This window comes from Ictalurus furcatus, chromosome 15, assembly GCF_023375685.1.
Source record: "Ictalurus furcatus strain D&B chromosome 15, Billie_1.0, whole genome shotgun sequence".
NCBI lineage: Eukaryota > Metazoa > Chordata > Actinopteri > Siluriformes > Ictaluridae > Ictalurus > Ictalurus furcatus.
In genome coordinates, this window is record NC_071269.1 from 11,118,509 (window position 1) to 11,262,687 (window position 144,179).

Sequence of the window (144,179 nt, forward strand, 5' to 3'; positions counted from 1 at the left end):
CTGGGATATTAATCTGGGTGTTTCAAAAATATTGTTATTACAAATATTTATATTTGACTCTGTGGCTATGCACTGGTAAAACAGATTAATGGGAGCTTATGTGAAGAGCCAGTATGAAAAAAAAACTTATGGTACACAAAACAGCACATAATAGAAATGCAGCACTGTGTACAGTACTTGTAGTGAGTGCTAGCCCACTACAAGGACAGATAATTTATTTATATTGGTGAACTACAGTATGTGTCTTACTTCCTTACATTCTGGAACTAGTAGAGAAATCCCATATGTGCCAAGTAGCAATAGCTACCTTGTGACTGTGACCCCACATGGGTACCCAATAAAAGGTCCCCACTATGTCAGACTATTTCCCATTGTTGTCTTGTCAATGAGTTGAGGAAGTGGATGAAAATATGCTGAATATAGTACACCAGTCTTTTATTTCTTCCCATTCATCTGCACTGTCACAGTATGTTGCTGTGCATGTTTTGGTGACAGTAATTCTAGTGTATGACTTATCTAATACTTTTCCAAGTAGTCCATAATTGCTTAAATTGTAAACCATTGATATATGTCAACTTTCCCAACCTCTTAGGACAGACTGGTGAGCTGTTTGTTTGGCCGATCCCCTACGGATATGGACAATGGACATGATCAAGGCCCATTTGATTGATTATTTGGGACCAGTGCAGACACAGCTGCAAAGCCCTTGCTGCATTATCATGTAGGAAAGGGACAGAAGGCTGTTGTTCTTCCCTTTTCAGCCCCACGTAAGAGGAAGAACAAGCGCCTTTACTGCAGTGGAGTGCAGATTAGGGGAGCTGGCATTTGGCATGGGCCAGTTGCAAAAGCTGTAATCACCAATGCAACAGTGAAATGAAGTGCAAAGTTTGGAAGGGTATAGTCACCTCACATACTGAGACAGCCCCTGATGTACCTTCAGTTGCTGAGTCTTTTTCTTTAAACTTGTAGGCCACCATAGCAGAGAGTGCTGCTAACCTGCCACTGGAGCAATCTGAAATGTAGAGTGTAATGCATGAGTCTGGTGCAGCAGCAGCAGTGAATATGCTACAGGCTAATACATTCAATTCAGTCAGGGTTAGCTATTGCTTTTATAAAAGTGTTTTGAATTAGCATTGTGAGGCCATTGATGTGAACATTGACATGATTTACACCTTGCACTGGTGTGTTTTCCATCCTTCACTAACTCAACAATATTGACTAATGCCACAAAGGAGCATCCAATATTCAGTGGTCAATCACATCTTAAAATGAGATGGTTCCATGTCATTATCTGGTCCTGGAGGAATTATGTCTATATAAGGGCAAAAATATTGTATTCAGATAATCAGATATTGTAGATTTACAGTTTATATAGCGCTTTTCTAGACACTCAAAGCACTTTACATAGTATGGGGGGAAATCTCCTCAAGCACCACTAATGTGTAGCATCCACCTGGACGATGTGACGGCAGCCATAGTGCGCCAGAACGTCCACCACACACCAGCTATTAGTGGAGAGGAGAGAGTGATGTAGCCAATTCAAAGATTGGGATTATTAGGGGTCCATGATAGAGAAGGGCCAATGGGGGAATTTCACCAGAACACCGGGGTATACCCCTACTCTTTTACTGTAAGTGTCCTGTGATTTTTAATGACCACAGGGAGTCAGGACCTTGGTATAAAAAAGACAGTGTTCAATAGAAGACAGTGCTGTATCTACAGTATAGTGTTCCCATCACTATACTGGGGCATTAGCCCCCACGCAGACCACAGGGTGAGCACCCCCTTTGGTCTACCACTTCCAACAGCAAACTTAGTTTTTCCCCAGGAGGTCTCCCATCCAGATACTTGCCAGGCTCAACCCTGCTTAGCCTCAGTGGGAAACCAGGCAAAACCTTGGCTCTGGCAAGTGTCAGATTCTTCTACTGCATAATATTGCAGAATTATTATGCATATAATTTCTCATTTAATTAATTTCAGTTTTTTGTCTGAACTAAAAAGTGAAACTATCAGCTTTGTGTGCACTGTGTTTGTACAGTACAAGCATTAATTATAGTGGCCTCATTGCAAACCCGTTGCTGTACATCTGAAATAATTGACCTCACTATATAGACACATTCTCACTACATAGATACAATAAATTCTAAATTCTAAGTAAAGATTTCTTTTTTCAGTAATCACTTGAGAACATGGTGAGCATGGAGCAGGATTTCTAATATGCCTGTGCATTGATTGGAAAGATAAAGAATCGCTCTTCATTATGAACACAGGCCCTGAGGGTCTGTGCACTGTTAACTTCAGACACACAGAGAGATATGGATTTCTGCACTGGTCGCAGTGCTCCGATATATTCCAGGTTTAATATGCTCAAGGACCTCTTCTAATGATATGCCTAAACCCCCACCCTAAATCATTTCCTTATTCCTAGTATGCTGCTGCTCCATGTTTTTGTGACAGGACTTATAATGTGAGAATGTTTAATTACTGCTCTGATAACATTCAGATTAGGTCTTCCATCAAACTACGTCAATCTGTGCTTGATTAAAAAAATTTCTGGGTTAGTTCAGGACTGTGCTGAGATCTTTGGTTTGAACTGAATTGACAAAATGTAACACAGCAATTCCACCTCTAGACACTGTTATGCAGTGTGTCATATATCAAGGAGGTAACTCTGGACTTCATTTCCCAGCGGCCACTGCACCATACTACATCATTGTCACATGACCACCTTCACCTGTATCACGTTTCTGTTTAACGAGCACTCCTATATATAGCCACTGTTTGTACTGCTTCCTTGTCTTACGTATTGTCTATTGTGACCTTTGTCCCTGTACTGTGTTTTGTTTCATAGTTTATGTTTAGCCTTAGCCACAGTATTTTGCCTAGTTGTCTTAGTGTCTTTGTTTTGTTGTTTGTTTATTAAACTATTTGAAGATCTGTGCTTGCTTCCATATCTACCTTTGTAACGTGGATCATCATGAGATACCTGTGCTTCACTCTGCCACCTATGTTTGCGGAGAACACGCCACGCCAACAGGAAGAGGAGTACCAAGCTGTGCCACGTAAGTAGCAGGAGAACATGGAGGAGTCCGGGTACAAGTGGGAGCCTGTTAACTGGGTGAGTATCCTCTCCCACGCTCCCTCCCCATTATGGATATAGTCCAGCAAACGGAGTCAGCAGAGAACGTAAGTCAGCCTCCTACTTGTCTGAGGATGCTGCTCAGCCTTTGGATCTGCTGAGGACGTCACTCAGTCGACCTGGTTGGCTGAAGACGTTGCCCCATCTCCCGACATACTCAAGTACTCCCCTCTGTTCTGCTACCCCGCGCACAATGCCGCTGTGCTTGCCTGCTCCACTGAGGAACTCGCCCTGCTTTTCTGCACCGCTGAGGGCATCGCTCGGGTGTACCGCTCCGGTGAGGACGGCGCTCTGCCTTCCTGCTCGGCTGAGGACGGCGCTCTGCCTTCCTGCTCGGCTGAGGACGGCGCTCTGCCTTCCTGCTCGGCTGAGGACGGCGCTCTGCCATCTTGCTCGGCTGAGGTCGTCGCTCTGCCTCCATGTTCCGCTGAAGACATCGTTCCTCTTCTTTGCTGCACGCTGTATGTCACTTCCCCTTCCTGCTCCACGGAGGGCATCGTTTCACCCCTCGTGCTCTGTGGAGAGCATCGTTCCTCCCTTTGGCCTCACGGAGAACCTCGCTCCCCTCTTCAGTCTTGCGGAGAACCTTGTGGAAATCTTGGAGCTTCCCTCGGGCCTCGCGGAGAACATCGTTCCCCTCTCCTGTCCTGCTGAGGAAGTTGTCCCGCTGTCCTGCCCCGCTGAGGACGTCGCTCTGAGCTCCAGCCCCGCTGAGGACGTCGCTCTGAGCTCCAGCCCCGCTGAGGACGTCGCTCTGCTTACCTGTTCCGCTGAGGATGTCGCTCATTCTTCTGGTTCAGCTGGGACATTTTGCCCAGGAGGCCAGGACTGCCTAAGGGAGGGAGTGCATTTTGGGTGTTCCGGGAGAAGCGCCCTTGGGGGGTTCTGTCATATATCAAGGAGGTAACACTGGACTTAATTTCCCAGCAGCCACTGCACCATACTACATCTGTCATATGACCTCCTGCACCTGTATCATGTTTCTGTTTAATGAGCACTCCTATATATAGCCAGTGTTTTTACTGCTTCCTCGTCTTAGGTATTGTCTATCTTGAAATTTGTCCCTGTACCATGTTTTGTTTCATAGTTTATGTTTAGCCTTAGCCACAGTATTTTGCCTAGTTGTCTTAGTGTCTTTGTTTTGTTTGTTAGTTTGTTTATTAAACTGTTTGAAAATCTGCGCTTGCTTCTGTATCTACCTTTGTAACATGACACAGTGCAAAAAAAAGTATTTATTGGGGTGTATATTTTAGGAGCTTTAGGCTAACAAGCAGGTGAGCTGTAAAAAAAATTAAATCATAGAGAATTCCCTATGCCTAAAGAGCATTCAATACAAGCCACACTCATTTCTGATTGAGCTGGGGCATGCATTGATTGCATCGACCCTCTGGTCTCCACTGCACAGGATTAAATGTATCCCTGCATCTGGAAGAGCTGCCTGATGAAAGAGGACAGGAACCTGAGCTTCCGCATCTCTCCTCCCACTCTCCCGCATTGCTATGTTTTTACTACCAGAGTCATTAGTGCATTAACAGCAATGAATGCACTCTTTATTTTTGATGTCTTTTGGGACTGGAGCTTTTCTGCCTAAAGCTGAGCAAAAGGATTTGCAGTGTCTCTAATTTATTTCTGCATTTAACGTCATTCAGTTTGTATTCATCAGCTTTGGGCCAGGGAACAAAATATAATGCTGGATAATACAGAGCATTAAAATCAGAGCAATAGAAAGCCATGTTTCCTGAAGCTGCAACTTCTGAAAATTTTAAATAGTCTCCCAAAATGTGGATTGCACATTATACACAACCGGCAATTGGCATGAAATTCTTAAATCAAACGAGAGCTGAGAACTTGGTAAATAATGTTATATGCAATATGGTCAAGACATATTATAGTAATGGCCATAACCAGGGTAAATTTTAGAAGTTCAAATTTTACCTATTTAACGGTTAAACCGCAATGCCAATCAATATGCCAGTTAATCTCTGTTATACTTTCATTCTTCCAGAAACTGCTGTCACTCAGGTTAGACCCTTTAATTTTATTATTATTTAGGTTTATATTTCTCTCTTTCTCTGTTCAAGTGCTTGCCATATTTTTCTCTCTTTCTTCTCATCGCTAATTACTGAAAAAACACACACTATTAATGACATCAGCTAACTTTACTGCGACTCGCAAACTGATTTGGCTAGCATTGTTACAAATAGTTAGCATTTTACAAACTGATGATTGCCTTCATAAACACTCGCACATAATCACACATCAAAATCACACGTTTATATCATATGCTCTCAAGTATGCATCTCACATGCACTCAATTTACTGTATATCATAGCTTTGTCAGATGTTAGCTTATAATATGTGCATTGCATGCCTCTCAACAAGAACTGGTAGCATAGCATGTCATGAAAGCAAAACATAATGGACCATTAAATCTATGGACAAGCCTAAAATGTCCTCCTCAACAGTTCTGAGGTTTTTTGAGAACCAATCTTACTGGGTATTCATACTGCTACTGCATTATCAGGACATTGCTGTTTCCATATAAAATTTGACAACTGGAGATTGAGCGGTAAAGATAAAACCTTCCAAAAACTACAGGGGGTATGGCCATGATGACAGTTCATAAAATATAGCTACAGTCAAAGTAAAAAGTTCTCAATATTGAAAAAGGCCATTTTCAATATGGAGACAAAGAACATCTTCAATATGGCCACTGAACACTTTTTCTTAAGTATTTCTTAAGTAACCTGTCATCAGCACCACAACTGGGAAATCACAGCATTTGTTTTTACTTCATACTGTAAAAAAAATGTAAAGTTTATGCCTGAATAATCTATGAACAAATGATCCCCTACATCTCTTATAGGAGATACATATGAATTAAAGTGGGGGAAATAAGTATTGAACAAGTCAACATTTTATTCTGTAAATATACTTCCAATGGATCTATTCACATGAAAATTTCCCCAGAGATCAGTATTAACTCAAGAAATCCACAAATATAAAGAATTCACAAGCTTAAAGTCCATAAATAAAGTTATGTGTAATAAAGTGGAATGACACAGGAAAAAAGTATTGAACACAAGAAAAAGCAGTTCTTCAAAGCAAGGGAAGGCAAGGAACCAACTGAAATCCATAAGTAGTAAGAAAGTAATTATACCTCCTATCTGTGCAAATTAATATCAGCTGGGTTAGTAAATTTATGGTCTATAAAAAGGCTTATCGTTACCAAAGTGTCACACAAGAAACATCGCATGATGGGTATAAGCAAAGAACTCTCCCAGGACCTTTGCAACCTTATTGTTGCAAAACATATTGATGAAATCAGATACAGATGTATTTCAAACCTTCTGAATCTTCCAGTAAGCTCCATCATCAACCAGCCACGCATAGAAGCTCCTCACAAGATTTCCAACCAGGGAGTCAGAAAAATAGTCAGAAGAGTAGCCCAAAAGCTAAGGACCACTTGGAAAGAGCTTCAGAAACACTTGGAGGCAGCAGATACCATCGTCACAGAGAAAACAATAGGCAATGCACTCCACCGCATTGGCCTCTAAGCATGCCCCACAAGACTCAATTACTAAAGAAAAGGCATGTCGAAGCTCATTTAAAGTTTGCTACAACTCATTTTGACAAGCCTATGAAATACTTGGTGAGTGTAGTCTGGTCAGACGAGAGCAAAATTTAACTTTTTGGCTGTCATACTACAGACAATGTTTTGAGAAGACAAGGCATTTTACATCACCCTAAAAACACTATACCAACAGTGAAGTTTGGAGGTGGAAACATCATGGTGTGGGGCTGTTTTTCATGGCATGGTACTGGCAGACTTCATATGATTGAAGGAACGATGAATGGAAGCCCTTTACCAGGAGATTCTTGAGAAGAATCTGCTACTATCCACCAGGATGGTGAAGATGAGACGTGGATGGACCTTCCAGCAGGACAACAATCCAAAGCATACAGCAAAGGAAACTCTCAATTGGTTTCAGAGAAAAAAAAAATCAAGATGTTAGAATGGCCCAGTCAATCATCCGACTTGTATCCATTTGAACACGATTTAAAGACAATATGTTTAGAAGAATGGGCCAAAATCACACCTGAATACTGCAGTCAATTAATTTCTTCATACAGGAAGTGTCTTGAAGCTGTCATTACAAACATAGGCTTCTCCACTAAGTATTAAATAAACTTCAGTTGTTCAATACTTTTTTCCTGTGTCATTCCACTTTATTACACATAATATCATTTATGGACTTTAATGTTTGGATTTCTTTATATGTGTGGATTTCTTGAGTTAATACCAAAATCTAGTGAAAATTTCATGTGAATAGCCTCATTGGAAATATATTTACTGAAAAAAAAAAGTTGACACGTTCAATACTTATTTCCACCACTGTACATTACCCTCAGCCACTACATGTCATGTAGATTCTTCACAAAAATGACGTCATTTTGAAATACTTCTTATGTTTAACCTTCAAAACATGCCACATGGCAACTGTTGCTATGCAAAGCTGCAATGCTTTTAGCAATGTTGATATAAAAGAAAAGAGAGCATATTTATTCATTTTTGCTGATTTTTATATTCAACTCATGTTTGCTTGACCTTGCTCAAAAAACCACTACACAAATATTCGACACTCTTTTCATACTGTGACTGACGTTAAAAGTGCTGGTTTCTTCTCCATTTTGAATAGACTGAAAAGCCTGAACTAGACTGGTGTATTTATTCAAAGATCCTAGGTGATACGAATATTAAACTCCAACAGAAGACATGATATACAGAATAAAGCAGAAAAAATACTGAAACGCTTCCCTCTATGGGGTATTTCAGTTCTTGGCTCTGACAGCAGTTTTAAAGAGAAAATATAGAAAAATAGAGAGAAAAAAAAACTACCTATCTAACTACCAATCAACCACATTGACAGATGGCTCTATATGAAAGATAAAAACAGGGTCTACAAATACTAAGGATTAAGAAAAATGAAAGCTTGGACAGGATGGCAGAGATGTGAGCAGGGTAAAATAGATTGGATTAAAAATAAACTAAAATAAATTTGCATAAAAGAAAGTGTTTCATTAAATAAGACACACAAAAGTAAAAACAAAATGTCAAAAAAGTCAAATAACCAGGCACAGTTCAAAAACCAAATGGGTAATTCCAAAGAGCAATACCCAAACATATTAGCACAATCCATGCATGTGAAATCAGTGATGAACCAACTGAGAGGTATTTAAGTGGAAGAGGTGACTAGTAAATGAGATTCAGTTGTGTGATTAATGTGATTAGTAAACTGGCTGAGAGAGTATGTGACAATGACAGTTGCAGATGATGATGCACTTATAGATGCCATTATACTGTTAACCTTGAAAGTTAAAGATGATCAAATTCTTGCAAATACTATTACCAAAATTTTACTAATTATAATTACTATAATAAAAATACTAATTTAAAACATACTCATTCAACTCCACACTTATTGGCACTCTTCAGGAAAAAGAAATGGCAAAAGAAATGGTATGATATACACTTTTACTGTAATTGGAGTATTTACTGCTATAATTATTCTTCATAGAGGGTACGGTGGCTTAGTGGTTAGCACATTTGCCTCACATCTCCAGGGTTGAGCGTTTGATTCCTGCTGCAGCACTGTGTGTGTGTATGTGTAGTTTGCATGTTCTCTTCTTGTTTTGGGAGTTTCCTACCCAGTCCAAAGACATGCAGTGTAGGTTGATTGACATGTCCAAAAGTGTCTGTAGTGTATGAATGGGTGTGTGAATGTGTCTGTGATTGTGCCCTACGACAGATTGGGGTGTCCAGGGTATCCCCTGCCTTGTGCCCCATGCCCCCTGGAATAAGCTCCAGGTTCCCCATGACCCAGTAAGTATAAGTGGTACAGAAAATGGATAAATGGATAATAAAATTCATAATAAAATTCAGAAAATTGTGGGTACACTTAAATAACTTTTTTAAATGCATCAGCATAGGGACAAAAAGAGCTTGGATGGATGATTTTTTGTCAACACATGTCAAGCAGCAACACCAAGGCCATAAACTTTCAGAAGTATGGAAGACTGGAAAATTTGCCAGGAAGATAACACATGAGCATATTGCCTTCCACACAGTGAGGAGGATGGTGAGCAATGAAAAAAAAATACCCAAATACTGCAAGTTTTTTCTTTTAATTTTCCCACATTTTCTCCCCAATTTGGTTATTTGGTGAACATGGTCAATTTTGCTTTCTTGACTCCCAGCAATGAATGGCTGTGGCATCCATGGCAAACACTTTTCTGTTGCATCACTCAGGAGCCCAAAGATTTCTTATTTGTGTTGTTCAGTGTTGTTCAGACTATTTTGGGTTGTTGGAAAGTTTTAAAAACAACTACAGTGCCCTACACTAATATGAGCACCCTTAGTAAAAAAATTTGAAAAATTGACTCTATTGTTTAACCTTTTGATCATTTGTTTAAAAAAAAAATTCACAAAAATACTCTGCTCTAATGGATATCAAACAATTGCAAACAAAACACAGGTTCATCAAAAAAATATATTTGTTAAATATAGGTGTGCAACAATTATTGGTACCCCTATGAATTCATTTGAGAAAAATATATTTGAAGTATATTCCCACTGATATTTCAAAAAAATGTTTTAATACACCTGGGTGACTAGGAACAGGAAATTGTTCAACCATGACTTCCGGTTTCACTTCCGGTATAAATATGAGGTAACAATTCCCTTAATCATTCATACCAATGGGTAAGACCAAGGAATAAAGATGTGATGTGTGGCAAAAGGTTGTTGAGCTTCACAAAATGGGAAGTGGCTATAAGAATATAGCACAAGCATTGAAAATGCCCATTTCCACCATCAGGGCAATAATTAAGACGTTCCAGTCAACTGGAAATGTTATGAATCAACCTGGAGTTGTATGTGTCTATAATGTCTTAACGACCTGTGAAGAGGATGGCTTGAGTGGCCAAAAAATCTCCAAAGATCACAGCTGGAGAACTGCCGAAGTTAGTTGCATCTAGGGGTCAGAAAGTCTCCAAAATCACAATGCAAATTCACTTACATCACCACAAGTTGTTTGGAAGGGTTTCAAGAAAAAAGCCTCTACTCTCATCCAAAAACAAACTCAAGCATTTCCAGTTTGCCAGAAACTACTGAAACTTCAAATGGGATTGGGTTCTATGGTCAGATGAAACCAAAATAGAGCCTTTTGGCAATAAACACCAGAGGTGGTTTTGGTGCACACAGAGAGGTAGCTATATGGAAAAGTACCTCATGCCCATGGTTCAATGTTTTGGGTCTGTTTTTCTGCCAGAGGACCTGGACATTTTGTTAGGATACATGGCATCATGGACTCTATCAAATATCAACAAATATTAAATAAAAACCTGACTGCCTCTGTCAGAAGGCTTAAAATGGGCCATGGTTGGATCTTCCAGCAGGACAGTGATCCAAAACATACATCAAAATCAACACAAAAATGAACAATCGAGCAGGCAAACAGTCCAAACTAAGCAAGGCAAAGAGGCAAGGTCATAAACAAGAACAAGGTCAAAACAAGAATAAACATACACAGTATCAAGGCTTGGTAATGCCAGAGACAGAAGACAACTGCGCATATACTTCGCAAAGAGTGAATGCATAGAAGGTCCTTTTAAACTGTGGTTGTGATTGTGCTGTAAATTGGATGCAGGTGTGCGTGATTAGAATGAAGGTGAGTGTTCTGGGAATTGCGATCCATGGTGGCCATGTTTGTAGGCTGCAGTGCAGGATGGGAAATGTAGTCACTGGTTTGCTGTGATATGACAGAACCCCCCCCAAGGGCGCTTCTCTCGAAGTGCCAAAATACCCTCCCTCCCCCGGCAGTCTTGGCCGCCTCATCGACCTCGGGCGTGAACGTTGTGTGAGAGGTTGCCTCGTCAACCTCAGACAGAAACGTGGCGCGGGAGGCCGCCTCGTCGACCTCGGACGGGAACGTGGCGCGGGAGGGGGCCTCGTCGACCACAGACGGGAACGTGGCACGGGAGGTGGCCTCGTTGACCTCGGCTGGGAACATGTCTCGGGATGCCATTTCTTCGACCTTGGATGTGAACGTGACTTTATGCTGGAGTTCTGGAGTTGAGACAACCTCATGGGTCTCGTGCTGGAGCTCTGGGGAGAAGGTTGCCATGTTCATCTCCGACTGGGATTCTGGAGTTGAGACTACCTTGTGGGTCTCAAGCTGGAGCTTTGGGGAGAAGGTCGTCTTGTAGTAGGTGGTGAACGGCCTCGCAGGTTCATTCATGAGATTGGCCCTCCCCAAAAACTCATCCAGGTTGGGGGTGTTCTCTGGACTCCCAAGCTCCTTATCAATAGTACCAGAAACTGAGTTACATCATGAAGACCCTTGGATTCTGTACGGGCCAGACGCTCCCCCTACTGGCGGGCTTGGCCAACGAACCAGGAGAGTATGAACCCCAACCATTGCCTCCGGTCAGGCTTGGGGTGCGCCAGGCTCAAACAATGTAATTGCCAGTCAAAAAAAAAATACTCAGGGTAGCCAAAAATTCCATTGTATGGCTCTGGGGGATCTATGGCAACCCGAAGCTTGATAGAGTTGAGTCTCGGTAGGGTGTTCCTTATTACCTTGGCATGACGTCTCCTTTGCTTTCCTGCTGCTTCCATGTTATCGGCGAAGTATTCTGTCATGTGATGGAGGCTGAGATGGAAGCAAGTGCAGGTTAGGTAGTTTAATACAATAGTCCAAAGGATCAGGCAGAAATCAAGGTACATAGGCAGGCAAGGGTCAATCGAACAAGCAAACAGTCCAAACTAGGCAAGGCAAAGAAACAAGGTCATAAACGAGAACAAGGTCAAAACCAGAATAAACAAACATGATATCAAAGCTCGATAACGATAGAGACAGAAGGCAACTGTGTGTATACTTCACAAAGAGTGAATGCATAGAAGATCCTTTTAAACTGTGGTTGTGATTGTGCTGTGAATTGGATGGAGGTGTGCGTGATTAGAATGAAGGTGAGTGTTTTGGGAATTGCGGTCCATGGCAACCATGTTTGTAGGCCGCAGTGCAAGATGGGAAACGTAGTCACTGGTTTGCTGTGATATGACAAATATAAATAATTAGATACTAATTTTTACTTTTTAAATTAAAAGTACCAATTGTTCTGGAGTTCGCTGTATCTATATGAGTATTCTAGAAATTGTTACTATCTTAACTTCAATTATTTAGATCCGCTCATTAACCCTTTGTCTTTGTTAAGTGTCTGACTACTGTGTATATGGTCTATATAAATTGCTTATTGCTTGAAGGATTCCAAGTATTAAATGTGATTCATAACTAGCTATTTCATTGAAATTGTTTAAAAAGACACTGTTTATTAAGGACAGTAATCTGAGGCAAATGCCTTTGGAATTGACCACACAATGAGTGAATTCTGCTGACATTTTAATCTGTAAAATGTGGAATTCCCCTTTAAGAGAATCATTCTTAGGAGGAGGGCTTCAATTGATTTCTGGGTCATGAGCTGAATGATGTAGGATTGTGTAATACAGGAGGCATCAATTAGTTTTGAGATGTATCCACTGTACTTTTTCCCCAATGTAGCGAGCAGGATTGGTTTAGTGTGGGCCTGCACTGGGAAGGAAGTGGTTGTGGATGAGCTAGAGGGGTAATGACTAACGTGGCGTACCTGAGCTCATGCTCTGTTTTTTGAGTAGTGTGTTTATTGGTATGGCACAGTGGTGTGGACTCAAGTCATGTGACTTGAACTCAACTCAGACTCAAGTCACAAATTTCAACTCAAACATAATCAAAGTAGATTTGTGAATCGACTTTTACTTGTTATCAGTGATTTATGACTTCACTTGAAAAGACTTGATACATTTTCAAAAACAAAGAGAAAAACATTATACATTTAAAAGTGTGCAGTGAATTCATTATTCATCCAGTTCTTTCCAACAAACAATTAATTTTGCAGCAAATCAGCATCAACCTTCATTTCCAATGTCAACGTTTAACCAGTCAGACAGCCAATCAACTTGCACTAGACAATTACAAAGTTGAAAGACTGCTCATTCTCTGATGACAGAAGCACTTTGCTGTAGCCATGCTCCCAAAGATAGTAGCCATCACCTAAAAAGATTATGTTATTTGCAATAACAAAAAGGTTGCAACATGTAGAACCTATCATTCAAGAATATCAGATGCAAAACCACCAACTTCAAATTTTGTTTCATTTGAAGTTGCAAAAAGCAAATCCCAACACAAAACCAAATTGGACTTATATACACTCACCTTTGTGTTACTTTTCTCCAAGATTCAGATGTGACTTTACTGAATTCTAGTGAGAAACTCTGGTATACGTCAGATCTTAGCTAATCAACAACATAGATGACACACTGAAGTCATGAAGTCATGTGATACTGATGGGCCATGTTCTAGTGGGTGGAGTAACTTGTAATAAAAGAGACCTCTTTAATGATAATGACAGTCTAAAGTTTTTTTTTTTTTTAGCTGAAAACAGTGATGAGCATTTAGCTCTAGAATGCATGGATGGGCATTAGCGAACATGCCTGTTATCAATTATTGTCTTCTCTTTTTTTGGCACTACTGCACTATAAATTAAACAATTTGGTACCAGTCCAAAAAAGGTTCCCGACTGACTGTGCCATTATTTGTTGGTTGTAGTTCTCAAAATCTCCATGGTTTTGTAATAGGAGCTCAATCTAAGCCTTATTCTTACAACCAAGAATTGATATAAATATGGTTGCAGGAAATGCTCTAACCTTAACAATTTGTTATTTTTCAATTGAGTAGTATATGAATGTATTGTGCTTATAGTAATGACTTACAGTCTTACAATAATGACTTTACACAGTATTACAGCAGTCATGGTGTCAAGGGATGGTTAATCCCTTAAAGTCTCAGTTTATTATCCAGCTATTCACATTAAATGACACTAATCAGTAACTATTGTGAATGCTTTAGTAACTATTGTGAATTATTCAGTTCTCAGCTGCTATAATGGAATAAAATAGGAAAAGTATAGTTGTAATAGTAAGGAAGAGCATGGACCAACAGATGGGCCATTTGAGTTTAAGACTTTATAATATCAAAGCCATGAAATGTCTCTGGAATTGCCCACTCAGTGAGTGAATTATGATGAAATCTGTAATTTCATCTGTACCTGTAATCTGTAATTTGTAAAATGTGGAATTCTCATTTAAGTGAATTGTTCTTAGCTTTCAGGAGTTTATCAAAACAATGGAAGATTCGATGGAAGGATGCTAGGAAAGCAAAATTATTTGCTAAATAACATGCCCTTGCTTACTAAAGACCTTCAATGTGACTTAAGTAAATGTTGCCAAGCTGTATTAACTGTATCACAGATTTGACACCAAATGAACCATAATTAAAACATTATTGCACATCACATGCTTAAATGCTGATGTTTTAACCTAAACAAGATTCTGCTCATCTGGTAATGATCATATGGCTCATTAAGCAAGGTATATTTTTTTATGACTTGTATTCAAAGATTTTATTTGTACCAACTGATTATTTAATTACGATGATTTGTTTTGTATCTGTAGTTATTGTATTATTAGAATTTATTTTTGAGGTGGCACATTTATACCATATGCTTACATCACATGTTAAAATAAAGGACCCTTGAATTTAAGGAGTTAAGGGTTATTAGATTTTTTCTTGGAGCCTCATCTGATTGGGAAACACTGTTGGTTTACTATACAATGCTTACAGAGTTTCTAAATTTAACCTACTTAATAAGAGTCTACTGTATATTGTTATATAAATAGCTTTGTGATCAGGGTGACCACTGGTAAATAGGCATTACAAGTTTAAAAAAAAACAAAACAAGTAAAAACCTGGTGCTCGTACAAAAGGTGAAAACTCAACAACTCATTCGGCAGTATTGGTACCTGGTACAGTAAATGTCTGTAAAAGCACAGACTATCTTCTATAATTGGACAAAAACAGGAAAATAACAGAATCAAGTGGAAAGGAGGGGATGGAGAGAACAGAAAGAAAGACCCATTTCTTCTTAACACCTCAGCTCATTTTCACCTTGTTGGTAGATGATATTCATAGTTCACACTAGTTAATGAATCAAGTCATCCACCTTTTAAAAAAAAAAAAAAATCTAGCATAAAACAGGCATAGAATTTTTTGCACTTCCCTTTATTACACATGGCAGGTGGTCGTCTCTCAATGGGACAGACCAGTAGATCTATGAGAACTAGGCTACCACCTATTTTCATAGAACAGATTAAATAGTGGCTACACTAAGTGAACCGGCTGACTCATAAATGATAAAAGTCTGTTGTGACCTTTAAATAAGATAAGCAATGTTGTTGCTAGAGGATGACCAAATTGAACCTCTGGTGATGTTCTCTCTCATTTCTTTTCTTCTGTACTTCTGGACTGTTCTGATTAATGTGTGATAAAAGCACAAAGCATACCAAAAATCACAGGATAGTATTGACATTGGTTATACTTGTGGCACATCCATGACTTTCATGTTCTTTAATGGAAATTTGGGCTTCTGATCATAAGGTTGTGAATTAAAATCACAGCAATGCCAAGCTGCCCCTGCTGAGCCCTTGAGAAGGGCCTTAACCCTCATCTTCTCAGATGTATAAAAAAAATTAGATAATTGTAAGTCGATCTTTATAAGGGTGTCTGCCAAATAATGTACTGAACAAGAGATCGTGTTGAACTTATGAGACAAAGAACCAATCAAGTTCCATGTCACAGAGTTCGGGGCTTAGGTGACAGTTTTAACTGACAAATTTCATCTAATTGTCTTGTACATCCTTCTTTCCTTTTAAATAATTGCCTCACATGTGCCAAGAGGCTGTAAAAACTCAGAGAAGATATTGATCTACAAGCTTTACTTAAATGCCAGCTGCTTTGAGAGGCTGCTGTGTTTGATTTAAAGGCACTCTTGAACAGACCCTCCAGGCAATGTCTTTTTCCCTCCTCCATCTTCCTCTTTTTCAGTTAATAGGATAAAAAAAGGAACTGACTTTATTATTTTTTCCCCAATATTCCAGCTTAGGATAACATGTAGGCGTGGTGCTTTCGGCAGATTGCCTCAAATGGCCAGGAATGCTTTTGGCTGGCATCACAGCTGAAGACTGTCTGTTTTTTGTTGTTGTTTTTTTTTCTGTGACACCCACGCCTGTCTGGACTGCGCAGAAATTTACAAGTACATTATAGATGTTTCATCATAAATGGAGCAGAGCACATTCAGCAGAGACACAGCAGTTTAAATGTGAACAGTTTAAAAAGTGCATCATGAATCACTTCCATCTCAATCAGATAAAAATGATTAAACAAAAATGCAACACATCCGGTGACACATAGAGTAGCCTCCTGTTTTGACAAACTCAGAGAATTCACAGAAGAGCTGCACTTAATTCAGGTGTTCCTGCATTGGCCCTCAAACACTTTTTTTCTTTTATTTTTAAAAATTTATTTCACACAGCTTCTTTACACAGATGGTTTCTTTTCCCATCTGTTGTGATTATGATCAGGATTTGGAGGTCCCTAAGAAAAAGTAAAGTGATGATAGGAAATGATGCAGTGAGTCATGTGAACAAATGGAGCTGAATGCAGCAGTTGTTTGATATGAACTGTGCATTCAACTGTGTAAACCTTTTTTTTTTTTTTTTTTTAAATTAATGTTTTACTCTTTTTTTTTTTTTAAACCCCATGAAACACTTTTTTTTAATAAGTAAAAAAAAACAAAGTTAAAACACAAAACCACAGCTTTCATGCAAAAATAATAAATATCCATCCATCCATCCATTTTCTGTACTGCTTATCATATACAGGGTCATGGGGAACCTGAAGCCTATCCCAAGGAACTTGGGGCATGAGATGGGGGACACCTTGGACGGGGTGCCAACCCAGCGCAGGTCACAACTGCACACACATTCACACACTATGGACGATATAGAGATGACAATCAGCCTACAACGCATGTTTTGGGACTGGGGGAAGAAACTGGAGTACCTGGAGGAAACCCCCAAAGCACAGGGAGAATATGCAAACTCTATGCACACAGGGAAGAGGCGGGAATCGAACCCCCAACCCTGGAGGTGCAAGGCAAACATGCTAACCAACCTAACATCAATCAATCAATACAATATCTTTATATGCAAAGTAAAAAAAAAAAAAAGAAAATTAGATTTGGAGTTCAATTCAAAATTCAAATTCCAATATTTTCCAATATGATTAAAAAAATGTCAGATGGGGGTACATTGTGTTTAAAGCACTGGCTATATAAAGAACTCTTGGTAATGCCAAGAGAGACAGATTCTGCACTGTTTTGATTTTCTAACTTGATCTAATAATAAAATAATTTTTTTTAATAAATTAAATTTATTCAAAACAGATTATTAAAATTTTATTAAAATAACTTTAGCCAAGTGTTCACAGAATCCAAGTTTTCAGTCACCCCTAAAGAATACTGTGTGAGATGTTTTAAACCAGTGTTTTCAATCTGAAATCCCAAAGTGATCTTAATGTAATAATTATATAAACAAGCTACAACAGGCAGGCTGCAAGGCCAATATATATATATATATATATATATATATATATATATATATATATATATATATATATATATATATATATATATATATAAACATGGGGTAAATTTTCATCTCGCGGCAATGGAAGGTCATATTCTGTTAGATGAGACATAATTAGACAAAACATGTTGTGTTTGAGAAAAAGTTAATCTTTTGTTTACAAACACTTTTGTAATACAAGTACATAAAGCAGAAAATCCAGTCGTTTTGATAACTGTATCTACAAATGTATTGCACATCCATATTAACAAACAAACCAACTCAAGCCATGACAAATTCTAATCAACTTGTAATTTAACACAAATCACTTGTATTATGGAGGTAAATCTCCAGCAAATAGTTTTATTACAGTTGTTTAAAAAAAGAAGAAGCTACATACACACATAAAACAATTGGAAACATGCACGGCTACTGTACAGGATGTGGCAATTGCTTTTCAATATGAAAATATTGTCCTGATCAAACATTTCATCTCGCAGAGATTAAAGACATTCCAGTTATACAGCCGTATCAAAAGAGTTGGTCAAATGTTTACACGTTTGACAAAATGTGTCTACAGCAGACAAAAGAAAGCACACATGCTAATATCTTTTTAAAAAAGCAAACAAAAAAAGCATATTTCAAGTTGTTGCGTTCTTTCCTGAATGTTTTAATGAATATGGTCTTGGTTGCCATATTCTGCGTCACTTAAACTTCTTTGCTTCTTTTTTCCATTACAAAGACTAAAATGGAGGCCATGAAACAAAACAAAAAAAAGTCTGATATAGCCATCAAATTTTAAAAACTGAAATGAACAAAACAGTACATTAATAACACAAAAGAAATACATTTATTATGATGTATACGCTATTGATTGTGCACAACACAACACAGCACACACACACACGCACACACACACACTCATGTTTTCTCTCACACAAACAATTCCAACACATACCTGGCTAAAAATGAGAAAGAGATGGAAACATCATCCCTAAACCATAACTGACTTCATGCACCTATAATATGAACAGCCATAATCAGAAGCTGAATCAAAACTACACAGTGGTCCAAATCCAGGACAAAGGTTTCTGACAGCTTTGACAGATCGCAATGTGGCATTTACATCTGTACAACAGGTCTGTAAGAATAACACATTCTTCTACTCAAAGAAGGCCAAAGAAGAGGGAATGTTCACTTGCATTTTGTGCTGATTTTCATTTGACTTTAAAATCAGTGCTCAATGCAAAGACAGCTGCAAAGTGCTGCACTTTACATGACCAATGCTAAAGACCATGGGCTTACTGTGATCAGCCTTCTATCTTATCAAGAGGACACTGGGAATGTCTGCAGTTGAGATGAAATGAGGGGGGGAAAAACCCTAAATATCGTTCATCAGCTCTGTCTGGACTTGTCTACTATAGCTTGCTGCATTGTTCAATTCACATCCATCTTCTTTTTGCTGCTCTCATAACCAGAATATACACCATTGCCTGTTCAGTCAAAACCCCGGTGAGCTGCACAGAGATATTTTAGGATGTTTTAATGGCTCCTGATTTACTGCATGGATCAGACACTGCATTTATCATTACATAACACAAGAAATATTGATGTGAAGATTAAAGCACAAGATTAATTTGCTTCCAGGTCATTTGCTCTTTGCTGTTCTACTAGAAAAATGTTAGACTAATGTCTAAACCATTGATCCAGACAAATTGCAGTCAGGATCTAAACTAGCCAAAACCTTTATTATATCTACAGGTTTAAGCCTCCTCCTCTTATGGTCCTGAAAACACAAATGTAGCAGCTGTTACTGTGTACACAGGCACAGACAGTTATATACCTCTCCAAGGAGGTAAAATAGTAGTGTTACAACCTGGAACTGAAATTATTAAATGTCAAATCCAAACAATATATAAGGTCTGGTGCAAGTAGTTGAACAAGACCAGGACAAAGAGAGTGGTTTGGTTACTAGTATATAACCAAAATATCCTAAACTTTGACCATCCCGCAGATCACTAATAAATCCATTATCAAAACATGGATAGAACATGACACAAGTGGGACAAGTGGCTATACACCAAAAGTCAGTGACTGTGTAAAGAAGGTATTAGTAAGAGAAGCAACCAAAACAAGTGGCAAAGATGCACAGCTCAAATGGGAGAAGTTGTTCCCAAGACAACCATTGTCCAGACATTTCACAAAGCTGGGCTTTATTGAAAAGTGGCAAGTAGGTTTGTAATGATAGACCCTTGTCATGACTCAATTTGATTCATGATGTAGGCTTCACAATTTAATTCAAATTGATTCTCAGTATATTTAGAACAAAATTATAATGAACAAATTTTTTTTACTGAAAAGAACAATGCAAAAACTATGTGCATATTTGTCCATATAAAACGAAATAAATCAAACATTGCCACAATGCACATGGTCACATTTTTCCCAGATTTCAAAATTGCTGTGGCCCAGATCCAGCCCACATACCATGAGGAATGATGGCACTTGGGCGGTCTTCTCCTGTTTGCCAGATTTGGGCCACAAGCAAGCCATAGCAACGCCACATGTGCCACATTTTTGAATGTGGCACAAAGGTGGCCCGCATTTCTTTTATGATATTTGGGCCATTTTCACTATTTACCACATAGACCACGTTAGGGTCACATCCAGATTACACATTGCCGTAAGCACTGCATCTTTGCCTGACAAATTCAGTTTCCCTGTTATTTGGGATATTTGGGCCATATTTGCTATTTTACATGTGGGCCACTTCAGGCTCATATCCATTTTGTCCGGGCCAAAAGCTGGCCAGCACTGCCACATCGCTGCTTGAAGTGGCCCACATCCGGATGGTATCCGGGTTGCATTGCGATGTGTCGTGTCACAATGCATTGTTATACCCCTAGTGGCAAGCCACATGAAATCCTGTTATAAATTTTCCAAAAGGCATGTTCAATGTCTGTGGTATAATGAGACCAAAATGTAACTTTTTGGTCTTAGCATAAAGGACTGCATTTCGGTGACTGCTCATCACCCTCGTGGGGATGCCTACAGTGAAGCATGGTGGTGGTAATATGCTGACAGTTACTCCTGGCCACTTGGTTGCTTCTCTGAACAAAGTACCCTGAGATGTTCAAAGTTTTGGATATTTATTTTTTATAAACAAATCATGATTGATATTTTTATGGATATTTGCCCTGTTTAAATTTTTTTTTGGGGGGGGGGGGGATTTCTCCTAATTTGGATTTCCATCCACAAACCTTTCCCTATCATATGACAGCTACCCTCCCCTTTTTGAACTGTTGTGTCACAGGTCAATATAACACACTCAGAGGACAGCACTATCTACCCCCTTTCCACATACAGGAAATCACAGATGTCCTTGTTTGGCTAATGTTGCTGTGATTGACAGGGCAGAGACAGAAAATCCATCCCTCCCACCCAGAGAGCTCAGCCAATTTTGCTCCCTGGCATGAATGGCAAATTAATTACATTCAGGTACAGGTTGTAACACTACCAAATGTGAATTAGTTTAAGGGGGTAAATACTTTTGCAACACAATGTACAATAATCTGACTTTTGCACGTATAAACCAGTCCAACTCTCAGTCCCTCTTTCTTCAATAATACAAAAAAAAAGTTATAGGCTGTTAGCCATCCCAAAGAAAATTCGTCTCATTAAAAGGCCTGAACAAATCTGTTGCTATGATATAATGCAGCTTGGGAGAATAACATCATATTATCAGCTTATATTAATACTCCAGTGGCATCTATAGACATGAGACATTATAAGCTAATAATAAATTGTAAGTCTGAAACTAAATATTACACTGTGCTATATTTGTATGTTAACAAAACCCAATAACTTAGTTCATGACATATAGCCATTGCTTCCACTAACCCAAAACAAATTGGCATCATAAGACACTCTCCTACATCCTCAAAGATAATGAAAGACTGAAGAGTAAAGGCTTGAGGATGTAAAGTTAAATTAAAGATATGCAGCTATTGTATAGAAGGCACAGTGAAAAATCATATTCTGTAAAATGGGTACGCAGAAGCTGCGGAGCGCCAGTGATATGTAACAATATTGTATAAAAACACTGATTAACTTTACATTTTCATATCAAAAGGAATAAAAAGCATGTTTGGACAAACAGTAGCTTAGCAACAAGATGGTGAAGGACATGACAAAAGACATGAACTACTTTGGCATGTAACATGGAAGTAAGGCATTTTGTTCTCCGCAAGGGTCACAGAGACCAGTTGGCAAGTAGTGCATATGAGTCATGACATCCGGGTACGGTACAAAAAAGTACGATCTAAATGTGGTCAGTCTATTTAAACACTTGCCTTGAGACCATAATATGCACACAAAATCCTGCAACGTTGAATTTCCTTGTCGGTTTTATCAAATGCACATGGTGCTGCCTCGGGTGAAATATGGGAAGGTTGGGTGTTTAAAAAAAATCTTTCAGTACACTGTTCTCATGATTTGTACGGAATGAGCACAGATGTTCAACTCAATAAGTCAAGTGCAATACTTGTCCTTTTCACAAAGTTGGCCTCATGGCAGTTAATGCGATGATAAAAAGCAAGGACAGGGGGATGGCGGTCAGTTGCCAGCCTCTTGAACCCCGTACACTCATACCTGTAACACAGTGAAAGACAGCGTCAACATATATCTGTCAAACAAATCAATTTATTTCACTCACACAACTAAAATTATGGCTTGCACTTTTAAAAAAGACTGTCTTCATAATTCATACACATGCATATTCTATTCATACTGTATACTGTTTATAATTATTATTTTTTTTTGCAATTTTGTTGCAATACTTAAAAAACTCAACACAATACAGTAATTAAGTCCTTGAATTAATTTATCAATAAGTGTTTGATATTTTTTTTTTTAATCTTTATTCAGCAGGTGTACTTTATTAAAAAGCACTTATCTTGTCCTATTGTTTTTGGTCTTTTTAAAATTTAAATGTTGTTGCAACTTCTCATCCAAAAACAAGGATATTTAATAAAATAAAAAAAACCCAAAAAACTTCTTAATTATTTTTGCCAATTTACAATTTGGCAATTTTTCATTGATTCTTAATGAACAGTAAAAGTGATTTATAAGTCATAACAGCAATGCAGTGTGCAACACGGCATTATGATGAACACTGATTCATCACTAATGTTAAAATGTTTATAAGTTGACAAGGAATTCATGAAAGTATTTTGTTCTACAGAACAGGATAAGAGGTTCCAAACGTAATTATGATTTATGCGTACAGGCTAGAAACTCTCACCCATCATTTAACAATGATAGCAGTCAGTAGATTATCAGTCTAAACTCAAAATTGATAATAACACAAACACAATTTTGATATAAAGTGGGTCTGATTATAGTAATAAACCTACACATCTCCTTTTACACTGCTCCACCTACAGCCTCAAAATTAATTTCATTTCTGACCAACAAAAACTAAACAATAAAAACTGACTCACACACAAACAAAACAGCAATAAGCCAGCATAATACCAGTAAATTATACTTGCACTAGTATGGAAATACAGTCCAATAACATGTTTTCCAGATTTAAGTTTTTAAGCAGATTTAAGCAATGTTTTTTGTGAAACACTGGTATAAAAATGATTGGTTAAGCCTCCCGTTGGAATAGCGTCAATGAGCCTCTTCACATAATATCTAAACGTTGGGACATTTGTAAATGGATTTAAGACTCCTTCATGCAGAACATTTCAAGTTCCTTTCTTGGGTTTGTGCATGTGGAATGTCCTCATCTGATTTTCAGATAGAACTCAAATCCACACACTGACCAATGACCAAGGCCACTGTGGTCCTGTAACCACTAGATTCAAAAGACCTCCAAAGCACTGATGATTCACTGCCATATTTTCTTGCCATCCCCTTTTTATGACAAATATACTGATGGTGTACATGCTCATGCATCCTCTTCCTGGCAAATACTGAACAACTCCATAATTCGCCATAAATGTTTCTTAAAGGCATATAATTTTTAATTCCCAGGAAAGGCTCCAGATCCAGTGCAGACTTGACAGTATAAAGTGGTTACTGAAGATGAATGAATGAATATATTTTTTCATGTCCATTGGGCAGGTCAGCAACCATCGATCTAGTTTAGTGCTATAAGCTTTTTAAAATTATTTATTTATTTATTTTTAAAACAAGGGTATTTCAGGTGATTTTATGTTTGACACAGAATAGAATTTCTGGAGATTGAGAGCAAAGAAAATAAGGACAACAATTAGATTATTTAAGGTGTCTTAAGTATAATGTACACTTCCCAGCTACTTTAACAGGAACATTCATGCTCATTCAAGCAATTATCCAATCAACCAATCATGTGGCAGCAGTGTAAGGCATAAATTCATGCAGATATAGGTCAAAAGCTTTAGTTGTTCACGTCAGACATCAAGAATGGAAAAAAATGATCTCAGTGATTTTGACCATGGCACAGTTGTTAGTACCAGGTGGACTGGTTTAAGATCTTTCAGAAACTGCTGATTTCCTGTGATTTTTGTACACAACAGTCACTAGAGTTTACACATAATGGTGTGAAAAACAAAAACATCCAGTGAGGGAGAGAGGCCAGAGGAGAATGAACAGGAGTGTAAGGCTACAGTGGAAGCAGGCTCAGTGATCCTGGAAAGTTGGAAAAACATTACTGGGTCTTTTTCCAATCTTCAACTGCCCAGTATTGCCTGTGCCCACTGTAGCCTCAGATTCCTTAAGCTCCATAAAGAAATCCTATTTTAATTATTATAAATTCAGATTGTTTCCTTTTTATTTTGGCAGGAGAATATGAAATAATAGAAATATAATTTATTCACATCAGAAGTATATTTTGTGGTCTATAATCACCATACAGTAGATTTTTTATAACAGCATATATAAATGCATTGTTGGGGAGCAGGTAATTAAAAGTAGTGACATTACTGACTTAACTAAACTTTCAGTAGCGTGACACTAGCTCTGCTACTTTAAAATAGTGTAGCTTTTCCAGTAACAAGCTACTTTTTCAAATGAGTAGCGATGTAGTGTGACCAATAATTTGTTTGTCCAGTTATAATAGTGCACTTCACTGCATATCTGTGGTGCCCACTTGCTTCACAGGAATTAAGAGCCTCATAGTAATGCACATGGATATGAAGAGACTCTGATGGACACGTAAAGCGACCAACCACAGTTTGTTGCATGATCTATGGGGCGGATAAATGATAATACCATTATAAATTAACACTGGAGTTTATTCTCTGACACAGAGAATATTACTGCTGCTTTGTTGTTAATAGGCAACACAACACAATGTTTACATTTACTTACAAATAAAATAAAATAAAAGAATTCGATAAGTTTATCAGTGCATGCCAAGGGATTTATTTTATGTTCTGTAAAATAAATAAAATTTTATTCACCACACATTCTCTAAGGTCATACTCAGTTTTGCTATGATTGCTATGGTAAAATCACCTTCACAACTTTAGCAAAACCATGTATGACTTTTAAAAGAAGTCTTTCACAGAATCTGCGTGGCCAATGAAAGAGTGCGAGGAGCTGTGAATTTGTTTATTTGACACTATTCTTCATGTTGGCCTTTTCTTGCGTGAAAACAAGGCAACAGTAGACAAGCCACTCACATAACATATTTATCTTATCTACTGTATTGCTAGTCTGACATTAGCAAAACAGACCATAAACAGTGCCCTCCACTAATATTGGCACCCTTGGTTAATATGAGCAAAGAATGCTGCGAAAATTTGTCTTTATTGTTTAACCTTTTGATCTTTTGTTCAAGACATTCACAAAAATACTCTGCTCTCATGGATATCAAACAATCACAAACAAAACACAGGTTTATCCAAAAAAACCCTTGTTAAATATAGGTGTGCAACAGTTATTGGCACCCCATGAATTCATATGAGAAAAATATATTATGACGTATATTCCCATTGATATTTGACAGTTTTTAGTCATTCATAACAATGTGGAAGACCAAGGAATATAGCTGTGATGTGCAGCAAAAGCATTGAAAATTGAGCTTCACAAAATAGTTAGTGGCTATAAGAATATAGCAAAAGCACTGAAAATGATTGAGGTGTTCAACATCCCTCCTCATCCCATTTTCATATTGTTGAAAATTGTTTACCTTTACTTCAGGGATTATCCCACTTTACCCTTATATTGATTTTCAAGATGGCATCCATGTGAAATAAGTGTACTGAAGGCAGAAAACAGTACTTGCAGGCATGGATTTTTGGGGGTCTAGAAAGAGTGGCCTCCACTATGATTGGATGCTTTCAATGACTCTGCAGACTAACGAACCTCATAACATTTTTGTTTTTTGGGGTGGCTGTGGCTCAGGTGGTAAAGCGGGTTGTCCACTAATCGTAGGGTTGGCGGTTTGATCCTAGGCCCACATGACTCCACATGCCAAAGTGTCCTTGTGCAAGACACTGAACCAAGTTGCTCCCGATGGCAGCTCTACTACCATTGGTGTGTGTGAATGGGTTAATGAGAAACAGTTTAAAGTGCTTTGTAGAACTGCTAAGGTCAAAAGGCACTATACAATAGACCATTTACCATTTGGTTGCCAGGACACGTCTATAGCTGACTCTACCATGTTTGGAAGATTGAGATTCAACTCACAAAATCCATGCATGTTTACAGCAGATTTCTCCTGATAAAAACAACTGTAACTGTATTCTCTGTTGCAGTTAATAAGTTTCCCTGGTACAACTATCCTAACATGCAATCACATGTTTAACAAATGACAACAAACAGATAATTCAGTAATTGACTACTACATTCTGACATGTTTATTGGTTACACAAAGTGCATGTTTTTACAAAGTGACATTTTGTGAAAATCATTTGAAATTATATAAGGTATAGCCAATTTTATTAGAGCAAATCTGCTGTCAACATGGACTAAAACTGTGACTTGAAATATTCTGTTCAAGTGCCTTAGTAAAGTGCTGGGCCATCACAGGCCCATCACAGGCCACCACAGCTTCATTGATCCATGGCATAGATTGTACAAGTCTCTGGAACTGTATTAGATGGATCAAACACCATTCTTCCAAAAGATAATCCCTCAGTTGGTGTATTGATGGTGGTGTAGACCGCTGACTAACATGTTGCTCCAAAAAATTCCATACCTGTTCAACTGAGTTCAGATCTGGTGACAGGGAAGGCCATAGCATATGATAATTATCATTATTTTCATACTCATCAAACCATTAAGTGATTCCTCATCCCTGTGAACAGGGGCAGTGTCATCCTGTATGAGACCACTCCCACGTCCAACAGGATATAAATGTCCCCAGTGGTGCAATAGAAAAGCCTTAATGCTCAGATATCACTAGTTCAAAAAACCTGACGATGCCAAGACAGCAAAATTGGCCGTGCTCTCTGGGTGTGAGGACTGGCATACTTGCTCTTCCCTGTCAATCACAGTGACACTAGCCAACTGCAGGCGTCTGTGAGCTTGTGTGTGGAGATGTGGGCATGCTCCTCTAAGTGTATTACACTACCCTGTGATGCAGCATGATCAACAATTCAAAAATGTGGTTGGCTGACTCCACATACCTTGGAGGAAACATCTGCACCTTGATTTGTCAAGAGTGTAGTGATTTTATGGCCATGGCATTCAAATAAACAGAGACAAGCAGTTTAATTTATATTTATATTGTTATACACTAAGAAATAATAAATTCCAGTGCCCTTATGCAATGAGGACATGCATGTCAACTTTTTCCAGTTTGAGCTGTGCTAAAACCAAACATGAATGCAGGGCTTATTATAGCATGCCCGTGTGAGTATTTTTCATCTGCTCCTCACTGGCAAAAAAAAAAAAAAAATTTAAAAAATCATACTGTCAAGATTTGGCTAAAATATTTTTTTTCCCTTCATGCCATAATGATTTCCACTACATTAGATCTCCCTTTAATGATGAAATAAATCCTGCATAATCTTAGCAACTATAGTATATTTACCATTGTATCTAAGATTTCTGCATATTAGGAATTATTAAAATGACACAATTAATTAGTTTCAGTTCTAAAAGCAAGACTGCAATCTGGGAAATGCTTTATATATATATATATATATATATATATATATATATATATATATATATATATATATATATATATAATTTCTATCCATTCCGGTCCCAGAACAAACTAATAATTTAAATAGGAGTATCTAGGCCAGGAGTTGTGCACACAAGATTTAATGAGCATACTTTAATTAAGTTTATGAGCTGGATGTGTAGCAACTTTTAAGATGATCAAATTACACACATCCCCATAATAATAGGCACTATGTGTTTAATTGTATGTTTACCACTGAAATAAAGAAACGTACCACAGTAAAATCAATATGGTTAAATTAATTCTTAATTGATTGCTCTGTCTAAACGCACCATGTTTCTAAGTGCATTTGTATTTAAAAAAAAAGACTATTAACACTAGTCGTACTATTCTGTGCTATACTACGAATACTCTGAAAATGCCCAAAGGTTTGTTTGTTTATAAGAAGTGGATTTTGAAGTCCAAGAGGACTGAAAATGTGAAAAGCCTCCCTCACCTCTAGTTTTGTCTGTTTGTACCTCAGTATGTAGGAGGGAGTTGAGATCAGGCAGAGATGGATGGCAAGAGCTATAGATAGTTAATAAAGATCACACTACTTAGCCCAGCGGAGGATACAAGGTGTACACTGCAAATCTCAAATCACTGAATGCTCATTTAGTGAGCCGCATTAAATGCTGAGGGGTGCAATTCCTGTGAAGGGATTTTCAAGAATTTGCACCTGCTCTTTTTGCATGGTGGACATAATAAACCTGCAAACGTTATGAGGTTAATTTTATGCTGCCTACTTTAACTGGAGGTATTTATGTTTAATTTCTCTTTGATGATATTTATTCTTTATATTGCATGCTATGATGCACTGTACATGGGTGATAAATGTAACTGAATGTTATTCTGGCAGTGGCCTGTTACTTCAATACTTAAGTATCTCAAAATATTAGATAAAGGGCTCTGCTTATTTAAATAAATAAATAAATAAATAAATAAACAAAAACTTGCTTTTCCTACATGTTGTTAAGTTAATGTGTATCTGGAATAAGCCACTAATGGCCAAGTAAACCAAGACTGCTTTCAAATTTGGTTAATTGGTGCCGTGGGTGCACAAAATGCATGTACAGAGTTTAATAATTGGTGACTTTCAGATTTTTCTCCTTTTAGTATAAACTAGGTGGTTCTATTCTTGGATATGGTGAGCCTAGCTTTTATCTTGAATGGCCTATTTGAGTTTTAGTAACTAGTGCGTGAAACTGACAATAAATCCAACTCTATCTAGATTACAACAAGGCTTCTTACTCAGTTTGTGAATGTTGATGGGCTCAGTGGGCATGCCGTCTCCGCTGTCGCTCAGAGCACAAATCTGAATGATGTAATTATCGTCGGCAGGGAGGATGAGCTCCACAGAGGTAACGTTAGTGGTCACTGTGTTAATCTCAGTATGTCTGTTCCTTGTGTAAGAAACCTGGAGAATGGGACAACAAAAAAAGCTTTCTGATTGCAATCATATCAAGTCAAATGTATAATAAGTTGGATTCATAGTATTAATATCACAATCATATGAGCTTATACCACAGCATGATTGAATGCTCAAATCTGATTGGTCAAAAGGTGTGCATTTTTTCATATAACAGCAGAGAGAGAGAGACAGGGAAAGAGAGAGAGAGAGAGAGAGAGAGAGAGAGAGAGGCTTTTGCAGAATGACTGTTTATCACAGCTGTTATTATTGGCGACTTAAGTCAGTGATTTAAGTTCAAAAGTTACACCAATATTTATGCAATGAAAGTGTATGTGCAGCCCAAAACAAGTATTTAAGCATGACAAACTGTGGTTACATCAAGCTATCAGAAAGTAGCATTGGACTTAATGCTGTTCCTTGCTCAAGCTGATATTGCACAAGAAAACTGGGCTTCCAGGGTCTCCAGACTTGTATTTGTCTTTGGCAAATGACATTTCTAAAGTCCACTGTCTGAGGTCTAAATACCAATGTGAGCAATTTTGGCATTAACCTCTCAGTACGTGCATGTAACTCTAAATACGGTCATGACCAAGATATTACTGTACCAAGTATAACATACATTATTTTTGATTGTCATTCAGTTTTGCTATAATCCAGGACAAAAACATTTTGCTCTTTTAACTTTTTTTTTAATGGTCTTTTTTTTCCTTTTGTTGTTGTACATATATTTTTCCATATAATCTTATACCTTACCTTATATCCCGTTACCTCTGACTCCATCTCCATGGTAACTACAGGGTCCCAGTGAACAGTCAGCTTTGAGCCAATCAGATTCCACTCCACATTTACTGGTGGCTGTCCTGGTGCTAAGGAAAAAGAGCACTAATCATTCACTGATATAGCTTTACTACTTAAGCATTCATGTAGAAAGTCCAAAATACTACTATATATGTGGTGCAAATAATAACACTGTTCTAACTGTATTACCTAACGACAGTTATTTTTGATGATGTACAAATGTGTGTGTGGAATTAGAACACAACCACAGAGATGGATATAGCTACATATAAGCACACTCATGAACATCTAAAAATGCTATTGTTAGGTAATAGGCTGGGGGGGAAATGTTCTGCTAGTGCCATAAAACAAGGAATGAAACAAAGACCTATCTGAATTTTCTCCCTGAGTTTCCTCCCTTGAGATGCTTTGTCAGGCCTGAGGCCTTGCCAACCCCAGAGCATGATGCTACGTCCAGTGTCCTTGATTGTAGGAATGGGGTTACCAAACATAATGTTTTAAGACAAAAGGACTCACAAACCTTATCCAAAAGCTCCCAGATTTTGTCACATGACACTCTCTCATAGAGGCCAGATCTGTGAAGCGCCGATAATATTGTAGAGGTCTGCACAGGTTCTCCTATTTCAGCCAGTGCGCTCTATAACTCATTCAGTGTCGTACACAGTAAAATCTCTAGTGTTGAATTAACACCCAGAGTGTTCATTTGTGTCCAGTGGACTTATATAAACACTGTAGGGTGTAAATTTAACACTCTGGGTGTTAAATCAACACTGGGGATTTTGCTGTGTAGCTGGCCTCTTGAACACTCTGACAACTTCCCTTCTTGCCTGTGTTTTCAATTTAGAAGGATGGTCTGATCTTGGTAGTGTCTGGGTTGTGTCGTATTTTGTTCCACTTTCTTATAATGGATTTTACTCCTAGAAGGTTCAAAGCATTGCTAATCGTTTTCATCCTAACAGCATCATCTCTAAGGTTCACTGGCAGTTACTTGGTCCTCATAACAGCAGGACTAATCTGATCTGCAGTTTTAGCTGTGACCTCCCAAACAGGTACATTTAAAATGAACACAAGTGTATCTTGTTTGACATATTTAGTGTGAGTGCTCAAGAAAATCAAATACTAGTCCTAATTTAGACTGTTAAAAGAAAGGGGGTGAATACTTATCAATTAAGCAGCTTTTAGATTTAACATTTTTAAAGTAATTCTGAGGACATCTAAAATTTTTTTTTTAATTTTATTTACATAGAGAGTCACATCAAAAGGAGCAGAAAACAAATCTCATTCTAATACACTTAAATTTGATTTGTGAAATAATCACTAGAGGGTGAATACTTTCTAGAGGTACTGTATACACTATGTAGACTCAGGCTAATTCTCTTGGTGGTGTTGTTTTCTACTCACGAGACTTTTTGGTGGTGATGTTAATGGTAGGTGTTCGTGGCCCAGTTCCTGCTGTGTTGAAGGAGCTCACTGTAAGGAAATATTGAGTGTACCCCTTCAGGCCACTGATGTTCACTGTGTACTGATTTGCAGACACTCGCACTTTCCCCATGGTCTCTGGCTTAGTGTCATCTTCCCAGTACATGACCTGTGTTTGCACAGTAGAGTACAGAACACAGATTGATGTGAAAAATTTTGACTTGGAAAAAGTCATGAAAATGTAGAAAATTTACAGTCAGTGCACAGTCCTATAGCCTTAACAGTATATGTTATTACAGTGATATGAATTTATAGTAAATAATGTAATATTTTGTAATGTAATAATGTATGGTTGACTGTTTCTATGAAGCTGTACTTAAAGCCAACCCTAAACAGAAGCAACCTCAATTGTATTTCCAAATGGAATGTTGTCATGTTCATGGAGAGACCAGGTGCAATGTGGGAATACCAGTGATGCATTTCAACATGTGGGTGAGTCACTTTCTTTTACAAGGTTGGGAAAGACATACCTCATAACCCAAAACTCTTTCGGGAGAGTCAGAGAGTGTCTGCCAGCTCACTTCAAATTCGGTGTCAGAAATACTTCGGGCCCAGACGCCCCCTGGCATTCTGCTGGGCTCTGTAAGAAAGGAGAACACCAGAGAGGACTGTAGAATGTAGAATGTTAAAAAAAAAAATAGACAAAAAAGAAATCAGTAGTGCAGGCAACAATTTCTGCAAAACACAATGCTCAAATGACAATCTGCAGTAAAACTGATATAAAGCCTTTTCACCAAGACTGTAAATGATTATCCCTTAGCTTAATTTGAAAACTGATTGGCACAAAAGAACATCATCAGTATAGAAATTAAATTAATGCCAGGGCTTGGTGACAGGTCATTATCGCCCTGTCAGCCCTTTCTTGCATAAACAATATCTAACTGCCTATTAAAAAACTAAAACCTCTGTGTCTTTCTAACTTCCTTCCGCATAATTATCTTGCGTGATCAGTTTTAGTGTCAACACAGAATTCACCTAACGCTTACATATGCATTACTGTTAGAAGATTTACACAATAAAATTTTAAAAAAGTGCAACTATATGCTCAAGTAACCATTCTGGTCATGTAAATCACTAATAACAATAACAACACAGTAGAGCAAAATGTAATATTTTATATGAGACCATATAAAATAGATGATGAGATTTTGCTATGTGCTGAGTCATCAAAATGCGCTCACTGTGGATTATCTAAAATTCTGAAATGTGTACAACACAATTTATTTTTCTGGATCTCAATCTAAACCAAAAAGCATAGAACAACCTTAGTCAGCGTAGCATGGTTATCACATCACCATGCAATATTTGTTCATGGAAAAAGGCTAATGTTTTGTGCCACACACATCATCCTTTGTGTGTGAGTAGGTGGCAGACTGAAGATTATTCAAATCATGCCTTCAAATGTTCAATAATAATTCTGTAATAATGGGTATAAAGTGAGTTAGAATTAAAGTGCAAGTTTAAAGTTTCTATTGAATACTATATATTCCATTATTATGAAAATATTTATGGTAAAATTAAAGCTGTGATGATATAGCTGTATGTTAGTACAGTGTTCAAATCGGAAATATTTTCTGAAATCTGAAAAAAACTAACAAAAAACATTATTGTCATTAAATTTGAAATATCTGAAAATGTGAAGGTTGTAGGAGATACAGTCATGTATCATCCCCCAGTTAAAATGAGAGGTGGTAGTTAAAAATACCTGTACCTGTGTGTGGTGTGAAGAGTACAGCTTGTACACTCACCTTCCTCTGCTGAGAACACTGTGGTGACAGGGCTGAAGGGTCCCTGGCCTTTCACGTTGTACGCACCAACTTTCACAGTGAAAGGAGAAAATGGTGCAATGCTCTCGTTGCGGTAAACATAGCGACCTGGTGCTGACGTCACAACATGTGTCCACGTTAGCTCACCTAGCAGCCGCAAAGCAATGATATAACCAAAACCATCTCCATTCTGCAGCTCCTCAGGCACAGGCTGTGAGGAAAAATACAAAACTATAGTCATATTAAAACACATACACCATGTTCCCAACTTATGCTAATCTAGAGCTTGTTGTCACTTGTGGAAAATGCACAATATGACAAGAAACTTGTTTGTAATAAGAAGCCACTGCTGAAAATAAATGGCATTATAGGACCCTAGGGCCCAGCTGGAGAATAGGTCTAGCTTTGGCTGGGGGTAATAAACACTGCTGTTCAATTCCATTCAATTAGGTGAAACCATTAGCTCACGCAAAGGGACTGGTAATACAGACAGATGACTCACCTCCCACGTTATTACCAATTCAGACTTGGAGCCTCCCCCACCGCCAACATTAGCTGGTGCTGTATCAGGAACTGGGTACAACAGCACAAAACATTCTGCACTGAGAGCAGCACACATATGGCACCTGTCTATGCTTGGTACTCGTTTTGATCATTCACTGACTTTTATTTTCTTTCCTTTATTTTTAGCCTCGTTATAACTTTCATATGTAATAGGGCTCTGGTCACACAACAGCTACTTCAAATTCAAATTGTATTTGTCATACACACACAACCATATGTAGTACAACGTGTAACAAAATGCTTTTATGACCATCCATGACATAACACAGAATTTATATAGACACTGAAAGTCCTTTTAAACCTTCATTCAAAGCTTCAATCCTAATGCAACAAAAGAAGGAAGTAGATGATGGGCAAAATTGCTTTTGAACTAATAATATAGGCTTGTATCACCTACAAATCATATATATGTATGCTTTTTGCTTTGATATGCACATTACATTATGGCAAACAGTTATCATCAATACAGTAATAGAGTGCCGCTTATTCTGTTTTCATGATGATTTTCTTCTTCATTTTTATATTCATGAAAGAAACTGAGGCAAATACATAAAGACTGGTGTTAGAGAAATAATATCTAGTATTATTTAAGCATTACTCTAGTAATAACCTTCATATTATATCATATAGCATCTTATCACTGTATCATACTGTAGCATATCATCTTGCCAGTGGAATGTTCGGACTAACCTGCATCCTCGGTTCTGGTCTTGAGTGACGCCGGGCTTGGTTCCCCTACGCCAACGCTGTTTCTAGCCAGCACTCGGAACTCATACTCCACCCACGCATTCAGGTCCACCACTGTAGCAGTCAAAGTGTTCCCATCTATCACCTCGGGTACTGAGAAGAGATACACAAGATCTAGCCTAGACAAAATGATCGTGATTACCTGCAACTCCAACAACAAACGCAGGCTCACATCACATCACACATTTTTTACAGTAAGCTTGGGATGCCAGGCACTGTCACTATATCTAACACTCATGTTCTTTGCAATTAAATTCATTTGTATTTGTATAGCGCTTTTTAATAGATATTGTAATAGAATGTAGATTTAGATCACTTAGAGATGACAGTGTAAAAGAAAAACCCCATGAGACAACACAACGAAGTGGCCTTGAAAGAAACCAGACCTGGTTCCTCAAAAGGGAACCAGTCCTCTTTTGGGTAAAATTGAATAGTGTGATTATAAATAATATTTTATAATGTCAGTGCCTCCAGAAAATTATTCAACCCTCAATGATTATTTCCCTTTTAAAAAAAAATGTTTTTATTTAAGAATATCAGAGTGGGATTTTTTTTTTTTGCTCCTTTTGAATTGACTCTCTATAGAAATCAAATTAAACAATGTATTTTGATGCCATCAGTATTATTTGAAAATAAAAAACCTAAAAACTTAATTTATAATTATTCACCCATCTCAGAGTGAATATTGCTTGGTTGTCTGGGATGTGTCTCTATGAGCTTATGAGCTTTGCACATTTTGATGTTGGCATTTTCTTTCTTTCTTTTAAATTTTCATTGTCAAATTAGATGAAGAATATTTTACTGCATAATTTTAACACAAAACTTTTTTCAAGCCATTCCTTTTTTTGCCCTGTGCTTTGGCTTACTGTCCTATTGGGACATAAATTTTCACCCTGGCCACAGATTTCTGGCTTAGTGTTACCTGGGTGTTGGACTGTATTTCGTCTGAACCAAAAATAACACTTTGCTTTTAGACCAAACAGCTCAAAATCTTTTCCCAAAAGCTTTCAGAGTTATTCATATTCCTTCCAACAAATGAGAGGTGTGCCTTTATGCTAGCCTTTTCTGAAGTGGCTTCCTGCTGGCCACTCTCCAGTAGAGGCCAGATCTGTGAAGAGCTGATGATATTGTTGAAGTCTGCACAGGTTCTTTCATTCCAGCCAGTGAGCACTATACCTCCTTCAGTATCATAGCTGGCTCTTGAACGTTTCTCTGAAAACTGCCCTTCTTGCCGGTCTTCTCGATTTGGAAGGATGGCCTGATCTTGGTAGTGTCTGGGTTATGCCATATTTTCCCCTTTTGTTATAATGGATTTTATAGTGCTCCCAGAAAGTTTAAAAGCTTTCTGAGTGTTTTAATAACCTTTTTATAATCTATTATACCTATTTAACCTATTTGTTGTGTAAGCATACAACAGGACAAAGGTGGATTTAAAATTAACATAGGTGTACCCTGTATTTATAATATATAGTGTGAGCGCATAAGAAAATTAAAGTCCTAGTCCAAATTTAGACAGTTAAAAGAAAAGGGGGGGGGGGGGGGTGCAAGAAGAGAAATAATCACTAAGGGGTGAATGCTTTCTGCAGGCACTATATACTGTATAATATAAACTCAAGTAGTGAGTGTGCTGAAAAAATGTTCAGTCATGAAAAAATTTCAGTTCTGTTAATGGAACATCATTTCTGTAATATAATAACATTTTACAAAATAGTTTTATCATACTCATTAGGGAAATTAAGCCTAGCACAAAGTTGTTTATTGTGAAACCTTTAAATTGGTCATTTTCATTTGAACTTTGTAACCAATTTCAAAGGAATTTTAAAGGAACATTGGCTGGTGAGCTCCAGAGAAAGCCATTACACATTAAAACAAAGAGCAATTTACTGTATATTGTCAAACATAAGTTCTCTTTACCTGTATTCACTGCCTGCCATCCCACAGTGAATGCTGTTTTGGTCTGGATGATGTAGCTGAGGATGGGACTGCCATTGTCCTGGCCAGGCCTCCAGGAGAGTTGCGCTGTGCTGTCTGTGATCTCTTCTACTGTTACACTGTCTGGAGCTCCAGGGGGACCTGACTCAATTCAACAATTAAATTTTTAATTTATGACTTCATTCATTTATTTACCAAAGGTAAATTATTTTTTGTCACTTATCCCAACTTAGGTGAAAGCTAGGATCAGAGAGCTGGGTAAGCCACTGCACAGTGCCACTTGAGCAATAAAAAGGTAATGGCGAGAATTGGAAATCTCACAGTTCTTGAATTTGTACTCACTAATCCAGACTAAATATTCTATGGTTAGCTTCAGTCACACTAAAACCCTGGAGCTGTCGAGAAAAACAAACACTCTCTTCAGGCTATAATATTACATTAACTGGCTTAATGTGATGGAAGGCTGTATTTGCAAGAATATGACAGTGAACTAAGCTTTCTAGTGTGTTACTTGTTTAAACAGAATACTAAAGTGTTTTAAAGATACAATATGTAATAAACAAACAAACAAACAAACAAATAAACACCATCATAAATGATACCATTATTTCAAACCTATCACTCAAGCACTCTTGTTTGTAAACAGACTACGATAACATATAATAATAGAGATACTTTATATTTTAATCTCTGCTAAGCTGCTGTACTATTTCTAAGCCTGCTTTAATCTTTTAAACTGCAGATGTTGACCATGCTGGGCAAAGATTAATTAAAAGGTATTGATCCTCTAAAGCTCATTAGTGTTCTATGATAAACACCTTTGACAGATTCCTCTAATTAACTCATACTAAAGGAACAAAACAATGGATCAATTCATATTACATGGAGAGCACACACACACAAAAAAAATTAACACGAGAGTGCAAGAGTTTGGTTTAAAGTGCTTAAGTTATTCATTTGCCAATTAAAAATATTTTCTACTTGCAACATGAATATAACTACATGGTTTTACATTCTGACATGCACATACATTTTTAAAAAGATAATTATTATGAATAATATAATGCATTAATTATAGTCTGTTCCTTTTCACACGTGTTTCATTGTGTTATATATGTAATTGTATTTACAAATAAATTTTTTTACCTTTTACAATCAAAATGGCAGCCGCCGACAAGCTTTCTACATCAGTGTCGATGACGCAGACATACTTCCCGGCATGCTTCAGTTGAATATTGCGTATCATTAGATCTCCAGCCACCCCCTTTGTGCAAAAACACACACGCACACGCACACACACACACACACACACGCACACACACTTGCTAAACTGTACAGGCGTAACTAAATATCATGCAAATGAGTATATCTAACACATATTCAGATGACTGCACACAGAACTATAGAATGTGCATGAAATTTACATATTTGTCGGTGTAATCACTTAAATCACTGTAAAGATAGCAATAATTTCTGATTGGAGAACTTGAGCACAAGAGGTGCAGTGATTGGATGCAGCGTGCAGACAGCCTGACTTACACAACAGTGCTTGTGATGAATGCAGATTCACATGGGTGCAATTAAACAAATAAGTTCATTTTATAATGATAAAGAAGCTGTAATGTTCAGGGCAAGCAAAAGGTAACTTTGAAATGCAACTGGAATGCCTACTTTGTATATATATTTGTATACCCGAAATATAAATGACGAGTAGTGGTAATGTTGTCTACCAGGCATTGCTGTAGCTTGTATTTAAATTGTATACTAAAAAATCATTTTGGGAGTACTTATACATTAAAAGAAAGACTCTTCCCTAGATAAAGTCACTAGTATTGACACACATACAAACCCATGATTGCTGGCAGCCTAACCTTAGCACCAATCACAGTAAAACCAAATGCTCATAAACAAATGCACATGCATACAAATAGACACTAAATGCATCAGGCCGGCAACTCATCTGGAGCTGGACTAAAGAGCTGAACACTGAAGGAGAAGATCATGCAATTAAGGTACCTAATAAAGCACTTTCATTCCTTTAGTACAGGTTGCCAAAGGAGCGGCCAACAGGGACACATTTCCCTTCTCCATTTCCTTTTCACAACACTAAAGTAAAGAGGAATTCCTGTGTTCGACTGTGTTCTGTGGCTTCAGTGATTCATTTCCTTGGGCCATATAACAAATAACAATGTAAAATATGTTCTAATCTTGTGCACTTTTAAATATTATGAAAACACTCATTTAAACAGTAACTGTCAAAAATTCACAAAAAGAGCAAACATCTAAACATCAATGGTCAAAGGCATACATACATTATAATCTCAATTACACTGATGTGATTGTGATTTTTAATCAAATCAAACATTGCGGTCATACCTCTAGCAATAACAGTCTTTATGGATTCAGAAGATTCAGAAGAATAAAAGCCAGCATTAACAAATTAATATGCATTTTAAGCCAAATGTAAGCCTGCAGCTTTGCTTTCATTATGGAAAGCAGTCCTATGGAACTCTTCTAAGCTGTGAACTTCAGACTGATAATCCCACCAGATGGGGGACATTGCACAATTATTAAAAAAAAAAAAAAAAAAAAAAAAAAAGCTTATTACAGATATGAATCACTGGTAAACCTAAAATTTGGAAAATGTGTGCAAGAGCATCTGCCAAAAGGCTGATTGATTTGTTGATGAGTTTAGACTGATCAGCAAACTTAATCTCGCAATCAAGAAAAAAAAATAATAAAAAAAAATAAACCAAAAATTTCAAATGAGTTTTCCCCCAGACTGCTGCTATGATTTATAACCAAATTTGCTTTCACAATGCATTACAACATACATACTTCAAAGCCAATCTAATTTCTGTATTTCATCCTTATATAATACAGCTTTATAAAACTTTCTTCAAGAGCTAAAAGTAATCATGCAGATTCAATATTGATATAATATATCTGTCTGCAAATTTTTCTACCTCCTTACTTGATACTAATTATCATCATTATAAAGCCAAGAAGTACTGAATTCATATTTATCAAGCTCAGAATTTGCAGGTCACTAAGCATAAAAGCAAATATGATTCATATGAGAGCACTGCATAGAGGGCTAATTAAATTTTGATGGAAGGAACATTAAATATAAGCGCTCAATGATTATACAACATGGCCAAAACAGAAAAGGTATAAGACAAAAATTCTATTAAGGGTGACCTTTGTAATCTTTATAGTTGAACCCTGTCACTTGTCACCAAAAGCAGATGATTATAGTTAGCAGTGATATAACAAAAACAAAAATAGCAAATTTGACCTTAATCTAGTCATAGCGTTTACTCTAAGTATTAATTATGTAAGTATTGAATATGTTGAGAGTAACAGTGCTATGATATACAGGTATACCACAATGAAGAAATCTGAAATAGTTAATACTGTTAGTAACATGTCACACCAATGATAACCAAAGCTGCAGAACATCACATATACTGTAAAATCCTACACAATTAAAAAGAAACCCAAAACAAAACAATATTTTAACAGGAAACACTCCAGGTAAAAGTGAGCTAATATACGTTTCTGTATTATTGCTTTAATAAACTACTATTTAAAGGCTAAGTGTGAATCTACTGATGTGTGGAATTGAGAATGCTTAACTAAATATGACACTTAATGCTGTTTAATATCTTCCTCTAAGAAACTGTGAAGTTGCAAACAGACACCATGATGTACCATAACACATGCCATTATATTAACAGTTAAATGTTTTTTCACTTACCCCTCCAACATGCTCATAGTGCGGGTCGAGTTTGTTGAGGAGCTGGCCGTTAAAGGCCCAGGAAAAAGACACATCCAGAGAGGCATCACATGCGATTTGGCACGGCAGAATGATACTTTCGCCCACTATGATCTCCATATCCACTGGGCCCTGAGTGATCCGTGTGGGATCTGAGCAAAACATCCCACACAACCTCATGTTACAATATGCTGTTACCTGTCAATCAATTGATTGTCCATTTTGATTTCAAAACAATAAACATTATTTTAAAATACCCATTAATACAGGCAAGTGGCAAATTAATGGAAAATCAACATCAATTGTCTTAAAAAAGTATTGGGCCAACACAAGCCACCAGAACAGCTTCATTGCACCTTGGCACCTTGGCTTCTACAAGTCTCTGGAATTGTACTTGAGAGATAAACACCATTCTCTTTGATTTGATGATGGTGGTGGAAAATACTGTCTAACACATCAGTCCAAATAGTGTCTTAATATGGTTGAGACCTGATGACTGTGAAGGCCATAGAATGTGATTTACATCTTGAATAACCTAATAAATGCTAAATACCAGTGTCAAATCTTTACTGTAGGTGGATAAGTAAAAAAATATATATAGTTTAAGATTATTTCTGTCTTTTCTTCTGACAAGAAGTCATGACAAGCAAATAAGTACCAACCTCATTTTTAAATAAAGGCTAACCTTTCCTGAATTTAGAAAGTAGGGTGGTGTATTGCTTTAAAGCTCTTGCATAGAAAGTGACCAGAAAGCTTTTCTCTCCAAATTCATTATAGTGTGAATAAACTTCACCAGAAACCCAAGAGCATGCATTGTCCACATCACAGCCAATTTCTCTCCCCAGACAGTGATCTGTCTGAATTTATTTAACAGTCTTTGGGTAAAGCAGCTATGCCATCCTAAACACTAACACTGCTTGAATACTTGATAACTTAAACAGCACACGTGCTTCTGTTTCCAAAGTGTATAACACTATGAACAGCATGCAAACCAATGAAAGTGTAAAATAACACACTTACCTGTGACCAGTAGTCTTCTGGTGGTGCTTGCCATACCAAACTGGTTTCTAGCCAGGCATGTGTAACTGCCCACATCTGTCTTTGTCACATTTATGATTCTTAGTGTTCCATCAGAGAGAAGGCTTATCCTGGAGGAGAGAGAAAAGCATTACCCAAAATTGAAACCTCTTTGGCTAACAGGGTGTGAAGTTTCATCTTGGCTTTTAAAAGGGCCATATTAGTGTGTTTTATTGGATTTGAACATCAATCATCACTTGGTGGTGCAAGGCTTGTGGCTGGTTGATGCATATTGGTGGCAACAATACATGTTTATTATGTCAGTAAACATCCCTTCAAATGTGCACTTGATGAAGCCTGTAATGAATGTGCTGCATTTACAACCACATCATCCTGCTATCACTCAAGAAGTCTTTGGGGAAGCAGTGCCACCATAATCAAATCCAGCAAAGTTTTGAATATCTTTCTCATGTCTAAGTAATATCAAACATATCTGAATAAACTGTTGTAGAACTTAAAAATAAAGTCTGTGTTTCACTGATATATCAGATTCGATTACACTATGTAACACGAGTATTACAGCTACCATCCACTATTAGGAACATTCATGCAATCATCTAATCAGCCAATCATATGGCAGCAGCATAATGCAAGAAATTGTGCAGATTTAGGTCAAGCGCTTCATGTTCACATTAAACATCAGAATAGGGAAAACGTGTAATCTCTGTGACTTTAACCTGTACACCTGGTGTACAGGTGTTACTATTAAAGTGGATGATGAATGTAGGTTTATTCTTGTTTTTTTTTCTGTTTTAAACAAAAAATGCCCTTTTTACTATATACAATGGCACTTTCAAGAACATGCTGCTAATTCTATTACATTCACAGAAACATTAGACCTCATTTGTCAAACTGGATATGAATGAATGTATACGTAAATTGTTGGCAGATAAATTTACACAAGACATTCAAGAAAATCACATAAATTCAGAAAAATTTTCATATCCAACTCATGCTCCTGAGTGTGTGTAAATTTACACACAGGAAGACTAACTAATGTAAACCTCGATTTGATCTACTACAGAAGATCTTATTTTACTACCATGTTTAAATTGCTTATTTTTATTATGTTTACATCATTTAGCAGATGCCCTTATCCAGAGCGATTTATAGAAGAGCTTTGGAGTCTCTATCAAAAACACATCCTCATGCTAGTTCACTAGGTCAGCGACTAAGAGTACCATCGAGAACATTTTGTGAAAATGAGTCATTCTTTATTACTAGCATCCTTTAACAATATTTTTTTAAAAATAAAGAAAGTGAGCCAACAAAAACCCATGAATTAAGACAAATAAAATTAATCATTCAATTATGACAAATGAAATGGTGCCATATAAATGGACGTCTGTCTGCGTATGGCCATAAGCTGTAAACAAATGCCTCAGCTAATGGATGAGTTAGAGCTCAGTTTTTATTATTAATGTTATATATTATTCAATATTTTTATTGACATAATAATGAGTCAAAATAATTTACATTCCTATTTTCAGGCTTAACCTTTATTGCTCGTTTCGTGCTCACAACTATATGTTCACTTGAACTTTTATGTAGTTCTATGTGTGTCACTACATGCAAATAAACTGTGCTGTGAATGCACATGATAATTTAAATCCAGTTGAAATTTTTTGTTTGGTTTACACTAACACTTACACACAACTTTACTAAAAGATTGATAAATAAGGCCCAGTGTTGGGGATCTATAATGTTAGATTAAATGTTTTTGTGTGTGCTTGCAGTTAAACTGAACTGGGGATGTCTCACTGTGTGCTCTTTAGACAAACACTTCATGGCATAACACTAATGCCCTTCTTCTTCCTATGATTTCCTTCACAAAATAATTCCCAAACTACTTAATCCAAATTTGTTAGAAAAAAAACCAAAAACAAACTTTGACTCTTTTATCAGCTCCTATGAATCATTTCATACCTCACAGAATCTGTCCAAATTGCTGTACAACCCCCTACCAGGCCAAGACAATAGTCTCATAAATCATAATTCATGAGCGTTATGGTCAGTGTCCCACCACAATTGCTGTTGCTCCATCACCTTTTTGACAGCTGTTAAACAATAATTTACCCTTATACTCAGAATACATGACAAAATGTAATGACAATTTCCTCAACATAAAAAAATGAGATGAAAATGTCAGATCCAGTCATTTGGCAAACCTTTTCCCAGAATTTTGTGGCGTCTGTCTAGTTAAGCTAATATAATGTTAGCAATTAAAAAAAAAACATTGCGGAAAAATGACTAAAAGATCAGTTTTAAGTGTTAAGGCTCTGTCCCAAATAGTGCACTTGCAGCCATGAGTCCTAGTTTTTGCAAACCCATTAGGTCTGCGAGGCTGTTTGGTGTCCTATTTCTCATTTTCAGCTTCAGAATGGTGCTCACATGCACACATGCACACTTTACATGCACTAATTGTGACCTTTATTGAAGCCTGCATCCAAATAGACTCAATAGCGGATTCTTACCCAAAACCCTTTGACATTATTTGCAATAACTGGATGGCAAGGCACAGTTAAAAGTTAAAGATAATGCAGGCAAAAAAGTGCCCTTTGTTATTAATATAATATGTCATAAAACATCACTAGACTAACTGTGTGATCAATCAATTATGCATATAGCCTACACATATTTTATATGGCGCTATTGTATGTAATCAGATGATTTCAACAGAGCACATAACTGTCAATCTCAGTGTGATGAAATTATGATTTTTTTTGATGGGATTGACAAATGATGATTACCTCATTTGACTCTGAAAACATAAAACTTTTATTTTCATCGCATTATATAAGCATTATTTCTATTTCTTTTATAATTATCACAAGGTGCCCTAGGTTTGCATCAGTCAATCTAGTAAATCAGAGGCAGGTGCATGTATGCGCAAAAATAGGCATAAGGCCAAATAATCAGGCAAATAGCGCAATAAAAAATTCAAGAAAAATGGAAAAACAAACAGGTTGAAACCAGAACACAAAAACAATGGCAAAACATTACAAAGAATTTGTGTGAATGAGCAATTTAAATAGATAGATTGATTGGGAGAAAATTAGGAATTAGGTTTACTATAAGTCAAGTGAGTGTACCCTTTATAATGTCTTGCCTGTATTTGGAGGGGGAATGAAGAACAGTGGCTCCTGGATCGCCAGTAGATCCAGACGTGACAAACATAAACTAACAATAACTGTATGACTGAAATAAGACTAAAACTATAATGTATTTTTGTCACAAGATGAAGATTAACATAAAAAAAAACAAATAACCTGTTACAGTTAACAAGATAAGAAGAAAAACAGTAAGCCAGTACAAAAAGGGCAAATAGGAAACATGAGAGAAAGCCCACTAGGGAGAAAAGCAGAGGAGGAAAACAGAGTTAACATCCTTACCTCTCTGTGCTCTGGAGCTGTTCACTGCCTTTCCTCCAGGATGTGATGGGAGGGGGATAAGCCTGGGGCCTGCACTCCATAGTCACAGTGCTACCAGTTTTAGCTTTAAGTAGTGCTCGCACTTGGGATCTGAAATCTGGGGGTGAGGCTGAGGAGAAAAAAATGCAGTGCAAAGAGAGACATAATAACTCATCTGAGAGCAGAAGGGAGTATCAACCAATGTGAGGGCTACAGAGAGTACAAACCGGTCTGAGGACAGCAGAGTGTGCAAACTGACCTGCACACAGCAGAGAATACCAAAGTGCCTAGTATATGGACTGATTCTACTCTGGAACTGTACTTGAGGGATGAACAAAATTCTTCCAAAAGAGACTCCCTTAGCTGTTGTTTTCATGATGGTGGTGGAGAGCGCTGTCTAACATGTCTGACCAAAATGTCACATAGGTGTTTAACTGGGCTAAAATCTGGTAACTGTGAAGGCCACAGCATCAAACTATTATGTGAGCCCTCGTACCTTGTGGATTTGGGTATTGTCATCCATGGACCACTCCCATGAGGATAGAAATCTTTCCTGATAGGATAAAGGTGATCAGTCAGAGTAACTTTATGCTGTTTTGCAGTGACCATTCCCTCTAAGAAGATGAGGGGAGCCAAACTATTCCAGAAAAAATCCCCATAGCAGAAAAGAGCCACTGGTGTTTCCTTTGTCATCCACAGATAGATTGATAGATATATAGACTTATAGATAGTTAGACAGATAGATATACAATCTATCTCTACAGAGCTGTACAGACTGAGAATAGCACTAACTTAAATTGCCATATTTAATACAATGACAGTTACATTGCTTTGTCAAGAAAGAGCATAGCAATACTAGATCAATACAAACTAATGTAAGGGCAATGGAGAGCACCATCTTATCATAGAGCAGTGGAGAATAATGGAGAACGGATGGTACATTTCTTGCTGTGTGCAGTTGCTGTTGGCCACTGTGCTGCGAGATAGCATTGCTATTACTTAATTAGCCTGGGGTGTTCAGTCAGCCTCTGTATAAAAAAAATAGTTAGATGCTTTATATGCCATAATGGGCACTTTATTTCTCAAATAACAGTGCCTTCAATTGCTTCCCTTCTCACTCTTGCTCCTCCCTACATTAACACTCACTACTTTCTGCTACCTTTGATCATAATGTGGCTAAAACGATGTATTCAAATTATGTAAAAAAAAAATATATAATTGGAGGGTAACTTTTAGTCATGCTCTTAGAGTTGTAATTACCTTGATTGAGAAAGCGCGAATTGTTTTCACATGACGAATGGGTAGTTACAGACATTTGGAGATGCTCTTGTTATTATTATTTTTTAATTGATTTTGCCCTTATTTTTCTCCCTTTAGTATTTAATAATAATTTCAACCCATTTGCTAGGCCCCTCTTATCACCATAGCCACTGAGAGTGTGGGCCAAATAAATGTTTTCTCCACAGCATATAAAGTCAGCCACTGCATTGTTTCTAGCTGTGTTTAAGATGTAATAGTTTTGGATATCAGTATCCATCTGGACTGCAGACTCTTTAAACCCCAACCACAAAGGATTATGATATAGCTCATAATAGTCTCACAAAACTTTGTTAATGTTTTTGGGCAAGTGACATTGACTAGAACATCTTTCTTGATATACAGAAATATGCTTTTTAATGCTTTTATTATATTATAATTCTTGTATTTCAGCTTGATACTCTCTGAGTACACAAACTTAGACTTAGCGCATGAGGCCAGAAACATTAATATCGGTTTTTCCCTTAAGTATAACAAAAGTTCCCTTAGGAGAAGGCTTCCAGAGTCCATTGCATACTTCAGATTCATGACACAAAGCAATTTGTGATGATAAGGAAAAGAACCAAACAAAAAGGAAGTAGGAGAAGACACAAAAAACAAAAGGAAAAGTGTCTTGAGAACTGTCTTACCAAGCACCACTAGCTCAGCGCTGAAATAAATAATGCCATGTTTGTTTTCTGCAACACACTGATACATGCCAGCATCAGACAGGTTGACTGAGACTACAGTTAGAGCGCCATTCTCTATGTGAATCCTGTCCTGCAAAACACACACAAACACTCAGATAGAGAGACAAAAAGGACAAAGACAAAAAATACTAAAAACAAACAAGAAATGCATTTATCGATGTAACATGGTACTCACACTTATTACATTTTCATTATTACATAAGCAATACAACTGAAAGGTACATACAGTCCCCTCTGAAACTATTGGAATGGCAAGGCCAATTCATTTGATTGTGCTATACACCAAATAAATTTGGGTTTGAAATCAAAAGATGGATATGAGATGAGAGTTTAGGATTTCAGCTTTTATTTCCTGGTATTTATATCTAGATGTGTTAAACAACATAAAACATAGAACCTTTTGTATCAGACCCTGAGCAGATCCTTTCTTTCTCCACACTTTGGCCTTTCCATCATTTTGGTAGAGGTTAATTTTGGTTCCAGAACTTTTGTGGCTCATCTCTGTATTTCTTTGCAAATTCCAATCTGATTTTCCGATTCTTACTGTTGATGAGTGGCTTGCATTTTGTGGTGTGGCCTTTAAATTTCTGCTTTTGAAGTTTTCTTTGAACAGTGGATTTAAAGAATCAAAGAAACCTCCCCTGCCATGTGGAGGCTGTTGGTGATGTCACTGACTGTTGTTTTTGTTTTTTTCTTCACAGCTCTCACAATGTTTCTGTCATCAGCTGTTGTTTTCGTTGGCTGACCGATTTGGTCTCTGCTGCTCAGTACACCTGTGGTTTCTTTCTATTTCAGGACATTCCAAATTGTATTGGCTATGCCCAATGTTTGTGCAATGCCTCTGATTGATTTTCCCTCTTTTCTCAGCTTCAAAATGGCTTGCTTTTCTCCCACAGACAGCTCTCTGATCTTCATGTTGGCATATCTTTTTAAACAACAAATGCCGTCTTCACAGGTCAAGCTGAAGTCTAAAACCAAGAGTAGATGTTCAGAGCTATTTTTTGTTTAAACAGGCCATCTATCAGGACAGACCTGGGTAACAAGTAACACCCGTCAGTCACATGCTCCAATACTTTTGCTCGCCTACAAACTGGGTGGTCTGATACAAAATGTGCTATGTTCTATATGATTTTACACATCTACATATAAATGCCAAGAAATAAAAGCTGAAAATTGAAACTCTCTCCTCATATTCATATTTTGATCTCAAACCCAAATGTCTTCAGTCTACAGAAAAAATTGCCTTACCATTCCAATAGTTCCGGAGGGAACTGTATGTAAACATGGTTCCTTTTCAAAGAGATCTCAATGTTGCGTAAGCTTCAAGCTGTGGGAATGCCTCCGCACATGACCGGTATCTGAAGTCTGTGTAAAATCACGGCAATTTATAGCTTGCCATGGTCAGGTGATGTGGCATTTCGCACGTAAACAACATCATCCACTTCTTTTCTTCATTGGAGCGACATGTCTGTTGTCTGTGTGAACAAACATTGCTATAACTCTTCACTTTTGCTCTTATTTTTCTGCTTTTCTTTAGAACATATATATATATATATATATATATATATATATATATATATATATATATATATATATATAAAATGTGTGTGTGTGTGTGTGTGTGTGTGTTACTCCCTGCTCTAAAAAAAAAGAAAAGAAAAAAGATATATTACAGAGGGGGATGGACACACTTTCTGTGTGAAGTGTATGGCAGTGGAGTATACTGTAGAAGCCCTTCAGGGGACTGACTGCACTCAAAAAAAAATCACTCAAAAAAAAGCAGAATGAAGCGGCTTGGCTCTCTCACTTCTCAGCCGAAGGGTGATGGGTTTCGGAACCTCAGGACTCTGGGCCAGCCGCTGTCAAGGCAGCCGGCCACCTGGGTTCCTGGGGGTCCCGTATGGATCTGGAGGAGGAACTGGAAATCTCTCGCTCTGGAAATCTCTCGCTCTTTCCTCCAACTCTCTGGTACTAGGTTTGGGAGCTCGCGAACCCAGTGAGAAGTGAGAGTGCCAGTGATATGGAGAGTGCTCCCTCACACCACAGAAAACTCCCTTTTTCCCCGGAAGTGCAACATTAAGTGTTACGCTACTGGGGAAAGCCGTGTTTATTACCCCACGACATCGGATTATTTGGCCATTGTGGGGAATAAACACTGCGGTTATTTTGCTATGCCAAAGGTGGACGAGGTGCTTGTGAGATACCTCTATCTGTCGACTGCAGCAAAATCAAGGGGCCGGCTTTACCATCTAAGCCGTGTAAGACCACCTCGGTGTTGGGTGACAAATCCTATGCGGTAGCGGGTCTTGATTGTAGGACTCTGCATACAATGGCAATGTTACAGGCCTACCGGGCAGACCTGCTGAATTGTGAGGGAGGCACAGAAGGCAAGTGTGGCGGCCTGGAAAGTCAGGGGGAACGGGAGGCCACGGTCGCAGCCTGTATAGTAGGCTTGTAATTTATAATTTATTGTATTATTTTACTTATAATAGGCCTGATTTAAAATTTAAATTTAAAGACCTGATGGGCCGTGTAGGGATGTATAAGGTAGAATGAGGTTGTTAGGGCAGTTAGCTCCCAGTATTACTGTAGGGCTCCCTTAGTCAATGTTGTCCCAAATTTCCAGTTTTCTCTGGTCAGCGGGCTGTCACAGGGCAACAAAAATCTGATGCTATCCCTCCAACAAAATGTTATTAAATACCATCTGGCAGCATGGAAACGACTGCCAAATGTATCTCCATGGGTTCTGTCCTCCATAGAAAAGGGTTACCGGGAACAGTCCATAGCTCAACCCCGCGTTTCAGAGGCGTGCTCACCACAGTAGTCAGCACAGAGCAGAGCCTAACGTTAGTGCAGGAAGTAAGATCTCTTTTGGACAAAGGGGCCAGAGAACATGTACCTCTTTCTCTGAGGGAGGGAGGTTTTTACAGCTGTTATTTCCTGGTCCACAGATAAGATGGGAATATGCAGCCAGTTTTAGATATGCATCATCTGAACCGTACTCTTCAAACATACAGGTTCAGAATGTTGATGCTCAAACTTATCGTACCACAGATTCAGTTCGATGATTGGTTTGTGATTATAGATCTAAAAAGGTGCATATTCCATTGCCTGGCCCCGGAAGTTCCTGAAGGCAGTGTGTATAAATATCAGTTCTTCCTTTCAGTCTAGCTTTATCCCTTCGCACCTTCATGAAGTACATGGATGCCCTTGCGACTCCAGGGCATCCGTGTACTAAGCTACCTGGATGACTGGTTAATTCTAGCATGGTCCAGGAAGTTGGCGATTCAATACTGAGATGTTGTTCCCGCCCACATAAGGAGCTCGAGGCTCAGGTTGAACCTCAGTGAAAGTTGCTTCTCCAGTCAGAGGCAACTTTTCTAGGGGTTATATGGGATTCAAATACGATGAAGGTGTGTCTATCCCCAACATGTATAGGGTCAATCCTATCAACATTGAGCAAGATAAAGTTAGGTCTGGGCATCTCCTCCAGTCTCTACTGAGACTGTTGGGGCTTATGGCAACAGCAGCCAATGTCATACCATTGGGCCTATTGCACATGAGACTTCATGTTCAGTGGTGGCTGAAGGTTGGGGTTTCATCCAAGGTCGAATGCCCTAAGAGTGTTACACTGCGATGCCTATTTGCTCTGAGAACTTGGAGGCGTCCCCGGTTTCTAGCCTCAGGTCACACACAGAGGGGCATCTCTTTATCACAAGACGGTATTGTCAGATGCCTCCCTCACGGGCTGGGGTGCGGTCTTAGACGGCTGTCCAGCTCTTTCTCTCGAGCGGCCCTCATCTAGTGTGACATATAAATCGCCTAGAAATGTGGGGTGTATTCCTAGCACTGAAATTCTTCTCCTCAGTTGAGAGGTAACCATGTGTTATTTATGACAGACAATACAGCAGTGGTCTCATATATCAACCACCAGGGAGGGTTACATTCGCGCCCCCTGTTCAGGCGGGCTCTGGCAGAGGGGTCGTTTTGTCAGTGAGTGCAATGAACATTCCAGGCAAGCAGAATGTGGTGGTAGACATCCTGTCGAGGCAGGGGCTGAGGCCTGGGAAGTGGAGGCTCCATCGACAAGTGGGGGAGTCCATATGGTGGAGGTTTGGCTGAGCAGAAATGGATGTGTTTGCCTCCAATGATACAATACACTGCCCACAGTGGTTTGCCTTCACTCCATTGATTTTTCACCCTCGGCCGGAACTATTGAAACTTCCCCTCGAGGGTCACCAGCTCATGGATTCCGGTCTCTCAACCGAGGTTATAGAGACCATGTGAAACACTAGCGTACCATCCACGAGAAATTTTTTGCATTCAAGTGGCAACTTTTTGTACTGTGGTGTGAGGAAGGTCAGTTAGACCCAGTAAACTGTGAAATAGCTACAGTCCTGGAGTTCTCACAGGAACGTTTCTCAGCAGGGCTGGCTCCTTCTATGATTAAGGTTTACCTGGCCGCCATTTCGGCCAGCCACGCACCAATTGATGGAGCCTCTGTGGGGCAACATCCTCTAACTTCAAGGTTTATGCAAGGTTTAGAAACCTTCCTGGGATCTTTCTGTGGTCCTGGATGGTCTGTCAGGTGCCCCATTTAAGCCTTTAGAGTGAGCTTCAGAGAAGATTGCTTATGAGGCACGAGGTCTCGCTATGCATCCGGGCTTAAGAGCTCATTCCACTAGGGGGGTCGCCCCCTCAAAGGCTTTATCTAGGGGTACCTTTACAGGATGTGTGTGCTGCCATGGGGTGGTCTACACCACACACATTCATTCTGTATTAAAGTTTGGCTGAGGGTCTTGCAGTAACCCTTAGACACAGACCTTTTTGGACAGACCATACCCTCAGTATGACAGAGTGGGTACACTCATTCCCACAGTGTTAAGCTCACACAATGTTGAGTTCCCTTTGACAGGGATCATCTGGGTTACGCATATAACTCTGTTCCCTGAGAAGGTAATGAGACGTTGCGTAGCTTTGTCATACAGGGGTATGCTTGTAATTGCGTCCTCGCTTCAGACAAAGCTGATGACGTGGTTTACAGGTGCTATTTTATGGTCAAATGGCATGAGAAATGCCACATCACCTGACCATGGCATGATGTGATTTTGGCATGATTTTACACAGACTCCAGATACCGGTCATGCGCGGACATGTTCCCACAGCGTGAAGCTCACGCAAAGTCTCGTTCCCTTCTCAGGGAACAGGCTTACATGCGTAACCCAGACATTCTACAATTGAGTGGAGGACTGCCTGGGCATTTTCTTTTCAGAACTAGTGGAAGCCAGGTGATTGTTATGAGGGTTAGTAACAAGTCCTTATACAAAGGGCAGTCATGAATTATGCAAATGCTAAATTTTATAGAGATAGAGAATCCAAGGTGTTAATACTGCTTCCTACTGAGGATGAGAATCACTCGACCTGTTGATTGATACTGTTCCTTGGGCTATTGAGGATAAAAATCACTCAAGCAGAAACTGTTTTTTTTAAAGGGTAAGAATCAAAATGAAAATCACTCAAGCAGGGTGAATTAGTCAACATTCTGATACTGGTGAGAGTTACTCAAGGTGCTGATATTGTACTTGATAAGTTTATTGTGAACACTCTCCCCTCTCTGTTCCCTTGTGTTAACAATCTCTGTGTTCCTGTGTTAACACCTTTTCCTCTTTGTTCCTCTGTTAACTCTTCCCAACCAGGTACAGATAGATAAAGCCCCTCATCACACATTCCTTTGTGAAGCAAAATTCAGTTTTTAAACTCAGAAGAAAGTTAGATGATGAACTCCATGCAGCCACTTCACAAATATCCAGACGTGCTGGCCAGAAAGTAGCACATAGCACATCAAGTGGCATTTAACTGTGCAAAAGTTTTAGGCACCCTATTTTTTTTAGTACAAACTTTGTTATAGTTTTTTATTTTATGACTTTATTATTACGTAATAATTTATATTATCAAATCAGTACAAAATACATTTTAGATTCATAAACAATAGTTTTCTAGCACAAAATTAAATGTTACAGAAAAAAGTTTGTATGTCATTAAAGAAAGAAGCATATTATGTAAGAGAACACAATGAAGGCTGCTGGGTTTGCTGTAAAAATAAGAAGCATGTGCAACAGTCAAAGTCTCCAAGAACTGTGGCTGGTTCTGCAAGATGCTCAATAAAAGTTCCCAGCTCATTTCCTTATAAAACTGCACAAATTGTACCGGAGACTACTATTTTAATTTTTTTATTTTTTGTCAAACTAAATATTGACTTTGTTTAAGTTACTATTGTTTACTGCTCTTTAAGGTATTTTTTTTATGTAGAAACATTTAATTTATTTATTTTGAAGGCATCCTTGCTCTACAGCATTTCTTTGCTTGAAACCTTTGCACAGTACTGTATGTTTGCGCACTCACTTCCTTTACCCAAGGGGCTAACCTGTCTTTAGACAACAGATTCCCCCATTACAGTGCTCCCCAAAGCACACAAACAGATGGTCAGTGACACACCAGCTGGTATTCACTTCCACATTGCACTTTTGAAAGCCTTCACTGGACACAGCTGGCCTGGGCACACTCTCATCTGCAAGAACAGATAGGTAGATAGATTTATTGATATACTGTTGCATCAATATCTGGCCAGGAATTATGGGTTTGGCCACAGTGTGAAATGTGTGAACGCACCGCACTGTGTTATCCAGAACAATGACAGTGATGAGAAAACCAAGAGCTGTAGGTTTAGCCAATCATGAGCCAATGCATCCTGGCCTAAAAATTCAATCTCTGTATGTGAACCACACTGAGCAGGGATATGTCTGTTCACAAACAGATTGACTTCCATAGGTCTTCCAAATGAACTGAACTACCTTCCTGTGATTTGCCATTTCATGGGCATAAGCTTGCAGTGTGACAGCACATTGACTGTCTGATTATACCGGCCCAGTGGGTATGCAGCTCTCAAAGCCAGAAGGTATGCACCTGCCCACATCCAGACCTTGTTTGCCCCATTCAACATAACTTGTGCTTTTGTGCCATCATGGTGATTGATGTAAAATACCACCATGGTGTTGCATGTCTGCACTATTTCCTGCAGCCCTTTTAGGGGTTTCTGAAAATATTGCAATATTAGGCACAAAGCTCTCATTTCAAGTATGTTGATATACTGATGTTGAGCTTTGTTTTTTCATTTGTTTTGTTTTGATTTGTTGTTTCATGTATTATATTTTTGTCTCAAATAGAACATGCCTGTGCACCAAATACCTCTGCCAAGCTCAGATAATGGTATTTAAGTCAACCAAACTTGTCTCTTCATCTATGTCATCAGCCCCAGTGATCTGCTGCTACCTGTTGCTATGACTCCCATAGCATGAAGTGTTGTCTAAAAACTCTCTGAGCCAAATGCATCCATCGCTACAGGCATTATTTCCTTAAGTTTCAGTAGTACATATACCACTGTATTGGAGATACAACTTACACTCGCTTTTCTCACAATGTGTCAACAGCCTGTACCACTAATGAGGCAGAGGGTCTCTACCAGAGGTATGGATCATAAGCCTATGGTTTCTAAATCCTTTATGCAAACCGTATGTCTGCCCTTTAATGAAGTCATGGCTTCAATCTGCTCTTCAATGCCCATAAGAGCTTATTAATGAAATCATTACACCGGGGAAAAGCCCAGTCACTTGCTTGAGCAAATGTACTACAAAACGAATTAGGCATTTGGCCAGCTGTATTGAGTATATCCAGCTTTAATTTAGCCAAATCTGTCTTAACACCAGTCTGATGCATATTCTAAAGCATATTCAGTACTGCTGTGCTGTGCTTCTGCTTTATACTCCAATCTTCATACTGTTTCAATGGTAAGCTACTAGCAGTTTCTGCCAAAATTGGATGTTAGCAGCCCTATCAGCTGCTAACAACTCTTGCACTCGGCCCATGCCCACTGCCGTCTAATCTGCGTCCCAATGTAATAAGGCACTTGCTTCCCTTCCTTGGGACTGATCCATTGAATCTTGTGCCTACTTCTGTTCTTGCCTCTGCAACACGGCGAAGTACCTTAATTTTCTTCCCAGCAGGCTCTGCTTGACTCCTCACTGAAGCAGTGCTAGTAACTATTTTACTATTAGTACTGAGAATGGGGACAAGCAAATGGGAAAACTCCACTAAGGAAATTAAATTGCTCTGGTGGTCTGGAATGAAAGGAAGTAGAACAGGACAAAGACTGCTGTTATAGGAAAATAATCAACCTTAGGCTGCTGTGTTACCACTTTGAAGTTGATTATTATTCTATAATAGAGTTATTGATATCCTAATCCTGGAGTTATTTATTCTGTTTATATAATTTTTTAAACACCCAATGGTATTAGACTAAGGGCAATTTTAAAAAATGCATTTTTTATTAAAGAAGAATATGTCATTTTTTTGTTTTTGTTTTTGTTGTTACATTTAATGTTGTGGAACATCTGCAAAATAAGTTCCTACTATCACTTCTACCAGCTATACCTTGCCATTCCCCCACCAGCACTTTTCTTTTTTCTCTTTCTCATTAGGCTTAAATAATATGAACATATATGTCATGCCATACAAATCCCTGTTATTATTGAAACTGTAACATTTTAAAACACAGGTGTCAAACTCAAGGTCCATGGGCCAAATATTGGCCAGTGCTCCTGTGGTAGTGAGGGAATTGGCAGGCAGCTGGGACCAGCTGTGAATGGGAGGAGTTGCAGAGCATGAGCAGGTAATGAGTGAGTGGTTGCACCTGTGGGTAGTTATTAATGATGTTTCTTTATAGGCTGTTTGTGTTGCATCGAGTGGGATCTGCTAGAGAGGGCAAATGCAAGCAGAGCTGGAACTGACCTTTACCTTGAACACACAGACGACAGTAACACGCCTTTTTTTGAGACGTGATTTAGTTTGCTAAGTGAAGCACTTCTCACTTCTCTGCCTTGCCTGTCAGGATTTTACAGTGTCATTTCATGTAACCATTTCAAATCACTACTGCTCAATATTTAGTATAACCTAGGATTCACACTGGATGCATCATATAGGTGTAGTAAATGTCAGTCCACATTGCACACACACCAGCTTGAAAGCATGCTATTTAAAAAAAAGAAAACTAATTTTTTCATACAACAGTGTCAAACATACAACAGTGTCCATAAAACATGTGGCATGGAGACAGTCAACACTGGACCAGCTGTATTAAAAACACAAACATGACATTGAATAAACTACATATGAGAGAGACACGTTAGACAGGGGTCTTGTGGAATGAAATGTTTAATAAAATGGATGTGTGGTTATGTGTGATGCTTGTCTAAATTGCTTCAGAAACGTGTCTCATGTTAATATTGATATAATGATGGACTCCAAATGCTGAAAAGCATCACCCCATGTAGCTATCTCCATGAATATAAAAAGTAAGTTGATTGAAAGCAAAGAAAAGTGAGCTGGGAGACTGAGGACATGTTCTTAACAAAAATAAGCCCATACGATTTTTTTTCCCTTTAATGCTACAGTAAAGGAGCTGTGGTATGTATGAACACCACTGTTGTCATAATCAGGAAACAGAAATAAATGCAGTAAACACACTCAGGACCAACATCAACTTTGAGAATAGATGCATTTCTAATAAGTTATAAACATAATCGGCTTATTTATGGCCCTTCAATGACTCATAAAAATGATAATTGTGACAGAAATTGAATTTGACACCTGTGTATAACAAGGCCTGCCTTAATATATACATACTTGTCGCTTGCCCTGCAGTCACTACTGTCAGAGCTGTGTTGTAACAGAAAATTAATCAACACTTTCTGACCAATAAGCACGGAAAAATTGCACAGTGCTGTAATACTCACCCTGAATTTCTGTTAATATGTAAGACACCTCATTTAATTAATATGAATGGGCAGGAATCATTTTCAATAAAATACATTTTCAATAAAAATACATCCAAATACATTTTTAGCACAAAATCAAACATGTTTGGTCACGAATAACATCACAACATTTAGTTGTTACTTTACCTCCGTGTTAAGTAGTTCTCCATTCTTTAGCCAGCTGTATGAGGGCTTGGGTTTTCCACTGGCTTTACATTCCCAAAACAGCCTTTCATCAATGGATAAGGCACTGTCATGCATGGTCTGCACCCACTGAGGCTTAGCTAGGCATCCAAACAAACAAATAAACAAATTATAACGACACATTAAGCATAAGTCTAAATATACATAAATTTTACATCTAAAGCCCTCATATAGGGATGTAGCCATTAGTACTGCAAATCATGTTCTTTTGTAGGCTGCAGACTCTGTGTCTGGCAGAAACTCACTCAAGAGTTCCCGAGCTCATTAGCTAGGCAACAGTTGTGAAATGTGTTGTACAGAAAACAAAATCAAATGTTTCACACAACAGTGGTTAACAGCAGCGCAAAGTAACCCATGCAAATGCGCATTGCGGCAAATAGGGGTTTTTATTGAAAGCAGTCTGGTTTTGAAAGTCTTACTTATAGTGTCACTCCCAAGAGTTTGATTGTGTCACATATCTAGAAACTACTGCTGTACCAGGCTATACAATCTTCTAGGAAGGACACCAGACAATCTGCCATGATCAATACTTAGTTAGGTAAAAAAAAAAAAAAGGTCTATGGCTTCCTGCAATCCCAGTGAATCATTGTGTTTCCATGTCTAAGGCAACACTTAACTAATGGATTGGCTTAGGCTACTAATATCTTTATCAGAAAAACAGAAATGTAATTTAAAAGTCAGGTTTACTTAATATTTTGAGGAACATTTACATATATACTGAATTTACACTAAATATAATTGTTTTTGGTTTTTATTTCATTATTCTAGCTACAGTCATTATTGACTGATTTCACTACTACAGTACTAGAACAAGTACTGCACAGCAATCACTGTTACTATTTTTATTTGTGTGATTTATGCCAATGCTCCTCAGGCAAAACCATTATACACATTAGAGGACTCAAAGAGCAATCTTGTGTTTCATGTCTCATAGAGAAGTATGTGGATACATTCTTATCTTCATAGAGAAAAATGTGAACAGAAGAACATGGACCAGGCCATCTTCTTCCATTGCTTCATGGTCCAGTTCTGATGCTCACGTGCCCATTGTAGGTGCTTTCAGCTGTGGAAAGGGATCAGCTGTGGAAAGGGCACTCTGAGCCGTCAAAGGCTACGCAGCCCTATACGAAGCAAGCCGCGATGTACTGTGTGTTCTGACACCTTTCTATCATAGCCAGCTTTAACATTTTCAGCAATTTGTTATATAGTGCCTCTTCTGTAGGATCAGATCAGATGGGGTAGTCTTCACTGCACACGCGCATCAATGAGCCTTTAGGTGTCCATGACCCTGTGGCCAGTTCACCGGTTGTCCTTCCTTGGACCACTTTTGGTAGGTATTAAAAGCTGCATATCAAGGACGCTCCGGACGATGTGCTGTTTTGGAGATGGTCTGATCTAGCCATCACAATTTGGCCCTTATCAGAGATCCTTCCACTTGCCCATTTTCCCTGCTTCCAACACATCAACTACGAGAACCGACTGTTCACTTGCTGCCTGATATATCCCACCCCTTGACAAGTGCCACTGTAACAAGATAATCTATGTTATTCATGTCACCTGTCAGTGGTTTTAATGTTATGGCTGATCAGTAAATACTAAGAATAGCAAGGATAACGCATACTCTGAAATACCTAATACATACCTAATATAAAACTGACTACAGCTCACATGAGCTTCATGAATCAAGTTCAATTATAATTAACAAATAAGCCAACATAGCATTAAGATTCCTTTAGCAAAAGCAACACTTTCCTATAAGGTTTTGCATCAGCAAATTAATTTGTATAGCATGCCTTTTTTATTTTAACTTTCTCTAGAGTTCAAGTGCAGAAGATTACTATTCTTTGGCCTGGCTTGGCAGAGAGTTGGCACATAGCACCGTCTACTCTGTCAGTACTGAACAGAAGCCGATTTCAGGGTCACGGCCTATCACAAGCATAGCTGACTTGGCATATGTTCCATCTAACCTTCCCAATAAGTCATATAAAAACCCAGAGGGAATCCTTAAAATAGTTGCCTTCCACTTGTGTCTGAATTCAACCATACAACTGATTTGTAAATTAAATATGTGAACAATGGCATCCTCTTTTCCCCTGGTATGGCTAATCACAATGAATCAAATTGTGAACCGCAGGGTTCCTGGCCCTGGTTCTGATAATTATCCTGGATCTTGTCCCATTTGGAACACATTTTGGCAGCAGATTTGAACATGCAATACATGTCTGTGACTGGGCTTCATTAACGCAGAATTTGTACTGTAATTAAGATAAATAAGTGATGGTGATACATTTTAGATAGTAAATGACTAAATGTCAGCACATGGAATGGAAGCACATTTAGGAGCACTTGTGTAGCACAGTGAAACATGTAGAGGGCACACAGTCATTTGATGCATCACTATTTTAGAACTAGATACCATAATGCTAAAGAATTCTTTATTAATAAAGAATTCAAGAACACAAGTTGTACTGTGGACATGACAAGTCATAATGAACCGCTACAATATCTTTCCCAGATTAATATTCTCTCTAAACCAGACAGATGGCACCATTTTCAATCTATAATTATTAATGTCTGTATTATGGCTTATATGTTTGCGGTAAAGCTGGACCATGGGTGAGTCAAAAATACATTCCTGTAGTGTTTACGCTGTGACGCTGCACTGTGCTTAACCAGTGAATCTCTTTATACAGTGCCTCTGGAAAGTATGACTTTGAGAGGTCTCACAGATAAAAGGCAGATCAGCTCAGTCATGCTGTCATGAAGGCCAAAGAAACTGCCTGTGAAGCTTCAAGTAGAATTTATGAGGAACATATTAAAACATAAGTAAAAAATTTTAACCTTCTTAGGAGCATGGTTAGATCCATTATCCATTATCCATTAACAAAGTGGAAAGAAGTATGGGACAACCCAGACACTACCAAGACTGAGTGAAGGGCAAGAAGGGCAATTGTCAATGGAGTGTCCAGGAGGCCAGCTACTAAAGGAGTTACAGAGCTCACTGGCTGAAACCTGTGCAGACCTCAACAATTTCAGAATATTTGAGAGCTTTTGTGAAAATGATTTTGTGGTCTGGTGAGACTTAAGGTGAGACATTTGGTCTAAAACCAAAGCATAATATTTGGCACAAACAAAAAACAACCCTGGTAACACCCAGGTAACACCATTCCTATGAAAAAGGTTGCTTTTCAATAAGAGGAACGGGAAAGCTTGTTACCATCACAGGCAACATAAATCCAACATGAAGACAAATACACTAATATGGCCAAAAGTTTGTGGACACCTGACCATCACACCCATATGTGGGCCTTCCCCAAACTCTTGCCACAAAGTTGGAAGCACACCGTTTTATAAAATGTCTTTGTATGCTGTAGCATTACAATTTCCAATGTCCATGCATACAAAGTGAGGTCCATGAAGACATGGTTTGACAAGGTTGATGTAGAAGAACTTGAGTGGCCTGAACATAGTCATGACCTCAACTCGACTGAACATCTTTGAGCTAAACTGGAATGCTGACTGTGTGCAAGGCCTCTTTGCCCAGTGCCATACCTCACTAATGCTCTTGTAGCTGAAGATGCAAATTCCTGCAGCCATATTCCAAAGTCTAGTGAAAATTCTTCCCAGAAGAGTGGAGGTTGTTATAAGAGCAAATGGAGGACTAAATCTGGAATGGGGTGTTCAACAAGCACATATTAATGTGATGGTCAGGTGTCCACAAACCTTTGGCGATATAGTGTATAAACAAATTTTTGATGAGTACCTGTTCTAGTAATGTGCATTTAAAGTGAAAATATATGCTCTAACAGGACAATGAGCTAAAGCACAGGGCAAAAACTACAAAGGAATGGCTTGAAAAAAAGAAGGTTTTTGTTTTGGAATGGCCGATTCAAAGCCCAGACACGACCATTTCATAAACAAGGTTGTAGAGACATCATTGAGATGTAAATTGCACACATTGTGCTGATGTATGTGTGCTATTTGGCAATATTTCACCTTTGTACCGAATAAATATCATTTGCAAATTTGAGTGAAATGCTAGCACTCTGAAACCCTGTGAAGGATATAACAATATTGATTAACCCTGACAGAGGCTTAACAAAGTGTTATCAATTGAAGAATATATATTTTAACCAATACTGAATAACAAGTAAACAAGAGCACACAGACGGCTTATGTGGGAAAAAGGAAAAAGAAACCTCTTCAGATAATTCCTGTAGATAAAAAGTATTTTGCTGACAGACAGAGCTGTCATGTCTGTGAAGAAGCACTGTACATCATGACAGGGTGTGTTATATCACATCTCTTTATCAGAACTTGCAGATTTGCTTTATTGAAGAACACAAAGAAACCAGTGACATGCCAAAGAGAGCTGTGAAGTCACTTTCACACTAGGAAGTGACAAGCCACTAATTTCATGAGTTGTTCCTTATAGGCAAGTAAAACTCTGCCATTTTTTTGTCTGCAATAGAGGGTATACACTTGACTTCACGGTAGCCGGAACTTGCCGTGGTCACGCCCACTGAGTGGCAGCATTAGTGTACAGTGTGAACTCCGTGAAAACATGCATCTAAAATGGGAAAAAGCTGTTGTGAGATCAACTGTGCTAACAGATTCAACAAGAATTCAGAGCTATCTTTTTACAGAGTGGCAAAAAACCATTCACTCCTTTTTTACTAAGTGGAGCAGTGTAAGTGTAAGTTCTTTTGGCATGTGGTATTCATGTTGTACAATGATGAATAATTTGCTACATATTTCTTTTTAAACACTGCCTATTTCAATCGATGAATAATAGAGGCTCATTCATTCTCTGACTGTGTTTTACCTTCACAAGTATATAACGTTAGTAAATGGAAGTAGTGATAGCTTCAAACATACTAGGACTAGCTAGCTTTGGGTTACAGGATAAAATTATATAATAAAATAAAGATATTTGTACATGCAACCAGAATGTTTATTGGTGCTCTTGTCACATTCATTCTCCAACAAATCCCGCCTTGAAGTAGGACCAAGCTTCAAGGCTTTTGTATGCCTTCAAGTGCACCTATTATGGTTTTTCAAATATTACCTTTCATGTAGTGTGTTATAGAACTGTTTGTGAATGTAAAAACGTCTACAAAGTTTCAAAAATCAAAGCGCATGACAATGGAGTTATTGACTCCCAGAAGAAAGAACTGATTCTGAACAGCTGAAATGAGTCGTTAGTAATTCCAGACTTACTTACTGTACTAACCTACGTAGGTTTGTAACAATAAGCCCTGCCTTTGGTCTTCATTGGCTGCTCGATGACAGCGGTAGACCAATCACAACAGACTGGGACATCTGACCAATCAGAGCAGAGTATGCTCTCTGAAAGCAGGAGTTTAGAATTAATCCTTTCGAACGGATCATTTAACGAGCTGTTTTTGACACTGGAACAAAAAGGTGATGCTGAAATTTAATTTATGAGCACATTAAAGTGGTTTTTGACCTTGGATGCATGTAAATCGATTGTATGAGACCTATAAAACAAAATTAGACACGTTTCAAATCCATAATAGGTGCAATTTCAGGCTTTGCTTAGTGTATTTCCCCGGCGTTGAAATCAGGCACATATGAATTTTGGGAAAACCAATTTCTGGCCACATGCCAATGTCTATGAACCACAGGTCTTTCGGCAAGTTGTAAGGGTCACTGTCAAGACCAACTGCCTTTAATTTAAGCTGATAATCTTTAGTTATACTCGTAGCTAACAATATATTCGTATATTTTCGATATATTCGTATAACTTGTATATTCGTAGCTTCCCCTATGAAAACCAGCCATTTTGCTGAATGTTTTGCGATTCAGTCCGGCCGAGGGGGGCGTGTTCCGGCAGGAAAGTGACATCAATGCATACCCTCTATTGAAACGGTAGAAGCCATAATATACATAGGATACATATCGTATCTACCGCTGCAATACATTTGTTTCAGACAGATTTAATACACTCATCAGTCACTTTAACAGGAACACCTACACACCTGCTCATTCATGCAGTTATCTAATCAGCCAACCCTGTGGCAGAATCACAATGCATAACTTCATGAGGTCAAGAGCTTCAGATAATGTTCACATCAAACATAAGAATGAGAATAAAGGTGTGATCTCTGTGACTTCAACTGTGACATGGGTCTTGGCACCAGAAGGGCTGGTTTGAATTTTTCAGAAACTGCTGATCTCCTGGAATTTTCACATACAACAGTCTCTATTTTCTACTGTCCTTACACAGAATTGTGCAAAAAACATCCGGTGTGTGGAGGATTTGCAGGCTGAAACACCTTGTTGATCAGAGAGATCAGAAGAGAATGACCAGACTGGTCTGAGCTGACAGGAAGTCTGTACTAACTTAAATAAGCACTCTTTATAATTGTGGTGAGCAGAAAAGCATTTCAGAAGGCACAACACAGCAACCCATGAGGAGACTCACCACAGTTTTAAAGAGTGATTATATGAGTTACTATATCCTTCCTGGCAGCTTGAACCATTATGTCCATTTTCACTTATCAACAAGCGTTTCCATCCTCAAAACTCTTGCTCACTCATTGTTTTTTTGTTTTTCTCACCATTGTGTGTAAGGTCTAGAGATTGTGTGAAAATTCCAGGAGATCAGCATTTTCTGAAATACTCAAACCAGCCCATCTGGCACTAACATCCATGCCACAATCAGAGTCACAGAGGTCACACTTTTTCTTCATTCTCATATTTGATTTGAACATTAACTGAAGCGCTTGACCTGCTGCCCCGTGATAGGCTGATTAGATAACTGCATGACTGTGCAAGTAAGCGTGTGTTCCTAATAAAGTGGATGGTGAGTGTATAATGAATAAAATAAAACTGTGTTTTGTCTGCACTGACAGTGGGTCAAAACAGTATGCGCAGGGCATCCAGGATGCTCAGGGCATACTAGTTGTTGTGTACACTTCAAAGGCAGACTATTCAAAAGCCTAGAGACAAACTCAAAAAAGACAAAAGAAAGAATACCGAGGAACTCTACTACTGTGGTATTTTTCCTCTCACTTCTATTCCAGATTCAAATTCCCGCTTACTGTGTTAGCATTGGTTAGTACCCTGATACTACGCAAATGTCATGGCGTGCATAAATTACGTCTCAACAACATATGTAAGATACATCTTGTCTGCTAATAGAAAAGACATCAGCACAAAGCCTTTTATTATCTTCTACTCGCTCTCCAGTTATCCTTGAAATGATCTGTAATTTAAGACTCATCCCATCCTGTTGACCTTTGAATTTTTAAAAAAATCAAATCTCCACACTCTCTGCAACTTTTCTCCTGTAATTAATCAACATAACCTACTTTTCTTGGGACCTCACTTAGCGGGGTAGCACACAAATTAATATATATCCATAAAGCTTTTTAAAGCTATAAAAAGCATCTTATTAAGATCATGCATTAACAGTGGTCAAAACAATGTTGAGCTAACTTATTCCCAAACTGGCTGCTACATTGTTAGGTAATAATTTGTGCATATCATGCCGCCATTGATGTGTGTATTACTGGGTAATTTTTACTCACAAGCACTCCATAGATTGGAGCATTAAGAACCCAGACTGTGAAAAATAGAGAGGAATATCCAGCAAAATAGATTCTGTCAGAATACTGTTGCTTTGAATGGTATTTTATATTTCATAGACAGCATGAGAACTTGTGAACTGGATTTGCAGCATAAGAATGTGTGAGCGTTACAAAAGTGCAAGGAGCTGTGAATTAAGTGATACCTGAAGACACCTCATTCCATGCAGGTTTCATTTCAATTGAGAACTAACTTGCCGGCTGAGACATGTTGTAGTTTTTAAGTAACAGCCAACTTAATTAACAGCTAACTTAATTAACAGCTAATTTATTAACAGCTAACTTAATTAAAAGCTAATTTATTAACAGCTAATTTATTAACAGCTAACCTAATTAAAAGTGAACTTAATTGAATTAATAACTGTTAAATTATTTCTGGAGTCATTTTAATATCTATATTTTTTTCATATGTGAAACAGTGAGTGTGGAGATAAGAACATTCAGATAGCTGAATGCTAGCTTATCTCCCAAGTTGTTTGTGTGAGTTGAAGAGAATGATGAACTTGACCAGCGGATCGAGACAGATCAATGATACCTCCTGAAGAAGTGAATACCTTCGAGATGGATCATACCTCAGGAAGATGCAAATATCTCAAGGCGGACTTATCATTCCTTAGATCATGCTTTAAGCCAGCGCTTTCATTGGGACTTCCTTAACGTTTTTGAAACCTGCCTGCAAGCTAAAACATATACCGTTCACCAAAGAATGTACATGAAACCGAGAGTAAGATGGAATCATATGTATGAACATATAATCAATCAGAATATTAGACAAAAGAATCTGTCTGTTCTTTTGATCATGTGTTATTCTTGGATTGTTTTCCCCCCTCCTTGTTATACTTTCTCTCTGTATGTGCACATGCTTGTGTGCATGTATACTTGTATATCTTTCTTTCTGTCCCGCCATCCATTTCTCTACATATGCAGTATTTCCCAGATGAGAACCATTGTGATTGACGTCACTACTCTGTCACCCCTTGGCCCTCACTTTGGCAGACCTTGTTTATGTTTGTGTTATGTGTTATGCTATCTTTGAAAACTTGTACCATGAAGCCAGTTAAGCTGGCTAGCCAGGTAAATTTCAGTTTAGTTTGTGCCAGCCCTGAGTTTTAGGTACCATGAAAGTGGCTTGGCTTTTACCAGTGTTCATCCCCATAGTAACTTATGCTCCACGGCTAATCTGCTCTGGGGCAGGTAATGTTCTGGGTAAGAGAACTCAAAGCCAACTTGGACCAATCAGCTGTGAGCAAAAGTGACATATAAGTGACGCAACTAATTCAACTCCCCAGCACAAATTGTAAGAAGAGCACTTTGCAGAGAAACATTTAAATAAAACAATTTACATTTATATTAAATGAATTTACATGAAATATGTTGGGGTTATAAATTTTCAATCCATTTATTCTCATTGTGAGCCTATAGAAGTAAACTTACACATTTACACAATCAGCAATATTCCTGAGCTTTGGAAGCCACAATGGTGTTGCTTTTAGTGGTTAGTGTAGGTATAAACTCCTCATATTTCCACAAAATAATTTCTTGCTTTTCAACCAGAAGTATACACATCTGGTTTTTTTTCCGATGTTGAACACTATTGGCTGTTCAGTGCCGACGTCAAACGCTTGTGCACACGCTTGTGGACTAATCACAGCTTAAAGATCAAAGCCTGTGTTGACAGAGTATGTTGATAACCAGTGTCATGGTACCAATAAAGCCTGATTGAATTTGTTTGGTTTTATCAACTCGAAACTAATCCCAAAGCCCTGAGTTTGTTCAACTTGCTTCATGGTACAGACCCCTTGTCATTTTGAGCTATATATCAAACCCTGTTTATACCAGCACTAGGCTAGCCTTAGGAACGATGTACTTGTTCTACAGGTTATAGATGTTAGACATATGTAAAGTGGAGCTTCAGCTTATTGTACAGGTGACATCAGACATTTGTATTTTTCTGCACCTTTATAAATACTGGAATATTGTAGTTGTCCAGTGACTGTAGGGGGGAGTTCCTTTTATCCTTTTTTTGGGATAGAAGCACGAAGAAACAGAAGAAACTATATTTTCTATTGTTTTGGTTCTGGCAAGGGAAGGTAGATTTTTGAAAAATTGGAGCTAGATGTCTTTTGTTTTATTTTGGCCACACTCACCCTGACACTTAAAGTATTTCTCATTAACAAATGTTTTCTTTTCAATACATTTACTTCAAAACAACTAAACTGGTATCTGGTGTCTTGACTTGTGTTACGACCCTTGCTACCTTCTGACATCTACTTTGAAGTTCACTTGATTTCTTATGCAGAAACAAAAAAGGTTCACCTACTCTATGAAAAGCTGCGCTGAGTGTGAATTCTTACCTTTCATCTTTGAAGTGGAAAAAGAAAATTGGAGCACAGCCATCTACTATGTGTTGTTTTATATATAACACTTTTCAATATATCGTTTTGTTTAACAAATAAAATATATATAATAAGTAATAAGTCAATCTGCTAGGCTGCAAAGGTGAAAATCTTAAAAAAAAAAAGAAAAGAAAAAACATCTTTAAAGTTATACCAGAATTACTGTGAAGTAATTTATATTTCCCTTATATATAACCCTGTTTTCCAGGTGAAGAGGCACATATTTGCCCTACATTACATTTCAGGATGTAAGAGAAGTTCAGCAGTTGTCCCAGGGAAGCTTTTTAATAAAGAATTAATTTCATATTAAGAACCTATTTGTATCCCATTTGTCCTCAACTAAATCTTGACCTTCCAGACATGGCGATTGTGTGGAGTTGGCCGTGGACCAACCAAAAGTGTGGAATGAAGTGTCTACAGGCTGCAAGGGCAATGAATGTGAGTGCAGGCCTTAGCCATTCTATTGAGATGTAATTAATTTGATTATCAACCAAAAAAAGGTTCCTGTTTGCCACCTTTCTGAATTCCCCAACACGCTAAAAGTTGTTTCCATCAACATTTAACACCAATGACACTTGTTACTGCACACAATGCTGTGCTGCCAACACCAATTAAACAAGGTTCATTTTTTTTGTTCTCAGCCATGTAGTCATGGAAACTATATAAGGCTTATGGCAGAATAGAAAAGCACTGAATGGAAAATAATTGGAAAAACTCCAATGAAATGGCAAAACCTTTTCTGCTCTAAGATAATGATGAGAATTGGGAATAATGGGAGCGATGACACAAAGTTGTCTTGCTTTGGAGTCCCAAGCTCAGAATGAAAACAAGCATGAGACAAGTTCAACTTGTAAATCTAAATGTTTTTGTTGTACTCTATATTGGTGTAAGTGTATGTCTTTCAGTTCCAGACCATTGGCACATGCCTTGTGCACATCTCTTGCTGCTGACTGGATGATTAGGGTTTCTATTTCTATTTAATGAGGTGACAGACTGTGCAGAACATAGTCCTTGAAATAGTATGTTTGTTTCTCTTGATTTGCATAGTTTAGGTAGCAAAACTGCCTTCAATGTTGTCTGATCTAGACGGGGTCAGTCAGATCAGTTTTCAGTAGAAAAAAAACATTAATGAATGTGATTTAATGGGATAAATCACACACACACACACACACACACACACACACACACACACACAAACACGCACACACACACACACACACACACACACACACACAAACAAACAACCAGAACCTTACCATGGAAGGAGAGTCGTCCTTTCACAGTGTTCCTGCCCATCTTGTTCTCTGCCACACACTCGTAACCACCCGCATCCTCTTGCTGGAAACTGGGAATCTCCAGAACGACATTAGAGTTCTTCATCTTCACTTTGTTGGGAAAGGGAACTCCATTAGCCCTTCTCCATGTTATTTCAGGCACTGGACTGAGTAAAATACAACTCCAGTCAATTCCACTATTATTGGCATGCTACCAAAGCCACATTATTTGCAGCGTTGCATTTAGTATATTGTGTAACCTCCCACTACCATCATAAGAGTACTGAGTCTGCTCCTATAATGCTTGATGAGATCAGAGAATACAGAGCAAAGAATCAAGTCTAAATACAGGATCTCTCCAGATCCCCTCTCTAGGTTTCTAGCTCCTGTCTCATGGACCCCTTCAGCTCGACCCGCAGGTTTTCTAGACAAAAGCTTGATTCTGTAGTTATTGGACCATTTTTTCTGTGGGTTTGACATATGTCTTTGATCACTGTCAAGCTGGAAGATCCAACCACAACCCAGTGGAAGCCAGATTTTGATTTAAAGTTTCCTCATACTTCATGAAGTCTATGTTGTCATGTATCGTAACAAGGGTCCCAGGGCCTTTGGAGGAAAAACAGCACCACAACATCACAGATTCCCCACCATACTTAATATTGGAGATTAGATTCTTTTCTGTATAATCAACCTTCTTCTTATGCCAAACCCATATTGTATTGCCACATCTGACCACAGAACCTGGTTCCATTGTCTAGCGCAGTGGTTCTCAAACTTTTTTAGCACAAGGCCCCCCTTTTGTAGGGTGCTAGAGTCTTAAAATTTTCACACTGGGCTGTTCTATATTAACTTTCTTAGCTAAGAGACTATGTTCTTTATCTAAAAACTTATCCATTTTAAGTAGTCTTAAGTTTTATCAGTGTGTGGCTAACAGTACTGTACACTAGTATATCAACAGATGTCTATGTTTGGTGAAGTTTCAGCTTAATGTGCTTTGTATAATTGATTTAATTTATAATTATTTCTAATTTTTATGTACATCATAGTTCAAAGGTTGACAATCCTGACTTACATATAGGTAGAATTAATTTAAAAAATAATAATTTCTATGCGCATTACATTTTTGTTTAGATAAAAGAAAAGCATTTCTTCTGGCACATGTTCTAAATAGTTGTTGGCATGTTGGCATCTAATCCTACACAGTCTTTTTTTTAATTGTAGCATATGATGTAAGCTTAGGGGAGATATAAATGCCTCCCCCCAAATAAGAAACAATTGGTCTAAATAAAAAAAAATAATAATAATAATCGGGTCAATTAAAATGTCTGACTTTTGAAAAAAAAAAAAAGGCATATGAGAAGTGATGAGTAAATTATTGGGAATGCTAAAACATCAACATTTAGGCAAGACTTGTTTGATATAGATTTTCCCTGCTCACAATATACCATTAAAAAATTCATGACATAAAAAAATATAAACAATTTAATAATAAAAAAACTTAATTTTGTCCTTTTTCCCTTTCCGACAGAGACTAACTGATGCTAAATATACTTGTTGAATGTTAGCTAAGTTAAACATACATTGATAGTTTGTATTTCTCTTTAATGAGCACCAAACATTCTCCATTTACCATGGCAGAGAGCGAGAGCATTTGAGATAGAGAGCAGAGGGTGGGTTAGTTAATATCGTAGAGTTTAACACCTGTGCAAATCATTCCAGATTCATATGATGACTGTCTAATCTCCCATTTTATTAGCATATTTCTGAGTGATAACTCATACTAGCCTACTCTCATGTTAAACTGCGGAGCTCCTGGTAAAATAATCAGAGCACACATTACTGGATATTGTGACAATCTAATATTGTGTATAGATGATTAAATCACTATAATCGCACAATCCTAATTTAGACTTTTACAAGCATGATAATTTATGTTGTCAATGTTTATTTAGTGTGTAATCACAGTGTGTTGTGTGTTTAGATCTGTTATGCCAGGTGACAAGTGATAAAGCGGTGCAACAAGTCATAAATAAGTGAAGTTGCTTTTAAGTGATGCTTCAGTAAGCAGGAGACTCATTTAGCAAATAAGGTTGCTCTTGATTCCTTCTGCCCTTATTTCCTTCCCTTGCATCCTGTCAAATATTGAACATTTCCAAACATTAAAAGAGTTCAATAAAATGTCAAATAATTTAATAAAGAACTGAGGAATACCATGCATGGTTTAAAAAAATAGTAAGAGTACTTAATAAAAGAGTAGAGTGCCATGCAGAGGGGGTTCCCTGTAAAAGAACCGTGAGCACTTAATTAACCCCTAAAAAGCTAACCCCCACATTATTTAAAAAATAAATACAAAAATAAAATAAAAACTGAATCTGGCTCTTACACTTCTACTCTGTGCACTTTGCTTCTCTAGAACTCAATTATAAATCTTGTATGGTAGCACTACTTGTATTGTTCTCTGCTTGATATATCGCTTTGCTTGTATTTCCTCATTTGTAAGTTGCTTTGGATAAAAGCATCTGCTAAATGAATAAATGTAAATGTAAAAGAAGAACAGAGACAGGCATAGACTGAAAAACTACTGAGGAGCTGTACTTACTTCCCCAGAGCAAAACATTCCAGTATCACAATGGAGCCCTTGGCAGCTGGAACCATGTCAGGGAAATGAACTTCAATTTTAGGCTCATATTCACCCATCACACCTATGAGACAGAAAAGCAAAAAGAGCTTGTTTACCCTTTGCTAAGATAAGATTATTTAAGTCTGAGCACAAAAGAATTAAATTTAAAAAAAGATTGACAAAAAAAAACAAAAACAATTTAGAACGTATTTGAAGTTAACACAGTGTTGCGCCATGCCGAGTTTGCTTTTGCACTGTTGGGGAATATTTCATTTAGCCACTGGCAAGGTTTGTTTGATTTGAAGGCAACAGTGTGGGATTTTTCATAGAGAGCAAGCAGAACTTTACCAAAGCCCCCCAAAATACGAAATATAATAAAATAATGGATACCTTGAAGATCTGCACTTCCCAAAAAAGTTTATGCTCAAGTCACATGCTCGAGTCTGTGGATAATCTGCTTATCCCAGGATTCTTATTTATCTTTATTTACTATATGCTCATACTGAACGTCATTTCAACACAATTAGTACCGGTTGCCTATACTCTTCTACACCTGTATACTTTAATGATTTATAATCCTACTATTTGGTGTCAACCAGAACAGGATGAGCTTCCTTTGAATCTGGCTCCTCTCAAGGTTTCTCAGAGACATTTTCCTTGACCCTGTCACCTCTGGCTTGCTATTTAGGGAAATATAAATCTACATCTGAATTTCTGTAAAGCTGCTTTGTGACTATATGAATTGTTAAAAGCACTATACATGTGCAATTGAACTGAAATAAATGTGTGCAACCATGGTAACATAATCTTCAAAGCAAGTCGTAGCTTAACAAATGTTTTGAATCTGCAGGCATTTTAATAATAATATGAAAAAAATATGAATGTGGTGAGGATTGTGTTAAATCACGTTTAATTTTCAGTTCATAAAATTATTCATTTATACTATTATGGAACACTAAGCAGTGCAGCTTCTGATTAGATTGTGAAAGTGAAAACATTCTCACCATCTGTCCTCAGGACCAGCGGAGTGGGAGAGCTCAGCATTTTGACCTTTGTAATGCGATTAACCACCACGCATGTGTAGTTCCCGACGTCCGAAGGCTCTACTTTAGCGATGTAAAGGTTCCCAGTCTCTTGCGAGACAAAACGTCTGCTGTCTTGCTGGACAAAGTATGGGTACTCATTGAACACCCAGGCAAAATGCAGCTCTAAAAAGTGATAGCAGCATAGATATGAATTAAGATATGAATAAGTAAATGGTTAATAAAACATACTATTAGACTGGAAATTGTCAAATAATGTTTCAGAGCCTCACCTCCTGCATATATGGGTGTACCACACAGTAAAACTACTCCTTGGCCCTCACGCACTGACACAGCACTTCTCATTTGAGTTTTAAAATTCAAGTCTGTAATGTTATAAAAAGATAAAACAATGTCAAGTGTGGACAAGTGTAAAATAAGAAGAAACACAAGTGCAAAAGTAATGACCATAACAGTTTAACAGCTAAAAATCTGTTTCTGTATACTCAGTGTGAACTGGGTTAGTCAGCGTAAGTGGGGCTAGTAACTCACATGCAAACTGAAGGCTCGCTCTCCTGCTGAGAATGGCTCCCAGTGAGTTAAAAGCAGTGCACTGGTAGATTCCCGTGTCCTCTGCAAGGTCCAGATTCCTGATCACCAGATTCCCCCCAGACAGACGCCGCCGATAATCAGACCTCAGATCAATCAGCGTGCCGTTCAGTGTCCACCTACAATTAATCATACACAAATCATAACAGGAAGTGTCCAGAGACTTCATCTGACTCCTGGAACTGCCTGGAAATTTTTTTAAATTTCTTTATTTGTGGCACACAAACTATTGTCATAGCTAAAGATATTTGAGTACCACAGATAAATAAGCTTTAATGCATAGATAACAGTAGTGCTGTGTGATATAGTGATACATATAGTAGGATTATAGTAAAAAATTAATCCTACACTATCCATATCACCAATGTGGCAAAAAACACTTTTCAGCAGCCAATTTACATCCCTAAGTTCGGCACTAGGAGCTACTAGCAGTGTGCTGTATCAAAAATGAAAACAAGAATGGAAGGAGAATGACACAGGGTGAAAGTGCCCGCAACACTCACAGAACATGCCACAGAACAGGCATCAGCCCAACTAAAAGATGAGGAACTTGTACCCAAAATTGAGGTACTTCTATGTTTGGATGTGGTTTAGGTATAACAATTCAAGCACTGACCAGAAAATAGTCATTTATAAGGTATGCCACAGACCAGTCATGAATGCATGCAATTTTTTCATCAATTTTAGAAAAAAAATTATATATTGTGATTATATATTGCTTCAAGATATGAAATTATCCATATTGTGATATAAGATTTTGTCCATATTGCCCAGCCCTTGATAGATAGATAGATCCTTTTTTACCTTTTGCATCAAAATACAAATAAATTTTAGTAAGCATAAGAAAGACTAAAATTATTTTTACAATATGAAACTATATGTATGAAATGTGTGTATGTATGAAAATGCTCAAAAAGTCATATTATTACTGCAAAGATTGTGTTTAGCTGTAGACTTATTTTGGCGTCATCTTTAGTCATGGTGTATGATCAAGTTATTCCTTACTGCTGTCTACACCACAAACCAAATGTAACCCTGATGGCACACATTATATTACAATCATTTGGCAAATAGCCTCAGCCTATTCACATCATGATTTGGATTTTTGATGTTTTTAGATGATATGATTCTCAAAGAAACTGAAATGTGTCATTTTGCATTTAAAACAGGCTCAAAAAATGAACAAAATTACACAATGTTGCATTAGAAGGATAACGACTTTGTTCAAAGCTACTGTTTAAGGATAAATCCTGTGTACTTTATTTGTTAACGTACAATTATACCTTGAACATGACAAATCCTAACAAGCCCATTTAGGTCATTTGACGTGAGACTAACATGGTTAAACTTGTAACAGTTCCCTTTTTGGTTTGGAGGGAAATGAGGAAACGGGAGGCAGGCTTGTGACAATGAAAAAAGGGGATATTTATTTACTTAACCTTTTCTACTTTCATTTTTCGGCAATTGTATTTTACTGCACACACACACACACACACACACATATATATATATATATATATATATATATATACACACACACACACACACACACACACACACACACAATGGTGCTCGGAAGTTTGTGAACCCTTTAGAATTTTCTATATACCTACATACATTTTCACACATGATTTTCACACATGTCCTAAAAAATTATAATGAGAACCCAATTAAACAAATGTGATGAAAATATTATACTTGGTCATTTATGTATTGAGTAAATGATCCAATATTACATATCTGTTAGTGGCAAAAGTATGTGAAGCTCTAGGATTAGCAGTTTAATTTGAAGGTGAAACTATAGTAAAGTGTTTTCAATCAGTGGGATGACAATCAGGTGTGAGTAAGCGCCCTGTTTTATTTAAAGAACAGGGATCTATCAAAGTCTGATCTTCACAACACATGTTTGTGGAGGTGTATCAAGGCATGAACAAAGGAGATTTCTGAGGAACTCAGAAGAGTTGTTGATGATCATCAGGCTAGAAAAGGTTATAAAACCCTCTCTAAAGAGTTTGGATTCCACCAATCCACAGTCAGACAGACTGTGTACAAATGGAAGAAATTCAAGACCACTGTTACCCTCCCCAGGAGTGATCAACCAACAAAGATCACTCCAAGAGCAAGATGTGTAAGGTCACAAGGAAGCACAAGCAAGTCCACGAAGTCACAAAGGGGTCAGGGTAACTTCTAAGCAACTAAAGGCCTCCTTCACATTGGCTAATGTAAACCACTGCTCTCCAAAAAGAACATTGCTGCCCCTCTGCAGTTTGCTAAAGATCACTTGGACAAGCCGGAAGGCTGTTGGAAAAATATTTTGTGGATAGATGAGACCAAAATAGAATTTTTTGTTTCAATGAGAAGGGCTATGTTTGGAGAAAGGAAAACACTGCATTCCAGCATAAGAACCTTATCTCATCTGTGAAATGTTGTAGTGATAGTCTCATGGTTTGGGCCTGTTTTGCTGCATCTGGGCCAGGACGGCTTGCCATCATTGATGGAACAATGAATTCTGAATTATACCAGTGAATTCTAAACGAAAAGGTCAGGACATCTGTCCATGAACTGAATCTCAGGAGAAAATGTGGCCTGCAGGAAGTCAATGACCCTAAGCACACAAGTCGTTCTACCAAAGAATGGTTAAAGAAGAATAAAGTTAATGTTTTGGAATGGCCAAGTCAAAATCTTGACCATAATTCAATAGAAATGTTGTGGAAGGACCTGAAGCAATCAGTTCATTGAAGAAACCCACCAACATCCCAGAGTTGAAGCTGTTCTGTACTGAGGAATGGGCTAAAATTCCTCCAAGCTGATGTGCAGGACTGATCAACAGTTACTGGAAACACTTAGTTGTAGTTAGTGCTGCACAGGGGGTCACACCAGATACTGAAAGCAAAGGTTCACATACTTTTGCCACTCACAGATATGAAATATTGGATGATTTTCCACAATAAATAAATGACCAAGTATAACATTTTGTCTCATTTGTTTAATTGAGCTATCTTCTTCTACGTTTACGACTTGTGAAAATATGATGATGCAGATATGTAGAAAATTCTATAGGGTTCACAAACTTTCAAGCACCACTGTACACATGGTTCTCTCTCTCTCTCTCTCTCTGTCTCTCTTCCTCTCTCTCTCTCTCCCTGGCTTGTCACAGAGAGCCCTGACAGAACAAACAGACACACATAAGTAAACTCAGGCTAATAACATACAGGTAAGAATCAACAGGCATTACCTGCTCGTTTAACCTGCCTCCTCTCCATCCACAGCTGATGCTCAGCTGATGTTTTTTGGATATGGGCAGAAACCAAAGAGCCCACAGATTTGCACAGAGAGAACATTTGTAACTCAGCATAGACAATAAATAACCTGAGCTCAGGATCAAACCTGGAACCTTGGAGCTGTGAGGCAGCAACACAAGTCATGCAAGTCATGCAAAAATGTGTAGTCATTAGTTATGTCACTGGCTTCAGTACAGGTTCATTCTCTTTATTGGTCATGAATTACTATTACAGAGGATCATCAACCCTCCTTCTTCACACTTGCAGGATCCTGTAGGAAGCCTCTCAAAGAGCCAGAGAAGATCCTAGAGTTTGCCAATCATTTATTTTGGCAGGTGTTCAGTAGATGCATCTGCGCAGGAACTGATGCAGGAAGACACCACATGCTAATTTTTCTTTCCAGGGAGGAAATAATAAATAAATAAATAAATAAATGAATGAATGAATGAATGAATGAATGAATGAATGAATAAATGAAAAACATTGCCTAAAGCAGCTGAATCCCATGATACTTGGAAGATTTGATAGCCCAATCCCCGTAAGGCTGGTAATAACAGACACCTCCTGGTGTGTTTATCAGGTTGATGCATGAGGTACTTTGCACATTTGGTATCGAAAAATTCACTGTTCCCCCACAGGCTGGTAGTTGCCACCCACAACCTGGAATTCACAGAAGTATTTCAAAGCATTGTTTGCTTTCATTGATGGTTGTTTCTTTTGATGGAACTGTCCCTGCATTGGTCTAGCCCCCACAAGCAGCCTTTTATTTTAAGGTCTGCTCATTGTCAGTGTTGTTATTTGTACTAATAAATGTACAAAGCAAATGCACCTTGGATGTAGGCTGGCAGCAGGGGCAAAACTAGTCCTAACATCTAAGCATTACAAGTGAACACACAAGCATTTGGACAAATTACCAGCTACTTCTAATGGGAAATACAGATATAAGCTGCTTAACATCAGTCAGGTTAGTTAAAAATAGACATACAGCTATCCGGCCTTATGGAGGGCACTTGACACTCAGCTACATATAGGTGCTACATCCAAACAGAGTGACAAAGCAAGTGAGGAAGAAAGAGGTGGGTGTGAAGTGAGGCTATAGGTGCCTCAGGGTCTTTTTGGAATGTGTCACCATGGATGAACTCAAGTAAACCCTTGCAGTTCATATCAATTTCGCAAAGGCTCATCTGATGAGACTGGCCCTCTGGGCTCTGCAGCTTTGGGTTCATCTGCTCAACTATCGCTGCACTACCTGCCACAGACATCCTGCACCTGTGGACTGCCTTAGCTTTGGCAGCCTACTCGTCATCCAGCCAAGAAAGAAATCATTCTCGAGCACAAACACAGCCAGCATCGGCCAGTTGCTCTCAGCTGGCTTGTAAAGCTTGGCTCCGCCTTTATGTACACTCACACACAAAAAACAAACACTGATCAAGCTGGAAGATATATTACACTACAGTTTGTCTTACAACACCAGTGCAGAAGTAATTATCAAAATTTTTCAGTGTGTGGCTGAATAATGAGAATATATAATGGGGATTATCACTCACTTTCCTGATTCTCTGACAGTGAGCTGCCAGTTTAGATTTGTTTGATTCACTACATGGGCTGGGCATCTACAAATACCACATGAACTAATATTTTTTTCCCCTACAGTAATCCAAATTTCATGCATTCATGCTTTTCTATACAACAGCCATTTTGTGGGTAAAAACAAGTTTTGTGTATGATAATGGCAGCCTTAATGCTACATTCAATGCTGCTTTTTTTAATTTTTTTTTTACAAAACTATTTAATTCCTAATTATAGGTTACATACCATGATTTGACAGACTGTTCTCCAAGTTCCGAATGAGGAATGGTAAAAAGAATTTTCTTTGCCTTTAAATAACAACCCAGTGATTTTGCGATATTTTATTCAATACACTATCCAGATATTAGGGAATTAATATGTGTTTTTTAATGTGTTTTTTTCCTGATCATGTTTATTATGTTTTGTACCAACCAGCATCACTTAATTCTCAGAACACAACGAACACAATTTACAGGAATGTTTGCTCCTGGTTATCTAGGTTTCAGGACAGGAACAGTTTCAACTCTGAAATCTAAAGGGCTCTAGTTTTCCTACCACATCAAAGACATCACAGGTGTCCTTGATGTGTGACAGGATGGAGAAAACAAATGTCACTGCTTCAAAATGCACTCATCATGCTTGATGTATGTGACAGTGCTAAATAAATTGTGATGTCCTTTCAAATCCTGAATGGTGTCTTCTATGAGGGCAATGTGTAAGGTATAAATTAATAGCTGCACAATATATACAACTGGAACTCCTTTGGGATTGTGGCTATATATAGTTTACTTTTGTCAGCTTTGTCACACACTCCATATCATACTAAAATAATATTCAGATTTGCCTTTCAATTTCAAATCAAGTACTGTAAACACATAGTAAATTATGCCTGTTTGGATACTATAACAGAGTTAGAATATTTTTTAGCATTTAATAATATAATATGGGAATAAATGTTTCAAAAATAAAAGAAATAGAAAGTATTGTTGTGAAACAAACACAAGAGAAAAGAAGAGTCAAAAGAAAAATATCAATAAAAACTATCGGTCTTACTTTTTTTTTTTACTGCACAAAACCAAAGAATGTTCTACCTTCTTGTATTCCCAAAATCTACTCTAACCTTTAAAAACTACTTTTTGATTGATATTTCAGCTTTTAGATATACATGATACAGTGGATATAAAAAAGTCTACACACCTCTGTTAAAATTTCAGGTTTTTGTGAAGTAAAAGAATGAAACTAAGATAAATCATGTCAGATCTTTCCCCACGTTTAATGTGTCATTGCACAATATACAAATAAAGTGAAAAGCAATCAGAAACTTTTTGAATGGAAAAAGGGGGGGGGGGGCTTACAATAACCTAGTTGCATAAGTGTGCATACCCCTAAACTAATACTTTGTTGAAGAACCCTTTGATCTTATTACACAACTCAGTCTTTTTTGGTAAGTACAGCCCGCTTCAGGTCACCCCACAGATTTTTTGTTGGATTCAGGTCTGGGCTCTGGCTAGGTCATTTTGGTTAAGCCATTCCTTTGTTGAATTGTATGTATGCTTTAGGTCATTGTCATGCCGAAAGGTGAAATTCCTATTCATTATGAAGGTTGGGCACTAAAATCGAATGGTATTTGCAGCTTTATGATTCCCTCCACCTTGATAAAAGCCCCAGTTCTGGCTGAAGAAAAAGCTGCCACCACCATGCTCCACCGTGGATATGGTGCTCTTTTGGTGGTGCTTTTTTTGCCCCAGACATACCTTTTGGAATAATTAAATAATTATTCCTTTTGGAATTGGTCTCATCAGGCCATAACACATTTTGCCACATGGTTTGGGGTGATTTATTAGGGCATAGATTTGTTAGAAAGATCTTCTGTCTAGCTATGCTACCCCGTAGCCCAGACATGTGAAGAATATGATGGATTGTTGTCACATGCAGATAGTAATCAGTATTGGTTAGATATGGCTGTAGCTCCTTTAATGTTGCCGTATGTCTCTTGGCAGCCTCCCTGGTGAGTTTTTGTCTTGTCCTTTTGTACATTTTGGAGGGATGCCCTGTTCTTGGTAATGTTTTGGAAATTCATTTATACCCCTCTCCTGATTGACACCTTTTGACCATGGCTTCAGAATTCAGATGAAAGCAAGATGTCAAGAAAATCTTTATTTGGCATTAATCAAAATAATTTAATTGATGACAGCTGTATGATAATTACTTTTGAACATGAGACTGAATGTGATTGGTTCATTCACACAGGCACATCCCCAACTGTAAAAAAGGGTGTGCACAGTTATGAATCTGATTATTCTGATTATTGATTTCTGATTATTTTTTTATTGAATTTTACACATAAAAATTATGTATACATTTTATGTGAAATTACATAGTAAAATGTGAGTTTGTGACATTGTAAAATGTAGACTTACAATATACATTGCATATAATTCTTTATTAGGATAAGTGGTTATGCCAAAATGTAAACTCTGTTACCATGCACATATATAATGATAACATAACCATGTGATTTAGAATGTTCTGAGGAAAATAAAATACATAGCATGTCTCTAGATGACATATCATGAATAGTCCAGACACATTCAGACAAAACCTGACACTTTCAGGTGTTAACTTTTCCTGTCTTTATTACTATATTATATGCTATATACTATACATAATATTGTTTCGCTTCCAGGAGTGAATGCTGGAGTGCTTGACTGCTGCTGCTCCCCAGGATTTTTTGGAATTTTAAGGTGAATTTAATGAGCTTTCTTCATGATTAGTCTTACCGTTTAATATATTTGTATTTTTATTTTGAGATTGTTTTCATTTTGTGGATTCGCTGATTCTCTTGCTGGGCAATCCTCACGTGGATGGAAATGAGTTGTATTGGAAGTTACAAGTCCATACTGTCTTCAAAACTGAACAAAATATGGAGTGAAGCTGCCAGTAGACAGGTGACTGACCTGACATTCTCTCATCCACCGATGCTGATGATGTTTACTTGCTCCCCCCGTGCTCACATCCAGCGAGTGTCAATCTGAAGGATCGGGTAAGACGGTCCGTGTCTGGGGGATTCGCCTGGACTCTGGATATTTCTAAGGACTTCAGCATTTTATCTGCTGGCCTTGGATTGGTTGGACAAAATGCAAATTACTTGGCTGTTATGGGCTTCCACTACTCCATACTGGACTATATCGCCTAAAGTCTTCATATCGGCTCTCGGCTGGAGTTTATAATCAATGCACCGCCTTTGGGATTGCCTGACGTCTTTGCTACATTCATTGTAGATCACACTGCTATGAAGGTAATCAAAAACCTCTATCACCGAGGGTTCGTCCCATATTCCGGTACATTGGTCTTCTTCTCGCTTCGTTCGGGATGTAGAAAGCGCGGTGTCGAACTTGAGTATCTTCACTCTGAACTACTGTTCTTCATCATCTGAGTCCTCTGACTATTAAGATGGCCTTACTGAATGTGAGGTCGATATCAAACAAATCATTTGTTTTGAATTTTTTTATTCACAAGGACTCGACTGCCTATTAATGACTGAAACTTGGCACAGCACTGGGCACATTGTTTCTCTTGACAAACTCTCTCCTTCAAACTACTCTTTTTTAGCTCGCCCAGGACCTCGGGACACGGAGGTGTTGTGACCTCTGTGTTCAATAATAATCAAGTGCAAAATGCTTCCCACAGACCAGTTTTCGAGCTTTGAGGCTCAGGTATTTCTGGCTGATCTAGCAGAGCCTATCTTGTGTGCTCTGGTTTAAAGACCACCAAAATATAATGCTAACTTTATTAAACAATTTTCTGAGTTCTTAGTGGCTCTGGTAACACAATATGATCAATTGTCTGTTCTTCATCTATTACCATAACTGCTGAGTATTCACATATATCTTGGTCTATATGTTCAACTACAGCTGAAAAATTTGTCGAGTTTTACAGTGTTAACTTCACAGAGCTTACCTTCCCCATCCTGGACATTGATGGGATGGTTGAAGCATTCAATCGAGCATGCTCAACGTCTCTAGATTTAGTTGCCCCATTGAAGACAAAGAGAGTTAAAAACAAGTCCTATCTCCAAACGTGGTGTAATGATACTAATGATTTACTGAGGAGAGGATGCAGGAAAGCCGAACGAAAGTGGAACAAAGATAAACTCCAGATTTCATTTGAGATACTTAGAGACCACCTCACTAACTATCAAAAAGCTATGAAAGCAGCAAAATCTAATTATCTCTGTAATCTATATGCAGTGAATGCAGTCTTACATCCTACGTTGACGGTGCATTTGAGCCTTCGACTGAAGTTTGTCAAAAGTTCCTTAAATTTTTCACCCAGAAAATACATAACATCAAGACATCTATTCAGTCTTCAAACTCGTCCACTATAGTTTGCAGCAAGCCATCTGGGTGCTTTGATTGTTTTCATCCTGTGTCTACATCCCATTTGTAGGAAATCGTCGCTAAGATGAAATGTTCAAGTTGTAAATCGGATGTGTTGCCTGCTCGCTTCTGCAAAGAGGTGTTTGATATGGTGGCTTTGGACGTGACAACAATTCTGAATAATTCACTGGCAAACAGGGTAGTCCCAGTATATTTTAAACATGCAATTGTTAAACCACTACTTAAAAAGTCTGATTTGGACCCCGCCTCATAAGCCAACTACAGACCAATCTCCCTTTTTTATGTAAACTGTTGGAGAAAATTTTTTTATCATCAACTGCACACTTATCTTAATTCATTTAACCTTGTAGACAGTGATCAGTCTGTCTTTAGAAAAGGACATAGTACCGAATCTGCCCTTCTGAAGGTGACAAACGACATTCTCCTCTCTCGATGCTGGATCTTGTGCCATTTTGGTGCTATTAGACCTAAGCGCAGCATTCGATACCATTGAACATAGACTTCTCTTAGAATGGTTACACAACTGGTTTGGCATCCAGGGTGTGGATTTACAGTGGTTTGCTTCCTATTTGAGCGACAGGAGCTTTGTGGTACGTTTAGGGAACAATTCTTTACAATATGGGGTTCCTCAGGGGTCTTTTCTCTCTCCTCTGCTATTTGCTCTCTATATGCTTCCTTTGAGCTCAATTTTTCAGAAAAATAATATTGCTATGCCTATGAGACTCAATTTTATATTCCCATAAACTCAGATAGTAATGGTGCCGTTACTGGTTTGTTGGACTGCTTTGAGGAAGTTAAAATCTGGATGGCGAGTAACTTTTTGCAGCTCAATGAATCCAAAAGTGAAGTGTTGATACTAGGCTCTCATACCTCCACTTCAGCTATTCAAGCTCAGTTGGGTTTCCTATCATTTAAAGTGCAGTCTCATGTAAAGAACCTCGGAGTCGTGTTTGACACCTGTTTATTATTTGAAAAGCAAATCAGTGATGTGCTTAGGGGCAGCTTTTTCCATCTCAGAGCTATCACTAAAGTGAAGTCCTTCTTGTCAAGAAGACTGTGATTCACCCCTTATCACATCAAGGCTTGACTATTGCAGTGCACTTTATGTGGGTCTCCCGCAACTGTCTCTTCGTCGGTTACAGCTGGTGCAAAATGCTACTGCCAGATTTTTAACGGGGACCAAAAAGAAGGAGCACATCACACCTGTTCTTGCCTCTCATCACTGGCTGCCAGTGAAGTTTTGTATAGATTTTAAAATTCTGTTGCTTGTCTATAAGGAATCGGCTGGACTTGCTCCTCTTGTCTGCCTACTCACCACTGAGACAGTTGAGATCATCTAATCTTCTTCTGTTAGCTGTTCCCGGATCTAAATGTAAATCTAAGGGAGATAGAGCTTTTGCGGTTGTGGCCCCTCCCATTACACATTAGATCGGCTCCTTCCTTGTGTAGTTTTAAATCAGCTCTTAAAACGCACTTCTTTTTTTTTTTTTTTTTTAGCATTTAATAGAGGCTATTGTCCTGAATTTTATCATTGATTGTTGTTTAGTGAATTTGTTGTTTTATTTGCTGAATCTGTACAGCACTTTGGAACAAAATGTGTTGTAATTAAATTAAATAAAGTGAATTGAATTGAATTGAATATTAAAATGCATTTCAAAAGTAACATATCAATATACTGTACACTATACAGCCAAAGGTTTGTGGACAACTGACCATAACACCCATGTGATTTTTTAACATCTCATTCCAGATTTAGTACTTCCTTTGCTGTTATAATAACCTCCACTCTTCTGGGAAGGCTTACTGTTAGATTTTGGAGAATGGTGTAGGAATTTGTGCTCATTCAGCCACAAGAGCATTAGTGAGGTCAGACAGTGATATTGGGTGAGGAGGCCTGGGGTGTAGTCGGTCAAATTACAGTTCATCCCAAAGGTGTTCACTGGGGTTGAGGTTAGGGCTCTGTACATGAAACTCGAGTTCTCCTACTTTAACCTTGGAAAACAATGTCTTCATGAACTTTGCTTTTGCAAAAAGGCACTGTCATGGTGGAGCAGGTTTGGGCCTCTTAGATCAAGTGAAGGGAAATTGTAATGCTACAACATACACCATACATAATTGTGTGCATCCAAATGTCCGGCAACAATTTGTGGAAGAATCACGTGTGGGTTTAATGGTCAGCTGTCCACATACAGGTATCATTCAAAAGAAGGGTCAAACAATATTAAAAAAAAAAAAAAAAGCCATGTCAGAGGTTCTTTAGTTAATATTTAGTTCATAGCTAGCAAACTTCCTAGTACCTTTCAAAGTAGCATAACACAAACACAAATACAAAATAACCTGTTACATAAAAGATACATATTGGACTCTGAGTTTAGTAAAATGCTAGGACACTAGTGGGATAATGAACTTTAGTGCATTCATTAGTTCATTAATTTCTACTGCTCAAGAATCAGTATTTGTCAGAGAATATTAATTATTTCATGCTTAGATTTATGCTAAACACTTCACTTGGTTTGAGGTGAAGTCTCAACCAAACTTTCGCAGATCCATAATTCATACAGCAACTCCACAAAGTAGTAATGTACCAGAGCACAAATTATATCTTTTAAGAGCTGCATCTTTTTAGCACATCCAATAGACTAAAGATAATTCTACCTGACACAAGATTAGAGCACACAAAAGTACTATTAAAGTAAGAACTTATTAAGCTAAACTGCTGCAGTGGATTTTTTTTTTTTTTTGGCAACATCATGAACTTAACCACAAAGTCCCATTTTTATAAAGTTGCATAAAGCTTTATGTATTATGATGTGGCACAAAGAGTATAAAAAGTTGCAGTGCGATGCAGAGTAACAGGAAAAGCACCTCTGTACCTGTACTGAGGAGAAGGGAAGCCTTTGGCATCACAGGTTAGTGTGGCCTCTTCTTCCGGTAAACCAGCAGGCACCATTAAATCACTGGGCTCCATCCGCCATTTTGGCCCATGGAATGATTTATAATCCAAACAATCTAAGGGAGGAGAGAAAACCAATAATGTTACCCTTTACTACGTAATATTTAGTACAATTTTTACTTGTGTCCTGTGTACATTGTAAATAAAAAAATAAAAAAATAAATATATTACACATACATTGCATAAATGTACTGCGGAGAACAACTGTAATTTGTAAGCAAATTTAAGCTTCCCAAACACAAGATCCATTTTATTTGTTATGTACAGAACAATTCAAACCATGACAACACATTTTTGCTAAATGTGCATAGTAGGATAAGTCTGAATAACAAGGTCTGACAAAGGTGGTACCAGCTCTCCACATCTCCTTTTGAGTCTCTGTTTTTTTTCACTATAATAAATCTCAGCATAATTCATCCAAACAGCCACCACTGTACTCTACTTGCCTCAGGTTTTGTGGGCTCCACCCAAGCAGTAAGTCACAGTGGTGCTCAACAGTGTATTAAGATTGTGATTAATCAAATATGCAGGGGCCAGATTACAAAAATACTTATGGTGGTCATAACAGATGTGTTTCACTATTTTTGGCCAGCAGCAATGCCACAAATGCCTGTCTACAGTTTTAATGTTATGCCCATTAACATTTTCTGTGTTAATGTGGGAAAACTGACTTAACAATTCAAAACATCTTATAATACGCAGATAAAAAGTTCCTGTCAGGCTCATCTATTGGTTTTAATATCTGGTATAGATCTATATTCTCAGAAGTGGGTAGTAATGCACTACATTTACTTCGTTACATTTACTTGAGTAACTTTTTGAGAAAAAACAACAACTTTTAAGACTAGGTTTAACTGGCCATACTTTTACTCTTAGTCAAGTTAATTTTTAATCACATAAAGGTTCATAATAAAAATATTCGGTGGCGTTCCTCCATTAATGTTAAATGTTAATGAATAAATTAGGGTTACAACTAATGATTATTTTCATAATTGATTTTTTACATTTTGATTAATTGATTAATTGGATGGGGGGGAGTGGCAAACTTTCAGGTTAGTAAAAAACTAATGTATTCCATTTGAGACAATATTACCTTTCTAAAATTCATACACTAAACCAGTGGTTCTCAACCTTTTGTGAGCTCTGTACCCCTAGCATATTTTGAACAATCCACAAGGACCCCCTCACTCCACAACAATTATAGGCTATATATTTAACAGTCATTTCTATATGTGCTGCTTTATTTTATTAATATTTAACATTAATATTAACATTAAGATTGAATCAAAACATTTCAAGATTTTATTTTTTACATTTAATTGTTGGTGTGACATTTTATTTGGCTCTCTGAATTATCCTTTGTTTATTTTATCCATCAATGCAATGATCATCAGCTCAGCTAACGTGATATTTGCAAATAACCAAATTGATTAATTTTTACAACATCTCATTTGAATAATTTTTGATACATTTAACACTATATATATATATATATATATATATATATATATATATATATATATATATATATATATATATACACACACACACACACACACACACACATATATATTATTTAAACATTTTTAAAACTTTCCTATGGCCTCCCTGCAATTACGTGACTGACCACTGTTCTGTTCCATAGTCTGTTCTTTTCTTCTCTGTTGACTTGTTTAAAAGCAGATGCTGACCAGTTTGTGTTGTTAACATGGTAAGACAGTCAACTGCTGGGAAAATGTTTGTTTTTTGGGATGTGTGAAATTTTGTGTTGAAAATGACAGGTTCTGTGTTATTGTACCCATCACAGGACTGGGATATGCTGCTTCATCTTGAACCCATGTTTTATATAGTATGAACAGAACAGAAAGACTTTCAAGGAGAGGTGTGACTTACAGATCTCCATTTAGTCTGAGATTCAGGATTTTCCCTTCATTTTAATCAGATCCGAAGTAACTAGTAACTTGCTACTTGAGTCTTCTCATTGGATACTTTATTACTCTTACTCAAGTAATTATTAACATTATTACTTTTACTGTTACTTGAGTAATTATTTCTATAAGTAGTTTTACTTGTACTTGAGTAAAATTTTTGCTACTCTACATAGCATAGGTAGCTGGATAAATGCTAGACAGTTCCAGGTCTGCTATAAAGCTTACAAATGAATGTATTAAATGTATAGTTTTGCTTTTGTTGTGTTGGCTGCCTCATACTCTCATACTTCTTGTTAGAATAGTGTCCCATTTTAATGTTAAACAGCAGAGCGGCAGCCCAGGAGTGAGTTGTCGAACACATTTTACCACTTACATTCATTACATTACAATCATTAAAATGATTAGACTATTATAAGGACATTTATACTGAATACTGTCTAATGTGTGTCTATGTGTGTGTGTGTGTGTGTGTGTGTGGACACAGGCAACATCACTAATGTAGGACTGAAAAGCAAAAGCAAACTCATTTGAACAGCTAACAATGATATCTTTAGCTATTAGACTGAAAAAGATAAGTGCTGTAAGGCCAGTTTTCAAGAAAACAAAAACAGGAGCAAGAATGTAATTAAACTGCTACTGAAAAGTGAAAGCAGTAATACCTCGGCATTTCAATTGTAGGCATTTAAAAATGATCTCAGTCCCAAGTTTTCTGTAAAACATGTCAAGCATTTTTTTTTTTTACTGTGCATAGTGTGTATATAAGCCAATTATGTCATATTCTAGGTAGAGCATTCTAATAAATAAATAAATAAATAAATAAATAAATACACACACACACACACACACACACACACACACACACACACATATATATATATATAAAATAATCTCCTGATAAATGTTTTCAGTTCATCATTTGTACAAGTTGCTGTTCAGTTGCTGTTTCATTCACTCTAACCTATTTAGAACATTCTGGCATTGCAGTGCATAAGGTTAAGGCAAGAAAATCCCAATATCAACTTCAACTGAGCAAACAGAAAACATTTGAAGTTTGACATACTGTGCTATATCAAAGAGTTTTATTGTTTAGGAGTCAATCCCGATAGGAGTTTCAGATCAATCATCTGCATCACAGAACAAAGCCTTTAGGGCCTTTCCATATACAGTATACAAGTACGAATTTCCCCCTTGCCCATGACTTACTATTGTTACAGTTTATCTTTTATTGCCAAGTTGACATAGACACAGCACAAATTTCCCAAAAGTAACACTGAACATGTACCTGTAAGACACTCCATGACTGATAGCAGCAAAAATGGTTTCCATAATAACTTCATCTTCAGCTTCTGGAGGCGCGTGAGATTTCCAGCATCCAGTAGGTTGGTTTGACCTCAGAAATGCCTGACCTGCAAAAACAATATAATATCAGAAAAAAATATCAGGGATGAAATATGCCAGAAAAGCATTATATATATAACCATATAGTATAATAGTATAGTACTAACAATAGAATAGTAATAGTATAAAATAATAGTGATAGTAAATTAATAGTAACTAATAATATTAATAATAAAGCTGCCAAATTAACTAATATGGATAACATACAAACTACAAAGACAAAAAGTCTCAAAAAAGTCAGTAATCTTTCATTGAAAAATGACGAATTTGAGAAAACAATGAAATAGAAAATAGTCTCATATTACACTACCCATGATGCTTAACACATTGCTACCTCCACATATTACATGTATTCTAAGAAATTAGCTTGTAAGGCATGGCAGCAACCAACTGAAGAGACACCAGAACAGTACAGAACCAAATCCTTAAAGCTGCATTAGTCAAAATTTGCTAATATTTGTCAAAGTTTTGTCAAGATTATGTCTCTGCCAGTTAAGTAGGTGGAGTTGAATAACTGTGCATTCAAGTCCTTCTGGGAAGTTCGTATTTAAGAATTGGGAAGTCGTAATTATGACATCAGGTGCGTTCAAGTCACTTTGGTCGAAGTAAGATGGCGGTGTACCGTCTCTTAATTAACTACAAAAAATACAGCAAGGTTTTTAAACTCTACTTCTAGCCCTTGTGTGTCCTTATAGACATTTTTGTCTTTTTAAATTTTGTTTTTCATTTTGTATGTGTTAATGCAAACAGCATAAATTTTGTAAAAGGTGTGCATTTTTAGTGGAATGTTAATATTTCACACTCATTTGCTTTCATAAATCTATTTTAAACTAGGTACACAAAATAGTTACAGTCAGGACCTTAAGGACAAAAATGTCCCCACTGAAACTCATTCAAACTGCTATGTTTAATCCCTGTGACGTTTAGGCATAAAATCATGCATTCGGTGTTAATAGGCTTTTATTTTGTTGACAAGGTTTAAAAATATTGATTTTTTTTTTTTATTCTGAAATGTGTACTATTTTCTCAGGTTTAGCCTCGGGGGAAAATACAGGTGCATCTAAAAAAATGAGAATATTGCGGAAAAGTAATTTTTTGTTCGTAATTTAATTTAAAAAGAGGAACTTTCATGTACTATAGATTCATTACACATAAAGTGAAATATTTCAAGCCTTTTTTATTTTAACCTTGATGATTACGGCTTACAGCTCATGGAAATTAAAAATCCAGTATCTGTAAAATATTAGAATAAAGAATTTATAAATGAGGAAATGTTGCAGTGTCACATTCCTATGTCAAGCCACTCCTGAACCAGAGACAACATCAGAACAACATCTGCTGGCAAGCTTTATGGAGATGCTGATTTCCTTTTCCAACAGGACTTGGCACCTGCCCACAATGCCAAAACTACTATTAACTGGTTTGCTGACCATGGTGTTACTGTGCTTGATTGGCCAAACAACTCTCCTGACCTGAACCCCATAGAGAATCTATTAGAGACACCAGATCCGACAATACAGATTAGCTGAAGGCCACTATCAAAGCAACCTGGGCTTCCATAACACCTCAGCAATGCCACAGGCTGATTGCCTCCATGCCACGCCACACTGATGCAGTAATTCATGCAAAAGGAGCCCCGACCAAGTATTGAGTGGGTAAATTAACATACTTTTCAGAAGGTCGACATTCCTGTACTATAAATTCTTTATTCGAATATTTTGAGATACTGGATTTTTGATTTCCATGAGCTGTAAGCTGTAATCGTCAAGATTAAAACAAACAAAAAGACTTGAAATATTTCACTTTATGTGTATTGAATCTAGAATATAAGAAAGTTCCAGTTTTTGAATTAAATTACAAAATAAAAATGAACTTTTCCATGCTATCCTAATTTTTTTAGATGTACCTGTACCTGCTTTTCCTGTTTTCTGATTCTGTTGTATTATAGAGCACTGCAGACCAACTGAATAAATGTTGCAACTATAATAGTATGGGTGTGTTTGTATGAATATCTGATTTGTGGTTTGTATGTGTGTAATGAAACTTTTATATGCGTGAACATTTCGAAAGAAAGAAATTATATTGTACTGGAAATCACAAATCCCACCCCATGTACATAAGTCAAAGAAGGTTACTGAGCTTTAAAGATTTTTGCATTATGTAAGGAAACTGGCATTTAAATGGTTAAAATTCTGCAAATGAATGAATGTTTGGTAGTTATTATCAGAGCTGATGCTGGTAAAAAATCAAAGTCAAAATATTAATATGTAATATTTCTATGACAGTTTTTTGACATGGACATTTTTGTCCTTTATGGAACTGAGTGGTATTTTTTTTATTTTTTTTATTTATTTATTTTTTAAAAATCTGACACTGCATAAAAATATGAATGCATCAAAATTAATGTTGTTCTTAATCATTGACATATCAAAGACTGTAATAATTAAAGAAAAAAAATTCTGCTTAGCATTTAGTATATGGAAAATAATTACTATTTTTCATAAACAAACATCTGTGGCATTATGTAAAAAAGAAAATGGTGTTTAAAGGGTTTAAATTCTGCAAATGAATGAATGTTTGGTAATTATGATCTGAACTGAAGCTGATAAAAAAAATTTATGTCAGTGAAAGTGGAACAAATATTAATATATAATATTTTTATGACAGTTTTTGGACATGGATATTTTTGTCCTCTATGGACCTATGTGTAACTTTTTTTAATTGACGCACAAGGGCTAGAAAAGGAATAAAAGAAGGCCCATCCAGTGTGTTGTGCTTTTTATGTATTTAATCAATTTATGAAGCCACTGTAAACTTTATCATTACATATTATATCGTAATTGTACAATGCTATCGTATTTTGTGCAGGTAATTAGCTTGTTTTATTGTAAATAAAAAAGCCTGACAATAACTTGCTGCACATACCAAACACATAATAGCTGAAATCAGCTTCTGAGGCGAGTAAGCATTCAATTTCAACAAATTTACTGTCAAGTACAGATGTTGCATACATTGATTCCACCATGTTTTCTTACTGACATGCCCCCAAGGACTTTCATGACATCACTTTCAAGCACACTCAACTATTCAACTGCTTGAAACAACTATGAATGCACAAAATTCATCTAATGTTGATTCCTGAGAAATGTTGCTGTCCTTTTTGTACTGCGTCTTTAAACTCAGTTATTAGCATTGTTAGCATCATTAGAATTTTAAGCTAGGTCATTCAACTGCTTCAAAGCCAAGTTATAACACTATAAACATGCAAAATTCTGAATCATACTGAATTATGTGAATTTTCTAAAGTGCAGTCACTGTCTTTTTTTCTTTGCAATGGAAAAAATGTACCTGATTGATTTTGTAAAGCAGACCATTCTTACAATTCAAAGCTTTATACAGATTGCATTTAACAACATTTATTTGGTTTTACTGTGTCATTAAGCTGTAGTACTGCATGTTTTTTTTGTTTGTTTTTTTGCTTACAGGAGAATTATCTGGCTGTGCTGGGTGCTTGTTGATTTCAGATTGAGATGGGTGGAGTGAAAGAACATTGAGGAGTGTCTGGCTGAGGCCCATACAACACAAACAAGCACTCTGGACCATGACGGGTTTTCTCAGCCACATAATACACTTCTACTGAGGCCATGGCTTAAACAACTAAACTACCTAACAACCTACAATGCAGTCCCAGATTGCCTGCTTTTCAATTAGAAAAAAGATGTGTCAGCACTAGGATAAGATTCCTGTAGTCTATTATATGCATCAGGGACTGTGCTCATTCAGAGGGTAATAGTTCACTGAGTTTCCCATCTTTTTAAGAGTCTGCAGTGCTCTTGAATACCAGCAGATTTTAAAATTTAGGATGGTGTTTACTATAACTTGCCACAATCTATTCTACAATGAAATATATATATATACATATATATATATATATATATATATATATATATATATATATATATATATATATAAATTACAAAAGTCCCTAATTACAAAAGTTTGGGAAAACAGTCAAAAATTTAGGAACGGTTGAAATATAGGTTTGTTTGGTTTTTTTTTTTAGAGAGGATAATGTTAACATGCCACAATATAATGCACAAGTAGGCATGAGAAAACTTGAGCTTGTCAATTATGACAGAATTTAGTAACATAGTGTGAGACATGACAAATTAATTTACTCTCTGATAAACTAAATTTAATATTTTCAGTTAATTTTACAGGTTGTATGCAAAAAAAAAACAACCATTAACTTTTTCTACCTTGTAAACAAATACAAAAAACCTGAATGTTAAGTCTTTGAAGTCTGCGCCTCTTAAATATATTTAAAGCTACACTATTAGCCATGTTCCACTGTCATGGTTCTGGGCTGGAGTCAATTCTCGAACTGCTCTGCGTATAGTGTATATATCTGAAGTTCTTTTACCCCGCCAGATTCAAAGTGTTTTAGTTTAATGGTGTTCATTAGGGATGCTACGATCAGGATTTTTACAGCCGATACCGATTTCTTGTCATCTTGATCGACCGATACCAATCCAAATACCAATCTTTTTTTGTTTAAGCTTTAATCAGGAGGTCTATCGTAAATAGTTAAATGTAAGCTCTCTTCTCATGGTCACTGTTAATTGAAATAAAATAATAGCAATGACAAATACTGTTCATTAATTGATAAATAAACAAGCAAAAACTATTTATTTTTTAAATATCTTAAAGAATAAAGAGTCCTAATTAAAAGTAGACTAACACAAAAATCATCCATATTAGAGAAAAAGTGCTAATAATCCTCAAGTGGTGGAGTCCGTATGGTGAAGGTTTGGCCAAGCAGAAGTAGATGAGTTTGCCTTTGAGGTGACAACACACTGCCCGCTGTTGTTCGCCCTCACTCCTCCGACACCACTGGGGCTGGATGCCATGGTGCACATATGGCTGAGGTCAAATCTGTATGCTTTTCCCCTGATCGCTCTGCTCCCACAAATTCTAGTCAGAGTTCACCAAGACCGTCTACGTCTACTGCTAGTAACACCTTATTGGCCAGCTCGAATATGATTCTCAGAGATAATATCCCTGCTAGACATCACTCCTTGGGAGATTCCCATCTACAGGGATCTACTGTCTCAGGCCGGAGGGCTGATTTATTACCCTCTGGCCCCTGAGGGGCACCAGCTCATAGATTCTTGTCTCACAACTGATGTTGAACACTAGAGCACCATCCACAAAGAAATTGTATGTGCTCAAGTGGTGACGTTTGCCTCATGGTGTGAGGAACATCAGCTAGACCCAGTGAACTGCACAATAGCTACAGTCCTGGAGTTCTTACAAGGATGTTTCTGAGCAGGGTTGGCTCCTTCTACAATCAGTGTCTACGTGGCCGCCATTTCGTCCAGGCAAGCCCCTAGGGAACAGGGTTACTGTATCCCAGACATTTTTGGGGGATTAAATCAAAACATGAAAACTGGAGTTTTAAATGAAGTGAGCTTAAATGAAGTGAATGCGCTGTCTGTGTAAAGACAAGAGTTAGTGAATAGAGTGAAGGGAGAGCGGCAGCGTATGATTGCAGACTGAACAGTTGCTACTCTTGATATGATTGGTGAGGAATTATTTAATAAAGAAGCTTGAATTACACCCAATAAGCGTTAGTAGCATTAGTACTATTATTAATTTACTTGCACCTGACACCGCTGTGTCTACATGAGCAGGTCACAGTCGCAGGTTCAGGTCATTTTGTGTGATCAATAAAAGATCACGGTTTGTAAGATCGGCAAGTTGAGAGAAGCAGATGATGTCAGTGTTACTTGTCATCATAATGTCTTCTTTGCAGTATTTGCACACTTGTTTGGTTGACTGAGGTGATGAGAAGCAGTGTGAAAGTTGCATTTTGGATTTGTAGTTTTTATTCCGATTGTATTATACAACTTCAAACAGGTCATTTGAACTGGTGTGCCTAAATATTTTTTCACAGTTGCACAAAGTACTTCTCAGTCGCAAATGTGACTGAAATGGTTGCATGTAAATGGGGTGTGCTATGAGGGAAAGAGAGAGATAGAGAGGGGTCATTTGGAATGCTAAGGCCATCTCAAGTCAGCTGTTGTGGGATCTTATATTCTGCTTATTCTCTGTATCTCAGGTGATCCAGTTCTTAGCTCTACAAATCTTGCTAATACACACACACACACACACACACACACACACACACACACACACACACACACTCAACTCAAACCAACATAATCCCCAGACACTACAGGCTTAGTGAGACACTGTTTGAAGGTAAATTGTCAAATTATGCCGTTGCATAACTCTCCAGAAGATCTTCTTTCATCTATCAAGTTTTATGATGCTTTAAGTCGGGGTAAGCATGTAAAAAATATGTATTTACATGCTCTAAGCCTCCTCTGAACAAACTCCATGAACACTCCAATGTCATGTTTCTTCTCACTAAGCAATCCTAAAGCTGAACTCACAGCTATGAGCTGTGGAAAGGCTGTGTGACTCGTCATATTAATAACTGCAAAGTGAACAGAGTACAAGGAATCCAGTTTACAGATTCAGTTATTAAAGGACTAAGCATAGATTAATTTACTTAAAGCTGCTGCAAAACAACATCTTGTAGGCATGATACAACAGTAAGCATCAATGAGGACTTGTGCATATACGTGTATGCATGAATATACATATAACTATACATTTATAAACAGAGATAAATCATGCAATGATGTCATCAAGGAGGTCGTTATTCTTTCCTGAAAGTATCTCATTATCAGTTTTATTTCTTTAACTCAGCGTTTCTCAATCTTGGTTCTGGAGTACCACTGTCCGGCATATTTTGGTGTGTTCCCTGCTCCCAACTCATCTGGTTCAACCAATCAGTTAATGAACAAACCTTAAATGAAGTTGGACTGGTTGGGATAGAGGGGAAAAAACACCACAATGTGCAACATGATGCTACTCCAGGATGTGAATTGAAAAACACTACTTTAATTTTATGAGCAATGTGCTGTGCATGCACAATTTTGACGTGTAAATTTATGCAAATCCATGAATGATATATTTCACCATCACTTATTTGTCAAGTTCAGCATTTCAACAATGCCAGTATTAGTCAAAAACCAAAACTCTCCCATATTATATTTATTATTTACAATGCTTTTATACTTTTGTTGGATAAAAGGTGGTGGAAGAACCATGCCGCAGAGTATTTATTCTCCCCTGAGTGCCCTCTGAGACAAATGGAAATGCAGATACTTGATCAGCTAATAAATTATCTAACAAAGAGGAAAGAGATTCTGACACTTTTCTTACCCAGTATGCAGTGAAGAAGCATGTCATGAATGGCAAGTGGCACAATTACTATCCTTAATTCCAAATATCATTCCCAGCTTTGCAAGTCTTAACAGTGCTTCAACGGGAGATATATGTTGGGCCACACTTTTAATAACAAAAATTTTTTTGGTCAATAACATGATACACACACAATGATTTAAAAACTGTAAACACAACCAACAAAATAATTAACCATAATAACTATTTTATAATAATTCAGTATTGTTTTCTGTCAAACAAACATGGTAGAGTTGCTGACACTCCTGAAGAACTGGATTCAGGATTGTCTCTAATTCTGACAAACTTTAAAGAACCTCACCACCTCACAAATATTAACTGTGGCAGTGCAAAGTCCGAAACTAGTGTGCTAAAGAGAAACACGAGCACTACTTCTTAAGAAACACAAACTTCATTTAAACTGAAAATATCACTCACTGCGTCTGTTATTCATTTTTGCTCATTGTCATGGTAGGTGTCAATTATTCTGGAGTTGACTGCAAATTACCTGAAGGCAAGGCAAGTCATAATATTTTCTACACGTTTGTCGCATAAACATACATTAAGAAAAAAAAGATGTCAAAACAAGCAACACTCTGGAAATTTCGTCAAATTTCATCATCTACATCCATCTTTTCTAGCTGGATAATCTGCATTAAAACAGTGAAAGTATGAAAAATGATGACACACATTACCTGTGTTTCCCGGATATATATTAACTTTTAAAAAGCAAATGAAGCTTCCTTCTGCATTAAACAACTGTCTTTGTCTGCTTTTTTCTTCACGTGAGATTGCCATGCAAAAAAAGTTTACTAATAACCTTTAAAAATGAATGTAAATGCAACAGAAGCAAAGCATTGCTTCAGAACACACACACACACACGGACACAATTTTGTTGGACACTGCTTTGGTGTTGACTGCACCATTTGAAAGAGCAGCCACTGAAATGAACAGCATTGGCCCAGTTGCAAAGGCAAACACACCGCTTATGATAGCTACATTTTGATTTCAGGCCAAATGAAAATGGACATAATAACTTGGAGGATGCAATTTGTTGAATCTTTGACAGGAAGATAACAGTAAGAACAAATTTCATAGTTTGAATACTATACAATGATGTAATACTATCTTAACTTACATTTTCAAAATTGTTTTAAAACTTCATATTATATATTTATCTAACTGTCTAAAGTCTCTGGAAACATGCATTTCCTGCAGACAAATATCCCTATCATTTTCCTGCATGACCCTCTAAATTTCCTGTAAGGTAAAGAGCTTGGATTAAATGAATGTCAGTTTAAAAATATAAAATTATGTATTAAGTATGTATGAAATGTGACGTAAAATATTACATTTACGTGAATAACTGCCAATAGGCAATTAACTTTTCTGTCATGACTTTTTTGTGATTTATTAGGAATTATGTGCAGGTTCTAAAACAACATTATGATGAATTATGAACACTATGTAGTGAGCATACATAGAGAATTTGAACAATAGGTTTATAGTTTATACAGTATCTCACAAAAGTGAGTACACCCTTCACATTTTTGTAAATATTTGATTATATCTTTTCATGTGACAACACTGAAGAATTGACACTTTGCTACAATGTAAAGTAGTGAGTGTACAGCTTGTGTAACAGTGTAAATTTGCTGTCCCCTCAGAATAACTCAACACACAGCCATTAATGTCTAAACCGCTGGCAACAAAAGTGAGTACACTCCTAAGTGAAAATGTCCAAATTGGGCCCAATTAGCCATTTTCCTTCCCCGGTGTCATGTGACTTGTTAGTGTTACAGGGTCTCAGGTGTGAATGGGGAGCAGATGTGTTAAATTTGGTGTCATCGGTCTCACACTCCCTCATACTGATCACTGGAAGTTCAACATGGAACCTCATGGCAAAGAACTCTCTGAGGATCTGAAAAAAAGAATTGTTTCTCTACATAAAGATGGCCTAGGCTATAAGAAGATTGCCAAGACCCTGACACTGAGCTGCAGCACGGTGGCCAAGACCATACAGCGGTTTAACAGGACAGGTTCAACTCAGAACAGGCCTCGCCATGGTCGACCAAAGAAGTTGAGTGCACATGTTCAGCGTCATATCCAGAGGTTGTGTTTGGGAAATAGATGTATGAGTGCTGCCAGCATTGCTACAGAGGTTGAAGGGGTGGGGGGTCAGCCTGTCAGTGCTCAGACATACGCTGCACACTGCATCAAATTGGTCTGCATGGCTGTCGTCCCAGAAGGAAGCGTCTTCTAAAGATGATGCACAAGAAAGCCTTTTGCTGAAGACAAGCAGACTAAGGACATGGATTACTGGAACCATTTCCTGTGGTCTGATGAGACCAAGATAAACTTATTTGGTTCAGATGGTGTCAAGCGTGTGTGGCGGCAACCAGGTGAGGAATACAAAGACAAGTGTGTCTTGCCTACAGTCAAGCATGGTGGTGGGAGTGTCATGGTCTGGGGCTGCATGAGTGCTGCCAGCACTGGGGAGCTACAGTTCATTGAGGGAATCATAAATGCCAACATGTACTGTGACATACTGAAGCAGAGCATGATCAGTATGCAGTATTCCAGCATGATAACGACCCCAAACACACCTCCAAGACGACCACTACCTTGCTAAAGAAGCTGAGGGTGAAGGTGATGGTCTGGCCAAGCATGTCTCCAGACCTAAACCATATTGAGCATCTGTGGGGCATCATCAAATGGAAGGTGGAGGAGCACAAGGTCTCTAACATCCACCAGCTCTGTGCTGGATGCCCAAGAGGGTAAAGGCAGTGTTGGAAAATAATGGTGGCCACACAAAATATTTATACTTTGGGCCCAATTTGGACATTTTCACTTAGGGGTGTACTCACTTTTATTGCCAGCGGTTTAGACATTAATGGCTGTTTTTTGAGTTATTTTGAGGGGACAGCAAATTTACACTGTTATACAAGCTGTACACTCACTACTTTACATTGTAGCAAAGTGTCATTTCTTCAGTGTTGTCACATGAAAAGATATAATCAAATATTTACAAAAATGTGAGGGGTGTACTCACTTTTGTGAGATACTGTATTTAGTAAAAACTCAGAACATGAATAATTTTTTTTTAATTGAATTTTATATTTTATATTGAAAGGATTTGGGGTAGAGAATATAAACTGAAATTTGTATCAGTACTTTTCACCTTCCAGACAATAAAAAAAATTTAATCACTATGCTCATCATCACCATCATTCTTCTTCTTCTTCTTCTTCTTAATAATAAGTTTTTCACAACATTAGAGACAGATTTATTTTGGCTTTAATTCACTATATCAAAATTCAAGTGGCTCAAAAGTTTCCATACAACAATTTGACTGTCTCTTTAAACAGTCTGGAGGATTCCAGAAATTGATGTAATGACTTTTATAAGCTTCTGATTGGCCAGTTGTCATAATTAGGAATGATTTGGGAGTGCACCTTTAAGGGCCTACCTTTAAAGCTAGTGCAATTTTGCCCTTGATACCATAGGATTTTCCAAGCAACTCATGAACACATTCCAACTGTGAAGCATGGAAGTGGCAGCATCATATTGAAGAGGTATTTTGCTGGAAAAGGGACTGCTGCTACTTCAGAAAATAGTCATGAAGTCATGAAGGAGGATTGGTTCTTCCAGCAGGAAAATGATCCTAAGCATATCTCCAAAGTTGTAACAAAAAGTGGCCATTTTGGAGTGGCCATCACAAAGCCCTGACCAGAATCCCAAAATCTGTGGAGTGAACTGAAAAAGCATGTCCAAGCAAGGAGGTCCACAAACCTGACTGAGTTACACGAGTTCTGTCAGGAGGTATGAGCAAAAATTCCAGCATAGTATTGTAAGAAGGCTACCCCAGGTGTTTGATTCAAGTTAAGCAAAATGGGGGCAGTGGTGGCTTGACAGTTAAGGCTCTGGGTTACTGATCGGAATGTCAGGGGTTCAAGCCCCAGCACTGCAAAGCTGCCGCTGTTGGGCCCTTGAGCAAGGCCCTTAACCCTCTTTGCTCCAGGGGCGCTGTATCATGGCTGACCCTGCGCTCTGACCCCAGCTTCCTGACATGTTGGGGTATGTGAAGAAAAGAATTTCATTGTACATATGTATATGTGATCAATAAAGTCTCATTATCATTATCAATAAAATGTTTGACCAACTGAAAATCTGCTATAATAAATGAAACATGAAATAAATCTGTCTCATAGCTATTATTATTATTTTTTTAATCAAGGTTTCTTTATTAGCATTTTTCAAATTAAACATACAACACCAACCAAACAAATAGAACAATCCCCCCACCCAGTGCCAGACATAGAACATACATATTACATATTATAAAGCCAGACCACCATAGAAAAGAAGAGAGCAAAAGAAATAAAATTATAGATAATGATCACATAATACTGTCAGCATCCATGTCACTGACAAGTCGTAGCTATTATTTTGAAATGAAAATTATTTTGAAATTACTTCTTAGACTTCTGTAGACTTTTGGCCTGAACTGTATGGTACTACAGATAATCAGTCATCTTATGCAATGCAATCATGTCAGTCCTCACAGGAATCCACAAGCTATTTATGTGGTATTTTGACCATTTTGATCTGTTCTAAATGTCATCTAGGAGTTTTGAGTGTAGAAAGGAGGGGAAAAAAAAGTCATTAACTCTAATGTCACTGGAATACGGTGTACTGAGAGCTACTGACTTCAATAATCTGAGTGAGGAGTTTGCTTCACAAAATGAAGTAAGGTTACTTTCTGATAGTAACCCTGAATTCACAACTGAATTAACAACTGTCTGCTCAATCCACACTGCACCACACTTCATTTTTACGAGTATCATTATCGCACACTTTGCTGTGCAACTGCACGCTGCACAATTGTGTCACTGTTGTAGATTATGATTTTAAATAAGGCATTTTAGAAAGTGGAAGGGTTTTATGTGTCTTTTGGCATCACTGTGAATGCTTTTATAAATTGCCATAGTTTTCTCATAAGCCTTGTTGTTCCGATTTTTTTTATTTATTCACCCACAGTAATGTTTTCCTGTCACTGATATTTAAATCCATTTTACATTTCTTAGCCAAACCGAGATTCAAATAGGCTAATCATCTGCCTTCATGTGCTAAAAATCCTCACAGCTGGGCCAAATTCCAAATGACTTTATATATGCTCACTAAATAGACGGTAATGTAGAGTATAGTGCACACCACAACACCATCTGAGCTTTCAGCCACAGAAAAAGCATGAATCATTGCCTTATACAGAATTAAAAAATATGTGAAAATGAAGCCTTATTATAATCTCCTTTCCCGTTCACAATGTGACATCAAATTGCAAAGTAACCCTTCTCTATGTTTAAAATAGTATATAGCAGTATTGGCTTTAGATTAGTTAATATACAGACACAGTACTTGGTTAAATCTATAACACTGGCTTTACTAATCGCTGTTTTGTCTGAAGCAAATAATATTTGCCCCACAAACATGTGGCCTAATTCATAAGTCATGTTACTAAGAGTGTTAGACAGGGGTTCCCAAACTTTTTGGGCAAATAACCCCAAATGGACATTATGAATTTTCTGCAACCCCAAGCCTTGACCACCCTACATTTTTTTAATTCCAGTTTGTAATATAGGACTGCTGTAACATTTGAACATTTTTATTACGTCAGTAACATGTGTATGTGTAATGTAAAATGTAATGTAAAAGAATATTCCTTGCACTGACTTAGCAGTCTAGTGGAATGTGTTAGGAAAATAATCAACACCAGGGTGGTGCGATACAGCCTGACAAGAACCAGAGGAACCAGTGTGTATATTTAATGCATGATTTTGTATGGCATTGTTCACACACTCACAGCCTCATCATGCGTACATATGGAAGATTTAAAAGCCAAGAGAGATTCGCTAGATGTCATGTCAGAACCAAAATGATGTTAAACACACTCACAAGATCTTTCTGCTGTTGTTATTATTGTTATTGTGTCTCATTTCTTGAATAAAAAATGCTGACCTTACATTCAAAGATATACTAATCCAGAATATCCAGAAGACTGGCACGCAAAACAGACATTTTACTAGGTTGAAGACTAGGTTTGAAGATTTTTAAAATTCAAACACTAAATATAATAGGCCAGTGTTAGTATTCACTAACAGTCTAGCATAGTACTTTAGAAGGCCTATGTGATTTGAGACACAAGACTAGTTTGTTTAGCGGAAGTAGATGGATTAGCCATTTTTAATGCTGTACTATGAATAGGATAGTGAAAAAGACTAAAACTGTAGGTACCCTATTAATTTAAATGTGGCTTGTTTGAATGTGACTCCCAGTAACATTTCAAAATATTAGCACATCAAATCACACCAAATCAAGCAAGCCCTTTTTGTGAACCCCTGGTGTAAGATCTGTGAGGTCTGAAAGTGAAAGCTTGGAGCAGGCAGAGGCCAGGATACTGAGTGATGTCAAACCCACAAGCACTCCCCCATCACCACCCTGCCACATTTACCTCCATTTTATCCAGTTAAAACTGTGTTCCTTCCACAATGTTCCTGTCTACACAAATAACACACCATATTCTTTATAATTCACAAGCTTGATCAGACTGGTGGGTGTCCTGCAATGCTGGCACTCGATAGAGGCCATGTGCAAGAGACTGATTTTCTCATTTACTCAATTGACAAGTGCAATTTGGTGAGGATATGTATTCTTTTGTTTCCATCACTGGCTCGATGACACGTGAAACTAGGCCAAAATGAGCAATGAATATCTATTATGTCTGTTTAATGTACCAACAGAGTGATTTCATATCACATAAACATGCACCTTCAATTGCCATTAGTTATTGCCACAAACATAAATTCACAACAGCACTACACAAACTTTACCTCTTCTGTAGGAGAGGCCCATACCAATAGAGCTATTTTCTGATGACCGCTCAGTGACTGTGAGTAATAGCTGTAGTGGGGCTATCGAAATAAATCTCAGGTTGTGATGAGTGAGAGTTTCATCTCTGCTATGACACAAAGTCGTTATTAACAGCCTAGCAAGCCCCCCCCCCTCCCCCCCCACTCTTTCTCACACCAGAGTGCTGCTTCTATGGAGATACTGGAGCATGGAATGAAAAAATGTAGTGCTGAGGAAAATACACAAAGGCAAGAGATTCACAGTAATCAAACTTCTGCTCTTCCTCGCACATTGCCTATACATTTTATATCAATACGGATGACTGCCGGATCTAATAGAGTCACATTAGTTTAGGCTACATGTGGAGAAAATGGCTTCATCTGTGCTCCTGATCAGATGAAGACCTAAGAGCAGCATTGTTTGAAATGCTGAATGTAAGAAACAATGAAAAGAAAACGTATGATTTGAATCCATCTATCCATCCAGCTTCCCAGCAGTTTTCAGAAAGTATATGCAGAAACAGAAACGAAAGAACTCTAACATTTATGCAGAAAGAAGAGTCCATTGATTTGAATTTATTTCAGTGTATACTGTCTGCTGCCATATGCATAAATGCAAAACAATTAGGCTTACACAAGGGAAATGTCAAATTAAAAGCAAGAGTAAGGCAACAATATAATCTGCCCTCTAGAATGTGTTTATGATGAAAGGCTTTTGCACAAGCAGGTGTGTCAAACACACACATGGGACAAGAAACACTTTTCCTAAAAGTTTCTCAAAGAAAATGGCTTTTTTTTTCTGCAGTACAGTCGACATGCCCATGGTTCAGGAACCACAGTAAACTTTGGTTCATGCCCATTTTAGCCTTGAAATGTGTCAAAAACATTAATGGCTTTTCTACCCAACAAGGCACAATTTCATAAAAAACAACTATTTTTAATGACTTACATTTATCTTTATTCATTTGGAATGAATTCATTTTGACTTACACATACAATGCAAGCAAACAGGTTACAAATAGAGCTGCAACAAATATTCCCGAAATTCATCCAATTCAATAATTAGGCCTCAATTCATTAGACAACACGTACAGGATTTCGCTGAGGTTTTTTTGTGATTGCTGTGGCCAGAAATGCTTGATTTTTTCAAAATTTGCTATGCAGTATGCAATTTGTGCTTTTTTGCAGAAAATTGCTTGAATCTTTTACAGTGATGTTTGTTGGTAAATGAGACTTTTTAGCTGTACTCATGTTCGAAACACATGAATCGAGGAGGGATCTGACTGAATGCACATTGTAATGACGTCACATGGTGTGTTGTGCTGATGTCACATGACACGTCTTGGAGCAACTCACTCCTGACTGGTCTGCCTCTGCATGCCATCTGACCTCTGCCACTAATCTAGAATGCAGCTCCATGACTTGTTTTCAACCTTCTCAAGTTCTCACACACTAATTCATTGCTACAGTCCTCCGGGGTCCTGTAGCTACCCGCATCAGATTTAAAACTCTGATGCTTGCCTACAAAGCCAAAAATGAACCAGCAGCCATCTACCTTAATGCATTTTCACACACCCTGCTCTGCACCAAACTCCCTCTGATCCTCTAGCACTGCTCGGTTGGACCCACCATCTCTTTGGATACAAGGAAGACATGCATCAAGGCTCTTCTCTGTTCTGGCACCTAGCTGGTGGAATAAATGTCTCCTGGCTGTCCTGGCTGTCTCCAAACGACATCTAAAGACTTACCTCTTCAAAAAGTATTTAAATTAGCACTTTGTCATTTAAAAAAGTGGTGTATGTTCTTCATATTCCACAAACCTTTTCAACAAGGTTTTCAGACTGATGGTACTCTTAGTCTGTGACCTAGTGAACCAGTATGAGGTAATATGTTTATTGATAGGGAGTTCAAATGCAAAATGGCTGATGTGATTACGGCAGTAATCAGAAATTAAGTAAACCTTGCTATTTCTGAGCTTGTTTTTTTAAGGTGACAATAAATAGTCTTAATGCCTGGTGCAATTTGAATATTTCCAAGACTGCTCGGGTCTGTTGCTGAAAGTATTGAATTGAATGCAAGTAACTGACAGCTCTCTCTTTCTCTCTCTGGAGCAGTAAGGAACTTGCCATTATTTACAGAGATTCTGAAGCTTTTACATGCTCTGCTACATTATAATATTGATTACTCACAGCTAGGTACACACCTTATAAAGGTGACAAGTGAAAAAAACCATGTTAATTGAAATCTCAGTTGGTCATGATGGTGTAATTTGATAATCTTCTATTATTTAATTTCAGAATTTAATGTAATTTTTCTTCCCTCAGTGTTATTTTAGCATGTAAGCAAGCATTTCGGTCTGCCTCATTTCCCTTTATTAAATCATTAAAATGAATGAAGTCTGGAGTTTTTCTTATCCTCATAGAATATTTGAATACTCGACCATTCAATGACTGCTTATGCATTGTTATTCTAGAAGACACCTCACTCTTCAGGATAGAAATGTTTCATCATGAGGTAAAGGTGATCAGTTAGAGTAACTCTGTACTGATATACAGTGAGCCTTAATAAGGATAGTGGGGGGAAAAAAGTGATGCATATTTTTGGAGGTAAATGAACAACAATTTTTTCCAGACACGCTGACGAATTTTTGACACTTAAGCACTCGCTCACATACATTCACAAAACATGGAAAAGGACCAGTCTGATACTAGCTGATACTTTATCACAAAACAAAGTCACAACAGTATTTCAAAAAGGGTAAGTCCTTCTGTTTTTAACACTAGCTGCGTTTACATGGACAACAATAATCCACACTTAACCCGATTAAGACCATACTTTGATTAAGAAACTACCATGTAAACAGCAATTTTTACTTACCTTAATCTAATTAAGGTCATACTCGAATTAAGCTGTAATCGAATTAAGACAGGTGGAGTACACCTGTTTTAGTCGCATTATGGATGTGTATTACAGACATGTAAACACCTTAATCACGTTATGAACGTCGTGTGAGAGTTTTCACTGCATTTTGTGAAAGGACAAGAACACACAGGGCAGTTTTCAACATTTTACAGCGAACAAGAGAGTTCGCCTGCGTCCCAAACCGCATACTTACCTACTATAGGCCTGTAGTGGGGAAAAATACATGTATCTCGGCTACTATACAGACAGTAAGTACACGGTTTGGGACACAGCCCACGGCTTCAAGCAGTTGTCTATTAGCATGTATAGCATGACAAGTAATTAACTGCACTTAAAGCGTTCGTAAAAAAATTTAATAAAAACACCCAAAATTGTATACGGTACCATAACGAAGACGAACTGTATGCTGATATGTGAAATTCTGGAGGGACGTCGGAGGCGTGGCACGGTGACGTAATGACGTGGGCTGTTAATCTAATTATGTTCTATAACATGTAAAACGGGAACATGACAGGAGTATTCTAAAAGCGACTCATGTAAACACCTTAATCACATTATTATCTTAATCAGAGTAAGGTCAATAATTAGATTACTGCTGTCCATGTAAACGTAGTCAATGTTAATCTTATTTCTTATTTCTAAGTGTCAATATTAGCAGTTTCTCAGCAAATTTCCAGAGTGAAGCACTGTAGAAATTGTTATGAGTTTATATCTTACATAATTCAAGGCTTGAATCATTAAAAATTACTCAGACCTTATGTTTAACTTGTGTATTTCTCCACTCGCATTCTACATTATGATTTAACCTGGTACAGTTCATTCTACAACCCCAATTCCGAAAAAGTTGGGACAGAATGGAAAATTACTTTGTGAATTAAATTTAAAAAATAGATATACACTGATTTCAACACACTGCAAAAAAGTTGGGATAGTCACCTGTGTACCACTCTGTAACATCACCTTTTCTTTTAATAACATTTATTAAGGGTTTGGGCACTGAGGACATCAGTTGGTTAAGTTTAGCAAGCTGAATTTTTCCCCATTCATCCATTACGCATTTCTTCAACTGTACAGGGCCTTCGTTGCCTTATTTTGTTCTTCATAATACACCACACATTCTCAATCGGAGACAGGTCAGGACTGCAGGCAGGCCATGCTAGCACCGACACTCACTGCTTACGCAACCATGTGCTTGTAACCGGGCAGAATGTGGTTTGGCGTTGACCTGCTCTAGATGGCAGCATATATTGCTCCAAAATGTGTACATATCTTTCTGCATTAATAGTGCCCTCACAATGGTTACCCATGCCAATGGGCACTGACACACTCCCATATCATGACAGACGCTGGCTTTTGGACCTGACGCTGATAACAGCTTGGATGGTCATTTTCCTTTTTGGCCCGGAGAACACGATGGCTGTTTTGTCCAAAAGCTATTTGAAATGTTGACTTGTCGGACCACAAAACATGATTCCACTGTGCTACTGTCCATCTCAGATGAGACAGAGCCCAGAGAAGTCAGTGGCACTTCTGGACAGTGTTGATGTATAACTTCTGCTTTGCATAGTAAAGCCTTAACTTGCATCTGTGGATGCAGCAGTGAATGGTGTTGTCTGACAAAGGTTTACCAAAGCATTCCCGCGACCATGTCAGAATATCCATGACAGACTCATGACGGTTTTTAAGACAGTGATGTATGAGGTATTGTACATATTCAGAAGTGGTTTTCGGCCTTGCCCTTTACGCACCGAGATTTGACCGGATTCCTTAAATCTTTTAATTACATTGTGCACTGTAGAAGGTGAAATGCCCAAAATCCTACCGATTTGTCTTTGGGGAATGTTGTTCTTAAAGTGTTGGATTATTCGCTGATGCATCTGTTGGCAGATGGGCCGAGCCTCGACCCATCCTTGCTCTTGAAGGACTAGGCCTTTTTTGGAGGCTCCTTATATACTATGATTAGACGATTGCCTCACCTGTTTCACATCACCCTCTTATTTCAACTTGTCACATTAGTTACTAGTCCTAAATTGCCCTGTCCCAACTTTTTTGGAACGTGTTGCATGCATCAATTTCAAAATAAACGTTTACCTTCAAAAAACTATGCAGTTGATTAGGTAAAACACCAAATTTGTCCTTATACATTTTTGTTTAAATACAAGTCAAAGTACATTTACAAATCACTCCTCTTTGTTTTTATTAACATTTTCCATACTGTCCCAATTTTTTCTTATTGGGGTTGTATTAAGACTATTACAGTATTGAGAATTCTTCCTACCCACATATGTTTAATATTAAGAGGGTAGGCTAAGAACAAGTTATTAATTTGAACAGCTTTTAGGGGGAATGGAGACAACACATGTGCACATATGATTTCAGTACACCACTGGTATCTTGTTTTTCCCACTACCGTTTTAATGGATTGTTGTAGGCGATTCACGTGATAAATGATGTGAAATAACACTTCTGCAATGTTTTTCCTGTCAAAAAATTTTAACTGTAATTTTTTGTAAACTTTTATGAGCCGACAAATAACTGATGTGTAAAAGTTAAATGAAAAATATATATTTTTGTTTATATGTGGAAAATATGACTGATCAATGCTTTGCCTCAAGAAACTACTCAAATCATGAAAACATTTTTCTGCCATCAAATCACCATAAACAAATAAAAGCTAGACGGGTAGGATCAGTCTTGGATGCTCTGTCCACAACTCACGGAGTGTCTGATGTTCTTCATTCATGCAATCTAACTGGCTCTCTGTATGTCTGTGAGCTGGTTTCCAGTGGGAAACAAATTTTGGACACCATGTTACAATAAGCGTTTTGAAGCATCATGTAGTCACTGGACTGAAAAAAGTTCACACAGAATAATTTTTAAAAGTTTTTAAAGAAAAATTCTTACTAGCAAGTAACTTTAAGTAAGTGACGGGCTACAGTTGGAGGTCTGTGGATGGTCTGCCAAATTGCCTCTTTCTGTGAAACTGGACGGTTCTTGGCCACATTCTGTGACAAGCTGTGGGATAGACATAGAAGGCCAGGACTACAGAAGAAAGAAAGTCTGAGTAATGGCGCAAAGGAGTGCTACAAACACTAGTCATGAGTGTGTCAAACTATGAGTGATACAGTGTTTTGAGTTTCTGGTAAGGTTGGTAACATGAATCCTATTCATACAGGATTAGATTTACACTGGGACCTTCCATTCCATTATTTGCAGGAGTTACTCAGGGATTTTCATTCTGTCCAATGCAGCCATGTCAATATTTTTCTCCTTTCCTCCCTTGACAATATTACAGACCAAATTACAAACTGTTCTTTAACCAATTCCGTAGCGGAATTGGTTATCTGGATACATTTTTTGCAATGAAAAAGGGTTTCTGATCACTGTTACTGCTGTGCGTATCTATGTATATTATCCTGAACTGAGAAATTAGTAGAGTATGATCTCACAGGCTAATTAAACTGACAGCTACAGGTATGAAGACATTTTATATTTACATATACAAGCTTTTAGTTTTCTAGAAAACAATGAATGAGCAGTTATATATATATATATGTCCTTAATCATCTAATGTTAGATGCTGCCACATAAGTAAAGATAATCATCAATGATCCAATAATGTTCTCCATATTCAAATAACTAATGAATATAAAACAGCATATGACAAACTGTGATGCAAACATCCTGATTTGCAGGAGAAACAACCCCATATAAACTCGCTCATCCTATGTTCATTTATTTGCATATATTCCCGTCCAAGCAGAGTTTTAGTACTGTAAATGAAAGGAGCATGTGTCCTAAATCACCTCAGCATGTCACAGCACAGCAACACAAGAGACTAGTCATACAAACTCAGGGGGAGTTTCTGTATTAACATTCAAATCCGCTCAGAAGGACTGACTCATGAAGCTTTTGACTATCACAGACTAGAAAGAAAAAAAATTTAAAAAATAAAAAAATTATCTGCATTGTACACTTGTCTCAAATTCACCTGCACCAAACTGAAGTGTCACACAAAGTTCTTATACACTATACTGTAACTAAATTTATATACCCTCCCTTAATTAATCATTCTGCCTCACACCTAGGGTGAGACTCATTAACACAGAAACAAGGGGTTCAGATTGAAAATTTATTCAGATTCAACACCAGCCGTCAGCTAATAACTCTATTAAAAGATACTTCATTTCTGTGAATATTTTAGCCTAATATGATTAATAAGAGTGGCTACTAGATCTGGAACATTCACGACTTTGAGCCTTGCATATTACAGTGAAATGGTCTGTAGTCGTTTTTGGTGGTAATATCTTATCAATAAATGATCATGGTCATTAACATCTCTCAAACTTGCAGTACTTCAGTGATAGCACCAGTGCATATAAGTGGATGTTCCGTGTGGTAAACAGACAGCATATCTGACATATTAAACATCTGGGAACGTTTTATAACGGCAAGAGAAGTTCTACATCAGGCTCTATTACAGGAATTATAAAAGTAACTCTGTACTGAACAGGCTGAACACTGGCAATCACTGCATGTGCATGTTTTATAGGTTTACATGAGTTAAGATACATGACCATGCTCCAGATGTGAAATGCATTTGCTGATTTCTCCCCCCACTAACTGCCACATAAGCTCCTCGTGGGTGAATAATTCATGCAAAAGCAGAAAACCATGCGTGAGTATTAAAAATGCAGAACGACATTACAAAGCAGCATTTCTGGAGGATCAGCATGGACGTCAACAAGCGTCGACGGGAATGATCAAAACACACACACACACACGTCGAACGTGGAGCGCGAGCACGGCGAACGCGCTATTAAGATTCCACACATAAAAATTAGAAACACAGCGCGTTCATTTCTGGTGTATATCTATATATATATATATAGGCTCTTAACAGACGAGGCTGAAGAGAGATGTTAACGAACGTCCCTGCGAGTTGAAATTCAAAAACGTTTTGCCAGAACGTACAAGCGTAAAAATGACGAAGGGGAACGTAGCCTACTTCACCCTTCTGCGCCGTCCTTCTTCGAAATGTCCCTCTTCAGCTTGTGCGAGTGATGGCGAGTGAGACGTACATCGTATCACTGATAACGAGTCGAAAGCATTTTCCCCTTCGCAAACGGAAGAGAAAAGCGAGATGTCTTCACCGCTGCAGCCACAGACAGGTAACTCTCGGGGTGCGGGGGGGCAGCCTATTTCCCCTCTTTTTACTCGGTTCCTCTCCTCCCTCTATGTTTCAACAGCTCCAAAACGATGGCTTCACAATCCCTTAGCCAATTACTTAGCCACGGAAAGAGAGAAACAGAGACAGACAGAAAGACGTCGCCCCTGTCCTGAACTGTATCTACATTCCGCGTGTACATTCATTCAGCCACGAGAGGAGAAAATGTGCGTGAGGCGGAAAAACGGCGCAAAACCCTCGCGAACTGCTCCACAGAAACGTTATACACGCACACACCACACAGTGAGCGCGAGCGCCACCGCCTGACCGGAACATTCCAGAACAGCTTCACAGCGGAGTTCATTCGATAATATCGACGATGTCGATGCAGATCATTCATTCATTCATTCATTCATTCTTTCATCTTCAGTAGAGGTGGTATGCTGAACGGTGCATATATATATATATATATATATATATATATATATATATATATATATATATATATATTTTTTTTTTTTTTGCCTGTATCTTTCTCATTTGCAAGTCGCTTTGGATAAAAGCATCTGCTAAGTGAATAAATGTAATGTAATATATATATATATATATATATATATATATATATATATATATATATATATATATATATATATATATATATATATCCACCACTGGGTGGATTAGCTATGCTAAACTTCAATAAATATGAATGAGTGTGTGAATGTACTGTATGTGTGCATTGTGCACTGAAATGGACTGGCATCCCATCCAGGGTGCTTTCCTGCCTTGCCTGAGGTTCCTGAGATGGGCCCAGACTAAAGAATAAAGAAGTCATACAGCTCTTTACCAAGTCAAATATTAAGTAGCCTGTATCGTAGCTAGTGTTGCTTAACTAATAAAAAATCAAAACCAATTTACCTTGCTAATGAAGCCATTACTAACAACCAAAGCAATTAATTAGTTTAGCTAGGTTAATTCAGCATTTAAAATGGGGAAAAACATATCCTACATTATATCTTATGTTTCAAAAATCTAACTTAATCAGCTCATGTGGAGGAAAGTATGAAGAAAATACTTTAAGTGTACACTGTCTGTGTGTGTGTGTGTGTGTGTGTGCAGATGAGTCATGACATAGCTGCTGCAAACAACACTCCCATGCCCTAATAGAACACAAGTTGCTAGAGATTTATTCAATTCAGCACAATTTTATCTGTATTGTGATTTTAACAATAGACACTGTCAGAAAGCAGTGTTACAGCAATCTCAGATTTAGATCCCTAATGAGCAAGCCATTGGCGACAGTGGTAAGAAAAAACTCAGAGGAACCAGACTCAAAAGGGAACCCATCCACTTCTGAGTGATGCTGGATAGTAAAATAATAAATCATTACTCTTCTATAACTATATTCCTGGAATAAGTACAGGACAGTCTTTATGATTACTGTAGCTCTTCTTACATTATCCATGTGTGATTATTTGTATATCAAGGGTGATATTTAGTATAAACTGTATTTGGAAAGTGCAAATCTTTAAGGTATCCATGTTGGACCATCCTCAGCAGCAGAAGGTGATTCACATGTGCAGAAGCTCCATGAAGAGGTATCAGGATAAATCAGGCAGGTCCAGAGAGTAAGAGGAGTCACAGTATTAGAAGTGTGTCAGAATAAGACAGCAACATTACATCAGGCAGCAGGAGTACATCTACATCTCAACAGAATGAGAGAACAGATTATTAGCTATGATCTTATCCTACAGTGGTTTAAAGGGGTGTACATTGTGAGAGAGTGCAGACAGCGACTCCAGCCGGTCTGGCTATGACAGCATAACTAAAAGGAAGTGCCAGAAGGCATGAGGGCACCCTGGGACAAAAAGTGTCCTACCTTTTCACCATCAACAAAAAAGTTGTAGAAGGCTATTCTACAGTTATTTTTTTTAGGGAAAAAAGCTTCACCCTTGCTTGTCGGTAAGTCTTAATTATTCATTGGTACTGATAAAGAACCTGCACCTTTTGATTGAAGCAGACTTGTGGATCATAATAGAAATAAGGTTTGCTCAGGTACTGTGGGTTGAGACCATTCATGAACGTCAAATAAGATAATAAATAATTACACCAAGGTCTTTCACTCCTACTTATGATGTTGCTGACAGAACCATCCAGAGTTTTTACATAATCAGAAATATTACTTCTAGCTGCCTGTGGCCCCAATAGAAGTATTTCAGGCTTGTTAGAATTAAGTGGGCAGAAGTTACTCGGTACCCAATGTCTAATGTCTCATACACATACAGTTGCAATCAAAATTATTCAACCCCCACTGCAAATCAGGCTTATTGTCAAAATTTACAGACTTTCAGCTGTTTGCAATGAACAAATCAAACAAAAGCAATTGAAATAACTCAACACAACGAAAGCTTCAATTGGTTTCCCCAAATTCACCTGAAAATGCAACTTATTTACAATCAGGCCTGGTTGTATCTAGTCCAGCTGAACCCCATTATGAATGCTGTTTCATAGATTTGAGGAATTAGTAACTACAGGGGCAAATATATTTTCACACAGGTCCAGTTTGTATTGGATAACAACTTTACTTCAATAAATAACTATCATTTAAAAACTGTATTTTGTGTTTAGTCAAGCTGCCTTTGTTTTCATTTCTGAAACAATTTAGCATGAGATATACTGGGACTATTATGTAATGGAGGTGCAGACAGAAGCAAATGCAGGTATGGCAGTTTAATGAAACAAGTCCAATAAGTTCAAAGGATCAGGCAGAAATCACGGTACATAGGCAGGCAAGGGTCAATCGATCAGGCCAAAAGTGCAAACTAGGCAAGGCAAAGAGACAAGGTCATAAACGTAAACAATGTCAAAACCAGAATAAGCAAACACTGTATCAAGGCTTGGTATTGACAGAGACAGAAGGCAACTGAGCGTATACTTTGCAAAAAGTGAATGCATAGAAAGTCCTTTTAACCTGTGGTTGTGATTGTGCTGTGAACTGGATGCAGGTGTGCGTGATTAGAATGAAGGCGAGGGTTAGGGTTAAGGTTATGTTTGTAGGCCTCAGTGCAGGATGGGAAATGTAGTCACTGGTTTACTGTGATATGACAGGGACAAATACTTTTTCACAGCACTGTACTGTATAAGTATGTTTGCTTTTATATGCATAGAGAAGTCATGATTAACATTTACTAACTGATAATGGCTGGTCAGATAAAGACTTGAACCTGAACCCGAATGCAGTTCACTTATTCACTATTTATCTCATAATATTAATTATTTAAAACATCCTCAATTTCACTTCATATTTAGCTCCTAACTCTAATTGGGCTATGAGTATAGGTTAGGGTTTATACACCACTTGAGAGTGCATTCTCCACATTTACATTTACATTCATATCATTTCACAGATGTGCTTATCCAGAGCTTCTTAAAGTAGTGCTTTAGTCCCAAAAGTATAAAGACATTTGGTCTCTGTTTCCCCAAATGCCACAGTAATGATCCATGTAAGAGGATGGATGATATCCTAAACATCTGCTGTTTCTCTTGTATATTGGGTCATGATTAACTGGTTCTCCACCCATCCCATTTTACTGTACTTTAAAATACAGTTGTGACAACCCAAGCAAAGCATAATTTGTAAGGACGTTATTAATGCTTTTAGCTTCCTAAGCTGGTCCACAGTGGAGGAACTAACACAAGGTAACCTGAATGACATTTTGGCAATGATATCACTCTATTTATGACGTAATTCGTAATTAGGTTACTTACTTATTAACTACATATGGTGTTATATTTTGGCTTTGAGGGCATTTAGAGCCATCTGGATAGAGCATTAGATGAGAAGAAAGCAAGTGCAACACTCTACAGGAATAAACTCTGGAATCAAGAGGTCAGAATCCTGTGCACATCTATGTGGACATCTAAAAGAATTTGCATAGACTCAATTATAATCTTCATTTGTTGAATTTTTTTTTTAAAAAAAAACAACAATAAAATAAACCACTCTGTGCTCTTAAAATATCCCCTTGCACAGAATGGGACAAATATAACACTATAACTACATACATAAGTGAATATCCTTCCTAAGAATACTTTAGGACTTTAAGAATACAGATACCAAAGTGTCATACATGTCTATAAATATATATACACTGTAAGTATGATAGAGAAATTTGTATTTATTTTAAACTGTATAACCTAATAACTCATTAACTGGAGAGTAGTGGTTTGTTTATGCTAAGATACCTAAAAAAAAAAAATTCAAAGCTTCCAGTGAAGCATATGACTGGGTGAGAAGGAAGGATGACAGTTCTTGTGTCCTGTTGATGATCCATTCATGGATATGTGTGCCAGGTCACATATACAAAATTCACCTAAGTACATGCAGTGGTTAGCTTTACATATGCCAAATAATTACAGTCGGGTCCATACATATTTAGACAGTGACACAATTTTTTTTTGTAATTTTGCCTTTGTACACCATCACAATGGATTTGAAATGAAGTAATCAAGATGTGATTGAAGTGTAGACTTTCAGCATTAATTCAAGGGGTTTAACAAAAATATCGCATTAACCGTTTAGAAATTACAGCCATTTTTAGAGTCATTCCATTTACACAGCCTCAAAAGTAATTAGATAAATTAACATAATTATAAATATTAGCATTATTTTAATACTGGATGCAAATTCTTTGCGGTCAATGACTGCCTGCAGTCTTGGACCTATGGACATCACCAAATGCTGAATTTCCTCCATTGAGATGCTTTGCTAGGCCTTTGCTATGCTCAGTTGGGTTGAGGTAAGGTGACTAACTCGACCATTTAAGAACAATCCATTTCTTTAAGAAACTCTTGGGTTGCTTTTGGGTCATTATCCATCTGTACTGTGAAGTGCTGTCCTATCAGTTTTGCAGCATTTAACTGAATTTGACCAGAAAGTATAGCTCTATATGCTTCAGAATTCATCCTACTATTTCTATCAGCAGTCACATCATCAATAAACACCAGTGACTCAGTTCCATTGGCAGCCATATATGCCTATGCCATAACACTTTGACAGATGTTGTGGTCCTATCCTTCCTATCATTCTGGTACAAGTTAAGCCATGCTTAAAGTTTCTACTATCTCTCTGATAGGTCTGTTTTGCTTTTTCAGCCTAATGACGGCCTCTTTCACTTGCATCACCACGTTTTTGGACCGCATATAGAGAGTTCCCCTCAACGGCTACCAAATGCAAAATGCTTGGAATCAACTCTAGACCTTTTATCTCCTTAATGTGTAATGAAATAATGAGGAAACTGGCCACACCTGGCCATGAAACTGCTTATCACTCAAGTGTCCAATTACTTTTGAACCTGTGAAAATGACTGTAATTCCTGAACGGTTAATGTTTTTTGATAAACTCCTTGAATTAAAGCTGAAAGTCTACACTTCAGTCACATCTTGATTGCTTTATTTCAAATCCATTGTGGTGGTGTACAGAGGAAAAATTATGAAAATTGTACTTATGTACTTATGGGCCCGACTAAGCTTTCATCACACTGGGTAGGAATAGTAAACAACTGGGATGTTGATTGCGCTAATGAAAAAACATCTGTATATAAATATAAAATAATATAATATAATGCGTGTATCTCACACCAAAATACATGACATAGAAATTAATAATTAATCTCAATTTATGAGTTAGAATTAGACCTAATTGCCCTGCAAATAATAATCCTTTATCCTTTATAAATATCATTTCTCTCTCACACGCTTTTGTGCTTCGTTGATGACTTAATGTCTTTGGATGAAAAAAAAACCAGAAGGAAATAAATGGCAAGCCTTTAGGGAACAGCATATTCTGTTCCCTGAATATTATCTGGCAACACATAACAAGGTTTGACTTCTTAAAGAAATCTTTAACTCTGTAATATGGTTAACTATCTTGTTAATTAATTTGGTATGGGGTTTTTATGCCTAAATATATTATAGGCATAAATTAATAATATTTTTGGGTGGTATTATAGGCTATCATACTAAAATGAGAGAATTGTGGCCTGTTTTGTAACCTACTGTAGTATTTAAGACCAGATATAGGCCATCAAGTCAAATCCATGGTGAGTTATCATTTTACCCTGTCTGATATTAACATGGGTGAATAATTTATTTTCCAGTCACTCTGTGATCTCCTAGATCAGGCAGAACAGGGTAGATTGAATATGCATCGTTTGTCACGGCTTATTCCCACTGGTTTGTATATCTACTACTGTTAAAGTAGGGCAGTGTCTTGTAGGAATTAAATCCTGCTTTATCACTCAACAACTATCAAATATTCTTTACAGCTGTCTTCTGACTAGGGTAAAGCACTATAAAAAATTTTATATGTTTGTATAACATGTTTGTAACAGGATTGTATTATCATATACAATAAAGTTTGAATGAAAAAAGCAAGTCAGAACTGCTCATAAACCAGTTGAACTCACTGATCTTCCAGATGTTTTTATGAACTATGATAATAGTCTAATAGAGTAAAGATTTTACAAGGTTTATTTATTTCTATACCATGAATATCAGCAATAACAAAATTACATCAAATCACAAAATATATGTTTCATGTACAAATAACTTTACAACAACATCTTGCTAATTTGATGAAGTAACAAGCTGGAGTTAACGCTGAAAGTACTACTTCTGCCTCCAAAAACTTTATTTTAAATTTTTATTGGTTGCAATATATTGTATGGTGTTATTTAAATTACTTAAACACTACTTTAAAAATTGCTTAAATGTACTAAATTTTACAATAGTGTTAATAACTCTAGTCATAATATTGGACTTTAACAATATAAGTGGGATTATAAAGGGCAGCTATTCTTATTGGGCTTGTTTTTGGATGCCTCCTTTTATCACATAGACTTGGTAACATTGGTTACATCACCAATGTCAGGTGCTAAATGCCCTCACTGCTCTTTTTAAAAGGTAAGAGTACATGTATAGCACTGTACATCTTTACAAATGAATGAGAAATGTAATGCATGATTGATGTTAGAATGTAAAAATGAGTTTGTGTTAAATTCATTCAAATTGGCTCATGAGATTGTTACGATACCTTGTTTGGAAGCAAGCGCGGGCGAACCAAAACTAGAGTGCAAGAGTCAGGCCCCCCCAAGGGCTCACTCTGGGAGCTGAATCCCTTCGAGGCTTCCTTCTCCGTGGTCTCGGTCTTGCTGGGTGAGCGGCATGGAAGTCCCTGCACAGTCTTGGGTCCAGAATGTCCCGGGACGGGATCCAGCACTGCTCCTCTGGGCCATATCCTTCCCAGTCCACCAGGTACTTGAGTTTACCTCTCCGATATCTGGAATTTAGGATGCTACGGACGCAGTAGGCTGGTTGGCCGTCAATTTCTAACGGCTCTGGTGGGGAGTCACCTGGCACTGCCGTGGCTAAGGGACCCGGTATAACTGGCTTAAGGAGAGAGACATGGAATGACTTGGCAATGCGGTTATGCTTGGGCAAGTCCAGCTGGTACGTAACCTCATTAATTTGTTCCTTGATTCGAAAGGGGCTGATATACCTGGGGTTAAGTTTCCTACCCGGGAGTGGCTGTTTTAGGTCCTTCGTGGAAAGCCACACCCTGTCCCCGGGTTGGTAGTTGGGGTGATCCCTCCGGTGACGATCCGCCTTTCGTTTGGTGGTGCGTGAGGCCTGCACTAGTCGTTGATGTGCGCATTCCCAGACCTGCTCACTCCGATGGAACCATTCATCCACCGCTGGTGAGTCGGTGGGGTTGGCATTCCAGGGAAATAAAGGTGGATGGTAGCCCAAGACACACTGAAAGGGGGTAAGCTGTGTTGCAGAGTGTCGCAGGGAGTTCTGTGTGTACTCCGCCCATTGGAGGAATTGGCCCCAATCCTCCGGGTTAGTGGCACAAAAGGTTCGGAGGAATCTAGCGACTTCTTGGTTAGCCCGTTCTACCTGTCCATTGGCCTGGGGGTGGCAACCGGAGGTGAGATTAATGGTGACACCCATCTTCTCCATGAAGCTGGCCCAGAATCTTGACGTGAATTGCGGCCCCCTATCACTCACGATCTCTTCCGGGATCCCAAAATATCTGAACACATGTTGAACCAGCAACTCAGCCCTGGCAAAGGCAGACAGGATGGCGGGCAGTGGAATGAGGCGCAGGGACTTTGAAAAGCGATCGATGATCACTAGGATCATGTTGTTCCCCTGCGACTCCGGCAAGTCCATGATGAAGTCTTGGGGCAGCTGGGACCACGGGTGTTGGGGGATAGGTAAGGGCATGAGCTTACCGGCTGACAGAGTATGCGGTACCTTAGCCTGGGTGCATGTAGAGCACGAGGACGCTATGCGCTGTACATCCCTAGACATGTGGGGCCACCAGTACTTCTTGGCCAGTAGTCGGTGGGTGCACTGTATCCCCGGGTGGCCCGTCGCTAGTGCCGTGTGGGCCCAGGTGTTGAGCTCCAGTAGGTATCGCTTCGGGACAAATTACTTGCCAGGAGGACATGCTGCCGGGCTTTCAGGGCAGTGGATTTGTGACAGGGTGTCGGCCTTAGTGTTCTTCGCTCCTGGCCTATATGAAGAGGTAAACTGGAACCTGGAGAAGAACAGGGACCAGCGGGCCTGGCAAGGTGTGAGACGTTTGGCCGTCCTCAGATACTCAAGGTTCTTATGGTCGTTATAGAGAACAAACGGGTGCATGGCACCCTCCAGCCAGTGCCACCACTCCTCCAGGGCCAGTTTGACTGCCAGTTCTCAGTTCCCCACATCATAATTGCGTTCCGCTGACGAAAACTTGCGGGAGAAGACAGGGTGCAGCTTGGGCTTATCTCCGAGCCTCTGTGAGAGAATGGCCCCTACCCCTGCTTCAGAGTCATCAACCTCCACGACAAACGGTCTGGATTGATCCAGGTGTCTGAGAATGGGGGCCGTGGTGAAGGCCCTCTTGAGCTTGTCCAGCACCTCCTGGGTGGCTGGGGTCCAAATGAGCCGCCTGGGCTTGCCACGGAAGAGGGACATCAGGGGTTGTGTTATTGTACTGAAACCTCAAATGAACCGTCAGTAAACGTTTGTGAAGCCAAGGAACCATAGCAACTCCCTGATGGTTTGGGGCGTGGGCCATTCTACCACTGCTTGGACCTTGCGCTGGTCCATGGTGACCCCCTTCTGGCTGATGATGTATCCCAGGAAGGAGATCGTGTGTTGGTGGAATTCACACTTCTTGGCCTTTACATAAAGCTGATGTTGCAGTAGGTGGCGCAACACCTGCCGGACATGGCCGATATGCTCCTCCAGGGACGCGGAATACACCAGAATGTCATCGATGTATGTAATGACGCTCCTCACCAACATGTCTCTCAAGACATCATTAATTAGACTCTGGAACACCGAGGGGGCATTAGCGAGCCCATAAGGCATGACCAAGTATTCGTAGTGCCCGGAGGTGGCGCTAAATGCAGTCTTCCACTCATCCCCCTCCCGGATGCGGACCAGGTTGTATGCGCTGCGCAGGTCCAGCTTCGTAAAAACGGTCGCGGATCTTAACTGTTCAAGGGCTGCAGGAACCAGTGGCAGGGGATACCGGTATTTGACTGACACTTGGTTTAGGCCCCGGTAATCGATACACGGTCGTAGGTCCCCCCCTTTCTTCTCAACGAAGAAGAACCTGGCGGACGCAGGGGATGTGGAGGGTCTAATGTACCCCTGTTGGAGGGCCTCCTGAATATATTCCTCCATGGCTCTATGTTCCGCTTGGGAGAGAGGGTATACACGACCTCGAGGTCGGCTGGCTCCGGGAAGGAGCTTAATTGTGCAGTCGTAAGGACGGTGTGATGGTAAGCCGCTTGCTCTCTCCTTGCTGAATACCTCACTGAGGTCCCGATATTCGGGAGGAACCGTGACTGGAACAAGAGTCATGGGGCTCTCCACTGTTGTGGCAGCCAAATGGACCGTGGGGACGTTCAGGCAGTTGCTCAGGCAGTACGGGGAACATTGGGTAACCTGCTTGTCCGTCCAAGAGACCTGGGGGTTGTGGAGCTCCAGCCAAGGTAGGCCTAGAATGACAGGATGCCGGGAGGAGACCGTGACATACAGGACTATGGTTTCATGGTGGAGGGCACTAACTTGAAGTACTAATGGCAGTGTACAGTGGGACATGATTCCCCCCCATGGGAGATCTGTCAATGGACTGGATCTGACATGGCTGGAGCAGGGGGTGCACGGGAAGGCTGAGGTCCTGTGCAGTTTTCTGGTCTATGAAGTTCCCGACTGCTCCTGAGTCGATCAGCGCTGAAAGCACAAAAGACCGTCCTGAATTTTCTATTTTAACAGGTAACATGAATACATGTGAAATGTGTGTTTGGAGTGGACTCACCGTTTGGCGACGAGGTCGGCTGTCCGCACTCCCCTCGGCTGGTCGCGGTGTCTTGTGGGGGCACTGACGAACGAGGTGGGTGTCCTCGTCGCAATAGAAGCAGCAAGACTCATGATGCCGCCTCTCCCTCTCCTCTTCGCGAAGTCGGGTCTGGCCAAGCTGCATGAGCTCAGCTGTGGGTGCTGGCTCTGGTGGCAGTGGACCCCACAGCGTGGTGTGGTTGGTACGGCATAGTCGATCCAGCCATATAGCAAGGTCAGTGAGGGTGTCGAGGGGAGCTGTTCATCTCGACATGCCAACTCGGGATTCGGCCTCTGATGGAACACGGACTTGAGGGCCGGCTCGTTCCACCCACTCCATGCAGCGATGGTGCGGAACTCCAAGGCGTACTTCACCACGTCACGAGAGCCTTGCGTGATTTTCATGAGCTCCTGACCGGTCCCCCAACCATCAGGGGAATGATCAAATGCACGCTGGAAGCGGGAGAGGAAGTCCACTAGTGAGGGTCTGGCACCGCCCCCTCGCTCCCACTCTGCCGTAGCCCATAACAAGCCATGTCCGGTTAGGAGCTCCATGAAGTGCGTGATCTTATGGACCTCTGGCATGTCAGGGTAGCTCTCAAAAAACAGCGACCACTGTAGCAGGAAACCCTTACGTCGTTCCGGCTCTCCAGCATATCTCTCCAGCATGGGTAGTGGCGGAAAGTGTGCAGGTGGCGTGGCTGGAATGTGAGCAGCCAGCGCTGGCTGAGCGTACGCTGGTGCTAGAAGTGGAATGTGCGCAGGCGGTGGTGGCGGTGACGTGGCCGGGAGCATGGATGGACACACGCTCGACACTTGCTCGGTTAAGCGCGACATCTGGTCCCATGCACATTTATTGCTCGGTTCTGCTCGAGGATGTAGTGTTGCCATTCCGGGGAGCCCACTGCCTCCATAGTAGGTGAAGTAATCTGTTACGATACCTTGTTTGGAAGCAAGTGCGGGCGAACCGAAACTAGAGTGCGAGGGTCAGGCGGAAGACAAAAACGGAAGACAGAAGCAAGTCAGGTGATCGGGCAAACAGTCCACATTGGGCAGGGCAGGTAATCGTAGTCGAGAAACAAGGCAAGAGATTTGAGAATCGGAAAATCCAAACGAGAACAACGGCTTGGCGAACGACAGAGGAAATAGTACTGAGCATTTACTTCACGAGGCTCTGATGTTAACGAGGTCCTTTATAACCTATGATAGAGTACAGGTGTCCGCAATCAGTACTCCGGTGAATGTGAGCACATGCGTGACTGGGAAGTGTAGTTCTCATCGGCCATAGTTGTAGTTCGCACTGCAATTCGGGAACTGTAGTCGCGAGTTCGCCACAGTGTGACAGAAATGCACAAAAGAAAAGTGTTCACCCTATATTCAGGAAATTACAACATCAAACTATATGGCCAAAGGTTTGTGGACACCTGACCATACCACAATCATTCGAACAACCATTTACAGATTTGATCTCCTCTTTGCTGTCATAGTAACCACCACTTTTCTGGGAAGGCTTTCCACTAAATATTGGAATATGGACTTGGGAGACAAGCATTAGTGAGGTCAGGCACTGATGTTGGGTGAGGAGGTCTAGGGTGCAGTCAGCACGCCAGTTCATCCCTAAAGTGTTCAGTGGTGTTGAGGCCCATTTAAATTCTTCCACTTCAATTTTAGCAAATCATATTTTTATGATCCTCACTTTGTACACATGGGCATTGTCATGTTAAAAAAGATTTGGGCCATTTAGTTCCAGTGAAGGGAAATCGTAATGCTGCAGCATTCACAGACATCTGATACAATTGTGTGCTTCCAACTTTGTGGAAAGACTCACATATGGATGTGATGGTCAGGTGTCGACAAACCTTTGGCCATATATTGCATATACTGTATGTGCATTAGTTACAATGACAGTATTGTATACTAAATGCTCCTGTTTTTCCTGTTTTACTGCTCACTAGTGCTGTTTTATTCAAGTGTGAACTAAGCAGAACTAAACAATGGAATAGCCATAAAAAAAGAGGGATGTTTAACCTAATTATCACAGTAGGATATGCTTGCTAGGTTTGTTTTGGCTTATTAGTTTACTTTTGCACAAGATTAGCTGCACATATTGTACGTGCATATTGTATGACCCCAAGATCAACATTAACCTAATTAGAAAGCAATCACTGATCCAAGTTCCCTGGGGCTTTATACCAAATAATGTTCTATCGTTAAATACCTTCAAATAACATGCAGTTTTTACTTACTGCATTTTTTTTTTTTAAATCACCCTTAACTGAATAAGGCTCTGAATAATTTTACATGTAAGTAGGAGCCAGTAAATTCAATGTGATATTTTGCAGCGCTATGATTCTCTATGGGAATATTTTCTGTAATTTATTCAAATTAAGATGACAATTAAATATTCAAACATGTATTTGCAAGTGCATTCTCCTTATGAGTGTGAATATTTAATACATCATTTAAATTTAATTGCAAAATGTACATTTGCATTTTAGTTTCGGCAGCCATTACATATTGTTGCAGAGAACTGCAGAGAAGGTCCATTTGATATTTAATTTTTAATATCTAAACTGGTAGGTTTCTGCATATCAGAATCCAATTTCACTTCTTCTGAAATATGTTCTGCACCATCAGGTTTTTATTTCAAATAAGCAGGCACACACCAACTATAAAACCCCTAGCCATACTGCCACTTTGCTTGTAAGCCGGGACACATTGTTTAAGTCCAGGTTCCCACAATTCTAAAGGAATTGGGAAAGGTACACCATGGTTAACTAGACCTGGAACTGAATTAATTAATGAATAGTTTTTTTTCCATCAGTGCAGATGGGAGAAGGGAATTACTCAGGAACACCAGAACAATAAGAAAAAAAGCTGGTAAAACTAGACAACTGGAGTGAACTCTCTTTGTAACTATTTAATGGTGCACATATGGTCAAAGTTGCAGATTCATAATATCTATAATTAATAGTCTGTTATCCAAATCGAAAGGTTCAGTTAATAAGACTTCGTATCGTCTTTGATTGCTGCACTGCCTCACCTGTGGCACTGCCTCACGTGTGGCACTTTTTAAACTTTGCACAGTGTGCTGTATTGCCCCTCCTATACCCCATCCAACAGTGGAAAAGGGACCACTAGTGACCAGTTATGATTTGCTTTGTGCTATGTTCTTACTACAGCAGTTACATTGACATGGTGGTGTGCAAAATTAACCTAGTTAATAATAAATAATTTGCTGGAGCTATGACAAAGCAAATTGATGCTCAGACACTATAAAATATTTGAGGTAGCATGGGGATGGAGGATGTGTCCAAGTTGCATATTGATCCATCCTGCCACTGGGTAGAAGTTCCTACAATTCCCGGTGGTCTAATGACTGATTTGGCCCGCTGCCCTACTGTTTTTAAAAAATTATATATATATATATATATATATATATATATATATATATATATATATATATATATATATATATTTTTTTTTTTTTTTTAAAGAAATGTATTGATCTATTTATTTATTTATTTAATCATTGTTATTTTATATTATTGTGTGTCCGATGTGCTCAAGTGATCCTTTCCGAATTCGGAATTTGATATTAAATCGATAATAACTCATGAACCTGTTAATTTTCACTTGCAACACTACCATTCTCCTCAGCTCTGGCAAACAGTTTGGAACAGAGTCATCGATGCACAGAACGAGGATGGAGAGGAAGCGGCCAGGTGGGGTAGAGAGGGAAAGGGCATGCAAAAGGAAACTCTAAAAAAGAAGCAGTGAAATATAGCAAAATTACTGACCTGTTCAGGGCTTCAAGTGCAGCTCAGTCTCATCTGTAAATACTGCACCTTTGTGTTCGCTAACTTAGCTAATCAAGTATTAACCATAGTTTCACTGCTAGCAAACGTTAGCACTATTATTATTACGCCACTCAAAATGAAGGACAGCATTATCTACTGTATAATTATTATACTAAGTAATTTAACAGACAAATATCCAACGTACAGTACATTTAGGGAGCCCTCCAATGTTGTTACTTTAAATGTTGAAATTACAAATACAGCTAGGGCAAACAACAGCAGCAATAACAACAACAACAAACACTTTTCTAAGCTATGAGTCATAAAAAGCAACATCATGTTCAATATTAGGATTTTTATAAATAGATATTGTCATGATGTAGTTAATATTATGCTAACAGATATTTAGGCAATTTAGGCAAAGAAAATGATGTCTGCCCATATGTGAGGTTGAAGAAAAAAACATTTTTCTCCTATTTTTACAATAAGGTGGAGAGAGTCAACCTGAGATGACAGGTAGGGGTAAAATAAGATAAATGAAATATGCTTTAATATATTTGTATGAAATATAGTATGGTTAAATCTCAGGTATTTTAAGTATTTTTAAAATACCTGAGTATTTAAGTTTCAAAAACACATTGGCCTAATCTGATGCTTTAATTTTAACTAAAACAAATTTAGATTCTGTGCTCACAGTTTACAGTGAGGTTAAAAAGTCGTCATTTTCAAACGATGTGGAGACAAGTGACAGATACATGAAAAATTGAGAAAAAAACCCAAAGAAAATACCTTTTGTTTACCTATCTTCTGCATTTAATGTACTTTTATGAGTGAAATGTAGAGAGGTGCTGGCAGCATTACACTTCTGGTGTTTGTTAAATGCTTGGCATATCCATGTAAGCTGATATAAATTAGGACTGCTTCACTACCTATAGGTTTCTTGTTTCTGTTTTTATGGGGTGGCCATACTGTGTGTAATAAAATACTGTGTGAAAGAAAAAATAGGCTTGTCAGTGGTTTCAAAATTTGTTGTGGGTGTGTGGGGTGGCCTGGATGAGTGTGAGACTCCCAGCCTGAAATTATGTCCCAGTCCGACACTGCTGTTTGTAATACACTATAAAAATCCTTATAAATAATGACACATGTCCACTGGGACAACATGTTAGTTAATATCAGACACACACTTTACAACCACAATGACAGTAAAGACACACTAATTTGAACCTAATATCTATCGCGTGCATCTGTAGTGTATGTGCAATTAACTCAGACAGGAATGTCAGGCATATTTGCTATACTGAGAGAAGAAAAGAAAAATCATTTGGTTTGAACCCCACTAGTAATAGAAGCTGTAGGGCAGTTGTGAAATTCTGTCAATAATTTCTTAAAGTATATAAGGTACATAAAAGTATATAAGGCAAATTCAAAACCATTAACTTCTAACAAAAGGTCTTTTAATGAGACAGAGATGAGAGAATTTCTTGCTAAATTTGTTCTTGTGTACTTTTATCCAACATTTAAAACTGGAGCAATAAAGTAAAACATTGTCCTAGTTACTTGCTTTCCCTAAGCTTATGCAGTATCCATGCACATTCAGGTGGGAAGTAATTATGTTCTTAACAAGGAGAAATTATACAGATTTAAAACTCAAGTATTCTACAAACATATGTGCATAATACATATACTGATTGCCCCAGCAACTGCCTTTAGACTTCCATTACAAGTAAGCAAGTCTGTTTCTGTTTCTACAAAGATTGCATTTTTAGAGATTAGATTTAAAATGCTGTAGTATTATTTATGATCTGAATGTTTATATAGCTGTTTTTCATATAGAGACCTGCCACTAGACTTTCCTACACTTAACTCTTTTGTTTGGTTATGAATATGCATCACATCATTAAGTGAGTCGTAAATGAGACGTTCCATATTCATCTTACTCCACTGCCGGATATCTATGCCCTTTTTTTATTCTACTCATCTACTCTGACTAGGGATAACTAAATAGTTTGGGCAATTAGTAATCCTATGCTCATCCTTGTATTTTACATAACCTGTATATTGCTTATAAGCCATACTGGAAAACCCGGAAATGTATAGTTTTCCAGACATTGACTAGAAACTCTGCCCTCTTCTGACATCACAGTTTCCATTGATTGTTCACAGTGTCAGTATCTGTAGCGAAGTGTAGGTAGTGTATTTAAAGTGTAGTGTATTTAAATATTAGACTCATCATTCCAATGCACACCCTAATATTCTGGGTATTTATTGGAGACATAGAGCTTATTACTTAACTTTTCACCAACAGAACATAATAGGCCCAAATTGATTATTTAAAAATACTGTATATAAAATTATTTATATTAACATAAATATATAATTCACAACTAGTCTACCTAACAAATCCTGAGTTTTTCTTTATTCCCCATATCACCCTATGAACTGTTGTTCACAATAAATCTCCTTATGGAAATGGAAGATTAGACCTTTTTAAAGGTCGAACTTCATTCCTCGGGGTGTTGAGATTGGGTCAATTTCAGAGACAGACCTTGGTGAAATAAGCCCTCTTTATTAAAGCTGCTGCTGTATCCTTCCCCGCTGCCATTAAATGCACATTAATCATGCTCAATCCAGCCTGGGCTACTTTAGCACAACCCAGCCATCATTAATAACAGCCCATCCAGTTCAGTGTTGACATTTCCTTTAATTATCCCTGTAATTTATTCATGTACTGTATCAGTGAACTTGTTGTGAGAAGCAAAAGAAAGAAAGAAAAAAAAGAAAGAAAGAAAGGAAGGAAGGAAGGAAGAGAGAGAGATATATAAAGAAGGAAATAAGTAGCATGAAAGACATAAGGTTATCAGGAGGATTTGTCCAAACAAATGAACTTATGAGGGGAGAACTAAGTAAATCAAAGGATCTTAAAGTCCCCATGAAATCAAAATTGAAGTTTTGTGGCTTTTAGTATGAATATGTTAGCCTTAAGGTTAGCTATAAGCTAGTGTGCTCCAAAACAATGACAAAATTCTCATTTAAAAGATACAGGTGCATCTGAAAAAAAATTTGAATATCGTGGAAAAGTTCATTTTTTTCCCATAATTTAATTTAAAAAGTGGAACTTTCATATATTCTAGATTCATTACACATAAATTAAAATATTTCAAGCCTTTTTTATTTTAATCTTGATGATCACAGCTTACAGCTCATGTCACTATAAACTCCAGTATCTCAAAATATTAGAATAAAGAATTTATAATACATAAATGTCAATCTGAGTAGAACTCTAATCCGCTAATTCACTCAAAACACCTGCAAAGGTTTCCTGAGCCTTTAATCTCTCAGTCTGGTTCAGTACACACATCCACAATCATGGGGAAGATAAAAGTAAATTTTGCATTTCGTTTGGAAATCAAGGTCCCAGAGTCTGGAGGATACTTTACTCTGTAAATGTATGACACTTCTTTCATTTATATACAATGACATGTTATAACCCCATTACAGTTACCACTCTCATAAAAAACACAATTACTTTTGTCTCTACATATAGCTAAATATAGCATCAAACAACAAATGTGTTGAAATGACTATTTTACTCAGTTATTGTGCTTCCTTTCTACTGTGTGCTGTTTGATTGACACGCTAATGTGGACTCACGCTCATTCAGTGAAGATTAATGGAGACTCACTTGCTGTCTGGATGAGCCTTTATGTAAAATGGAAATACTGGCGTAAATTTCTAACATTTACTGATAAGGATATAAATGTAAAAATGTAATTTCTGCACTGAAGAAAACATGTCTGGAGCACATTAAACAGCGCACGCATCTGTCACAACATCTAACATGATATGCCATGTTAATACCCTTACGAGTTTGTTTGAAGCAGTTAATATAAAACATTCTCATGTTTTGGACAACCTGGTTCGTGCACTTTTCCCGCAGCAGCTCACTCTGTGACCTCCGCTGTTTCTCAGACGTGTTTTATTTATAGAATTGTGTTTTTCCCCATTGTGAAGTGACGTCACTGATGGGAGTTTTCCCACAGTGACGTCACAGATCCAACTAAATGATAATGAAATTCGTCATCGATTATTTTAATTATCGATTATTATCGATTAGTTGTTGCAGCCCTGTTACATTTACAGCTCTGACCTCTCAAGGCATGGACTCCACAAGACCTCTGAAGGTGTGCTGTGGTATATGGCACCAAGACACTGAGATCCTTATCCTTTATACTTTGTGGGGGAACACCCCACAAGACCCCCTACAACACCTGCCAGTTATCTAACCCAGTTATTTAGCCGTCACAATTTGGCCCTTGTCAGGGTTGCTCGGAGCCCTCAGGTCCTTACACTTGCCCATTTTTATATTTATAGCATTTAGCAGACTCCCTTATCCTGAGTAACTTACATTTATCTAATTTATTCGGCTGAGCAGTTGAGGGTTAAGGGCCTTGCTTAAGGGCCCAGCTTAGCAGTGCTGGGATTTGAACCCATAACCTTCTGATCAGTAGTCCAACGAAACCACTGATCTACCACTGCCATTACCATTTTTCCTGCTTCCAACACATCAACTTCGAGAACTGACTGTTCACTTGCTGCTTAATATATCCTACCCCTTGACAGGTGCCATTGCGATAAGATAATCAATGTTATTCTCTTCACCTGTCAGTGGCTTTAATGTTATGGCTAATAGGTGTAGATTCTCATTTGTAAACTTGATTTGTTTCTTCCAGTTCAGTGGATTTGTAAATCATAATAACTGTAAGACTGTAAATTGAATGCAACCTTTTGGTAATGACTTCCCTCTAGCTTAGGTTTATCTAAAGACTGTCTCAAAATGAGATCTCTGCTGGGGCTTAAGTCTTGGCATTGCTGTCAAACCATCTGGCAGAGATGCTGATCATAAAAATAAATGTGGTTAAGGGCTTAGCCTTTCATCCAGTTTGGCTGGATGGACAGAAACAAATCTTAATCACATAAAAATGCTGGATGTAATTGGAAATGTCTTTTTATTTAGGCTTCTCCAAAAGCCATTTTCATAATCCAAAGGGTGGCTTAGATCACATACATGGTTTAAATATATTTTCCTTATCTTTTCACATGATATATAGAAGAATTCATAACTTAGCACAGTAACACATTATTTACAGTTAAGATCATAAGTTTATATACGCCTTGCAGAATCTGCAAAATGTTAAGAATTTTAAAAATAAAAGGCATCATAAAAATTACATATATAGTATATATGCAGTACTGCCCTGCCCTAATTGTTATTACTTTGTTTAAAGATCTTTTTTTTCATTTAGTACTGCCCTTCAGAAGCTACATAACATTTACATGTTTCCCAAAAGACAAAATAATAATTTATACCAATCATCCTGTTAAATTTTTTACACCCTCTTACCTCTTAATGAATCATGTTGCCTTCTTGAGAATCAATGAATGTTTGCACCTTTTGTAATAGTTGTGTTTGAGTCCCTCAGTTGTCCTCAGTGTGAAAAGATGGATCTCAGCATCATATAGCCACTGTCAGAAAGGGTTCAAGTATGCAGAAGATGCTGGAAAAACAAATAATGTGCAGGAGCTGGAAGATTTTTCTTAAGCAAAGTGGGCAGTTTAAACTCAGGACAAACAAGAGACTCATGAACAACAATCGTTGGTCATCCAAGTAACAACACACAGTATTAAGAATCAAGTATATGTAAACTTTTGAACTGGTTCATTTGTGTAAATTCAGTAATTATTGTGTCTTGTGTAAACAGCTGTTATGTAAAATACTGTAGCTTATTCAAGGCAGTACTAAATCACACAGAGAAAACAAAGTTAAACACAGATTGTCTGACATATTCAATTAATTGTTCTTTAAATGTGTACATGCATAAATTTTATGCAAGAACTTAAAAGCAAGATTAAATTTTAAATCACCACAACTGGACTTTTTGCAGTTGACAGATAACAAAATATTTTTTCTTTTTTAAATTAACCTTTAATTTAGCAAGTCATTAACACTTATTATAACACTTCTTCTCAAACATATATCTGTGGCTGCATTAAAACAAAAAACAAAAATAATGATAATAATAAATCAAATATCAATTTCAAAACATGTATTTGCATTTATATTTTAGTCCCCATCACAGTACCATGGCTGCTAAAATGAAAGTTCATATGACAATTTCAAAATTTCATAATGTGAAGGGTTTTCCCAGGCTTCCACATATCATTAAGAACTGGCGAGAGTACACATGACACAAAACATTGTGTGCATCATGATAATTATTTATCTTCAAGTTTCTCCTGTATCTGAAAAGTTCTGGATTGACTTTAAAGTTTAAACGCACAGATTCATACATTTAAATTGTCTCTAATTGTCACTTAGGTATATTGGGCAGATGAGTTGATCAATTCACAGCAAAATCACAGCCGCAATTTTTGTAGGTCCTATAAAAGGCCTTTTTTTTAATTTATCAGCCTAAAATTGAGTATTTTTCATGTTTTTTTTACACTATTAAATAAAAAAAAGAATATACTATTAAAAAAAGTTTAAATTTGTGAGTTACATGTTTGTAGTACATTAACAAAACAAACTCTCTCTCTCTCTCTCTCTCTCTCACTCACTATCTCTCACTCTCTCTCTCAGCTGCTTAGTCTCATTCAGACTAACATCTTGGTTTAGTTTTCTTTTCTCATGACATGATTAGTGATCACTTATTCACTGCAGATAGCATCTACAGAGTAAAAAAATTATAAGGGAGCAGGTGCCGCCTCCGAGCACATCAGTATGTCAATCTGGCCTTGGGATTTGTAGCAGCACACAAATGGGGGTTAGGAAAAGCTTCAGTGACTTGTTTTAATTGAGATTTAATCACACAACTCTTAATTGAAATCTTTCATGCATGCTGTAGTTAAGTGAGATCTGGTGGTAAATGTTGTACCCTTGTCACAAATGATACTTGGTATACCAAAAAGAAATAATCACAGACTCCAACATATTTAGGTCACTGGAGGTTTATAAATATGAAAGTCCCTGGTGAGTTATAAAGAATGTAAAAGGAGTTTTTATAGTTTGCAATCCATTTTCATTAACATAAATCCATTCTTGCTGGTTTAGTAAGGTTTGGAATTTTCCCTGAGTCCCTGTCCTTGTGTGTTGATGGCTGAGACATATCCTCATTATCTGTTTTCTTTTCACACCATTTGAGTTTCCTTCACACCTTTATTTTTCTGCATTTTTTTTTTCTTTTATTCACACGGGCATCTCCTAGCCAGCTTTTTGACACAAGGCCATTTATTTACCTAGTGTTAAATTATTCTTCTCCCTGTTCATGATGATGGGATCAGTCTCATTCACAAAAAGCATCAACAGATGAATATGTGTGATAAATATTTCAACCCCCCACTTACAGCATGCTAATGTCCTTCATGCTTTTGCTGATGGACCTCTGTTTATGCTCCAGTGCAACATTCAGACAAGGTTTTTTTTTAAAAAGAGAGAGACAGAATAGTGGTAATTTTTTTAAGTGATAACACGCAAATGTCTTTGCTTAGGCAATGTGAAAATCACAAAGAGAAAGCGCTTGTACAGTTGGAACCAAACTAAAATCATAGCAGAAAGGCATTAGACCAAAAGATGATGTTCACAGATGATAAAGCGGCACAAAATCTACATTCTGCTCCAAACCCTAGAATTCATGTCTAGGCAGTGTTCTCTGGCGTGGAGACAGTGTCAAAAATATACACAGCCATGATTTATTTTCACACATGCAAAAATCAGTCAAGTCGAATCAGAATCTTATTTCTGATTGACACGCCACCTGCAGTTGTGCAGTTTTTTCTCTCTCTTACTTTTATCTTTAATAAATATGTGGTTCCCTGGTGGATTAGTGGCTAGAATGTGACGCTCTCACCTTTATTGCCTGGGTTCGATTCACGGTTAGGTAACCAACCCCAGCCACTGGAAGGTAGCACAGGCCAGGTTGCTCTCAGTGCCGGTCCCAAGTCTGGAAAATGTGTGAACGGGTGATCCCACTGTGGCAACCCTGAACAGGAGCAGTTAATCAATATGTGGTAATAATGTTGGCCTACACACCAAACAAGCTAGAATAAGCTAGAATAATTTTTCATTAAATCTTAACTATATTTCATATTTATCCAAATGAAATAGATGAAAAAAAAGACTCAGATTTATGGGGAATTATAGAATAGGAACCCTTAAGAACCCTCATAGACAAACATTGTATTTGATACTGTCAAATGTCAAGTGTTTGTGGTTAATATAAGATTCTATTTGTGTGTGACCATTGTGACCATTTCTGGTCACAATGCTGACTTTTAACTATTTTAGTTTATAAACTGCGTAAAAAAAACTTCCTTCTCCACTGCTATTCCTTGCATTGTATTGCTCATAATACAGAGATGGTTGCTAGGATACAGAAAACGCAGCAGCTGGTAGTAAAACAATACTTAAAGTTTGTCTTTGTTTGCAAGTAGTAACAAAAGAAACTTTGTTCATTCTATCAAATTATTGTGTGTGTATGACAAAGTAAGTAATCATTTGTTTCTGTTCTTGTTTCAGTTTTTAGATTTCTAACTGTTAATTTTTCAATATGCTACAGCCTGCAGTGTTACTGAATGAAACTTATCCTTGAAAATTATTGACAGAATGGCATCAATTATCCACCCATCAGCTTATTTTCTGGATTCAGTTTACTGTATCATTAATGTGGTTGTGTATTTTTTAATGTATTGTCTCTTCGTGGCCACCATTGCATTGTGTATGCCGTATAATGTAATGCAATAGATAATGGACAACATTCGTAGATTTTTAAGAAAGTATTTTCTACAGTGGCCAATGTAGACTATTGCACCTCTATCATATGTGGTTTCATTGTTCCTGAAAGACTGGTGATTTGAAAGCACTATTTAGGTCTATATCTACAACTGTGCAGACGTTATGTATGATTTGGATACCGTAGAACATGGCTATCACAAAATACAAATACTAATATTACTATGAACCACAGAGCAGTCAGAATCCATAATGTCAGGAAGGAACTTAAAGCACTGAGGAAGCAGCACAAGGAAGCAAGAGAAGAGCAGAAAGCTCCTCTATCAGAGCTTTATACAATGATCAGGAAGAAGCTCCAAACACTGTGCAGAGCAGAACAGCACAGGTGGCAGAAGAAGAACAAGCCAAAAAGCATGCCACCTTCATAGGCAACCCATTTGCTTTTGAGCAACTCCTAGGGACGAAACATAGTGGACGCCTAGCCTGTTCTAAGAAGAGGTCAACCAGCACCTCAGCAGCACCATGAGCAACTCCACCATAGAAGGAAATTCAGGTCAGTGCAACAAAGTAATCAGACCACCAGAATCTGAAGTGGCTCTTGATATCATGAGCCACTCTTGAAAGAAGCCCTGCAGATGGATTCTGAAGAGACTGGTAGAACTGATGTCATGGACCAAGATTTTCAAGCCAGCTAAATCAAGATCCTTGGTGTTGAAAACAACTTTCCATTTCAAGTACACCAGTCCAATCCATCTCAGAGAAGCCTGGTAAATACCTTGACATCAGCTTTAGAGATACGCCAATCAAGAACATTTGTTAGGAGCTGGAAGGTTGGTTGTGAGGTGTCAACAAATCTGGCTTACTAGGCAAATTCAAATATTGTATTTATCAATATTGGATTGTGCCAAAAGATATTATGGCTATTGCTTCTCTATGAGTTCTCAAGTTCCACCACAGCTGAACTAGAGAGGAGGGTCAGCCTCTGCCTGAGAAGATGGCTTGGACTACCCATAAGCTAAAGCACCATAACCTTATATGGTAACACATGCAAGCTGAGTCCCCCATTAAAACCCATCAAAGAGGGGTTCACGGTCTTGTGAGTCAAGAAAGTATTGCAATGGAGGGAGCCAATGACCCTAGAGTCCAGGAAGCAGGGCTCACCATAAGAACTGGAGGGCAGAGGAGGCACTGGATGAGGCATAGTCTAGCCTGGGGCACTCAGCCCTGGTGGGGAAAGTGGTAAATTGAAAGACTGGTCTAATAAGACAAATGGCAAAGAGCATTGGCAACAGATCCATGAATACTGTCGGTGTGACCAACCATCAAAGAGGTTCACATGTGCTGAGCATAAAATTCTGCATAAAGTTCTTCATCCAGGCAGTCTATGATGTCCTTCCTAGTCCATCCAACCTGAACTGCTAGGGTATGACAGACACATTCCCGCACACACATGGCCCCGGCGGGAGTTTGCATGTTCTCCCCGTGCTGCGGGGGTTTCCTCCGGGTACTCCGGTTTCTTCCGCCAGTCCAAAGACATGCACGGTAGGCTGATTGGCGTGTCTAAAGTGTCCGTAGTGTATGAATGGGTGTGTGAGTGTGTATGTGATCATGCCCTGCGATGGACTGGCACCCTATCCAGGGTGTACTCCGCCTTGTGCCCAATGCTTCCTAGGATAGGCTCCAGGTTCCCCGTGACCCTGAAAAGGAGTAAGCGGTAGAAGATGGATGGATGGATGGATGGATGGTACTCTCACATTCAACTGCTTTTATTTCCATTGATCAGCTGGCATTCCTGTCTCTCTGTAGCACTGTCTTTGGCATCTTACATTACAGACATTGCAGTTTATTGCTCTGGCCACATCTGCAGTACTCACTGTGCACACAGGAGCTACATTTAAAGTATGTACTCAATGGCTGACATTAAAAGGATTTTGACAGCAGCAATGGAAGACTAGTTATGATCATGAATGGCCTTGCTGTTTGTTTGCATTCCATAATGTTTATAGGTTGCATAGAAATCCTCCCCAGAAAATAGGCAGATGAGCTTCTTAACACATATTGTAGCCCAAATCATCAAAGAGTAGCACTGCAGAAAGCAGCTACATTCAATACACCCTTCATAGCACAGCATCCATCAAGCTCTATTTCAGCTTTGATGAAAGGCGATTATGGAATACATAATGTACAAGGTTGTTTAAACTTGGTCATGGGTAAGGAGCTGTGAAATGATTACTATATGCTTGAAAGGTACAGAATTTTTAGGCTGTTTTAGTAATAATGCTGTCAGGATAAGGTTTGCTTTGCACTTGCTAATTGGTATTACTTAAAACAGTAAAACAATGATAAGCCCTAGTAATGTACTGTATTTTTCACTACATAGTTGGCCTGTTTTAGATACAATAATATAATATAATAAGTTTAAAGCAAGGTATGAAATTCATTCATGGTAGGAAATAAAACACAACAATACATACAAGTTCGACGATAGAGTTTTAGGGCTTTACACAATAATTTTTTTTGCCACACAAGAGGTTTAATAACACAAAATCAGAAGCAATAACTCTAAAATATGCTGAAATAACTTAGGTGAAATGAAAGCCAAACTTACAGGAAAGAGCCAGGCTTGAGGGCAAACTGCCTAAAGCCAGCCCACTCCCTGTGTGCTGCTCCTGAAGCAACCAGGCAGGAGGTCTATGGATGAGGAGGATGAGGTGAAAGTTCTCCTTGATTAGGTGATCCAAAACATCTTGGGCAGATCTCCAAGATCTCTCCTCCTGACCATACCCCTCCCAATCCATTAGAGATTTTAACTAAACCCTTTGATGGGGAGAGTTGAAGAGAGCCCACACTGAACAGTTAGGTGCACTGTCTACCATAAAGGCTAGTGAAAGTGCATCTAGGGGTTCAGCTTTTTGTAGGGGTCTGAGCAGCACTGGTCTTTGGAGAAGGACATAGGATAAGGCTGTTATACAATATTGTGGAGGAAGTTGTAGGCAGTAAGTTACCTGGATGATGTGTCATAGGATCTTGTGGACCAAAGTTTTCTTGATGGTAAATAGAAGTTAATATCCTTAGTGGTTCATGTATGGTGCTGTTTTTGTGTATATCTCATACTAAATTGTTTCAGAAAGTAAAACAGAATTGATGATAAAACAAAGGCAACCTGAGTAAACACAAAATGCAGTTTTTAAATGATAATGTTATTTATTGAAGCAGAAACGTTATCCAATACCAACTGGGCCAGTGTGAAAATGTATTTGCCCCCATAGTTACTAATTTCCCAAATCTACTGCATTCAAAATGGAGTTCAGCTAGACTAGACACAACCAGGCCTGTTTACTGTAAAACGTTTTCAACAGTATGAAGTTGGTTAAAAGGTCTTGTCCAGTAACACACTATGGCAAAATTGAAAGAAATTCCAGAAATCATGAGGAAGAAGGTGATTTAAATATCACCAATTAGTCTGGGAAGGGTTACAAAGCTATTTCAAAGACTCTCCAAAGGACTACAGTGAGAGCCATTATCTCCAAATGGAAAAAACTCAGCACAGTAGTGAACCTTGGAGTGATTATTGACTCCAGCCTATCATTTGATGCTCATGTAGATAATATTACTAGGATAGCCTTCTTTCATCTCAGAAATATTTCTAAAATAAGAAACATATTGTCACTACATGATGCGGAAATACTAGTTCATGCATTCGTCACCTCTAGATTAGATTACTGTAATGCCTTACTGTCTGGATGTTCCAGTAGGAATATAAATAAGCTCCAGTTAGTCCAGAATGCAGCTGCTAGAGTCCTAACTAGAACTAGAAGGTACGACCATATCACACCGATATTATCAATACTGCATTGGCTCCCAGTAAAATCTCGCATTAACTATAAAATACTTTTATTAACCTATAAAGCACTAAATGGTCTCGCGCCACAATATCTAAGCGACCTTTTGGTTTTATATAATCCGCCACGCCTACTTAGATCAAAAGATGCAGGCTATTTGACGGTACCTCGAATAGTGAAGGCTACAGCAGGGGGAAGAGCTTTCTCTTATAGAGCCCCACAGTTATGGAACAGTCTTCCTATTAGTGTTCGGGACTCAGACACAGTCTCAGTGTTTAAGTCTAGGCTTAAAACGTATTTGTTTACTCAAGCCTACCCTGACTAGATTCTGTTCTACTACTTCGCAGTCATAATAATCTTTTTTCTCCCTCTCTCCTTTCGCCGAGCCCCACATGAATTTATGGAGATACTAGAGATCCAGATCCTTTCTGCCTCTGGATGGAGCTCAAATCTTCTCTAATTCCAGACTGCTGGGACTACGGCTGCTCCTAAGGCCATACAGACTTCATATAAATCCATAATGAACTTTTTCACACTATCTGTTGTTACCCAGATGAGGATGGGTTCCCTTCTGAGTCGGGTTCCTCTCAAGGTTTCTTCCTCTTAAAACATCTTAGGGAGTTTTTCCTTGCCACCGTCGCCACTCAGTGGCTTGCTCAGTTGGGATAAATTTGCACCTTTAATATCTGTATACCATGTTGATATTTCTGTAAAGCTGCTTTGAGACAATGTCTATTGTAAAAAGCGCTATACAAATAAAATAAATAAATAAATAAATAAACCTTCCCAGAAGTGGCCGAACTTCCAAAATTCCCTAAAGAGTACAGCAATACTCATCCAGCAAGTAACAAAAGAGCCAAGGACAAAATCAAAAGACCTATAGGCCTTTCTTGCATCAATAATTGGCACTGTTCATGACTGTACTATCAGAAAGACACTGGAAAAAATGGCATCCATGGAAGTGTGGTGAGGTGAAAATCACTGCTAACCCAGAAAAACATTAAGGCTTGTCTGGTCCCGTTACATCTGGCATAAACCAAACACAGAATTCCACAAAAAGAACATCATACTTATGGTCAAGCATGGTTGTGGAACTGTGATGGTGTGGGGACACTTTGCTGCTTCAGGGACTGGGCAACATGACAGAATTTATTATGGCCGTATTTATTATGAGGGAATATGAATTCTGCTCTCTACCAGAAAATCCTAAAGGAGAATGTCTGATTTTCAGTGAATATCAAGGGCAACTGGATAGCTCCAGAGCTAGGATTTACTCCAAAGCATAGGAGTAAATCCTAGTCCTAGAAGTAATTGAAAGGCTGATCTCCAGTTATCAGAACCGTTTGGTTACAGTTGTTTTTCACATTAGTCATAGGTGTTGGCTAATTTTTTGCTTCAATAAAAAAAAAGGCTGTTTACTCAGGTTGCCTTTGTTTTATGTTGTATTTCGTTTGAAGATCTAAAACTACGGAGTTTGAGATATATACAAAAAAGAAGTAATATAAATAAATTTGTGCTAACAGAGTACACAGTGCTGTACCTTGAATCTATAAATTCTTTCCAAACAAAATGTCATTTTTTGCCAAGATTAAAGTGGTAGGCTTTATAGTTTCTATTTGTATGGTTAAATTTCTTCCTTGAGTTACTAGGCAATTATGTTAAATTATTTAAAAGAATTATATACAGTACATATGATGTACATTTTAAAAGTTTAAACTCCTTGGAATTTTAGATTGATGGGAGAATAGTGTCATGAGCCCTTCTTTTCCTTCTCCACACTCTTCTCTTCCCATCATTCTGGTACAAGTTATTCTTGCCTCAGAACTAGTCAGGCTTTCTTTTAGAGGGTTTTTTATGTATGTATGTATTTATTTATTTATTTAAGCCATGTCTAATCTGGCCTTTCTGTTCCTGAGTGTTAGCAGTGGTTTGCATCTTCAGGTAAACCTTCTGTATTTATATTCCTGAACATATTTATATTCTGTTCATCTCTTGATTACAGACCTTGACAATGATATGCCTACCTCCTCCAGAGTTTTTTTTTGACTTGGCTAGATGTTGTGATGGGTTTTTTCTTCACCAAGGAAAGAATACTGCGATCATCCACTTTAGTTGTCTTTCATGGCCTTCCGGGCCTTTTGGTATTGCTGAGCTTGCCAGTGCATTCCATTTTTAAAGATTGTACCAAATTTGGTCACTCCTAAAGTTTCTGCTTTCTCTCTGATAGGTCTGTTCTGTTTTTTCAGCCTTAAGCCCAAAGTATACTTCACTTTTTATGCGTATGCTAGGAACAGCGTACAGTACGCGTGACACAAATTTTGTCATCAGCAGACTACACGCATTCTGTATTCGCACCGCCAGATTTTACATTTTTTTTATTTACATTTTTCTCGGTCGTCCATGTGCAACTAATTCTTTTGCGCAATTTTTCTGTTCCACATGGTGGCAACAGTGACCCAGGGCTGTTGATTGTCAAGGTAGTGTAAGAAAAAATAGAATAACTGGAAGAGACGGAAATGAGTTCAGGTTAGAAAGTACCCACAATTATATAATTCTATATGTATATGGATGCTAATCATGGTGAGAGATTGCCCAAGCATTGTTCTTTGTGATGTTGTGATTCTTCTTCGTTGTCTTCCTTCACAGGCCACTTGTAGGCCAGGAGGGGTAGTGCCAGTTGTCATAATGCCCATGCATCGACCGCCTGTGTATAACTACATGTCAAATAAAGTATGTATATATATATATATATATATATATATATATATATAGGGTGTGTGTGTGTGTTTTTAGCTGACACAATATCCTGTGACACTGTGACAGGGACGCCTAGCCTTCTCTGGTCATGTGTGCATTATCTAAATCTTTTGATTGGTTAGTCCAATGACTCCAAGCAGAAACTTAATTAGGCTTATCAGTAATTGGTAATGGTGTTGGTGGTCCTGTTCAACAGAGTAGAGCTGAGAAGGCAGATTAGAGCCCTTTCTCCTAGAGCTGGCTTTTATCTTCTCACTGCTAATAAGCCTTTGTATCCAATCTTACACACATCGGTGGTTTTCATAAGGGGCTGAAACAGGCCTCTGCACTCATCCTGTACAACTTGAATATTCATTTCCTATAAAGAACTGCTTTGTTATTTCTCTCTCTCTCTCTCTCTCTCATGAAAGGTGACTTCTCAGAATGAAGAAATGGTTCTGGATTATAATTTGCATTTGTTTTTACATTTTTCATAAAGGACCAGTGCATTCTGTTCCCTTTTTAGCCACATGATTTGAACCAAATAAGTGTTTTGCACACAGTATCTATTACACAGCTAAAGCATTCTGCCATCATTGCTTTTTTATGTGAACTGAATATGACCTAGAATGTTGCAGGAACACATTACAGTAAGTTACATTTAATTAAAGTCAAATAATATATTATGAGGCATACAATATACCCTTAAGATGCAAGCATAACAATCAAAATCTATAGCTTGTTTAAAAAATAAAATAGCAATAATGCATATAGCTGGAACAAACAATGATTATAATACATAAAATGTTACTTTAATGCCTAGTGCATATCATATCTTCTTCAAGCTCCTGGTGATCTAGTTAATACCCAGGTTACTGACTCTTAGGAAAGGTCTGTTAATCAGAATAGGAGGATACAGTTTGGCAGGGAGGAAAGAAGTGATAGCTAACAGACATGATAGCTCCAACAACTAAAAGTCCCATCCTAATGAAATACAGTGGGGGAAATAAGTATTGAACACGTCAACATTTTTTTCAGTAAATATATTTCCAGTGAGGTTATTCACATGAAATTTTCACCAGACATCAGTATTAACTCAAGAAATCCGGAAATATTAAGAATTCACAACATTAAAGTCCATAAATAAAGTTATGTGTAATAAAGAGGAATGACACAGGAAAAAAGTATTGAACATGCTAACAGAAATTTATTTAATACTTAGTGGAGAAGCCTTTGTTTGTAATGACAGCTTCAAGAAGCTCCCTGAATGAAGAAATTAAACCACTGCAGTATTCAGGTGAGATTTCGGCCCATTCTTCTAAACATATTGTCTTTAAATCTTGTTCAATTGGAATCAAGTCAAGTGATTGACTGGGTCATTCTAACACCTTGATTTTTTTTCTCTGAAACCAGTTGAGAGTTTCCTCTGCTGTATGCTTTGGATCGTTGTCCTGCTGGAAGATCCACCCACGTCTCATCTTCATCATCCTGGTGGATGGCAGCAGGTTCTTCTCAAGAATCTCCCGGTAAAGGGCTCCATTCATCGTTCCTTCAATTATATTAAGTCTGCCAGTACCATGTGATGAAAAACAGCCCCACACAATGATGCTTCCATCTCCAAACTTCACTGTTGGTATAGAGTGTTTTTAGAGTGATGTGCAGTGCCATTTCTTCTCAAAACATTGTGTGTAGTATGACAATATGACAACCAAAAAGTTCAATTTTGCTCTCATCTCACCAGACTACACTCTCCCAGTATTTCATAGGCTTGTCCAAATGAGTGGTAGCAAACTTTAAACGAGCTTCGACATGCCTTTTCTTTAATAATGGAGTTTTGCAGGGTGAGCATGAGCAGCGGAGTGTATTGCCTATTGTGTTCTCTGTGACGATGGCACCTACTGCATTCAAGTGTTTCTGGAGCTCTTTCCGAGTGGTCCTTGGCTCTTGGGCTACTTTTCTGACTATTCTTCTGAGTCCCTGGTCAGAAATCTTGCGAAGAGCTCCTGTGTGTGGCTGGTTGATGATGGAGTGATGTTTCTTCCACTTGCGGATAATGGCCCCAATGGTGCTTACTGGAGGAACCAGAAGTTTCAAAATACATCTGTATCCAATTCCATCAATATGTTTTGCAACAATAAGGTTATGAAGGTCCTGGGAGAGCTCTTTGCTTTTACAGATCATGATATGTTTCTTGTGTGACACCGTGGTAATGAAAAGCCTTTTTATACACCATCAAATTACTAACCCAGCTTATTTGAACAGATAGGAGGTATAATTACTTATGGATTTCAGCTGGTTCCTACCTTGCCTTGCCTTAGAGAACTGCTTTTTCTTAGTGTGTTCAATACTTTTTTCCTGTGTCATTCCACTTTATTACACATAATTTTACTTAAGGACTTTAATGTTGTGAATTCTTTATATTTCCGGATTTCTTGAGTTAATACTGATGTCTGATGAAAGTTTCATGTGAATAACCTGATTGGAAATATATTTACTGAAAAAAAAATTGACACGTTCAATAATTATTTCCCCCGCTGTATAACAATTACATCAGTTGATTACATCAGCTATTAATTTGCATCATTTCCATTTCCAGCTTTTTCCTGTTTTTTTTCTGGTGGATCTGTCCCTATCCCTGAAACACTGGGTGTAAGGGGAAATATACCCTGGGTGGGATGTCAGCCGCATTGTCATACACATTCATCAACTCATTCACAACAAGGAGAGATTTAGCATAGGTAATTCACTTTGGTATGGGAAGTGGGAGAGCCTGGAGAACCCAGAGGAAATCCATGTGGTCACGAGGAGAACTCCGCACAGACAGTTACCCAAGCTAAGTATTGAACCAGGGATCCTGGAGCTGTGAGGCAGCACCATTACCCTCAGCACCATCGTGTCACCATGACACCCTTTAATGTGGTTTAATTGATGTAGTTCATTAGTGTTTCGTAATGTTTCTCTAATGCATCTACAATTTAATTATTCAGCAGCAGGAATTCCTTCTCATTGTTTCAGTTAACTATAAAACCTGGATAGGATCCTACAGTGATGGAACAGGTGAGCATGGTCAGCTTTCATGCATAGAAATAATTAAACAAATTGCCTAAAAGCTACTGGCAAAGCCACAGGTTTCCATGAAGCCTGACATAGTAACAATAACCTAATCTGAGCAAAGTCTCCTTCTATGAGCCTAGCATTCATAGAACAGTGTTATCTGCTTGTGCTCTATTCTCACCCACAAGTCATGTCACAGAGGAGGAAATGAAGCTTAACATGTCACCAAAGAAGCGCCTAAGGTCTTGTTTAGGTCCATAGTCTTAAAGCTGGATGCAAGCTAGTTCCTTTCATAGGGAACTAATGTTGCATGAGCTTCACGCTGTGGGAGGCGCCCTTGTGCACAACACCTGTTTATAGGCCCGCCATGGTCAGGTGACGTGGTATTTCATGCATCGCGTGACTATAAAATGGTGCCTGTAAGCCACGTACTCAGCTTTTTTGTCTTCAGTGAAGCTGCATGTCGGTTGTCTGTGTGAACATTCCTAAAACTCTTCACTTCTCTCTGTTTTCAAAAGAAAATGTATACACATTTCTTTTCTATTCTATCACTATCGTGTGCAAAGAGAATGAGCCTTAGACAGTTCAAATGTGTTACTCCCTGCTCTCATTTTATTACAGGGGGATATGGACACATTTTTTGTGTGAAGTATATGGGAGTGGAGCTTGCTGCGGCTGCACTCATTGTTTTAAAAAAAAGAGGCACAATGAAGCGGCTCCGCTCTCGACTCTCTCACCCATATGGATCTGGACAAGGAACTGGAATTGAGTGCTGCTCTATCTTTCACTTTTTTCACCAGATCTGACTCTCCGGTACCGGATTTTGGAGCTCGTGAGGCAACTTCTCCCTCTTGTATGGAGAGTCAACCGACCCTCTCTGAATCTGAGGAGCCAGAAGGGGGAGCCAGTGAGAAGGAGCGCGCTCCCTCACACTGCAGAAAACTCCCCTTTTTCCCGGAAGTGCACCATGAAGTGTCACACTTCTGGGAAAAGCCATGTTTATAACCCCGCAATGTTGAATTATTCGGCCATCATGGGGGATAAGCAGTTCGGTTACTCCTACCCATTTCACAAAAGTAGCACAGAGCAGAGCCCGATGGAAGTATGTGGCCAATTTTCTGCATCATTTGATCTGTACTCTTCGGACATACAAGTTCACGATGTGGATGCTCACACTCAGATCGAGAATTGGTTTGTGATGATAGGTCTAAAAAAGAC

General features: G+C 38.1%; 2 protein-coding genes across 3 annotated transcripts in view; both read right to left on the reverse strand.

Moving 5' to 3' along the window:
* Positions 1–11,439, reverse strand: part of LOC128619445 (uncharacterized) — a 41,629-nt gene extending 30,190 nt beyond the window's left edge. Inside the window, exon 1 of the mRNA XM_053643627.1 lies at positions 11,005–11,439. Coding sequence (XP_053499602.1) covers positions 11,005–11,439 — 435 coding nt within the window. The remainder of the gene's footprint in view (positions 1–11,004) is intronic.
* An 8,185-nt stretch (positions 11,440–19,624) lies between these two features.
* Positions 19,625–110,637, reverse strand: cntn3a.2 (contactin 3a, tandem duplicate 2). 2 transcript variants are annotated; one of them, XM_053642999.1, is made up of 23 exons: positions 110,185–110,637; positions 87,916–88,039; positions 84,623–84,758; positions 72,443–72,618; positions 72,184–72,276; positions 71,873–72,076; positions 70,848–70,950; positions 68,231–68,415; positions 56,909–57,045; positions 46,833–46,962; positions 44,869–45,016; positions 41,420–41,547; positions 40,382–40,551; positions 37,768–37,885; positions 36,604–36,762; positions 34,633–34,782; positions 33,881–33,951; positions 33,361–33,589; positions 32,083–32,192; positions 31,535–31,721; positions 30,089–30,201; positions 29,176–29,341; positions 19,625–22,406 (listed from the first exon to the last, which is right to left on the reverse strand). In XM_053642999.1, the coding sequence occupies exons 2-23, from the start codon at positions 87,968–87,970 to the stop codon at positions 22,309–22,311; spliced, it is 3,066 nt and encodes a 1,021-aa protein (XP_053498974.1). In that variant the 5' UTR covers positions 87,971–88,039; positions 110,185–110,637; the 3' UTR covers positions 19,625–22,308. The 2 variants fall into 2 exon arrangements, with proteins under 2 accessions (XP_053498974.1, XP_053498975.1); XM_053643000.1 differs by lacking the exon at positions 110,185–110,637 and having other exon boundaries at positions 87,916–88,354.
* Positions 110,638–144,179: the final 33,542 nt, after the last annotated feature.

Excerpts from the sequence above, each read along its gene's own strand:
- cntn3a.2 (XM_053642999.1), bottom strand. The coding sequence starts at position 87,970 with ATGAAGTTATTATGGAAACCATTTTTGCTGCTATCAGTCATGGAGTGT. Across the intron at positions 70,951-71,872 it reads GCTGGTCCTGAGGACAGATG|GTGTGATGGGTGAATATGAG; the intron begins GTGAGAATGTTT and ends TCTGTCTCATAG. Across the intron at positions 33,590-33,880 it reads AATTGGTAATAACGTGGGAG|CCTGTGCCTGAGGAGCTGCA; the intron begins GTGAGTCATCTG and ends TTTTCCTCACAG.